General features: G+C 51.9%; 5 protein-coding genes and 3 pseudogenes across 6 annotated transcripts; 2 read left to right on the plus strand and 6 right to left on the minus strand.

Moving 5' to 3' along the window:
• Positions 1 to 1,381: 1,381 nt before the first annotated feature.
• LOC148214300 (uncharacterized) lies at positions 1,382 to 66,579 on the minus strand (annotated as a pseudogene).
• On the minus strand, positions 16,365 to 27,872 carry LOC148214301 (papilin-like). Its single transcript, XM_088153259.1, has 9 exons — positions 27,821 to 27,872; positions 23,982 to 24,578; positions 23,095 to 23,262; positions 21,048 to 21,194; positions 20,095 to 20,256; positions 19,433 to 19,570; positions 19,131 to 19,313; positions 16,918 to 17,085; positions 16,365 to 16,501 (listed from the first exon to the last, which is right to left on the minus strand). The coding sequence occupies exons 1-9, from the start codon at positions 27,870 to 27,872 to the stop codon at positions 16,464 to 16,466; spliced, it is 1,653 nt and encodes a 550-aa protein (XP_088009385.1). The 3' UTR covers positions 16,365 to 16,463.
• Positions 42,886 to 57,813, minus strand: LOC148214302 (BPI fold-containing family B member 3-like). Its single transcript, XM_088153260.1, has 15 exons — positions 57,391 to 57,813; positions 56,889 to 56,944; positions 53,752 to 53,853; positions 52,249 to 52,404; positions 51,428 to 51,491; positions 50,666 to 50,729; positions 49,539 to 49,630; positions 48,463 to 48,639; positions 47,780 to 47,836; positions 46,124 to 46,291; positions 45,731 to 45,798; positions 45,519 to 45,561; positions 43,350 to 43,413; positions 43,101 to 43,177; positions 42,886 to 42,990 (listed from the first exon to the last, which is right to left on the minus strand). Exons 1-15 carry the CDS (start codon positions 57,811 to 57,813, stop codon positions 42,967 to 42,969), a joined length of 1,635 nt encoding a protein of 544 aa, XP_088009386.1. The 3' UTR covers positions 42,886 to 42,966.
• A 1,247-nt stretch (positions 66,580 to 67,826) lies between the features above and the next one.
• On the plus strand, positions 67,827 to 74,351 carry LOC148214303 (kunitz-type serine protease inhibitor spermatin-like). Its single transcript, XM_088153244.1, has 4 exons — positions 67,827 to 68,069; positions 69,862 to 70,023; positions 73,118 to 73,258; positions 74,191 to 74,351. Exons 1-3 carry the CDS (start codon positions 67,991 to 67,993, stop codon positions 73,255 to 73,257), a joined length of 381 nt encoding a protein of 126 aa, XP_088009370.1. The 5' UTR covers positions 67,827 to 67,990; the 3' UTR covers position 73,258; positions 74,191 to 74,351.
• Positions 74,352 to 86,353: 12,002 nt separating this feature from the next.
• Positions 86,354 to 94,118, minus strand: LOC148214304 (uncharacterized; annotated as a pseudogene).
• Positions 93,947 to 100,488, plus strand: LOC148214305 (kunitz-type serine protease inhibitor textilinin-2-like). Its single transcript, XM_088153245.1, has 4 exons — positions 93,947 to 94,195; positions 95,999 to 96,160; positions 99,255 to 99,395; positions 100,328 to 100,488. Exons 1-3 carry the CDS (start codon positions 94,117 to 94,119, stop codon positions 99,392 to 99,394), a joined length of 381 nt encoding a protein of 126 aa, XP_088009371.1. The 5' UTR covers positions 93,947 to 94,116; the 3' UTR covers position 99,395; positions 100,328 to 100,488.
• A 2,444-nt stretch (positions 100,489 to 102,932) lies between these two features.
• LOC148214306 (uncharacterized) lies at positions 102,933 to 116,842 on the minus strand (annotated as a pseudogene).
• A 10,475-nt stretch (positions 116,843 to 127,317) lies between these two features.
• On the minus strand, positions 127,318 to 135,281 carry LOC112543367 (boophilin-H2-like). Of its 2 annotated transcripts, XM_088153241.1 has the most exons (8): positions 135,178 to 135,281; positions 134,115 to 134,282; positions 132,078 to 132,224; positions 131,123 to 131,284; positions 130,458 to 130,595; positions 130,156 to 130,338; positions 127,890 to 128,057; positions 127,318 to 127,473 (listed from the first exon to the last, which is right to left on the minus strand). In XM_088153241.1, exons 3-8 carry the CDS (start codon positions 132,172 to 132,174, stop codon positions 127,436 to 127,438), a joined length of 786 nt encoding a protein of 261 aa, XP_088009367.1. In that variant the 5' UTR covers positions 132,175 to 132,224; positions 134,115 to 134,282; positions 135,178 to 135,281; the 3' UTR covers positions 127,318 to 127,435. The 2 variants fall into 2 exon arrangements, with proteins under 2 accessions (XP_088009367.1, XP_088009368.1); XM_088153242.1 differs by lacking the exons at positions 132,078 to 132,224; positions 134,115 to 134,282; positions 135,178 to 135,281 and adding an exon at positions 131,498 to 132,059.
• Positions 135,282 to 139,174: the final 3,893 nt, after the last annotated feature.

The raw sequence follows: 139,174 nt of genomic DNA on the forward strand, positions 1-139,174 counted from the left end.
TTATATACCTTTCGTTACATTCAGACCTACGTTAAGATGTCATGACTTTCTGATCCAATCAAAGCCAATTACCTTGATCCATACTCCTCCCTTACCAAGGACCCCTCTCTCTGGTGCTGAATAAGGGTCTTCCTTTCTGTATGTAAACTAATTTCTATCACCTTGAGTGTTAGCAGCCATATGTAAACTATCCGTTATCACTCTGATTGTCCACCAGGCGCTGTCCTGATTTACGTCCCTAAGAAACAAGGTCAGGACCGCTTATCTTTCTTTGTGAGGGGTCATCTGAACAAGAAGAGACTCTCAGGTCAAGACGGTTTATCTGTTTACATGAATTGCCATCTTTCCAGTCAGGAAGAGACAAACCATGAGAGCAATTAACACATCCTTGAGAATTTGAGAAGTGTTGAGGGTCACATCCTCAAGAATGCAACCTTTTGATAATCTCAAGTGAAGCCAATCACTGGGAGGTCAACCATACCAACAGGAAAGGGAATATTGGCATATTGCTGGGCCTGCTTTTACTTCATGTTATACAAGCAGGTAAAGGTAAATGTTTAAACAGCTAAATGTCTAAATATCTAAAAATGTCTAAATTTCCCAACCTTCTAACATTAGCCACGCCGTGCTGGTTCCCTTTAGCCTTAGAGTGAAAGCGCGAAGAGCCCCACCCCGCAGAGGACAGCTGCCGCTTTCCAAGACTTGCCACCCGCGTGTCCCACCCACCCAGGAGCTCCGCTGCTCCTCCTCAGAAGCCTTCCTTGGGGGTCCCCTCTGGAAAAGGAGGGGCGTGGAAGCCCACCCTGACCAACGATGGTCTTTCCCGGAATTCTGTGGCACGGACACTCTGCAGCCCTCAGCTGCTCAGTCGGCGGCAGAAGCTTTGGGGCACCAGGTCAAGAAATGGCGCTCTGGGCAGAGGCTGGGCTGGAGAGTCTGCCCAGACGCCCAGCCAGTTGCTCTGCCTCTGTCTGCCGGGTAAGAGCACAGGTTGCCTGGCGCATCGGTAGATACGCTCCTCTAGTCCATCCGTACTCTCTGGGCAGTCTACGCAGTTATCAAAAAACCACCGAAGGTTACTAATATAAAACGTTTCTTTGGGAAAATGGAAGACCCAGAAATACACCATGGATGGGTAGCAGGGCGCAAATTAAATGCATTTCAAAGGCGAGGGGAAAGAGGCGGCGCTGACTCTCCCCTGCAGGAGAAGACCCCGAGGGAGAGACCCTCCCTGGGCCCAGAGGAGTCCCACACAGCGGCGCAGGAGCCGCCTCCTCTGGGGGACCGAGGCTGCTCCTGGTGGCTGCCAGCGCTCCTGACCCCAGGCCTCCCAGGGCACTGGGCAGGGGCTGGAGCGGAGGCGGGGTGGGACGGGAGGGTCTCAGGGTCTCTCCACCCGCAGCCGGGCCAGCTGACCTTCGTCGGGCGCCTTGCAGACCGTCCCGCAGCCGTTGGAGCAGCACTTCTTGGCCTCCTCGCAGTCGAGGTCATGGCTGCAGTTCTTCGGCCCCTCTTCCGGGCAGGGCCCCAGGGAGCCTCGTAGCAGCCAGGGACACGCCCCAGTCTTCCCTGTGTAAGGTATGCCCCGTTCGTCAAGAGAAACTCCCGTGACACGTGTGGTTCACAAAAGAGGTTTACTCAAGCGTAATGCAACAGTTACAAACAAAGCCAGGACAGGCTTGGCACATCTACATTGTTCATTTTATACCTCTCCCCTTCCCGCGTTTTCGCCCCGCGATCGCGTTACCGGCCGCAGATTATCAGCGCCCCAATAATCCCCCTTAATTGTCCAGATGGCAGGTTCAGCCCGAGTCCCATTGTTCCTTGATCGACTACCCCTCCGGCGTGGGTTGGCTCCCTTGGGGTCCTTTCAGTTGCGTGCAAAACCGGGGTTTCTGGCTTGCGCGGTGATCTTAGCTTCACTGCTCGCGGCTCCGCTCATTGTTAGCTCGCGCCGCTTATCAGTGTAAATTCAACGCTTCCACTCTGTGGTTTCCCGTTTGACTAGGTGCAGGTGGCCCTTTAATCAGCCGCGGCTTTCACTTCCTCTTTTCCCCGGCTTGCAAGCAGGCAGCAGAGTTAGCTCAGCACGGCGGGCGAGCTTTCCTAGGAGCACCGTGCCGACTGAACCTGACATACCGCCCCCCTGAAAACAGACCCCCCCTTTTTTATTTCGGCTTCCCGGGGTATCTATCGTAAAAGTCCGGTACTAGGTTCGGCGCTTTTACGTGGGCTTTGCTTACTCATTCGCTGTGGGACTTGGGGAAATGTTTCCATTGCACAGCAGCTGGATCTGTCCCTTGTGCCTCCTCGCATCCAGTATCTGTTTAACCTCGAAATGCTGCTCCCTGCCAACCATGATGGGGGCCGGTGTCGCCTCTGCCTTGTGCCAGTTGTTCCCCTGCTGGTGCAGCTTCAATAAGCTGCATTGAAACACCGGGTGGATTTTTCTGAGGCTTTTGGGCAGCGTTAGCCTGACAGTTACCAGATTGATTATCTCCGTGATGGGAAACGGCCCCACGAACCTCGGGCTGAGCTTCTTCGAAGCCTGGTGCATCTTCAGGTTTTTAGTAGATAAATACACCTGGTCCCCCACCTTCCACTGCCACTCGGGGAGCCTCTTGCGGTCGGCGTATTTTTTATATTCCACTTTGGCTCCTTGCAGCGCTGCGCGCACCGCCTACCTCGTGGTGTCTATCTGGGCGAACCAGGAGTCCAGAGAGTCTATTCGGGATGCCGGTTGAGGCAATTCCGGCATGGGGACAAAATCTCGCCCGGTGGCCACTTTGAATGGGGAGAAGCCGGTGCTTTTGTGGACGGCGTTGTTGTAGGCTACTTCCGCGAACGGCAGTAGCTCCGCCCAATCGTCCTGCTGGTGCCCCACGTAGCACCGCAGGTACTGCTCGAGCCCCCTGTTAAGGCGTTCGGTGGCTCCGTCCATCTGCGGATGCGCCGCGGAGGAAAGGGCTTGCTGCGTTCCTACCCACTTCAGGAACTCCCTCCAGAACCGCGCAATGAAGTTGCCGCCTTGATCGCTGACTATCCGTCGGGGTGCACCGTGCAGCTGGGAGATGTGCTGCACGAACAGCCTCGCCAACCTTTCTGCCGTGGGGACTTGCCGGCAAGCCACGAAGTGCTCTTGCTTGGAGAACAAGTCCGTGACCGCCCAAATGGCGGTCTTGCCCTTGCTCTCCGGTAGCTCCACTATGAAATCCATGGCGATCTCCTGCCATGGGCCCTCGGGATTCGCCACCGGCTGGAGTAGCCCCCTGGGCTTGCCCTTGCTCCCCTTCGCCATTGCGCACACCGGGCAACCCCCCGAGTATGCTTCCACGTCCTTCCAGAGCGTTGGCCACCAGAACTGCCGCCGAATTAAATGGAGCATTTTCACAAAGCTGTAGTGACCCGCGCTCCGACTGTCATGGGCTCTTTCCATAACCCTCCGCCGGCATTCTTCGGGCATATACACCTTCCTCTCATGTCACCACAAGTCCCCTTGGCTGGGTAGTGCGTCCCGGTTCTACTTGAGACAGGTGTCCCGCTCCGCCGCTTTACCTTAGGTGCCATGTCCCGCATCTCTCTCTTGGTCTGGCTCCGGGTGACAGCCTTTGCAGCCAACCTGCCGGCGGGGATGATGGAGTCCATGATTTCCTCTCACAGGCTGGTGTGCTGGGGCATGTGAGACAGCCCGCCTGCCAGGAAATTTCTCTCCCCGGGGATGTGTTTTAGGGTGAAGTTGAACCTCCCAAAGTATTGGAACCAACGTGCCTGTTTAGGGGATAGCCTCTGCGGGGTTTTTAGGGCCTCGAGGTTCTTGTGGTCTGCCCACACCTCGAACGGCTTGGTTGCCCCCTCCAATAAATGCCTCCATGTGGCTAGGGCCCACTTGACTGCATATGCCTCTTTCTCCCACACCATCCACCTTCTCTACATCTTGGTGAATTTGCGGGAGGCGTAGGCGCACGGGTGGAGGGGCCCCTCCGGACCGGGCTGTAACAGGACCGCCCCCGTTGCCACGTCCGACGCGGCCACTTGGATGATGAATTGCCGGTCCGGGTCGGGGTGGCGGAGGATCGGCTCCGCCGTGAACCGCCGTTTCAAGTCCTCAAACGCCTCCTGGCACTCCGCGGTCCACATGAGCGCCATGCTGGGTTTGGGGGGTTTCCCGCTGCCCTTGGTCTTTAATAAGTCTGTTAGGGGAGAGCGACTTGGGCGAAGTTCGGAATGAACTGTCTGTAGAAGTTCTCAAATCCCAAGAAGCTTTGGAGTTGCCTCCAGGTCTGCGGCGCTTCCCAGCCCAGGACATCCTTCACTTTCACCGGGTCCATCTCGATCCCCCGGCTGGATATACAGTGGCCGAGGTAGTCTAGCTGCTCCCGGTGAAACTCACATTTTGAGAGTTTCGCGTACAGCTGTGCCTTCAACAGTCTCTGAAGCACTGTGTGCACCAGTTTCACGTGCTCCGTCAGGGTTTCGGTGTAGATTAGGATGTCGTCCAAGTAGACCAGGATGCCCCGGTAGAGTAGGTCATGCAGCACCTTGTTTATTAGCTGCATAAACACCCCCGGGACCCCTTTTAATCTGAACGGCATCATGCAAAATTGGTAACTTCCAAGTGGGGTATTAAACGCAGTTTTCTATTCATCTCCTGCGCAGATCCTAACCCTGAAATACGCCTCGCGCAAGTCCAATTTTGTGAACACCCTCCCCTTAGATAGGTGCGACAGCAGGTCCTTCATCAAGGGGAGGGGGTAGTTATACTCGGTGCTGATTGTATTCAGCCCCCGGTAGTCCACGCACATCCTGAGCGAGCCATCCTTCTTCTCCCGGAATAGTACTGGGGCCGCTAGAGGTGACTTTGTGGGTTGGATAAAACCTCGCGCAAGGTTTTTGTCTATGAACTCCCGAAGGGCGCCCATCTCCTTCATCGATAGGGAGTACATTTTCGGCTTGGGCAATTTTGCTCCTGGCTCTAGCTCAATGGCGCAGTCACTGGGTCTGTGGGGCGGGAGCTGGTCAGATTCCTCCTCTCCGAATGCTGCCGTCAGGCTCCGGTATTGCCACGGGATGCCGCTGGTCGCCGTGGTTTCCTCTGGTCCCGACCCGTTCTCCCCCGCGGTCCCGCTGGCTGCCATGGCCTGCACACGCCTCAGCATCGCCACTGGCTCTCAGGAAAGCTGACATTTCTGTCCTGTAGTGGGATCCTCCCACTCAAAGGCAAAATATTGCTGGCACTCCTTAGCCAAAGGAATGCAGGAAAAGGCATCCTTGAGATCAATAACTGTATACCATACTTGGTCACTAGACAAGGTAGTTAATAAGGTGTAAGGGTTGGCCACAACCTGGTGCAACGGTTGAACCCTCTTGTTGACCTCTCTAAGGTCGTGGACCATTCTCCAGGAGCCATCTTGCTTGGGGACCGGGAAAATAGGTGTTGACCAATGAGATTGAATAAGAATCAACAGGCCATTTTCCAAAAAGAGGTCAATTAGTGTTTTAATTCCCAGGCGTGCTTCCCGCCTGATAGGATACTGCTTGATCGAGATGGGTTGTGCCTCAGGGAACAAGTGAGCCATGTGGGGCTTGGCAAATCGAGCAAACCGTGGTTTCCCTTGATACCACACCCGTGGGTCAATCTGGGCATTATCAAGTGGGCTGGCTTCATTTGGCTTGGATAAAAAGCAAAGATAAGCCTGTTCTGGGGGAATGTGAAGACTCAAGCCTTGATCATTGAATTGAATGGTAGCTCTTAATTTTCCCAATAGGTCCCGACCAAGAAGATTGATGGGACAATGTGGCATGAGCAAAAGAATGATCCAATTGAGGTCCCTGGGGGGCAACAACTGAAAGGGGTTGGCTGATTGGTGCCATTTCCATAACTCCTGTTGCACCAATTACAGGAGCAGAGGGAGTGGTCAGGCAAGGGATATTTTTGTCATTTAAAACACTATAAGTTGCGCCTGTATCAATGAGAAAATGATAGGGTTGCCCCCCGACATTTAACTCAACCAGAGGATCGGGGGAAGACAAAAGTCCTCTGGAGCCCCTTCAATATGAATTGTCCTCAGGGTAAAATTCAGGGGCTTGAGCACTTAAAAGAGGCAAGGGGGGTCCAGACCTCCGCTGGGAGTTTTGAGGTCGGCCTCTCTGTGGTTCTTGGCCTCGCAGTGTTGGTCCTCTTCGCCCTCTATTGGCCCTTGAAAGTTGGGCATCAGGCTTGGCATTCCAGAAACATTCATCTCTCCAGTGGCCAATTTGTCCACATTTTGCACATTGATCTCTCTGTCTGCGTCCCTGAGAGGGAGGATTCCTTTGGAAAAAATCTGGCCTTTGGAAAGAGTCTCGCCTCCCTTTGCTTTGTGGGCGAATGGCCAGTGCAAGAAGAGGTGCTTGCTTACGCATCTTCTTGTCTTCTTTCTTTTCATCGTTGAGCTCTCTCTGAGAATAAACAGTGAAAGCCATCTGGATAAGGGTTTCAAAATTTTGGGTGGATGGGGCAGGTAACTTCTGGAGTTTTTTCCTAATATCTGGAGCACTTTGGCCAACGAAAGCAGCTTTAATCATAACTTCATTGGCAGGGGCTTCTGGGTCAAGATCAGTGAAGCGGCGGTAGCCATCTTTAAGGCGTGTCAGGAATTCCATAGGGGACTCTTTGGGTTCCTGAACAATTTGATGGACACGATGAAAATTCACTGTCTTTGGCACGCCCAATCGCAATCCCTGAAGGAAAGCAGTTCTAACCCTTTCCAAAACAAGTGCTCCATCTGGGGTATTGGGGTTAGTCTCATAACTCGGCACCAGAACATCCTCAGCAGCTGGCCAAGCACCGAGCGGGCGGCCAGCCTGCACATCCAGATTCCTTGCAGCTGTATAAGCATCAGTAGCTGCTTTAAATACTTGACGCTTCTCTTCTGGCGATAAAAAGGCTGACATCAAAGTAAAAAGATCTGGGATAGTAGGCTTGTGAGTAGAAATGATGCGTTGAACAAGATCCACATATTGCTGGGGAGACTCACGATAAGGAGGCAATCCTTCTCTCCAGTTAAATAAATCACTAGTAGTGAAAGCGGTGTGAATAAAAGCCAATTGGCTGCCCATTGGTACTTGTCTAAGAGGGGCAAGGAGATTAGGGTCCTGCCCCCATGGTGAAGCAACAAAAACATCGGGACAGTCAGTGTTGTAAACAAGTCCTGTCCTGGTATGTGAAGGGCTACTCACAGCCGCTGGCAATTGCGAAGCTGCCACTAAAGATTCTTGAGAAGCTGGCTGAAAAGCAGCTGCAGAGGTTAAAGGCAGTGGGGGGCAGTCCCAGCTGCGGGGGTTAATGCAGCAGCAGCAGAGCCCGTGGGGGCTAGCGATGGAGATGCCTGAGGAGCTGATGCAGGGGGCGGAGGAGGAGCCGTTGGAGTACAGTGGGGGGGGGGAATTCCTCCTCCTCCTCTGTTTTGTGCTTTAGCTTTGTTTCTGTGTCCTGCTCAGCTCTTGGCCGCAGGGAAAAAAGTTTTGCAGGATTGGTTTTTAGCCCACATAGATCTTGAATGTCTGGGCGAAGATAGAGGTTAAAGAAAAATTTGGCGTAAACCTCTTCCTCAAGCCTACTGCTTGAAGCCAAAAAACTGGCAAAAGTATTTATAAACTCTCCATCAACAGTACCCTCTGGTGGCCAAGATCCTACATTTGGACCAATATAATAATGCAGCCAAACGAATTCACAGAGAGTTTTTAGTTTATTCTTTTTAAAATTCATCTTCATTGCTTTGTTGTTGTTCAGTCATTAAGTCGTGTCCGACTCTTCGTGACCCCATGAGCCACATTGCGCCAGGCCTTCCTGTCCTTCACTGCCTCCCTGAGTTTGCTCAGTTTCATGCTCATTGCTTCAGGGATGCTATCTAACCATCTCATCCTCTGCCGTCCTCTTCTCCTTTTGCCTTCGATCTTTCCCAGCATCAGGGTCTTCTCCAAAGAGATCTCTCTTCGCATTAGGTGACCAAAGTATCTGAGCTTGAGCTTCATTATCGATCCTTCCAATGAGCAATCAAGGTTGATTTCCTCTAAGATTGACTGGTTTGACCTCCTAGCAGTCCAGGGGACTCTTAAGAGTCTTCTCCAGCACCATCGTTCATAGGCATCAATTCTTCGGCGCTCAGCCTTCTTTATGGTCCAGCTCTCACAGCCATACATTACTACTGGAAAAACCATAGCTTTGACTATGCGGATCTTTGTTGGCAAGGTGACGTCTCTGCTTTTTAATATGCTATCTAGGCTTGCCATAGCTTTCCTCCCAAGGAGCAAGCATCTTTTAATTTCATGGCTGCAATCTCCGTCTGCGGTGATCTTGGAGCCCAAATAAATGAAGTCTGTTACTGCTTCCATTTCTACTCCTTCTATTTGCCAGGAATTGATGGGTCCAGATGCCATGATCTTAGTTTTTTAATCTTGAGTTTCAAGCCAGCTTTCGTACTCTCCTCTTTCACCCTCATCAAGAGGCTCTTTAATTCTTCTTCACTTTCTGCCATTAGGGTGGTATCGTCTGCATATCTTAGGTTATTGATGATTCTCCCTGCAATCTTAATTCTGGCTTGTGATTCTTCCAGCCTGGCATTTCTCATGATGTACTCTGCATATAGGTTAAATAAGCAGGGTGACAGTATACAGCCTTGTCGTACTCCTTTCCCTATTTTGAACCAATTGGTTGTTCCATGACCGGTTCTAACTGTTGCTTCTTGGCCCGCATACAGATTTCTCAGGAGACAGGTAAGGTGGTCTGGTACTCCCATCTCTTTAAGAATTTGCCACAGTTTGTTGTGATCCACACAATCAAAGGCTTTTGCATAGTCAATGAAGCAGAAGTAGATGTTTTTCTGGAACTCTCGTGCTTTCTCCATGATCCAGCGAATGTTGGCAATTTGATCTCTAGTTCCTCTGCCTCTTTGAAACCCAGCTTATACATCCGGTAGTTCTCGGTTCACGTATTGCTGAAGCCTAGCTTGTAGGATTTTGAGCATAACCTTGCTAGCATGTGAAATGAGTGCAATTGTGCGATAGTTTGAGCATTCTTTGGCATTGCCCTTCTTTGGAATTGGAATGTAAATTGACCTTTTCCAATCCCGTGGCCACTGTTGCGTTTTCCAAACTTGCTGGCATCTTGAGCACAGCACTTTAACAGCATCATCTTTTAGTATTTTAAATAACTCAGCTGGAATACTGTCATCTCCACTAGCTTTGTTGTTAGCAATGCTTCCTAAGGCCCACTTGACTTCACTCTCTAGGATGTCTGGCTCAAGGTCAGTGACCACACCAGCATGGACACCAGGGACATCAAGAACTTTCTTGTATAGTTCTTCTGTGTATTCTTGCCACCTCTTCTTAATCTCTTCTGCTTCTGTTAGGTCCCTGCCTTTTTTGTCCTTTATCATGCCCATCTTTGCACTAAACGTTCCTTTGATATCTCCAATTTTCTTGAAGAGGTCTCTAGTCTTCCCCATTCTATTGTTTTCCTCAATTTCTTTGCATTGTTCATTTAAGAAGGCCTTCTTATCTCTTCTTGCTATTCTCTGGAAATCTGCATTCAGTTGCTTATATCTTTCCCTTTCACCCTTGCTTTTCACATTCCTTCTTTCCACAGCTATTTGTAAGGCCTCATCAGACAGCCATTTTGCTTTCTTGCATTTCTTTTTCTTTGGGATACTTTTAGTTGCTGCCTCCTGTACAATGTTACAGACCTCCGTCCATAGTTCTTCAGGCACTCTGTCTACCAAATCTAATCCTCTAAATCTATTCATCACCTTCACTGTGTACTCACAAGGAATATGATCTAAGTCATACCTGAGTAGTCTAGTGGTTTTCCCTACCTTCTTCAATTTAAGCCTAAATTTTTCAGTAAGAAGCTCATGATCTGAGCCACAGTCAGCTCCTGGTCTTGTTTTTGCTGTCTGTATAGAGCTTCTCCATCTTTGGCTGCAAAGTATGTAATCAATCTGGTTTCGGTATTGACCATCTGGTGATGTCCATGTGTAGAGTCGTCTCTTGTGTTGTTGGAAAAGAGTGTTTGCTATGACCAGCTTGTTCTCTTGACAGAACTCTATTAGCCTTTGCCCTGCTTCATTTTGTACTCCAAGGCCAAATTTGCCTGTTATTCCGATTACTCCTTGACTTCCTACTTTAGCATTCCAATCCCCTATGATGAAAAGGACATCTTTTTTTGGTGCTAGTTCTAGAAGATGTTGTAGGTCTTCATAGAAGTGGTCAACCTCAGCTTCTTCAGCATCAGTGGTTGGGGAATAGACTTGGATTACTGTGATGTTGAATGGTTTGCCTTGGATACGCCCTGAGATCATTCTGTCGTTTTTGAGGTTGTACCCCATTACTGCCTTTCCCACTCTCTTATTGACTATGAGTGCAACTCCATTTCTTCTAAGGGTTTCTTGGCCACAGTAGTAGATATAATGGTCACCTGAATTAAATTCACCCATTCCCGTCCATTTCAGTTTGCTGATTCCCAAGATGTCGGCGTTCAATCTTGTCATCTCATGTTTGACCACATCCAGCTTGCCTTGGTTCATAGATCTTACATTCCAGGTACCTATACAATATTGTTCTTTGCAGCATCGGACCTTCTTTTCGCTTCCAGATACATCCACAGCTGAATGTCCTTTCGGCTTTGGCCCAGCCGCTTCACTCTTTCTGGAGCTACTTGGAAATGCCCTCCGCTCTTCCCCAGTAGCATATTGGACACCTTCTGACCTGAGGGGCTCATCTTCCGGCGTCATATCTTTTAGCCTTTTAACGTTGTCCATGGGGTTTTCTTGGCAAGGATACCGGAGTGGGTTGCCATTTCCTTCTCCAGTGGACCACATTTTGTCAGAACTCTCTGTCATGACCTGTCCGTCTTGGGTGGCCCTGCACGGTATAGCTCATGGCTTCACTGAGTTACGCAAGCCCCTTCGCCACGACAAGGCAGTGATCCATGAAGGGGTTCATTGTTACTCTGGGTTTTAAAATTTCCCAGTGCCTGATAACACATTGCAACGGAGTAAAACTTCTTTTTGCTATGGATTCCTTAGTTGCTGTCTCACTCAGATGGCTGTTATTATTTCCCATAGTGCCACCTAGTGGATTTTCTTCTTTCTCTTTTTTTTCTCTTTTTCCTTTTTTTTTTATTTTTTATTTTTTATCCTAAGCCTTTCCATCGGCTTGGGTTTTTGGCGTGACCTAGAGGATTTCTCAAGTTTTTCCTTCAACTCGGGATTCTCTTTATAGACTCCACCGGAGAATTTCTCGGGCTCTTTATTTCCTCTCTGTCCGCCTTTCCCTCAATGCAGGGGTTCAGCTCGGAATTTCTAGGGATTTCTCGGGCCAATTTTTCCTTTAATCAGCTCGGGGTCTGGCCAGTGTACCCTCCCTAATGTGAAATTCTTCTCCCTGTAACGGTGAGCCCTCCTAACCTAGAATCCTCCTCTAGGACAATATATTCCAACAAGCATATCAATCACGCGGACCATCCTGGCCACGGTCGCCTCACATGGGTAAACAGTGGAAACGCAGTCAGGCCCTCACACACTCACTTCGTGGTCAGATCCCTAGAGGAAGTTTCCCAAGTCTCATTCACGCACTCACAAGGCACCGCTCCCCACCTAATGAAAGCATACTCACCCTTCCCAACCCGTCTTTATACAATGGAAGGGAGAAGCCTCAATTTTGGAGCATTCAGGCTCAGCAGGAGCGGAGTCTGCTGACGGTGATCAGCACAAGGTCACTGGAAAACTTCCCAGGCGCGCGCTTGACGTTGATGGATGGTCTCCATCGATTTTCCCCGTCCGCTGTTGTGAAGGCAATGAGGGGGGCTTAAAGCAGCCTCCCCAAGGAATCCCCGCCTTCGGGGCTCCTGGCTAGCTCGCCAAAAATGTATGGCACCTTTTATTTCCCAAGTTTCAATAAAGCCAAATAAAAAGACTTGAGATGAGTGTATTGTCGAAGGCTTTCACAGCCGGCATACGATGGCTGTTGTGGGTCTTCCAGGCTGTGTGGCTGTGTTCTTGAAGTTTTGTTTCCTAACGTTTCGCCAGCACCTGTGACCGGCATCTTCAGAGTGCAGGAGCACAGACAGGAGCAGTTCTCTCTGTGCCCAGGGTGATGTGACCCTTTTGTGGGTATATATAGAGATCTGAGGGGGGGGGGAAGGGGGGGATTGGGGTGTGTGGGGGGTTGAGTTACCGAGTGGCTGCTTGTTTTGGTGTCAGCATCTGTGTGTATCTTCCTGGGGATTAGGCAGGGTTTTTTCTTCTATTGGATTGTTAACAAGGGGCTGCTGGGGGTGATTAGCAAGTTCATTGTGTGAACTGTTCACATGTCCTGTTGGTTGAGCTGAGTTCGTTGACCTTTTGCAGGCTGTATTTTTCAGGATTGGTAGCCAGGTTTTGTTGATTTTTAGACTCTCCTCTTTTTTATTGAAACTGTGCTGGTGTTTGTGAATCTCAATGGCTTCCCGGTATAGCCTGGTATAGTGGCTGTTGGTGTTGTCCAGTATCTCTGTGTTTTCAAATAGGATTTTGTGTCCAGTGTGCTTGAGAGCATGTTCAGCTACTGCAGATTTTTCTGGTTGCTGTAGTCTGCAGTGCCTTTCGTGTTCTTTTATCCTGGTATGGATGCTGCATTTTGTGGTCCCGATGTATACTTGCCCGCAACTGCATGGTATGCGGTATACTCCTGCGGCGGTGAGGGGATCCCTTTTGTCTTTTGCTGATTTTAGCACAAGCGAATGGCTACTCCAAAAATGAAATAAAAAGAGCCATCAAACCAAGAAAGCAACATTGCGACTGAAGAAGAAAAACAGTCACCCACCAACAAAGTATTTCTGCCCTATATCAAATGGGTCACAGACCGCATGGGAAAACTGATGGAAAACACAATTTCCAAACAATCTTCAGACCCACCAGAAAAGTACAAGAAGTGCTAAAATCAGCAAAAGACAAAAGGGACAGAGGGCACAGAGAGAACTGCTCCTGTCTGTGCTCCTGCACTCTGAAGATGCCGGTCACAGGTGCTGGCGAAACGTTAGGAAACAAAACTTCAAGAACACGGCCACACAGCCCAGAAGACCCACACCAGCCACTTGAGATGAGGCTTCTTTAAAATAGCAGATGTATTTTGATCAAGACACAGCTGGGTGACTTCGATCAACACCCATTAGAAAGGAATGTTGAAGAAATCACACCTCACAAAACAAACATCAGAGTTTTATAGGTATTCATAAATGTATTCAGGTGGTACATTCCCCTATATCCATACATGGGATTTTGGGGATGGTCTAAGGAGGGGTTAAGGTGGTCCCTAAAAAGGTGAATCTAAGTTTAACTTTTTTCTTCTTCTTATCTCTTCTTTGGAATTTTCTGCTAGCACCATCCTAACACCAGCCTGGTACAGAATTAATTTATGGCTTCAGGCATCTGGCTAATTGCTTCTAAGGGAAATGGGGTGGGGGGATGGTGTGCTCTTTATAAAGTAAGTTAACCCTTTATAAGTAAGATAGAGTGCACTCTTACAGGTATGGTTATACATTATGTGAAACATATATATATATATATATATATATATAGAGAGAGAGAGAGAGAGAGAGAGAGAGAGAGAGAGAGAGAGAATATAATATTGTCTATTAAAATAATGCCCTTCAGAATCCAAGGGTTGGGAGGGAGCTTGGAGGTCTCCTAGTCCAGCCGCCTGTCCTCAGACCATCAATGCTGCCCAGCCTTGGTTTGAGACCCTCCAGGGACGGAGCCCAGGACTCCTCCGGGAGGCAGGCAGTGCCACTGCTTTGCAGCTCTTGTGGGCAGGCAGGATTTCAAGTGGGGCGCTCTCTCTGTGAAGCTTCCAGACGTTGTTCTTGTCCTGCCTTTGGGAGCTGTACAGAATAAGCCTATGCTCTCTTCCCCGGGAGAGCCCTTCAGGAACTGGAAGACGGCCATCACGCCCCCCACCCCGCCTTCTTTTCTTCAGGCTAAACAGACCCAGTTCTTTCAGCTGCTCTTCGCTGGGTTGAGCCTGCAGCCCCCTTCCACAGGTTCAGCGCAGAGACCTGGTGACTGAGGACACCTGGGGAACATCTGCAGGGGGTGGCTGACCGGGGGATGTCTGGGGCTGCTGGGGCACTTGTCCTCCTTTCTCAGGAGTTTCTGGGCTCTCCCTTCCCTCCCACAAGGGCTGAGTACCAAAGGGGTCGTTCCTCCTGCGCTGGATTTGGTGTTGAGGGTCAGAGGATTCACAAACTGCAGAGACCTGGAGGCAGCCCAAAGCGCTAGATTGCAGGATCAGCCCCTGACACTGCTGGCTTTGAGCCCCAAGAGGGGACCCCTGCTTCTTGCCTCTGGGCCAGGAGGGCTGTCTCCACAACCCTTTAGCAGCGAATGTTTGCACATCCCCAAGAGTTCCACAGCACGAGGACTAGACCCTTGATCCCTCAACCCAAAGCACCACCGTCAGACAAGTTTCCCGATTTTTTGGTTCGGGGCAGGTGAGAGGAATTCATATTACCCAGGAGAGGGAAGGGAGCACTTCCTGCTGGAGGTCCTATGCAGAGGCCAGGCGCCCTCATTTTGGGACGGTGTTCTACGTGCTCTTCCTTGCGGCTGCCCCAACATACACTCTGCCTATCGCAGAGCAGGCAGAAATGTTGTGCTGATGTTAACTGCCCTGCCCTGGCTGTTTGGCAGCAAGGCCAAGGAAAGGTGATAGATGCAGACGGGGATTTCATGTTGATCTATTTCTCTCAAGGACAGGTGGAGAGCTTCGGGAGGCTTTCAGGCCAAGCCACCGACAAGTCCATGTGCGCCTCCTTGTGCCGGTTACGGCCTTGTCAGAAGTTTTTCTGAAAAGCTCCCGTAGTTCCCGAGACAGCAGGAGGCCCATGCTTGTTCCTCTGCCGTTTCCAGAACCAAAGAGCATCTGTCGCATTGCAATAATCATAACTATTTTTATGATAATCCTTGGCTGCCTACGTGTATAATTGTAATGGTTTTAATGATTGAAATTTTTCGCCACCCAGAGTCACTTGGATTGAGATGGGTGGCTATAGAAATTGCATAAATAAATAAATGAATAAATATTTAGGACAAGGGGGGAACTCTGATGCAGCCAGTACGAAAGGCTTCTCTGCAATAGGGGAAGGGCTCTTTTCTCGAAGCAAGCAGGACCTCAGGGAAGAGAGAGACCCCACCAAATTCCAATCTCACATTACAGAGGAGCATAAGACTCCAGCATGTACAGAATCCTGGGTTCAGCTCCTTCCCCTAGTTTCTCCTATTAAAGGGTCTCAGCTCAGAGGGTGTTTCTTGTCAGCTGGGAGCTGAAGTCCACCCATCTTAAAGTTGCCAAGTTTGAAAACACTGGCATAAATCATACTGAAATGCGCCTTGCAAGATCACAATACCAACCCTGGCTTTCATGTTTGTTTCCTGACGTCAGATACAAGCATGCGAGTCACCTAGTTTGTGTCACAACCCGGTGGTGCACATTTTGTTATTTGCCCCACCTTGTCCTTCTCCATGCACATGGTGGATCTGTGCCAGGCAAGAGAAAGAAAACCTGTTTCGGATCCATCTCCTTCTTGGCCCAAACTGGATCTGGCTGGGAGGAGTGACCGGCTGCTGCTGGGCCGTTCCCAACCGTCTTGCCACCTGCATATTGCCACAGACTATGGGCCAAGACAGGAGAGGCCCCACTTCAGATTGCAGAGGGAGGCCTCCTTGACCAGTGTGCAAGCTACCTCTGGATCGAGAGAGACAGTGGGCCTCCAATGCCAACTCTTATGGAGAGACAATGGGTGTGAGAACAAGTTTCCACGCCGTCAGCAGCAAACAGCCTGATACCAGATCAGTCCATTACTAAAACAAGAGACAGATGGAAACTATATTTCCCTCAGAAGAGAGTGGCTTCTAATCCATTGTATTGTGCGTGTGGGAGAAAGAGGTGCAAGAATTTGATTTCATTATAAATAGGGCTTGCATCTGATACAGAGCAGTTGCCTGAATTCTGTCACGATGGCTTCTTTAACTTTGCTGCAATCCAATGGTGTGATGAGGCCTAGATCTCTGGATCCAAGTCCAGCTTCAGGGGTCCCAAATGACAACCCAGGAAGAGACAGGATTAAGTAGTGGGAAACTGTCTTGCTGGAGCAATGTTCCCAGCTAGGGATGCTGATTTTATTGTGTTTACATGGCAGGCACAAAGGGCTAGGTGGATCCTCCACAGTCTGCTTTCAGGCAAGGATTCTGGAGGTCCTGGATTGCACCTTTGCTTCCCACACAGTCCGCACTAGCCTTGGGTTTTGATCTCCCGGGGTGGGGGGCCGCTCAAGAACCACACTCCGAATATGCAGGAAAAATCATGTCTTTATTCTGGAGAAGATGGGAAGCTCCATCAGGAAAGGAGTTTGGGCAGCGGCAGCCTTCTGTTTCATAAGACCCATCTTGTCAAGGAATCAAGCAGGGAGTGAAGTCCCTGGCTTCAGCTTTGGGGAAAGAGCACATTTATTTAGGATATCTCCACCCTCACCATCATTTTGTGGTTGTGCAACATCAGCCTTGTGCAAAAGGGGAAATAGCAGAGAATTACAGCAAGCAGAACCGTCTCCTGCTATTGCACTCATCCAGCTAACCACAAAAATAGAGTTTTTACACTTCATAAGGAGGTCACTGGACAATAAATCCCACAATGAAGCAGGAAATACAATATCAGTACCGTGAAGGTAGCTTATTGCAGTCTCACTCCTGACCTGGAGACAAGATGTAGGTGACATCTTAGGAGAAAGTATTAATGACTGAACTGTGGTTGGGGTTAGGGTTGGGGTTGGGGTTAGGGGAGGGCTATCCTCCACAGACACAACACGTGCGTATGCACAAGCCCACATACTTTCTTGTTCCTTACCTAATCCTTCACAGACCATTTGGCACTCCAGTCTGGTGGGGAAGCGATTCTCGTTGCCACCGCACAGTCCATAAACAAACTTTTCACACTTTTTGGTGTCCCAGTTATAGTAATAATTTTCTGAATATCCATGACAAGGGCCTGTCTCTGCTGGAAGCTTGCAAACTTCTGCAGCCGTAGTGAGGGAGTGGGGCAGGAGAGAAGGAAAGAGGGCGATGAGATGGACTGAGGAAGAATCTTAGACCACCTTTCCCTGAAAACATTAGACAAACCCTAAACTCTACCATTTGATGCTTCAGATAGAGATTTGTGTGGGACTGAACAAGTCATGTGGAAGAGTGGAATCACAACGAACGCCAGAAATGTTAGTATCTGTAATACTATGTGGGAATGACATTGGAAGACAGGAGGAAAAGGAATGGGGAGCGAAGCAAATGTCTCAGAAGGGACCCTCCCTAGTTTCTTGGACAGTAAAGGCAAGTGTGTGTGTGTGTGTGTGTGTGTGTGTGTGTGTGTAGGGGGGGAATGTACTTTCAGACTTGCAAGATTCTGTTAATGTAACCTTACAATAAAGGTAGTGTTAGTACTCATGGTTGGTGATTCTTGCCTGACTACATCTAAGTAAAAAATTGATCAAAAGGAAGTCATAAATGATAAGGCTGCAGGTGTAGCCAGTGTAACTCTAAAGAAACATGGACGTGGTTTGCTTAGGAGTGACTGTGTGATTGGTTCAGCATGTGTGAAGAGTGCAACTGTGCTGGAGCCGTGGAAGAGTGCTGTGATTGTTCCCCTGTGCAGAGGGAAAGGAAGCAGGAGCGAATGCAAAAACTACAGGGGGATTAATTTGCTAAAAGGGTCTGGGAAGGTGTTTGTAAGAATTCTGTTTAAAAGGGTACAAGAGGTAACAAAGAGCAGTATTTGGGAAATGAAGTTCGGCATTATGCCAGGCAGGGAATGTGCCGATCAGGTTTTAGCTCTTCAAGGAAGTTGCTGATGTCGAGAACTTTATGATGGTGACCAAACCCCCCTCCCCCCAGAACTGCATGTTAGTTGGCTTCGAGAAAGTGTATCATGAAGGGAATAGACTGGAATTATGGAATATGGAGGTTGGTTGCTGAATGTAGTAAGAGCATTATATGATAGAAGTTAAGCAAGTGTGAGATTAAATAGGATGTTTAGCAACTGGGTCAACACAGTGAGTAAGACAAGGGTCTGTGATGCCCTTTTGATTGTTTGGATAAATGTATAAAGATAAATGCTTGTGGTGACACTAGAAGTGTGTTGTTTGGGGATGCGAACGTACAAGTATTTTTGTATGCAGATGAGATTTTGTTGATGGCTGAAAACCCAAATGATTTGCAGCAATGTTAGCTTCTGTGTGCAACAGGAAGTCTGGAGTTGAAAATTAATGTAAGAAAGACCAAAGTAGTCACATTTAACAATCAAGATGGAGTGAATGATTGCAAGCTGTTTGAAAATGGGGAAAAAGTAGAGCAAGCAGGTTAATTTCTGTACAGGTGGTACAGTTCGACATGACCCACCATGGAGGGATGGTTGGTGAAGATGATGCACTTGCAGAGGTGGCTAAATTGACTTCCTTGGTTAGAGAAAAGTCAGTATCTACATTTATGGCTGACCAGAAACCCCTTGTAGACTTTTTGCATGCAACGGAAAAGAATGCACTTATGACTTGTAGTTCTGATGATTTAAAAAACTGGATAGTAGGAAAAAATGAGCTGTTTTTGTAATCATAGAGTAAGAGATAATTTCATAATTGTACTTATGTTTGCAGCAAAGGAAATCGGGCGCTTCTTCTATTTCTTTTTACCCTTTCTTTCTGAACTTTTCTTTTTTCTTTTTTCTTTGTTTCCTTTATTCTGTATTAGTTTGTGTTAGTCTTTATGTTCTCTTTAAAGCTTTTAATAAAATTTATAGAAGAGGAAGAGGAAGAGGAAGAGGAAGAAGGAGAAGGAGAAGGAGAAGGAGAAGGAGAAGGAGAAGGAGAAGGAGAAGGAGAAGGAGAAGGAGAAGGAGAAGGAGAAGGAGAAGGAGAAGAGCAGCAGGGCTAACTCTGTCCCCTTCTCGTCTCCAAGGTCTCCAAGGTCCGGGGCGGGGGGGAGGGTGTGCTGGGGCAGGGGGGAGCGAGGCGAGGCGTCGGTGGCTGTCCGGCCTGACCAGACCAGGGTCACCAATGCAAAACTGATCCTCCGTACCTGGACTGATTTCCCCACAGGCCTTTTCACACTGCTTCCTGGTCTCAAAGTTGTTGCGGTTGCCCCCGCAGCCGCGGTAGACAAAGGGGACGCACTCCTCCTCGGACGGGCTGTAGTAGAAGCGCTCCAAATGCTGCGAGCAGTTCCCCTGGTCCCGAGGCAACTGACACCGGACGCTGCGGACTGGGAGAGACAGAGAGGGGAGCTCGCGTGGCCGGGCTCAGGGGCCCTCCGGCCGCCCCGTGCTCAGGCTGGGGGCAGAGGGCGAAGGAGGCGGGGGGCGGAAGGGGGCCCGGGCGCACCTGAGGGCAGGCAGCCTCGGCCGCAGCCGGTGAAGCAGCACTTCTCGGTGAGGGGGCAGTCCCGGTCATCGCCGCAGGTGTTGATGCAGGGAGCAAAGGTCTGCACCGCTTGCCTCCGGGGACAGATGCCGGGGTGTTCTGGAAAGGGGCGGGAGGGCTTGCTCAGTGCCCTGGGCTCGGGTGGAGGGACGTCTGTCCGCTGCAGCCTTGCCTCTTCCTCGCCTGCTGTCGGGCTGGGCCAGGCCCCCCCACCCCCCACCCTGAGGCAGGGCTTGGTCCCGGAGTGCGCCAGGAAGGAATTCCAGGCCTGGAGGTTGAGAAGGATTGAGGCCCTGGGAGGACGCGCAGCGCGCACTGCGCACGAATCAACGCACCCTGAGCAGGACAGGGAAAGGCCAGCAGGTACAGTCTGCCCCTGTGCTCAGCTTGGTTAATGCCAAAACTCACACGGGTGCCTTTGTGGCTTAACGTTTGGTGCAAACCCTGCACATTTCGTTCTTTTTGGATACGGATGTTGCGCAAGTTCAGGAAATGGGTTAATTTAGGAGCCAGGGGAAGTGTGTGGGGTGAATAGATCCCGTGTGATATTATGGGATTGGGCACCCTGCCATCAGTCCCTGTTGCACCTGGGGGGTGGAGAGAGAGAGAGAGAAAGGGGGGACCTTCGGCAGCCTCCAGGCACAGCTTCCCAGCCCTAGAGGAGCAGCACTTCTTCCAGGGAATGTGACCGCCATGGTTGCAGTCCATGTCACTGGTGCACTTTGCCATGCAGGTGGTGCCATTGCTGGGCGGGAGAATCAGCGATGGGCAATATCCTCTGACATCTGGAGACAAAAGGGGGACACGGAACGCAAGAGGGTACTTGGTCACGGAGGGAGTTCACGCCCTAGAAGACGAGGAGCTCTCCAAATGCTGCCGGACCTTCCTCAGCCTGGCAAGGGCACCGGGGGGGGGTAATTTTGCAAGCAAGCCCCACAGCAAGAGCCCCCCAACCTCTTACACAAACTCCCAGGAGTCAGACAATTTTTGCCCTACCTCACGAAGCTGATGGAAGGGCCCGTGGCCTGTGCAACCTCTGCCCTAAGATGCCCAGGGCGCGGAGGGGGCTTTTCCAAAGCTGCAGCGCAGCCCTGGAAGATCTTCCCAGCCAGAAGCGTCTTCTCTGACCAGGTGGCATCCGGTCTAGTCCTGCAGAGCACCTTCCTGCCTCCCTGCAGGGCCGATCTACCTGCAGATCAGGACTGACCGGGGCCGTCTAAGCGCAGGCGGGCACCGAGACACCTCCCCCAGCAGCTCTAACTTGTGTGCCTTCTCCTTCCCGCCACACTGTGCGGCTGCTCACGCGAGCTGTGCCGAGCTCTGGCTGCAAGCTCCAGTCTTGCTGGCCTGGGACAATGAGCCCCCACGGACTGGGCTACCGGGAGGGAGTCGCTTCCCCTCGGGCTGCAGTGCTATTTCATGATGGCCCTGAGGCCACGTCCCTGCTGGCAGGCAAGAACCCCACTGGCTCTGGCATGGATCTGGTCCGCTTTTCTTGATACCCGGGTCGGCAGGCACTCTCCCGCTGAGTTGCTCAGCCCTCTGTCCAGGGACCCAGGCCCAGAAGCAGGCCTACCTTCTTGCGGGAGCTCGCATTGCTGCCCGCAGGGAGTTGCGCAGCAGCGCTCATTGCCCGGGCAGCTGAAATCAGTGAGGCAGAAGTGGCCGCACATCGTGTCGCCGTTCTGAACTGGGGTGGGACATGTGCCAGGCTTGTGGTCATCTGCAAAATGGGGGGGGGGGGGAGATGGGATGCCTGTCAGTAAAGAGGGAGCAGTTCTGTTCTCTTCACCTGGAAAATTGCCCATGAATTCAGCAATGCTTTGGTTAGGCTCCCTCGTCCCCCTCCAAACAGGGAATTCTGCACAGTCTTTCATCAGGCTGGGGGAGAAACGGAGGGAGAAACGGTGTGGGGGGCACAAGGGGGGGTTGTTAGAAGCAGCTAATGTTAAAGTCTACCTTTCGCTTCCATCTTAAGATGCAATGTGGGAAGAGGTTGCGCACACTAAGGGAAGACTCTGCCGGATATTTTAATGGTGGCAGCAAGGAGGATGGACTTTTGAATTTCTGGGCTAGATGGAGCGAGAAACCATAGCTTTTAAAGAGGAAATCTAGCTAAGGGCAAACAAGGATAACTGTGAGACCGTGGGCAGTCTGGATGCTGTATTGGGAGAGGGAGGAACACAGGGGGAAAAGTCTCAAAAGTGGCTGAGCCTGAATGCCTGCAAAGATGATTTTATTAATATGCATTTTAAAATTGTTCTGCATAAGTTCTTTATGACAGGGAGATCATCCTGACTGGATCCAGGCATGTGCACAAACAATGCGCAGACTGTGACAAAAAAGCCTTTTTTTTTTAACAATAGAAGGTAATGGCCAGAATCTCAGATTTGTGCCCCCCAATCCATATTGGTGTGCAACTTACATATACTTACTTAGGAATTTTTTTTAATAAACTGCCATAGGAGCTAGATAGAATTCTATCGCTAGATACGGAAATGAGTAAATAAACTCAAGGTGAGTGAGAAATCCTGAAGGAGCTGGACGAAAAATAATTCCAGCAGAAAGAAAAATGAAAGATATTTAACAAATGCCACTTGGCTGCCCAAAATAAGCTTAATTTGGAATTGAAGAGGCCGACCAGCAGCAAGGGGCATGGACTCAATTACGGGCGATGGGGACCTGAAGGACCAGGCTGGGGAGAGAACATAATGGAGAAAATGTTCTATGCGGTTGCTAGGAGTGGAAAACAACTCGATGGCACATAATCAATCAATCAATCAATCAATCAATCAATCAATCAATCAAAGGGATGTATAAGAGATGGAAGGAAGAAAAGCCATTACGGATTAGCATGAATAACTGCAGATATGGAAACAATTTGAGGGAAACTAATGGATGGTGAAGAAATCTACCTGGACTAACCAAAGGCTGACTGATCTCTTGAGCAATGATCAGCAGAGAGAAACCCACATCCTTTGGGCACGTGATATGAGCAGATGGAGGAGAAGAAGAAAAGGTATTCAAGATCGGCAACATTGAGGTAGAAGAAGGAAAAGTCCATGGATAAGGTAGATGGACATGACGGTCAAAGAAATTATGGGATGTCCTTGGAAGAAGTTGTTACTAGACAAGTCAAGAGCGCAAGCGTTTGTTCACAAAGTAACCAGGAATCAAACCCAGGTTAATGGCACACAACTAACTAACCAGCCTAATTAAGCACCGAAAGGCAAGTGCGGTGAGGAAAAAGGGTTGCGGCTGCTCCGCTCCTCCCTTTCCTTCCTCCTCTTCTGAATACTGGACTAGCCCAGCTCGCCCCCTCTGTCCTCTCTTTGAAGTATCATCCATGAATGGAAGTCTGCAAGAGGGCTTACCCTTTGCAATATTAGGAGTGGGGACTTCCCCCCACCATTTCTCCTTTCTCAGCACCTTTCCCTCCCCTTCCTTCCCCCTCGTTTCTGCTCCCTTTCTCTGTTTCTCCTGTTTTCCAACCCACGTGGATCTCAGTCACTCACAGGGGTTGCTCAAAGCAGCGATCGACCCCCAGGGCGGCCTTTGCTGGACAAGGGCCAATGCTCCTTCCCTCAGACCTCGGACCCCCCCTCTGTCTGCCTGGATCTCACCTGGGTGGACACAGCGGCGCTCGCATTCTTCAAGGACCTTGAAATTGTTGGCGTTCCCGCAGCAGCCTCCGTAGAAGAAATGCTCACATCTCTTGGACCTGTGGTTGTAGAACCAGCGAGAAACCAATGCATCACAGGGTCCTTTCTCCTTGGGGAGGTGGCAGATACCTGGGAAACAGAGCAGAAGGCCGGGCCTGAGAAGTTTGCTCCGGGGCGCCACATCTCTCGAGTGGGCAGAGGAGGGCAGGAGGACTCGGCGACTGTGGAACGGAGCTGTCGCCCACCCCTGTGGTGCCCTTTTGCTGGCTGGTGGCCGCACGCAGCTCTGTCTTGGGGAGGACGTGACTCCTGGACGCCCAGGAGGCATCTAGCTGGCAACTAGCGGGCATCTGGCTTGGCTGGAAAACAGAGGGATCTGGTGGTGGAAGAGCTGGCTTGCTGAAGACGGGCCCCTCCTCTTATTATCTAGTGCAGTGTTTCCCAACCTCGGCAACTTCAAGATGGGTGGACTTCAGTCTTCAGTCGGGGTGATTTTTTCAAAAGAGGCGTTTGGTGTGAAGCGTTTCATTGCCTTTCAGAGGGATCAACTTTTCCTCTGGACTTGCCAGGCCCAGCCCAAGAACGATGGTGAAACAGTCCAGTCCAGTTCCTTTATTTGCTTACGCCAGGGTTCCTCAACCTCAGCAACTTTAAGACGGGTGGACTTCATGCTGGCTGGGGAATTCTGGGAGTTGAAGTCCACCCGTCTTAAAGTTGCTGAGGTTGAGGAACCCTGGCTTACACCTTATAGACAGAATCTTGCCAGACTAGATCTATACTACTGCAACTGGTGGATCCACCTGGGAGATTCCAGGGAGCGGCCACCCCAAACCTGCTTCTCTTCTCACGCTCCCCCTGCAGACTGTGCTGCCTCTTGCCCCCTCCCCGCTCCTGCAACGCACCCCCTCCTTCCTGATAGCCTTGATCTCTGCTGCCATCCAGCACGGCCTGAACTGCCCGTCCTTCCGGCTCCAACTCAGCCGGCTCAGGAGTTGTTGTTATACTTTTATCCTGCTTTCCATACATTTTGGTCAACTCAGGTGGGGTGGTGACATCCCTCCCCCACCGCCCCTTGCTGGAACGCTTTCCTCGCTCTGCTTCTCGCTTGCTCCTTTGCTGCCTGGCACGCCGGAACCGAATCCCCGAACAGCACTGCCGGATCCGGGCGCCAAGTGGCTGGCGTTTCAGAGGAATGAGTGTTTGACAAAAGAAGTGAAAAGGGCTGTGGACAGCAGCTCGCTTCTGCCGACTTTGTGACGTGGCAGTGAGAGGTCGGTAGGCCAGGAGGAGCGTCAGAGTGAGTCGGCTGCAGGGGGAACGAAACCCACGCCGGTCGTGGGTCCTTTCCCAGAGCTTCTCACCAGAGGTGATGCTTGTTGGAGGCGCTGGAGATGGGAAGGACAACTCGTCCACAGGTGTTCCCTTCTCATGGTGGTGATGGTCATCTAGAAGGGGGGACAAAACTTAGATCTCCACCATCTGCAGTTTGTCCTCTTCTATTCTTGCACTGACCTGCAAAATGCTGCTCCGTGAACTGCAGATTATTGCCCCAACCCCCACTAGTCCGCCCCAGGACTACAGCTAAACTGTGGGTGCTGCTTCTTTTCCCCAAGGTGGGTCTGCCGAGGGAGGACCCTTTGAAGTGGGGAGCCGGTGGGAAACAGGGGCACGTGTGCGCACGTATCCACATTGCCGCTGTTTTCATTCCCTCCTCCAGCAGCTATCCTCACTGCCCCAGACCCTTTGCTCCAAGGGCGCCACTCTGCCCCCTCCAGCTGACCAACAGGAGGGTGCAGAAGCGGGCGCCCAGTGAAGGCACGCGTCCCACCCACGTGTTTTCTTCCTGTCCTGCCTCTTTGTTTGGTTTCAAACCCAGCAGTCATTGCAAAGCGGGGCAACCAAGCCCCCCCTCTGCCCAGGTTCAGAGACAAATGAAAAGACAGCAGGGGGAGGGGGCTGAGTTTCCAGGGAAGGGGGAGAGCCCGCAGGGGCTCACCGGGTGTCTCTGGGAAGCCCACCGTCATGAGAGAAAGGCAGTCCCTCCCTCCACTGTCCCTCAGCAGCTGGTCTTCCAAGGCCAGCGCTAACTAGTAGTCAGCCTCCCCTAGCCTGCCTCCTGTCCCTTCAGTCTCTAAGCCTACAACGTCAGTGAAGAAGCAGAGGTTTCCCTGTCGCCTCCGTGATAATACCAGAACCCCGTGGATCAGCAGAGGAGGCCCAACGGCGGAGACTTCTCTTTGTACGGCATAATTACGCTAAAGAGTTCTCCACCGCAAGATGTGGAGACGGTTGCCAAAGTTGATGGGATTTTCGGGGGACAAGAGAACGCATGGAGGAGAAAGTTACACTGATCGTTAGTAGCTATTGATCGTGCAGGCTATATAATGGTGGTGGCTGTGCAGTTCTGGGGGATTTTCTTAATCTTGTTCTGAGATACACCCAGTGGGTTCTGTGGGATCCGAAAGCTGGACAGAATGGGCCGTTGTCTGATCCAACGGGGACCTTAGTTCTGTTTGGCGGTCGACCCTGTAAACTCTTGATAGCCGTTATTTACAAGGCAATGAAGTCTGGTTACCTTCCGTGGATCCTTACTCAGTCACCACGGGGAGATGACCTACTGGCTTCTCGGCAGCAGTGAAGCCATTGCCTGTCCAGGCTGCAGTGCCCAGGTCTGAAACCTGAGTGCAGCCTGTGCTCTTGGTAGGGAGGACCCCAAGGGAGCCACTGACACAAAGGCTTCCTCCGACCGGTTGCTCCCCGTATTCCGCTTGGCTAGAACGTGACGGCCAAGGGCCTGACAGTGCCGTCCTTCTAATCTGGCTTGACCCGATTGTTTCCAAAGACCTTTACAGGCTGAGAAGCCTTGTTCTCCCCCTTCCACTGAGAACAAACACCAAACTCCTTAGCAACCTGGGACGTAGGAGCCTTCTCAGCCTCCCGGGAGCCAAGCCAGCCTGTGAGAAACCATGTTTAGGGAGCGGCACCTGTTTGCAGATGTGCCCAGTAGGGGACTGCGTTCAGCTTTCTTCGGTAAACATTGAATGTGTAACAAACGACTTGTTCTCTAATCATGCTCTTTGGCAAAAGAGTCTCTCCTTCTCCAAAACAGTTGTTCTAGAGCCAAGTCTCATGACAGACTCTGCTAACCCCTCTTCCTAAGGAGTTCATCGGAGCTTCTTCCTTGGTACCTCCACCCTTTCCTGAAATGGAAGACCCCGGCGTCCTCCACGGCAGTGACTGCAGGAGACAGAAGGAAGGGCCTGTTTACACAGCCAGCCCGTGTTTCCTCCCCTCCGTCCTCACCAAGGGCAGAACCTGGCAAGCGCTCAGGAGCAGCCTGCCGCCAGCTGAATTAGGATCAAAGGTGGACCGGGAGGCAGGCAGGCAGGCAGGCAGGCAGGCAGGGGGGTGGGCACTCTGCCTCCCCCTCCAGTGAAAGACAAGCCCAGGAGAAGCTTGCTGGAAATGCGTTCCACCTGTATAAAGCAAGGGAAGCGGGGGCGGACTGGCAGAGCAGCTGGAGAATTTTGCTGGCTACCCAAAGCTGGCACAAATGTGCAGCTGACGAGGGGGTGTCCAGACGCAGAATCTGGGGGAGATCTTGGGGGAGGATTCAGCCCGAGCGCTGAGCTGCCCTTGGAGATGGAGCGGCCCCCATTTCAAGTCTTGAGCTTGTTGGTGCAGGATCGGCCCCTTGACGACTCCTAGTCTGGATGGCCGGTGGCAGCCTCTGGAATCCCCGCCTGGGGGAGAGGAGGGAGAGACCCTCCGGGCAGCCTTCTGAACGCGCCTGGCTGGCCGCGGCCGAGAGCCTGGAGCTGGGGGTGGGTGGGCCCTCGGCCTGATCCGGTTCACGCCTGAGCTTGAGCCAACGTGCTTCGAAAGAGAATTCCTTCCCCAGGCCCAGAACTGCATGTTCATAAGCTACCTCTTGAGCCCTTATCAGAAGGTTTTGCTCAATTCCCTCTTCCTGGTTTTGGGGCAAGGAAATCCAAAACACCATTTCCTTTTATTCTTTTCTTAGAGCTGGGCCTTGGCAAAAGCACCTAGGCTGGTCAAGGGGCTTGATCCGGCAGCTGGCAGCTTCTTGGCATGGGGGAGGACACTTGGAAGAAGGAATCCGTCTGCATCCCCTTTCAGGATCCATAACAAACAACATTTCCGTTCAGGTTACAACGTAGCTGAATTTCAGTTGCTGCTGCTACTTTTGCTGAGGTCAACCCCCTGAGCGAGATCACCGATGCTGCCTAAATATGCTATCCCATGTTGGAAGCGGGAGGAAGACTAGGACAGCCCCGCGTGCAGGAGGATGAAGAAGCTACGCTTATAGAATCATAAAGTTGGGAGGGACTCGGGAAGTAATCTAGCCTGGCCCGTTGCTCAGTACAGAATCCACTGGAGCATCTCTGACATAGGACCACCCAGCCTTTCTTTGAAGACCTCCAGTGGAGAACTCGCCACTTCTTGTGGCAGCCTGTTCCACTGGCTGACAGCTCATGCTAGGAAATTGGCTCTCAGCTCCATCGGGAAGTTACCTCTGGATTCTAGCCTGAATCTTCTTCTTTGTAGTTTTAACCCACAGGTTCTGGTTCTGCCCTCTGGGGCGAGAGAGAATGGCCCCACTCCCTCCCTCTGAAGGATGGTCCTTCAGAAATGTGAAGGCATCTTTTCTGCAAGCTGAGCATACCCAGGTCTTTCAGCCGTTCCTCACGGGGCTTGGCTTGCAAGCCCATTGCCATCGGGGTAGCCTTCCTCTGACCTTGCTCCAGTCCGAACTGTGGTGTCCAGAGCGGAAGGCATGCCCCAAATGGGATCTGACTGGGCCAAAGTAGAGCGGGACCACTAAGGGAGCGCACGATACCACCGGCCTTTTTAGCAGCGTGTCCCATAGCTGGCTCTCATTTAGCTACGAGAACGTCCAGAGCCCTTTCACAGGCCCTCCTGCCAAGCCGGGTCTCCCCCATCCTCCACTTGCACCTTCCGTTCTCCCTACTCAGGTGCGGACCTTGCCGTTTCTCCCCGTTCGCTTCTGTCCTGCGCATGCCACCCCATTGCTCAAGCCGGTCTCGAGGCCCTCCTGCCTTGGTGTCATCTGCAGGCTCGATAAGGACCCCCTCCGAGCCATTGTGGCCCAGCGCCAGGGCCAGGCAGAGCCCTGTGGGGCTCCCCTCGGTCCTTCCCTCCAAGCTGAAGCAGAGCCCTCCAGGAGGACCCCCGGGCTGAGGTCATTCAGCCCCCTCACAGTCCATCTATCAGTGGTTTCCGCTAGCCCGCCCTTTACCATTTTATTCTGCAGAAAAGCAAGAGGTGCTGCGTTGAAGGCTGGGCCGAGGTCCACTATGTCCACTATGCCTTCAGCATTTCTCTGATCTAGTAACTCTCCAAGAAGGAGATGAAGTTCAGTCTGGCGCAATTCCTTTGACGCAAACCTCACGCTGGCTCCTGTTATTTGTAGCCTGTCCATCAAGTGCTCATAAGATGCTGCTTAATAATCTGTTCAAATAACCTGTTCAAGGGTAGACATCTGGGTGACAGGTCAATCGTTTCCTGGGTCCTCCTCCTTCCCCTTCTTGAAGATGGGAACTACATGTGCTCTCCTTATCTTCTGGGACCTCACTGGTCCTCCAGGCATTTTCAGAAGTTCCCCAGAAATGCCTGAGCCCAACACCACGACAAGTAAAGTGGAATTCCACGAAGGCAGAGCTTCCCTTGCCCCACTGGCAGCCCCCCTTTGGCTGAGGCCATATAACATGCCAGCCCCAAACCTGGGTTAATAATCCACAGTTCTCATGCTGAAATAATGTATCACTCATTTCATGGCTTAATGTGGTGGCTGGTCCAACAACTGGGGCTGGCCCCAAGTCATTGCCTGGTTCCTACAACACAATGAACCACAATGTACCCAGCCCCCATTTTAACCTAGTGGCATGAGTTGCACCAATGCAGCCCCTGAGTGACCAGAAGTGGGAATCCCCCTGTAGATGTCAGTCAGTCAGTCAGTCAGTCAGTCAGTCAGTCAGTCAACTTTATTACAGTCAATTAGACCAGTACAATATTAAAAGGAAGGGAAAGACATGAGGGGTGTCCAATCCAAATAAAGGATTATATATCCGAAACTATTCTAGTCAAGATACTTGTCAATTATAATTAAAAAAGTCATTTTGCAATAATTTATGCACCATGGGTTAAATATAGAAACACAAAATGCTTATATCAATTTTTCACTATGATACGTTGGCTCTTGAGAGCTGCTGCACAGAATCTTGCCACCTGCGCTGTAACAGTACTCCACTCATCTTTAAGAAGAATTTGAAGATATTCGGTGTCCGAACGGCCAGGATATCTGCTAATCGTTGGAGAAATAAATTTTGATCGTATTTCTCTACAAAATGGACACCGTAAGAGGACATGCCCGGTGGTTTCCACTTCCCCAGAACCACACGGACACTGCCTTTTAGCCAGTGGGACTCCCTTATATTTACCGTCCAGCACGGCTGAGGGGGGTACGTGACATCGGGTGAGTGAAAAGGCCCTCCGGTAGTTCGCTCCCTCTAGCTGATTAAGATATCTGGCGGCGGCTAGAATATATCTAGTGGATTCTGGGGCCAAGAACGATGGAACTTCTTCTAGATCGGCTTGCCTCTCCACGCCTTCCACCCTTTGTCTCAGGTTCAATGTCGCCTTGTCGAAGCCCAGCTGGAGTAACGAGGACGGGGAGACGCCTAGCCTTGCAGGATTACCCTCAACGGCCTTGATCCATGAAGAAACAAATGTATCTTGAAGAATTAATGGAGCAAGGCCTTGAGGGAAAAGGTTGAGTTTTAACCATAGATTTAAAGATGACAGGCAAATTCTTGATTCGAGCTTTAGAAGGCCGGTCTCCAGGCGCAAGCAGGCATTTGAAACACAGCGAGGCAATTGTAAGATTGCTCTTAAAAATTTGGACTGGACTCTCTCCAGGGGTAAGAAGGAGGAGGAGGAGGGTCCAAGGTATGTCCCATACAGCATCTGAGCAAGCGATTTCGCCTGGAAAAGTTTAATTGCGGCGGGTACATAATGTCCTCCTTTTAAACGTAACAGTTTGAGGATGGCATTAGCTGACCTCTGTCCGACCGCAGCTGCATATTCGGAATGCGCAGTCCTTGAACCAGTAGCATGTATAACCACACCCAGATATTTAAAGGTAGTCACTGTGCCCATTGAGGTACCAAGAATGTGGTCTTGGTCTTTTGGCAAAGGCCGCCCTGTAGATGTCACCTGGTAGGCTGAACTCCACGATGAGAGTGGGGGGTCAGGAATTCCTCTGAAGGCCCCGAATGGAAGGCTGGGCATCTTGCAAGGATGGCACACCCTGGAAAGTTACATCTCCTACAAGTATCTATATCACTTATCTTATGCAAATCTAGAGGCCTTGGTAGTTCGCTCATGCCCCACGTGGAACATCATTATGCCAGTTCCCTTCCTCTGAATTTTATGCTCTAAAACTCCAGGGATCTGGCAGAAGCTGGTATGTTGCTTACACAGTAAATATCAATCCTGTGATTGGACGTCAGGCTTGTTTCTTCCATAGCTAAGAACAGTCCAGAATTGCACCAGCCAGCCTCAGAATGGGCAGTTCTGCATGCCAAGGCAATGAGCAGCAGGGTTGGGTCCCAGGCTCTGTGTGATATGTGGGGGAACATCTCCCAGCTGAGAACTGGCATGATTATTTGTTGTTCGTATTGTAAACCGCCCAGAGTCACTTCCTCGTGAGATGGGCGGTGTCTAAATTCGAAATATAAATAAATTAATTAATTAACATCTCCATCCTTTGCCTGTGTGCCTGCAGTTAATTCTCTGCATACAGCCTTATTCATGCAAAGAAACGGTGGTATTACTGTTGCTGTTGTTGTTGTTGTCATTTATTATTATTATTCACGACGACGTGAAATCACAGCTGCCAATTCTTTAGCTGGTGTTGGCCTTCACTTGCATCGAGTTCTTCCCAAGAACGTAGGATGTCGTAAAGCAGTGTTTCTCAGCCTTGGTAACTTGAACAGGTGTGGACTTCAACTTCCAGAATTCCCCGTAATAAAAATAATATGAAAAAACACCCTCTGAAATAGAACCACTGCTCAACACGGTCCAAATATACAGCCAAGATATTACAATGGAGTTTGGACTGGACAAATGTGCCACCCTGACCATCAGCAGGGGAAAAATAGTGGAAACGGAAGGAATCAAGATGCCCTGTGGAAATCACATCAAGAGTCTGGATGAAGAAGTTCCCTACAAATACCTGGGCATCCTTTAGACTGACAACACCAAGCACACTGAAGTCAAGAAGAAGGTTAGTAGTGAATACATCATGAGAGTGCAGAAGATCTTAAAGTCCAAACTCAGTGGAGGAAATACCATCAAGGCAGTTGACACCTGGGCAATTCCGGTCATTAGATACACAGCTGGAATAGTGGACTGGACTCAAGCAGAACTAGAAGCCCTGGATAGGAAGACCAGAAAGGTAATGACAATGAATCATGCCCTTCATCCACGCAGCGACGTTGACAGACTCTGCTTACCAAGGAGCAAAGGTGGGCGTGGAATGTGGCAAGTACTCCAGGCAGCTGAAGAAGAGAAAAGGGCATTGGAAGAATATCTGAAGGGCAGCGAAGAAGATGCACTGAAGCTGGTACACCACGAAGGCTTGCTGAAGACCGAAGAGACCAAACTGGCCTACCAGAAACACCAAATGAAGAATAGAAAAGAGACAGGGCAAGGCAAAGGATTACAGGGCCAGTACAGAAAAAACTTAGCAGGCAAAGCAGATGACAACAAGACCTGGCAATGGCTAAGAGCAGGAAAGCTGAAGAAAGAGACAGAGGGGCTAATTCTGGCTGCACAAGACCAACCTCAAGACCAAATGCATACAAAGCCAGAATCGAGGAGACAGCAACAGACAGAAAATGCCGCCTGGGCAAAGAAGCTGAAGAAACAGTGGATCGCCTAGTCACTGCTGCAAGAAGATCACACAGACCGACTACAAACAACGGCATGACAAAGTAGCAACAGTGGTGCATTGGAAGATCTGCAAGAAATACCATCTGCCTGCAAGCGAGAACTGCTGGGGCCCCAAAACGGACAAAGTCATCGAAAAGGAAGAAGCTCAAGTGCTCTGGGACTCTGGGATTCAAACAGACCAGCACCTGCCACACAACACCCCAGACTCAACCGTTGTGGATAAGAAAGACAAAAACGTCTGGATAGCGGACATTGCGATACCTGAAGATGGCAGAAGAGAAGAGAAGAGAAGAGAAAGAACTGGAGAAAAGCATGAAATACAAAGACCTGCAAATAGAAGTAGGACGACTGTGGCAAACGAAAGCAGAGATAGTACCAAAGATAGTAATGGGCGCCTTGGGTGCAATCCCAAAACATCTGGCGCACCCCTTGAGGACCCTCGGCATGGACAAAATCACCACCGGTCCATTGCAAAAGGCAGCGTCACTTGGAACAGCTTCGGTCCTGCCACGATGCCTTTCACACCACCAAACCGCAGCATCTGCCCATCCCAGGTCCTTGGGAAGGGCTCGACAGGGGGATAAGAAAGCCAAATCCAGTCTAACACCTGGCTGACTGCCACCAACCATAATGATAATAACACAAAGCAGGGAAAGCATGCAGGGTGCCCAACCTTTTTACCCTCAGCATGTTAGTATACATGCAGGGGCTGGGAGGCACGGGGCAATTCGCATATGCTCCCCAGGGTGCCAGCTGATTGGACTGGAGGGGACTTACAAGGTTGGTGTCAGCAGCATTCTGAGGCCCTGCCCAGCTGTTTCCCCCATCAGGATTCATGGGGGGGGGATTTAGTGACTTTTTTCTTTGCAGCCCCTGGCTGGATCTGGCCCATTTTTACATTTAGTTTTCTTTTTGCCAGCTTCTCCCCCAGCACCAGATCTGACTCTGTTCCGTTCAGTTTTCAAGAGTCACTTGTTGGCAGAGACACAGACAACGTCCAAGGCTTCTCTACATAATTTATTTCCAATACTCCATGGAGTTGGAAATAATAAAAAGGAATATATTAGGAAAAAAGGAGTCTAGGGGGAACAAAGGAAAGCACAAATCACACTCAGGGCATAGATACCCACATACATGCCAGTCCATTGTGGGAGAAGCAATATTATGCCCAGTGCAGAAAAGGAGGACAAATCATATATCCAGACTTCCAAATAAAATCAGTTCCGGCAGATTTCCCAAGCTAGTTATTTATTGCTTCCTTGAATAAGTTCCTGAGTTTCAGCTGAGGTCAAGGGGTGGACCCTCCCAAGGAATTTATCTGAGGCAAGGGTTGCAGAAACAGCACCTGCCTGGACCACACGTCTGGAAGTGAACTGGGGGCTTAAGCTAGTAATTCAATAACAGCCTTATATCGGAGTAAATGCTTCACCAAGAGAGACTTAAAACTTTAAACATGCAAACACCATCACTGCCTGTAACAGTCATGATCCAAATACAAATAATTAAAATAAGTAAATGATAAAAAGCTAGATTGGAGGAAGATAAGTGTGGTTTTTAACGCTGAAAAAAGAAATATCAATAACCTGCGCTATGCTGATGACGCTGCCTTGATAGCCAAAAATGCAAAGCCCTAGTAATAAAAGTCAAGGAGCACAGTGAAAAAGTGGGACTAACATTAAATATGAAGAAAATCGAACTGATGACAACAGGTAGAACAACCAGCCTGGGAACTGACAATGAAGATATCGAAGTGGTGGACAGCTTCTGACTTTTACCATCAACCATCAACAGTTGAGGAACCAGCAGTCAAGAAATATGTCATGGACTAGCACTTGGTAGAGCAGCCAGGAAGGCCCTGGAAAAGATATTCAGATGCCATGGTGTGTCTATACCTACAAAGATCAGAATCATGCAAGCCATGGTATTCACTGTGACCTTCCATGGAAGCAAAAGTTGGACTTTGAGGAAGCAGGTGAGGAACAGTATTGATGCCTTTGAACTTTGGTACTGCAGAAACTTTGGTATTCTGAGTCTTTGGTACTGGAGAACTTTGGTGTCCTGAGAAGACCATGGACAGTCAAAAAAATAGACCAATGGATCATTGGACAAATCAACCCAGAGTTCTTACTTGGGGCACAAATGACCAGGTTCAAATTATCCTACTTTGGACACATTATGTGAAGACCCAGCTCTCAGAAGAAAGCTGTAATGCTGGGAAAGGTGGAAGGAAAGAGAAGAAGAGGATGTCCAGCAGCAAGAGGGGTGGACTCAGTTTCAATGTCAATGGGAGCCCTGAAATACCAGGTTAGGGCCTGATTGTCATGGAGAATATCTATCTATGTTGCAGCTAAGAATCGACAATGACTCAATGGCACACAATCAATCAATTAAATGAGAAAAGTTGGAGATCAGTAGATTAGAAGGCCATTGCACTAAAACTGACCAATGTGTATTGGGCATAATGAAGCACAAAACAGCAGCCATGCACACTTCCGAGGGGAAAGCATTTCAAACTGGGGTCACCCCAGAATTCCTCCCCGCTGTCGTAGAGGTGGGTCTCTCCTGGGGTCTCTTCGCTTTTGCACAGAATGTGCCCAAGTTTGATGAATTAAAGCAAGTCTGGCTTCAACCAACCAGAGTCTTCTCAGCTCAGCCCCACGAACCCCCTTCTGAATGGAGCTGGGAAACATCTGGCTGGACTCTGAAGAATTCGGCAACTAACACAAATCCATTAGACGACAATCAGACAAATCCTTTCAAGCTTATCAACACCCTAAACTGCAAAGTTTTCGGCTATGCCCGTTATGTGTCTAACAAAAGCTGAAATGTATGTATCCTAAAAGTGTGAAGTTTGAAGAACATGGAGAGCTTCCCATGCATCTAATGAGCAAACTCTGTAACAAAACACATTCAACCTTCAGGTCAAGTACATATTGACTGTATATGCTTGTTTCCCCTCCCAATTTTCTGCTGTAGTTTCCTCTACTTTCTACATAATTATTCATTGTCCTGTAATTCTCCACAGCTGAACGAAAGCAGATTAACACAATGAAGTGGCTGCGTCAAGAGATCCAAAGTTCCCATACAGGTCTGGTTGCTGAGGGAGGTCTCCCTGAGAACTTAATAAGTCACCTTAATGAGTCATCTTAATGGCACATCAAACAAGGTTTGTCAAAGGAGAGAGAAGAAAGCAAAGGGTGTTATTTAATATGGGGGTAAACACTTTTTAGGGGATTACCCAGAACCGTTGCTCTTCTTTGGTGTTCACTCCCTCCCTGCAAGTAGCTGTGGTTTGGAAGAGCATTAATGCTCAGGAAGGCGTGAAATGGCTGCCTGCTCTTCCTTCTTTCTCAGAAGCTTCATTCTGAATGGCAGGAAGGCTGTTATTTTTATTTTTTATTTTTAATCGATGCAGAAATATAGTCTCAGTAAGTGGACAAAGGAGTTACTAAGGTTGGACAGCTAGTGTTCAGTATACCGCTGATAAGAAATGAACCATAAAAACAAAGTATGGCAAATTATTTTAAGAATATAAGAAAGGATTTGAATCTCTTACCTGAGTGCCAAAAATATGAATAAACATTTAATTTCTAATTTGTTGTACTCCGACTGATATACAATATTTAGAAGCACTTAAAATTTTATGTATTTCTGGTTTCAGCTCTTTCATCAGCTCTTTTTCCCTTTAAAAATCATACTCTGAATGCTTGCATCTGCCTTGCTGCATGCATGATATGTCATATATATGGAAGCCATTCTTGCTTAAATTTGGTTAAACTTCTGTTGTGAACACATGCTGTTCATTTTGCCATTACTACCCATTCTTCAGGTTTAATTTCGCAGTAGTCCGATGCTGTTGGTAAGATGTCTCTTTTCCAGGGTTGTGCTAAGTTTATCCTTGCAGCTGTGAATATGTAGCTTAGTAAATTGTGGCATGTTTTGTTTACATGTTTTGGGATTATGCCTAGTAAGAAAATTGTGGATTTCTAAAATCCTCTGAATAGTGCTGTGTACGTCTTTCCAGTACTTTTGAGGTGTTTTTTACACACATAGCAGAGAGCCAGCTGGGTGTCCTGGTGGAGGCTCCAGGCTAGAAACCAGGAGACCCTGAGTTCTTGTCCCGCCTTGGGCCCAAAGCCAGCTGGGTGACCTTGGGCCAGCCACTCTCTCTCAGCCCCGGGAAGGAGGCAAGGGCAAACCAGTTCTGAAAACTGCAGGGATAGTCCAGGCAGACGCCGGGAGTGAACACTGACCTGAAAGCACTAATACATAAATAAAACATTGCATATAGTGGGGGAAATAAACTATAAAAAGACAGAAGCTTTCCACCACTTCATAATCTTCCCTGCCAGTTCTAAGGCTGGTTCCTGTACTTGTTGTCATTAGTTTGGAGATATATATATATATATATATATATATATATATATATATATAATATTTTTTATTAGAATTTTAAATACGATAAAACTATAAAAAATAAAGAGAAGAAAAAGAAAAGGAAACCAAACCAAAACAAAAAGAAAATATAGAATTATGATTTCCGCCCTTCTTTCTATCAAGTAGTTGTCTTCTTATTCTTCCCCTCCCTCTTTTTCTTCTCTTATGTTGTAATTCCCCTCCCTCCCCTTTTAACCCTTTTTAGTTTCCAAATCATAAATCCTCAATTCAGTCTTTTCTTCTTTCAACAAAAAGTCCATATAAGGCTCCCAGTCTTTCAGAAAGGTCTTTCTCACTTTTGCCCTGACCAAACGGGCCTGCTTTGCCATTTCTGCAAGCTCGGTCAATTTTGTAATCCAATCTTTCACTTTCTGCACAATTCAGATCTTCGTAGATATCCACACATCTTGGGATCTGGATATCTTTTCTAAGACCTTCATCACTGCCCTACCAAGTGCTGGTCTGTCATGTTGATCGTCAAGGAGTGCAGTTGGCACAAATAAAATCTTGCAAGGTATTTTTGCCAAAGACATTTATCTAGTATCTTGTAGATTAGTGTGACGGAACAAATGTAAGCCAGCACTGGAGTTATATTCATCTTATTGCATTTATCTTATCTCAAAGGCTCGAGGGAACTTGAGACCATCTGTTGTTATCGACTTTCATCTATGTTGGAACAGAGGATAATTTCAAACTTTGTATCTTCAAATTCTGATGCCAAGATAAACAAAGGAGTCCAAACATAACCTAAAACCTTAACCCTTTTCTCAACTGTTATTAGCGTGATTTACTTCAGTTTATAGACCAGTGTTTCTCAACCTAGGCAGCTTGAAGATGTGTGGACTTCAGCTTGCAGAAGTCCCCAGCTAGCACGGTGGAGGTGATGGTGAGGGTGATACGTGAATGAATGCCTGGCTTTGCTGGGTGACTTAAAACAGGAGTGATTCAATCACCCAAAAAGAATGATCCCAATCCTCCTTAATGGTCATGTTGAAGCTCCATTGCTACCTGAACATGGGAGCTGTTTAAATGTGTGTTTATGGATGTTTCTTCTTCGTCTTCTCGGTTTGCTTGGTTTTCTCAAGCCCCCGCAGGACCCTATCTGCGGGGGCTTGAGAAAACCCCTATCAACCAGGTAAACTTTCCTGGGGGCTTTGCTCAGTAGATCTGCATGTCCACCTAGGCCTCTCCTGCTTTGTTAAGATTACTGCTCCCAGATTCCCCAACTATGGGCCATGTTGGTTGGGAATTCTGGGAGTTATTGTAGCCTAACTGGGAGTCAGGGGGTAGGGGTGGGTGAATGATTAAGTAAGACTGCTATAGGTGCCTTCAATTTGAGAAGCTCTCCCTGGACCTTGCAATCAACCCAGTCATGAGACTTCACTTCTTTGTGCTGGTATGAGATAGACCACAACGGTTTCAAGACCATTTAGAAGTATCACTGTTCATAAAGGAGTGCCTGAGTGGTCAGCTCCAGCTTTCTATGCATGTTTGTGGGATGGCCCAGGATTCTTTGAGTCCGGTCTGGAAAGGGCTCTGTTTCCAGAGACAAGGGCAATGGGTCAACAGGCAGTTGTTTGGAGGCTGTAGATGGATTCTTAAAACCATTGTTTTGGAAGGATCTGTAAGACCATCTAGACTAACCTCCCAGCTATAAGACCAGGGCTATCCATCCACCAGCCGTGCCCAAAAATGTGAGGAGCCCAAGAAGAAGTGAAACATAGGATTATGGAGTTGGAAGGGACCATAAGGTTCATCAGGCCAACCCTCTACAGTGGGCAGGAAACCCAATTTAACCATCCTTGGGAGATGCTATCCAGCCTCTTAAAACTTCCAGAAGTAGAGAACCCACAACCTCCATAAGGCAGGCCGTTCCATTCTTCCACAGATAATCACCATCAGGAACTTTTTCCTTGTACTTAAATGAACTCTAGGTAGTGGCAACCTACGCCTATTATTTCTGGTCCTAATTTCTGTGGCCATGGAGAATAGTTCCTGACCATCTTCCCTAAGGCATCCTTTTAGGAACACTGATATTATGTCTATGGTGCCACATTTAGCACAAGGTCAAATCTACAAGGTAGATCAGACTAAGAAACCAATGCCATGAGGTCAGGACCACTTTCACAGATTTATTTATAGATAAGGGATGGGATATGGGGTGAAGCAATACATGTTTGTAACTTTAGAAGGGGTGAAGAGTTACCAAATTTGTTTATAGTTGTGATGAAGGTTGGAAGTCACTTCTTTATATATTTCTTTTCTTTTTCTTTATTATATTCTTACTTTTCTCTTTCTTCTCTTTTTCTTTTTTCCTTTCTTTTTCTTTGCACTTTTTACTCCTTCTCTCTATTTTCTTTTCTAAGTTCAGTTTGTATTAGGTTTTACTATTATAATCAAAATTCTTAATCAAAATTGTATACAAAAAAAGGACTACTTTTATTGCAACAGCTACAGTAACAGGATCTTGCAAGTCTAAATCCCCCCTCCCTCCCTTTATCACTTGTGTGAAGTAGGGAGGGGCTTGTCTGGGATGTTTTCTCAAGTTATTTTCTTGGGCCAGGCTCAAATCCCTCTTACCGGACTGGGGTGGTGGCTCTTCCTTCTGTCCTTCAAGGCCATTCCCTATTCCCTGTACACTGTCCTTCTCTTCATTTCCCACAGCTGTTGCGATCTGGGAGAAGGTCTTTTCTGGTTAGATAGTGTACTTTGTATGGGAATTAAATTCTCTTGTTGCACAAAAGCAAATTTGCTCCATAAGCTGCTTGCTAAGCAATGGTGCCTCCTCCTGGCTTTAGGATTTGCTCAGGAATGCCAAGAGGCAACATAACTGATATCTGCATTTTGTGGCAGAAACCTGCACCACACTTTTATGGATTTGGCCATAGGTCAGTGCTGGGCCACGTGCTGGAACCAGGTCCCCAGTTCCTGCAGTTAAAAGTGCAAAAGAAAGAACCGGATAGCCACTGACTATCAGGGTTGAAACCGTAGGCTAATTGGGCCAACAATATGATTGACCAAGAGGTAGCTTCAGATGTTCCATGACGTCAGCTTTCCTTTCTCCATGCCTTCCATGAGCTCAGGGTATCCATTGGTGAGTTCCAACGTGCAAGAAAACATTGCTCTCCTGCACCTTGTGCCCACCATCCATGTGACGGTAGCTAGCTCAGGATCTTCATCTGGGGTTGGTGAATAGATGGTTAATGGCGCCTGCTTTTTCCTTTCTCCCTCTCCTGCTTCTTTGAGGCACTCGCTCTTTTTTTTTTTTGGAGAAACAGTACTTATTCATTCCGCTGCCTCTCAGACTCTGATCTTGTTCTTGTTGCTCTGCCCTATTTTAGCTCCATGGAATTTGGAGAGGAATCTATTTATGGTTGAAACTACTTTATAACAGCTGCACGTGCAAAAGTCTGCTTCTGTATATGAATCTTCCTTATTGGACGACACTTTTATTCCTTCTTCCCAGTTGCAGAAGGAAACAGTTATCTCTGGGCAGGTCTAGGTCTGTTAATTCATGCTGAACAATCTGACCAGGTTCAGTCATACCCTTCATCCCTTTGGCTTGCAGATCCCAGGCAAAGTAGTGTGAAATATTTTTCCAATCTGGCTTTGGGGCAGCCTTGTCTTATCTGGTGCTCTCCAGCTGTGCTGGATTACAACTCCCATCCCTGCCAGGCAGCGTGGCTAGTGAATGTGATGATGGGAATTGCAGTGAAACACATCTCATCTTCTTCAATCTGTAGGACATGAGCTGAGCTCTGAGGTTGGGTGTCACAGCAGCGAAGGTTCAGCTGTCAGCTACCTTGCAACTGTGAGTTGAAATGGAAGCCATTTAAGCAACGTCCAGATGCTAAGGGCTAAGTATTCGGGAGTCTTCATGGAGTCACAGAGTTGGAATGCGTCATTAATGTCACCAGATTTGGGCTTTTTGCCATTTCTACATCATTCTGTAATTTCTTTTCATTTTTTAAAGCAACCTCCATAATATTTCTAGGGTTTTTTTAGTGCTCAATCCCTAATATGTGCTTTCTTGGACATTTTCTTACTGAGCACATTTTTGTTATCTATTTCCCCAAAGAATATACTTTGATATGTTATTTTTCTTAATATGTGTCTTTCTGTACATTCTTTCTGTAGCACAAACATTCTGGGTATGTTTGGACTGGATGTTTGTCCCACCAGCATGGAAAAATGAGTATCAAAGTGTAGCTTGAAGGTGACCGCTATGGGGCTGAAGCCATAGTGCGCTCAAAATAACCAGGTTTCGCTTTTTTTCTGGTTTGTTTTGTACAGAAATTGGTCTATAGTTGGCTTCTTCCAAGGTGGAAGTAGCAGAGATTAGGGCTGATTTCTGTAGTTTCTTGGTGTGCCGCCTTAGTTCCCACCACAGCCACCTCTCTGGAGAATCAGTTTACTCAGTTTACCCTGCTGCTGCTCCTCCTACAGATCCTGCCCACTCCCCCAAGCCCACCCTCCTTGTTTTCTTCCCTGTTGATTGTAAAAAGAGGCCCTGTGGTTGCCCCTTGGGTGCTGAATCCGCCTTAAGCATCTCCTTGAGCTGACCAATCCCTGAACTGAAATATTCACTGCCGCTGTGTAGGACAGTGTTTCCCAACCTTGGCAACTTTAAGATGAGTGGACTTCAACTCCCAGAATTCCCCAGCTAGCATGGCTGGCTGGGGAATTCTGGGAGTTGGAGTCCACTCATCTTAAAGTTGCCAAGGTTGAGAAACACTGGTGTAGGATAACCTGGATTCCCCATGCTGGGGAATTCTGGGAATTGAAGTCCACACATCTCAAAGTGGCCAAGGTTGAGAAACACTGGCCTAGAGCCTCACATCCAGGCTGGGAGCTTGGGCTCCTCATGCCTTTCCTGCATAAATCAGGAAAGCAGCCTGGTCAAAGGGTTGCACTTCCGATCTAGAGGAAAACGTGGGATTCCTGTGAAAATCAAGCAGGTTTTTTGAGGGTTAAGCTGGACCTCGTCCATCGTGTTCACTTGGCTTCACAAAACCCTTTGTGTTGCAAAGGGCCTGGCAGGCATTGCAAGTGTTACATACACACATAAATACACGCACCCGTGCTTGTGTGCCCATCAAGGATTCTCTTTTGAAGCAAGCATCCTTAGGCAAAGCAGGGAAGGGGTTACCCGTTGACGTTCCAGTCATCGTTAGTCATTTTGCTCTTCCGCTGCTGAGCGGGATAGTAGACCCCCGGAACCCCAGTTCTCTCTGTCCTCAGAAGGCGCGTCTCAGCGGTTTTGTGCAGTGCTCGAATGCGGCGCACGCACCCAACGCAGCCACGCCAAAGGCGGCGTTGCCACCGAGCATCGCAGGTTCCGTGTGGATCCATCTCCTTTCCATGTGTCCACTCTCCCTCTCCTGGTCCCTCCCCTTTAAAAAGTGCAGGGCCATATTTTTATCCCCGGACATTTACTTTTCATCCATTTGTTAAAGCCCCCGGGAGCCCGTGGTGGCCGAGTCTGACCAACACCAGCCCCAAGTATCGAACCAGACTTTGTGCATGACTCTCTGGCAGGGGGGAAGGGGCACTGTGGGAAATTCAAGAGGTCCTGGGAAACATTTCCAAATGGACACAGACTTCGGCAGTTCCCAAAGCAAACAGGTTTATGCGAAACAGAGACATTTACCTCACCACCCTGTCCCAACAAGACCCTGATTTGGGGCCTACGAGCTACTGGTTTTTTTTGCAAGGCAGTTTCTACAATCAACAGAGTTGCTAGACAGCGTGCTTCCTTTCTACAAAAACGGGGTTTCCTCTTCCCTGCACGGAGAAAGGCAGCGTTTTAGGAAGACCTACTAGCCAGACTAGACTGTTGTTGGGGTTTCCACGGGAGAACGCTTAGCTAGGGAAGCCTTGCCCGTAGAGAGAAACGCCGCAGTCCGGCAAAACCATCTCTCGCCTGAGTCTCTACGTGCTGCCTAAAGTGACCCTTGGGATACTTCTAAATCTTGGGCTGCTCGGCCTTGTCTCTGCCAACACCGGCAGGCCTGTCTGCCTACTGAAATCTGAGGATAGTATTGAATGGAGGGGTGGGTAGTCATCGAAGTAGGAACTAATGGATCAGCCCCTTGTGGTCTTATCTATTGTTCTGATTTTCATTTCTTTTTTTTGGATCCCACTTTTCTAATTTAAAAAAGAAACTCTGGAAGGATTAAATAGCTACAGGCTGTCTTTCTGCCCCCCCCCAATTAATTCCCTGTCTGAGAATGCAAGGTTACTAGGACTTGTACAAATTATGCCTAACTTACCCCAGAAAAAGTGTTAAATCAGGTTAGGAAAATAAAGGATAAGACAGCTGTGGGTTTTATTTCTTGCCAAGATGTCCCTCTTGGTGGATCAGGCTCAGCATCTCTGGCCCGTGTGGTGCCCTTTGCTTCATAAGCACAGGACGAGCATTCCCTGCGCAAACATAAGAAGTCATAGTATTTGCACCGAGTGCCCCAGAAGGCCAACAAACAACGCCAGCCAGAACGGGTGTGGGGGTGCTGTGGCTTCGCTGGCGGTCTTACCTTCATAATCTGAATCACAGAATAATCCATCTTGATGTGCAACATAGAAGGCAGTGGGATGCCAATGTTCAGGCTTTCTGAAATGGCAAACAGAGCGGGGCTTTGACTTTTCTGGGTCCTGGCATCGCCCCAGGGCCTTTGGTGGCCTTCAGTGCCAACCAGCTGTCTGGGGCTGCAACCTTGCCCTCCTGCTAACCAGCGCTGGTACAATGGTGCTTCCTCCCCACAGAGGGACTGAACCCATCTTACCATTGATATAGGGCATGTATGTTTCTTTTATGAGCAGCTTGATCCACTTCACAAGACCAGAGACCTGAAAGAGAAAGCAGAGGTTGCAGTGACCAGCTGGTAGAAAGTGACCGGATCATGACCAGGAGATTCAGGGTTTTAGGGGTGCCTTAAGAGGCAGAGGTTGTCCATGCAAAAGGTTCTTGGGGAGTGGGGGCTCTAGCAGTGAGTAGTTCATCCTTCCCCAGCCAGGGGTATGTGTTGAATGACAACTCTTGTCCCCTCCAGCCCACTTGAAATGGGAAGCACCAACTGTCACATGAGCATTGACTGTTGCGCTCACAAGATAAAAGCAAATGAGTTCCTGACTTGCGTGAACCTTCTCAATGCGAGTACAAGTCCTCTATTTTGGGCCATGTAGACATCCACAGCGAGGGACTATCTTGACTTTTTTTATTTCCCCTGGAGACATCCCTGAAAGTTAACCCTGTACAAGGAGTTATGGCATGGAGAAGATACGATAGCAAATGAAAGATTCCAAGGAGTTAACATGGAAAAGCATCTTGTCACCTTGAGGTGAAGTTGCTGAAATGCATTGTTTGGCCTATCCTATGCAAAAGGGGGATAAAAATAGGGCATTAAACCAGGCTTCAGCTCTGAAGCAGATCCAGTAATGTCTGCTTCCTCCTAGGGCTGTGAACGTCCTTGAAGAGGCACTTTGTTCTGGTCCAGGTTTGATCAACGTTGCAAAGCAAAGCAACAGGAGCCTGATTTATTTAAAACATGGAGAGTCTGACCGCTCCCCAGAGGCTCTTGGGATGAACTCTTATTACTGTACCCAATCCGAGTAGGACGGAGAATCCAGAATCAGGATAGGCCGTGCATCCAGGTTGTGCGTGTGTGTGTGTGGGGGGGGTAGGGGGTGAATGGGTGCCTGCCCAAGGTAGAGGGAGTGCCATCTCCACATCCCTGGTTCATTTATTTATTAAATCGATTTATATGGTCACCCATCTCACAGGTGCGAATCTGGGCCACTAACAACACATTAAAAGCCATGCAGAAACCAAAACATTGAGAACAAATCCAGTAAACACCCAACAGTACAATAACGTCTCATTTCATCAGCTATCCAACTGCCCAACCTCCATGCCCTGGAGTACATCCAGATCTTCAGTGCTTTGTGAAAAGCTGACAAGACTGGGGCCAACTCTTCTCGGCGTCAACCAGCATCAGGTCAACCAGAACAAACAAGATTTCTGGGTTAGTGTGGGCGCCTTCCTGGACCAGTGCTGCAGCTCAGTCTTACCGGTCAGCAGGAATGGTTGAAAGATACACCAAACCAAGCTCTTCCTGCGGGTAGTTGAGCATGGGGACCCCCAGGGCTGCACGTAGCCCCAAGGGCTTGGGTGGGGCCCTCAGGGCCCTCCAATGGTCACCACAAACTGGTGGCAGAAGAAGAAACTGATTCAATAACGAGGACCACTCACATGAATCAAATCATATCCCCTGCATTCTAACTAAGTCAGGTCTTACTTTTAGTTCTGACTCTATGACCCCATTCAAAGGTCAAGGGTGACTCTTCCCTTGGACAGATGACACCGCCAGCATTTAGCATGACATCTATCTTTCTTGACAAGAAAAATCAAGGCCATCTGTCTTCTTAACAGATCTGGCTTAATACGATATCTAAACGTGAGCAGCGTCTTCCAACCACAACTCAGAATGCTGCTTTCAGCCCAGGATGGTTACCTTCCATCCTTTCTCCCCTTAGAATATTGTCCCACAGATATCAGACAGCCCTAGGAGCGGTAGAAAGAAATCCTCAGGTGCAGCTTCTCCCCACCTAGCCTGCCTTTTGGCACTGCTCCCCAAGACCTCAACTGAACACCCAGGTTGAAAGATAAGCAGAGGCTTACATTGCACCTCTCCCCTATCATCCTATCTTGAGACCTCTTTCCTCAGGAAGCACATCTGAGTTTCTCTCCTATGTACTGGTCCACCATCTTTTTACTTTGGCTTTTGGTCAGCGAAGAAGACAAAATCTCAAGGGTATTCTTCAAGGGATTCAAGCACAGGAGTAGGACACATGTTTAGCTGTACTTCCTCTTTCCACATTACAATTGAGTCTTGTCCTTCTGGATGGACAAACATGATGTTAAAATCTACAAGTCGAAGCAAAGAAGAACTTACTTCAATCGTCCCAAATTCTGAAGAAACCAGGATCAGCTCCATACTGTGGAAAGAGGTATGGCACAAAAGGGTCAAGCAAGAAGTTCCTCGATTACCTGCTCATTGGCAAGGCTGGCATGTGGGTTCAGAGGCAAGCATCAGTCAGGAAGCCATTCCTCTGATGTGTAAGGACATAGGTTGGTGAATGGTTGTGTGACAAGAAAACATGATACCTGGTCACTTTCGAGGAGAACTGCAGCTTGTTATCATGAACTTCAGCCTGGGTACTTAGTGCTAAATTCTGCAATCAGACAAATGGAGAACAGAAGAACGTAAGCAGAGTTCTGAGGCTGGATTAGACCATCAGCCCTTCAAATCTGGCTTTCCACATCACCCAGTCTCCAGTGGAGGTATCTGGGAAGCTCGCAAACTGAACTGGAGAGCAAGGGCCTTCTTCCAGTCTCGCTTCCCAGCTGTTGCTTAGGATTCAGGAGCGTGACACAGCTGTCAGTATGGCCATTAGTATTTGTAGCCTTTGATAGCTCTAGGTGGGTGGCAAAGGGCACAGCTGTTCTTTCTTCACGACATTTGTTGGTCATGTTGAAACCCCTTGTTCCTGTACTTACAGCCCTCAGAACAAAGAGGCCGTTGAGGGCTCCAGAAGGACTCGTCACTGAGAAGGAGATCTCGACTGAAAGGTGAATGATGATCAGGCTGGGCTCCAGGATGATCTTCTTAGATCCCACTAAAGTAATGGCAATTTTCAGTGGAGGTTGGATAGGACACTTGTGGCACTGTAAACATTGGAGACACAAGCAAAGCTCAGAAGCTGCCAGATGTCTCCAGCCGCCCTTGGCTAGAAAGCTGTGTTTTTGCCTGGAGGGACATGCAGAACAGAAAATGGATTCCCACCCCAACAAGCCATCATCATCATCATCATCATCATCATCATCATCATCATCATCATCATCCCAGGCCCTTGATAAGGACTCAATAAGTGGATAAAAAACTAAACATCTGACTGACTGTGCGACCAACGCTAATTTGTATACTGCCCAACTCCCATTGTCTGAGTGGCTCACAACAAACAGATTACAATAAAACCAATAAAAGATAAAAGATGACAAGCATGATGGACTGGATAGAATGAAGCAAGAGGTCTCACTCTCTTGCCAGAGGTCATCTAGAAGAATGACCTTTCCTGGCAACTCTTCCTAATGCCACCCTTCCCCAAAGGATGTCTTCTGGCCTGGTGTGTCTTCACCTGCCACCATTCTCAGCCAGCAAGGCCACGTGGCTAGGAATTCGAGGAGTGGCAGAGTCCCGAGCAATCTGGAGGGTGCCCAGTTGGCAAAGACACTGTTCAACATGGGATGTCCCATCCTGCATTCTCTCAGCTACAGGTTGGGAGAGGAACAACAGGGCCATTTTAGGCATGGCAGCAATTCCACGGAAGACCTTCTGGAGAGAGCATGACATGGCCCTACCCTGTGCTTTCAAAGGGCTGGTGCTAGACTTAGGGCAAATACTGACAGGTCTCAGGACGTGGGGGCATAAAGCTGAGCATGAATCTCTTTTCCAAACCTCTCCCCCCAGTTTGCACCCCTTCTGAAAAAGCCCCCACCCCGCCGGGGAGGAGTTTCTTCCCAAGGTCTTCCTGTGGGGTTGAAAGGAAGAGCAGAAGTCCAGGCAGGCAGCAGACCATGGAGAACGAACCGTGCACTGAAAGGTGGGACAGTCACCCCATCACCTCCTCTCTGCGCGCAAGAACATCACAATCCATCAGGGAGAAGGCTTCCTAAATGCTCTTATTTCAAAGTAATTATGAAAGCAAATTTCCTCTCATTAAACTGATGGAGAATGAATAGGACACAAGCTGGATCAGACGCCTTCGATTTCCCCAAAGGCTGAAGCTAGTCCTTCCCAGGCCAGACGTGGCATGCATGGAGTGACTCACTGAGGAAGGGATTAAGCAACCTGCCTGGACCCCCCCGCCCCCCCGCCCCCAACTCTGAATCCTCCAGTCCTCATTTTCACTTCTCGAGTAAAGGCTGGGATGTTTAAGTTGGCTCTCCAAGGTGTGTTGCGGTGAACTTGGCAGGGAGCCTTTCCCTCCCCTCTTCAGCGCAGCTCTTGCGAACCGCAATCTTAAAGCTAAATATTTTATTGGGCTGTGCTTTCGAGGCACAGCTTTTATTAATCACGGCTGCCTTGTTTTGCGGTGTTGATCATGCCTTAAGACGGGATAGGAATTTGCTCGAACGGGCTCACGTGTCACTTACCTTCTGATGTGAAAAGAGGCCTGCAATAACAGCCGTCAGCTCCGTGGCACCAGAAAACTGTGGGGACAAAATGTCATTGTATTTGAAAGGGGCAATCTGCATGAAAACAACACCACACCACACCACACCACACCACACAACACAACAATGGGCTCGTTTTTCTTCCTAGATCTACCTCAGTCAGCTTGATCCCTCAGATGAGCCCAGAGAAAATTCATTTCCTATCTGTGGATGACACAAAGTTGGGTGGGAGAGGTAATTCCGTATAAATAAAACTGTTTCGGAATCTGGAAAGTTAGAGGAACGGGCTGAAAATCAGCATGAAAAAACTCAGAGGGAGGGCATCGATGTGAAAGGAAAACATCAATGGAGACATGGTGTGAAGGTCTGCAGGTTGGAATTACTGCAAGCAAGGAATTGCTAGCTAGCATTCACCCATCATGGATCAGGTCGGAGGGAAACATTCACCTTTGCTCCCACCAAGATCTAGGGTGGGGTGGATTCTTTTGCACCCAGGACAACCCAGCGGGGGCTTGCTCATACATTGCCTAGATGCAGATGGACTTTTGAAGTAACCGCTGCTGAGAAAGGGGTTCGGAAGATGTCTCCCTGAGTCCCCCCTGTGAATTGCCATGAGCCAAACCGATTTTCCTTCCCCCACGAGAGTTGCTATTCCTACTCACCACTTCTGGCGTGCCGCTGAACTCTTGCACTGGGATCTGAATGAGGACTCCTAAAATGACATTCAGGTTGTCCTGAGTTATGCCTAGGCTGAAAGCATTATCCTGCAGGGAGGGCAGTGGGATGGGGGATTTGCTGAAAGGAACAATGAAGAAGTGGTTTTTGGTCCGAAGAATCATCTGAAAAGAGAGAAGGTGAAAAACACTTGGCTGAGGTCAGTCACAGCAAGGGTAGCCCGCTATGGCTGTAGTGGTGGCACCTGGTGGAAGGCTCAACTTTCAGACCCGCATTCCCTGGAGAGTAAGCCAGGTTGAACGAGGGGGATTTCTACTGGGGAGCGGGCAAAGTCCAACTACCCCTCCACGGGGGATCTCCAGCATTGTTGGACCTTAGCTTCAGAATCATATCTGGAAAGTCTGCCTGGGAGAGGGCTACAGAGGAAGGCATTTTGCTGGCCTCAAATAACCTGGAAGTTACACCCCTCTATTTTAAGCCACTTTGAGGCACTCTGCCAGGTTGTGTTTGCAAAACAGGTTATGCAGGTTTTGCGATCAGCAAGCTGGAGCGAGTAGAGTTTCAGATGAAGGGTGGCTGCCTCACAGAGCAGTCCTAATGCACGAAAGGAGTCACAGAGGGTCTTGCTGGGTCCACGCAGAGCCTTGCTGGGGGTGTCTCGTAAAGAAACTGCCCATGCGCCCTTTATTGTGGGACAGGAGGACCTTGATCCAGAATATCTTGGAACCCCAAGGTGTACTGCTCCTGAATACGAGCAGTTGCCATTCCTGGGTCTCACTGCTAATGACTCCTGATGGGACCACCTGGGGAGGGGGGGGCTTCTATAAAACCAGAGGCAAGAGAGACAGGCTGGAGATTGCTCTGCGTATAGCTGTGCATTGTGTTGTATTGTTGGATCTTGGTCAGCTGCCACCTCCCCAGACTGATAATAATGGCTGGGGATGATGGGTGTTGTAGTCCACCCTACCCCCAAGCCGCCAGGTGCTCCGGCAGGGGAGGGGAAAGAAGAGTGCTTGAGTCCTCCATCCACCTGGTCGGCCCTCTAACCAACCCCGCTGCTTACATTTAACTCGAACACGTAGTAAGCTGACGAGATCACCGGCCTGCTGGCCAGCTGAGATTGGATGGACGCCACCGGACCCACGTGGAGAAACACTGCCGGGGAAACACAGATGTGTCATTAAGGTTCCGGATACAGTACACACAACTGCATTATGCCGGTGTGTGGTGGGCCTGATCAGTTTTACAAATGACCAGAACATTCTTTGCCAGGCTTTGCGTGTGGGAACTCAAGCTGTAGTTTTGGCCAGGGCAGTGAAAGGCCTTGCAAACCATATCACGCAACACGCAAAACTTGGTCAGGGTTCATTTTTTAGGAGCGCGTGCACGTGTGTGAGAGAGACAGTCGGCAACTGACACAAATCCAGCCCGTTTGATTAGCTTCTGGTATTTTGCCAACCCAGAACACAGCTTAAAAGCCCCTTTTCTTCCTTTTATTTATGAGTCAAACCCAATCTGATGCCAGTCTGGCCAGTGCGTGTTAATAAATATGAGGAGGAATCAGGACTGGGTTTTGGTCACCGTCCTTGTCAACACAACTATGGTGTGCAGGTGAAGGCAGGGTCACAGGAATGACCAGAGTCTCCCTTCCTTGGGTGGTGATGGAGGCCCACAGATGAATCGGTTCAACGACACAGGTATACTTGGTCTGCTTAATCGGCCCAGGCCATGTGCCCTGAACCACGCAGGACCTTGTCCAAGGAATTGTGGGGGGGCACGTAGGGCACGTAAAGAGCATTTGGGTGATCAAGACAGTCAAGATGGTGGTTGTGACCATGCAAATGAAGCTCTGCCCCTTTTTTATGATGCACGTAACAAAGAGGCGGGGCTTCAATCAGGGGATCATGGTTGCCATCCTGACTTTTTTGACCCCCCACAGACGGGACTAATGGAAAGTGATGTTCAGGGCTGGAGCCCTTGTTACAAAGATGAAATTAAAGCCATGGTGGGGAGGAAAGCCGGCAACTCCCTGTGGGCTCCCTGGTGCCCCTGGGCACCAGGCTGCCAACCCCTGCTATGGCCAAGGAAGCTAGCCCAGCTACAGTGAGCCTGAGAGAAGGCCAGGCTGGAGAGGGGATGGGGGGCCAGGGGGGGACGGGCGGGCAGTGCCCAGCCAGGCCAAGAACTCACCATCTACCGTAGAGAGAAAATCGACCCTCACGATCCTAATGGCCTGCTGCAGCGCTTCGCAGAGCTGAAAGGAAGGGGGGAGAATTAACGGAAGGTCCCCCCCGCCCCGTTGAACAAAGACGCACCTGCTGGGCATTTCTAAGGGGCTTCCACGCTAGGCATTTCTCCAGAGTGATATTCCTCTTACTGCATGCCTGGGCTTGGTGTTCGGGTATTACCCAGCTTCAGGGATGTGACTGTTCTTGATTTCCGGCACTGGGCCCAGTTTTCAAGAAGGCGAGATAAAAGTGGCCGCCGCCCATTCTTAAAGCCAACCTCCCCCCCCCAATAATTGCCAGCAACGAAAGGGACAGACCCTCCCCTCCGTGGCTCCTGGCTAGCGTCAATAAATCACTGCAAAAATACCAGATTCCAGCCAAGATGGTGTCAGGGGCCATGTGGTGCAAGCCTCACCCCATTCTACATTGTTTGTACATTGTTCGTAAAAGAGGCGTGGTTGCAGCCAACATCTTGACTTTTCTGACCACCCTGGGGCTACCCCCGGCTCTTCCCACACTGCCGAAACCCCTTCATGGTTCTGGCTTGCTCCGATTTGCTCCGTCCTGCTCTCCGTCTCCTTTGTCCCAGGGAGCCATCGGAGGTCAAGGCAGCTGCCTCCAAGGATTACGCGGAGGAAAAGAGGGCGACCTGCGCAGCTTCCTTGCCAGTCTTCCCATTGCCACCTCTGCTGCCATCCCGAGCTATGATTTGCCAGCCACTTACCAACCTGGGCAGTGAAGCTGTGAGGACAGTTTTTACAATGGGCTTCGCCTTGATCGTTTGCAGGCTGCAGAAACAAGCGAAGAGGGGAAAGAAGAGGGGCTGTTTTCCTCCCACTCAGCAACCCTTAACCCCCCCCCCTTGTCTACCAGCACCCTTGTCTTGCCCAACCCCCCCACCTCCTTGCAAAAGCAAAAAGGCCCACCGTGGGAAAGTCTGGAAGGCCTGATTCTGGGGCGTCCGGAGGGCAGGATGTGGGCAGAGACCCCGCCGACGCAGGCGGAAGGTGGCACTCTTAGCAAATGTCCACCAGCCCATGTAAAATGTTTCCTTCTGGGCTGGGCGGGGTAGAGGAGGCCCGGGCATTTGGGGTGGGGGAGAGTCAAACAAGTCAAGACGGCGAACATTCCTGCACAGTACAAGCCCCATCCTTTGTTAATGTCCATCTCATGGGGTCCGGCTTTGATCATCTGGTCGTGGCTGCCGTTTTGGCTTTTTCGACCCCCCCTCAGAATTTGCCATGCTCACCAGCAACCAAATACCAAATCTGAGGAGCATGAAAGTGCTGTGTGAGAGGTCAGATCGGAAAATGCTCCTCATTCCACTCTCCCTGTTCACTTTCACAAGGTGCTTTGGCCGTTCTGGCACCCCGGGAGCGCAAACCTGCTCCGGCTGGGTGGGGCCAAAACTTCAGCTTTGGGTGGCAACTTTGCTCAGCCAGAGGTGTCACGCCTGGGGAAGGATGTGATGAAGTTTTGGAACAGGGTTGAGAGCCGTGCTGGCAGCTCCCGCGGCTGGTGACTTGGAAGTACGTCAGGACTTACCGGGAAGAGCTGATTATCCTTGCAACTTTGAATTCAGCATGGCACGACCTAAACGAAACGTCGACGACTCCCAGCCAAAAGCTGCCGAAGCTGAGTTCCGTTTTTACGCTCACGTCGGTGATGATGTCGATCCGTTCGGAATGCTTGCCGAAGAAGCTAAACCACAAAGAGTCATTAAACACAGCAGCTCCGGCCCAGCCTGCACCGGGTGGCAGAGTTTTCTTTCTGCTGCCACCCTCACCATCCAACGTCTAGAGCAGGGTTGTCCAAACTTGGCCACTTTAAGATGAGTGGACTTCAACTCCCAGAATTCCCCAGCCAGCCAAGTCCACTCATCTTAAAGTGGCCAAGTTTGGACAACCCTGCTCTAGAGCAAAACAGAGGCTATTGGATACGTTCGAAAATCCAGCAATGAACTGTACCGTTTTGTATTCCATAGCTTGTGGCAAAATTTTGTTTGGGGAGAGAAAGCAGCGTGGTATTTGTGGGTACAAACAATTCCACCAACTCCTCCCCCCCCGCCCCAATTCAAACCACCACCACCACCAGGAATATTCAATAATGAAATGAGAAGGTGACAGGCTGGAAAACAAAGCACCAACCTTTTGCATCATCTTTACTTTCAAGAATCTCTCTGTTAAAAATGGTGAATGCGGAAGGAAAGCTGGGAGGGGAGACAGCATCCTGGAAGGCTGGCGGGGAAGGCAGAGGATGCAGCCCTTTTGTGAGACCACCCACAGCATGCTTCACAAATCCAAAGGTCCCTCCCGGCCCAAAACATCTGCTTCCCCTGCTTTTACCTGGCCAATGAAACTCTCTTTATGCTGAACTTCTGCACTCAGCTCATACATTTTGGGACTTAGCACGGTGACTAGGAATAATAAGTAGATGCATGATTTTAATCTAGTCTTCTCCAACTTGACCTCCAAATGTGTTGTGGCTGAAGCTCCCAGAATTTCCAGTCAGCATGGCCAAAAGGTGGAATTCTGGGAGTTGTGGTCCCAGCACATCTGGAGGGCAGCCAGTTAGGAAACAAGGATGGATCTCCTGCTCCTGGGCCTCCGGGTTTACAGGCAGGTCCTTCAAACAGGCAAGACAGGATGAGCTGCCTGATCTACCTTCCTACTTCAGAGGAGAACCTGCCACATTCACTGGGTGGCCATGAGGGGGGAAATACGCGGCACTTCATGGAATCTTGCTCCACGTCCTGATATGGCCTAGCATTCATTCCATCCTCAGTGTTCATCAGCTCTTGTATGGTGGTCTCTTTGTCCAAAAACGCCTCAGGGCCTGTATTTCATTTGGCTGAAAATTACTTCTTGGGATGGGACAAGATTGAACAAAACTGAGCACACTCTTTCATTCCATGCTGTCTGTAATACTGACACGTCCTGTTGAAATGTTTCTGTGCGATCTCTTCTGCAGAAGGCTTCATTTGGAGAAATGGACTTGAAATGAAGGCAACTGATATCAGACGGAGAGCGGAAAAGGCTCAGGACTCACAATTTAGCACTTAAGTGTAGCCTGGTCTTGACAGTTAGGGTGGCAATTTCGTCTCGCATTCTCATCTGGATGTAGGGCACAAACACCCTCACCACGTGCAACCTGAGGAAGGAGAAACAGAGGCTGTGAGAAAGGAGATGTTTGGAATGGTCGAGGCAGTTTATCTCAGAACCGACGTAGTGTGGGGTGGACCGAAGGTCCTCACCCAAAACTAAGCCAAGCCTAAGGCCATCTAATCAGAGCTGGCAGTAGAGGGCCAATAACTGGGTTGGGCAACCTTTCCCAGATGCCTTGGGTTGCACCTCCAGCATGGCCAGCACAACAGTTGGGGAAAACTGGGCTGTTGGAATAGAGGCAGGATGCTTGAGGGTCCCCAGGGGGAAAGCTGCGTTCCGGTGTCCATCTAGGACTGAGGAGACCCTGCTCAAAACCCCCACTTAATCCTGAAGCTCACAGGGTAAAACTGGGCCAGCCAGTGCTGCTCACTCTAACTTCTGGGCCTACATGTCTTCTTATCCACAGTGTTTTCTTGACATTGACATACTGTTCAGTCATTTAAAATCAAGGCGGAATAAAATTCTCCTAAATCTGTACGTACAGAAATGGGCTTGCTCTTCCTTTCTTCTCAGATTTTTTGTTTGGTTTTTAATGGTCCCATTGAGTCTAAGCTGTGCCATTTCGTGGTGGTCTCTCTTGCAACATCTAACCGGGTCCAACTCTGCTTAGCTTGTTGTAGTCAGCCAAGGCTGCATGGGTGTTTCCATTCCACTGAAGACACTTTGGGCAATTAATTTCTTGGCAATAGTGTGGAAGGGAATTGACACCTTTGTATTATTCAATCCTTCATCTTCAGTGACACCACTGTGTGCGAGCGTGGATGATTTTCTAGCGTAGCCAAGGGCCCTGGGACTTCCTGGTTTGATCCTGCTTAGCTTTCTTCAAGATCAGCTAGGTACACTAAATTTAATAAATAATAAAAGTACGGTGCTCCTTCCTGCCCTACAGGCTCTCGGGGTGTGGGAGAAATGTAAGGAAGGCTGCTTGCAGGGAGCCATTTTTGCACCAAGTGGGGCCTGTCCTTTGCAAGCCAGACGTGGCCTCCCAGCCTGCATTTCATCCAATCTTCTCCAAGGCATTCTTGCCATATCCTCTATTCTGATGTGGGCGGCGGGGGGTGGGGGGGGAGGAAAGATGGTTCGGCTGAGCAAAGCAGTCCCCATTGTTTTATGCTCACTTGCCCTTTAACAGCGTCAAGAAATCCAAGATCAAAGGGACTTTGGGTTAGGAGAAAATATTATGTACACAAGACATAAAAAGCATCCTTTATTTCAAGCCGGACCAGTGCCAGGTGCCGGAGGTCAGAGCAGCCTTTTGGTGGCTTGTCAGAGGACAATGGGAGTTCTCAAGGGGCACGTCAAGGCCGTGCAAAGGGATATGAGGACTCGGAAGGGCCCAGCCTTCGCCCCCTCCAAGACTTCGATGTAACAGGACTGGGTGGGGGTCAGCTGGGGGAAGCGAGATTTAGGAAGCGGTCCACGTGTAGGAAATTATCTGCGGGGTCAAGAAAGCACCCCAAGGCACGTCTGCAATGCTGGCCTTTGGGGTACTCCCCACTGAACCTGAATGCACACTTTACAGAGGGCACGCTGGCGGGGACGATGGGAGCTGCAGTCCTAACTCTGGGCGGCTTTCAACCCAAGAAGAAAACAGTGTCTGCAACCATAAAAGGAAAAATACATCCAAAGAGGACTGGCTCTGCTGCCCCACCGCCCTTCCCTGATGCCGCCACCAGGTCCTCGTCCCGCTCCGAGCTCCCCCCATCCCAACGCTTCGGGGAAGAGCCAGGTCCTCAGGGGTCTCCGGGAGGTTAAAAGGGTGGTGGTCTGTCAGACCTCGGGGGGAGGGTGTTCCATAGGGCAGGGGCTGCAATGGAAAAGGGAAGGGCCCTGGAGCGTGCCCACCCTACCCGCTCTGGTGGGATGGGCAGAGACCGCCAGGGAGATTCAGCCCCGCAGACATGGAGATCCATGGCTTGATTAGGTGGGCAAACCTCAAACCCTGGTTTCTGACTCTCAGAGAGGGTCTCTATCCCACTCGGTGATGGTCCTCATATGGACACAGCCTTGCATGTGCTCCAAGGAGCCATCTTTTGAATTCCCCCTTGTTGAAAGAGAAGCTCCGGGGCTGATCTAGGGGTCCAGTTAGTACTTGGGCAGCGCAGAAGACATTGCTGGACAGAACCGCATACCTGACTCTGTTTCTCTTCCCAGGACCCTCTCCGTGGAGACTGGGCCTCTCCGAATTGTGTCTCATGCACCAACTTGACTCAAAGACCCTCCTTTCTCCCCGCGGCCACCATGGAGACCCTCCCCATAAAGCATACAACGGGAGCATTCCTTCCTTGCTTGCCATAAAGGCGTTGGGTCCTGGCTTCCTTCTCAGTCTCTGGTGTCATTCTTCCTTTTCGGTCTCCTTGCGTGTTGAGCTGAGGTAAGTGGGGTGGTGGGATTCCACAAAAGCATACATTTCCATCCTCCGGCCGCCAATTTCCACTGAAAGAGCGGCAGATGAGAAGAATATGGGCATCGGGGAGCGTGAGCCAAATTAGGAGCTGCAGGGACCCCTCCCCAGGATGCGCAATTTAGGCCCTCGCAGAAGCAGTTCCAAGGACGCCGTCTTCTCCCCCATCGCCCGCAGCCCGGCGACCCCCTCCCTCCTCCCCCTTGTGCAGCCACGGCGGGCGCATTCTTCCTTTTCGGTCTCTTGCGTGCTCGGCCGAGGCAGGTTTGGGGGGGGGAGGGATTCCACTTCACGACCATGGGCACACAGGCTCCCGGCTCACCCACCGCTGGAGCAGGGCCACGAAGCCTCACGGGAGGGATCTCCGCAGCAAAGGGAACATGGTGTGCCTCCCTCCTGCCTCCCCAGGGCCCGGCTGCCGTGGCCCCGGGGAGGATCCGTGGGTCCGCCTGGCTAGGGATCTCGGCCTCCTCCTCTCCTGGGAGCAGCAGCCACAGGTGGGGCCCTGCAGAGCCACCCCAATGCGATGTATGCTCCAGTGCGGGCTTCCCCTTCTCGCTTGCACACTTGCTGCTGAGGGACCCCAGGCCCTTGTCCCAGAAAGCTCGGTCCTTTACCTGGCGTGCAAGCCCAATGAATCACACCAGGTAGGTGGGAAGGAATAAAGCTTTATCTGCAAATAAAAGGTGGCCAGTAGTAAGTTCCCGATGGGCGCACCGCTGCTTGGGGTGGACCCTCTTTTACACAATTCTGAGCAACGCACAGACTATAACCCAGTCGAAAACCATGCGTTCGGTCCAGCTGAGGATGGAGCAATCAGCAGGAAGTAACATGGTTCATCCGAGATATTTTATTTCACCAAACACTCCCGGGTAACTTGGCACCGGGGTCCCATCCATCACCTGAACTGACCGGCCCCCCTAGACAGAAAGGCAGATGGTCCCAGTTTCATCTACGACTGCCACGTCTATCGAACAAGAGGCCACCCAGCGGTCAAGGCTGTAGCAGTGGGTGCAAAACACCATAACTGTGCTAAATAGCAAGCAATCCGTGGATTAAAATGGTTTATCAATATATGTAAATAGAAAAGATAAAACATGGTTAAAATGGGCTGCCTACCCATGTCTGTCTCAAGGCCAGGCCAGTGGGAGACCCTTCCTTGGGGTCAAGCGGCTTCCTTTTCTTGGTCTTGCAGAGGCTTCCGTGCGTCCTCTGCTCGGGAACCGCAAGGCGCACGGTGGCCTTGGCCCCAGAAGGCCGCACAGCCACTGCTCCTTTGGGGGGGCTCTTGGCTGGGCTGGGGGGAAGGCTGGGCCTGCGGGAGGAGGAAGGTGGGGCAAGAGGCAGCCTTGACGGGGAGGAGCACCGGGGGGGGTGAGCCTCCATCTCCCTCGGCACAGAACTGGGGTCTTCCCGCTGCGGCCTCTGTCCCTCCCCTGGGAGATAGGACTCTCCGCTGGGCCCATCGAGGCGCTCCTCTGGCCTGCTCAGGACCTCCTCAAGTTGGGGCTGGAGTAGGGAGGAATGGGGATATGCGTACATGTGTGGGGCGCTTTGGGGACGTCGTGGACACATCTGTGCAGGTTCCTTCGGCAGCAATATGGCAGCCTTCAGGCAAGTTTTGGAACTGCAGACCTGGGACCTCTTGGTGGTCCCCCATCCACAGCTACCACGTCCAGCCCTGCTTGGGTGTTCCGGACCAGCCAAGGAGGACGCGGTGCTGCCACGTCTGTGCCCGGTGGGTTCCCCGTCCTTCTCGTCCCCATCACTGTTCCCCACCTGGTGGGTTGTTCGGAAGGAAAATGGGTGTTGCCTCTTCCCTAGGCTGTTAACACCTACAAAAGGCTGAAATGGGTGGGGGTTTCTGGAAGGCTGCAGGAGTCCACCTGGCAACAATCTCTGGGCGGTGATATTTTCTGCCCGTTTCGGGGGGGGAGGTTAAAGATGGGGAAAGGGGCGCAAGGCGTTTGGAGGCAAATTGCTCCCTTCCGCCTCCTGGCACTTTCCCCCAATCCACATTATTTAGGGTGGGAGGATGGAAAGGGGCGGCCAGGGAGGGGATTGCAAGCTTCGCGGCCTTCCTAAGATTCGCTGCCTTCCTTCCTGGCAAGGCTCCAGAGCGCCGCTTCGGCCCCGCTGTAGAGGCGGGCACCGGGGGCCTGGCTCGGAGCCCCCCTGCTCGGCCTGCCTTCGGCACCAGAGTGCGCCCATCAAGCGAGGAAGCCGAGCAGGAGTGGCTGCCCCAGCAGGGCGCGCTCCTCCGCACAGACCGACTACAAACAGCGGCATGACGTAGGGCTACCCTTGAAGAGTATCCAGAAGCTACAGCTGGTTCGAAATGCAGCCGTGCAGATGATATTAGTTGCCCGGAGGATGGCACCTGAAACAGCTTTGCTGCGGGAGCTGCATTGGGTGCCAGTTTGCTTCCGGGTCCAATTCAAGGTGTTGCTTATCACCTTTCAAGCCCTACATGTCCTGGGACCGGGTTACTTGAGGGACCGTCTCACCCCCATCATATCCACCCGTCCCCCCCGGTCAGGCAGAGCGGGCATATTGCAGATCCCGTCAGCGAGAGAACGTCAGCTGGCCGGCCCAGGAGGAGAGCCTTCTCTGCCGTTGCCCCTGCCCTCTGGAATATTCTCCCCCCAGAGGTCTGGCGGGCCCCCACCCTCCCGGCTTTCCAAAAAGGTTTAAAGAGCTGGCTCTGCCAGTGTGCATGCGTGATGTGGGCGCTACCCGTCCCTGGGCATGCTTAGCCCCCTGACGACGCTCCCTGGAATTACTTGCCAAGTCTCCATCTTTCTTGGAACCTATTTATTTTTAGGATTGTTTTGATATTGCGTTATAGTGAATTTTATCTCCGTGTAAAGTGCCCAGAGTCACTTCGATGAGATGGGCGGTGACAAATTTGATAAATAAATAATAAATAAATGACAAAGTAGCAACCGTGGTGCATTGGAAATCTGCAAGAACTGGTGGGGCCACAAAAGTGACAAAGTCATAGAAAAGGAAGAAGCCAAAGTGCTCTGGGGCTCTGGGATTCAAACAGACCAGCACCTGCCACACAACACCCCAGACTCAACCGTTGTGGATAAGAAAGACAAAACAGTCTGGACAGTGGACAGTGGACACTGGACCTTGCAATACCTGGAGACGGCAGAAGAGAAGAGGAAGAACTGGAGAAAATCACAGAATATAAAGACCCGCAAATAGAAGGAGGACGACTGTGGCAAAAGGGAGCAAAGGTCGTGCCAAGCGTAACAGGCGCCTTGGGTGCAATGCCAAAACATCTGGAGCACCGCCTGAAGACCCCCGGCATGGACAAAGCCACCCTCGGTCCATTGCAAACGGCGGCTTTCCTTGGAAGAGCTTCCATCCTGCCCGATACCTTTCACACCCTCACACAACATCTGCCTGTCCCGGGTCCTTGGGAAGGACTCGATAGGGGGATAAAATGCCAAATCCAGCCTAAACGTCAGGCTGACTGTGAGACTAAGGCTAACGATAGTAACTCTTATTAGCCACGCCGTGCTGGTTCCCTTTAGCCTTAGAGTGAGAGCGCGAAGAGCCCCACCCCGCAGAGGACAGCTGCCGCTTTCCAAGACTTGCCACCCGCGTGTCCCACCCACCCAGGAGCTCCGCTGCTCCTCCTCAGAAGCCTTCCTTGGGGGTCCCCTCTGGAAAAGGAGGGGCGTGGAAGCCCACCCTGACCAACGATGGTCTTTCCCGGAATTCTGTGGCACGGACACTCTGCAGCCCTCAGCTGCTCAGTCGGCGGCAGAAGCTTTGGGGCACCAGGTCAAGAAATGGCGCTCTGGGCAGAGGCTGGGCTGGAGAGTCTGCCCAGACGCCCGGCCAGTTGCTCTGCCTCTGTCTGCCGGTGGCTGCCAGCGCTCCTGACCCCAGGCCTCCCTGGAGCGGAGGCGGGGTGGGAGGGGAGGGTCTCAGGGTCTCTCCACCCGCAGCCGGGCCAGCTGACCTTCCTCGGGCGCCTTGCAGACCCTCCCGCAGCCGTTGAAGCAGCACTGCAGTCAAAGTCATGGCTGCAGTTCTTCGGCCCCTCTTCCGGGCAGGGCCCCAGGGAGCCCCGCAGCAGCCAGGGACACGCCCCGGCTTCCCTGCAGCGCAGGAGGCAGCCTCAGGCCCGAGTGCCGCAGAGCTGGGAAAGGCGGCCCCTCTCTCTCGCCCCAGCGCCTGGGCTCCCCTCCCCCCACCTGCTTGCCCTGAAGGTGTCTTTCAACCAGCGTTTCTCAGCCTCTGGCTGGCTGGGGATCTGGGGGTTGAAGCCCACGCCTCTTCAAGTTCCCGAGGCTGAGAAACGCTGGTTTAACCCTAAAGCCGCTGAGGATCCACACTGGGGTTTGGTTCTGCCGTAGATCAGCCCAAGCCCAGAGCATTTAGCGGCCTCCGCCCCCAGCCCAGCCTTATGGTACATCGGGGCCCTTCAGCTCTTCTGGGGTCTCTCTCGAGAAGTGAGGCAGAGATCTTATTGGGTGTCTGGCTCTGAGCAGACCCCGCAGAGCCTCCCTGGCCCAGGCTTTGCTCCAGAGCAGTTGCTGTTGAGGCTACCCAGCTGCGGCCTGATGCGCTCCGGACACGTGCAGGAAAGCCCGCTTTGGCTCGGCTTTCCTTGGGGCGTGTGGTCGGGACCCACTCCTGGGGACACGAGCCAGGTGTAACGAGCAGGACGTTGGCCCCTTTGGGAAGCGAGCTAGTGAGGCAGGAGAGTCCTGGGCTTGGTTCGGCTCCCTTCATGCTACTGATGACCCAGTTGTCCCCCCCATTTTCCTTTTTGCCTTCCCCCCCTTCTCCCTCCATGCAGACATCTATGAAGAAAGGCCGGCCTCGCCCTCTGTTTCCAGAAGCTGGCAACTCCTTCCGTGGCTGGGCCTTGCCTGGCCTTCTCTCAGACCCCTTCACGCACCCAGAGGGGCAGAGACCGGAAGGGTCGGCTGGATGCTCCTCTCCTCGAGGGAAGAGGGGCCCCTCTCCCAGCGTTCCCACTGGAAACAGTGGGGAACTTAGCTCTTAGCCGTGCTGGTGGCGGGCCTGCCTCTGAAGACCACCTGCCGGGAGACGGGCGGGCTTCCTGGGGCAGCTGGCGGCCGCTGGGAGAGCAGGCTGCCGGACCGGACGGGCCGCGACCGCGGCCGATCCAGCAGGACCCAGCCTTGCGTCCTTCCGAACGCCCTTCGATAGAGCGAGGACCGAAGCAGCCGTGGGAAGGCTGTGGGAGTGCAGGGCCCTTGCCGGGCCTCTTCGCCCGCACTGCCTTAGGTCTGGGCAAGGGGCCCCGGGAGGCACGGGCAGAGCCAGGACCCACCTGGAAGAGGCCCTTGGCACCGGAAGCCGCAGGCTGTGGGGCGGCACTTCTCCGTCCTTGCGCAATCCGCGTTGTCCCTGCAGAGATCCTGGCATTTTGGCGCAGCTGGGTCTGTGCAAGCACCGGGTGCTCCTGGGGACAGAGAGAGGCTCCCACTGCGCGGTTCCGGGCTCCGCGGCGGACTCGATGTGCCCTGCACGCATGCCCTGTCTGGCTTTCAAGGCCCCAAAGCTGGGCTGGCTGCAGCCCCTCTGCCTCCCTGCCCAGAAATGCCTCCCGCCGCGGTATTCAGCAGCCCCTGGCACCTGGGGCAAAGCGCCCGCCTGCTCGGAGCGCGGTCGCTACTTGTGAGTGAAGGGCATTGTTTTGATACACAATTTTACACTCTCTCATAATGTGTGGGCATGCATGTGACCGTGCACTCTTTCTTATTTACAAAGGATTAACTTGATTTGTAAAGAGCCCAGCGTTTCTTTCCCCACCTTATCTCTTTGTTGAATGCCTGATTGCCTTCCAAGAGAGCACAGCATTCCCCCACCCCATTTCCTTTAGAAGCAATTAGCCAGATGCCCGACAGAACAAGTCAGCTATAAATTCGATTCCTACCGGGCAGGCAGAGACACCGAATTCCAAAGAAGTTACAAAGAAAGCCAGAGAAAGATAAGGAGGTAGGTATTTCCTTGGTAACCAGAAGAAAAAAGTTCAACTTAGATTCACCTCTTTAGGATCCACCTTTACTCCTCCCTGGGTCATCCCAAAATTCCCTTGTATGGGCATGAGGGGATGTACTATCTGAGTACATCTGAATATGCCAATAAAATCTTTGTTGTTTGCTTTGCAAGGTGTGGTTCTGGGCAACACTCCTGCCACGGTGTTGGATGAACCATCCAGAAGGTTCCTTGGCCAATAAAACCTCTGTTAGCTAAATAAAAGCCTCGTCTCAAGTTAATTTGGTTCTCTAAACTTGGGTAAATGAATGAACAAAGGCTAGTGCCTAACACGAGCAACCGGGACGTGTGGCGCGGGGAGCCCAAGCCGGGGACCAGGTTGTGCCCCCGGCACAAAAGAGGGATTTGGCTTGGACCAGCGAGATGCAAAAAAAGCAGAGACGTCACCTTGCCGACAAAGATCCGCATAGTCAAAGCTATGGTTTTTCCAGTAGTAATGTATGGCTGTGAGAGCTGGACCATAAAAAAGGCCGAGCGCCGAAGAATTGATGCCTTTGAACTGTGCTGCTGGAGAAGACTCTTGAGAGTCCCCTGGACTGCTAGGAGGTCAAACCAGTCAATCAAAGGAAATCAACCCTGATTGCTCATTGGAAGGATCGATAATGAAGCTCAAGCTCAGATATTTTGGTCACCTAATGCGAAGGGAGATCTCTTTGGAGAAGACCCTGATGCTGGGAAAGATTGAAGGCAAAAGGAGAAGAGGACGGCAGAGGATGAGATGGTTGGATAGCATCACTGAAGCAATGAGCATGAAACTGAGCAAACTCAGGGAGGCAGTGAAGGACAGGAAGGCCTGGCGCAATGTGGCTCATGGGGTCACGAAGAGTCGGACACGACTTAACGACTGAACAACAACAACAACAACAAGCGAGATGCCGGACCAGAAAGGAAGAGAAGAGGACAACACTCTTGGCCTGCAAAATGGGACGCTTGCCTGGACACAGGCCAGCAATGTGTGTGTTTTTAGAGGTCTGATGCTCTTTATACCCGAGGAATAGCGTAGGAAAGGGAGCAAATCAGACGAGGTGTAATGCGCCCAACAAGTCAGTTCGAGACTCAAGTAGCGGTATTCCTACAACATGCCAAGCTTGGTCATTATTAATTCTGGTTTGGGGTTTTTTGTTGTTGTGTTTGTAGCTTAGAAGTGCAACTCTGTTTAGTTTAGGGTTCACTGTATTATGCAGCCTCAGAAAACGAGTTAATTCCATCACCAAGTTCAGCAGGTTGTGCGAAGGGAACCAGAAAAGTTCAACCGGTCTGTCCTCCCTGGGATCAAGAGGCGCGAAGCCTTTACGGTCACGGAAGGCGCACGGCTAAATGGGGCGTTCTAGTCCCGACTCAGGCACGGGAGCCAGCTGGGCGGCCTTGGGCCAGTCGCCCTCTCTCGGCCCTGCGGAAACAGCACGGACTGACCCACGGAGTCCCCAGGAGTCCCGGCTGACGCCCAGGCACACACGGATAAAAAGAGGCTCCAGGGTTGGATGTTTCCCACAGCATCTGCTGAAAAAAGCCCCGCTCGCTACGGACGAGGCCCTGCCTGCTTTCCACAGACCGGCAGCCCAACCTGGGTCTACAGCAGCGTTTCTCAGACTTGGCCGCTTTAGGGCGTGCGGAGTTAAAAGGGCCGAGGTTGAGAGACACGGGTCTAGATGGGGTCACGGAGGAGATAAAGGGGACCCCTGCATGTCTAGGAAGACTTAAGGCTCCGGATCAGGAGGCAGACGCCCAATGGGGCAGAGAGCGCCGTGGCCTCGGGCACAGAAACTGGTGTGCGAGGCCAGGGTTCCCCAAGGCCAATTACAGCCTGGCTGGGTTTCCTTAAGGAGAAGCAGAAGGATCGAAAATGAATCAGTCAGCCAGGCTCTTGGCGGGAGACCAACCATGTTCAGGTGCCGCAAGAGCCTGGGCGGGAGCGCTTTCTGTGGGCAAGGCTGCTCCGCACCCGACAGCCCCACCCCTGCCCGATCTCCTGCCCACGCGGCAGGGCCGGGGAAGGGGCAGGGTTAGGGCTCTCCATTTCCTCGCCCTGCACTTCAGTGCAGCTGGGAGGGGGGCCTGGAGGCCACCTCGGCGCACGGCGCGATCTGCAGGTGCCGCAGACCCGCTGCGGCTGCTTCCGTCGGGGTCCCTCCCCTCCCGCCAGTGGCTGCGTGGCTGGGAGTGAGAGAGGTGCCCCGCGGGACCCACTCTGGGGGCCACCAGAGGGCCGCCACGCTCCCCTGGAGCAAAGGAGGGCTCTCTTGGACCAGCGGAGATGTTTGTGGCTCTGAGAGCCCAAAATTGCTGCCACGAAGCAAGTCCCCTCGCTGGGTCCAGTCGGTCAAAAACACCCACGCTTGTTAGCTCCCTCCGGCCTCCCAGGATGCCCTCCAACCGCCAGAGCATCCCTCATTTCCGTTCTGGCAGAGACCCACCCAGCCTCCCCCCAGCCAGCTTTCGTTTGCAAAGACTGGGGAGGATGTGGGGCGGAGAGCTTCTTGGCAAGGAAGAGGGTCCAGCGGCCTCTCCTTTTCTGTTTCTTTTCTTTCTTTCTTTCTTTCTTTCTTTCTTTCTTTCTTTCTTTCTTTCTTTCTTTCTTTCTTTCTTTCTTTCTTTCTTTCTTTCTCCCTTGAAGCCAGGTGGGGCCGTTGCCCCCCAGGCCCGAAGGTCACTGGGGGTGGAATTTCCCCCAGGCAGAGGGGAGCCCCCCCGGAGGAAGGCTGCTGCCGAACGTTCCCTCCTGCGAGAGGGGCCGAGGGGCGGCTACCTGCTCCGGGTCGCACGCACTCCAGGCAACAGCCGGTGAAGTAGCACTTCTGGCCTGGGGGGCAGCTCCTGTCGTCCTCGCAGCGGTTCAAGCAGGGGCCCCCAGTGGGGAGCACCGTCCTCCTTGGGCACAGGCCTGGGCGGGCTGCGGCAGATGCAGGAAGACGCTGGGCTGAGCCGAACTGAGCCTTCCCAGGCCCTGGGGGTGTGGGGGGGCATGCCTGCCCCACAGCGCTTCAGCCTTGAGCCTGGCCGGGCAGCAGCTGCCAGGAAGGCCCCCTCTGGCCGGTCCCCGACTGGCCCGCGGGCTGCACACCAACGCGTGGGGTGCAGCAGAGAGCCGGGGGAACAGCTTTGCCTCTGCCCTCCGCCCCGGGAAAGGCTGGGCTGGCTCGGCAGCTGGCGGAGAGACCGAGCGCCTTTTGCCGATGTGTGCGGAAGCCCTCGCCCCCAAGAGGCCCAGAGCGGTAGCCGGGCACCCGTGGCTGTGACCCCCTGCCAGGGGATCCTCAGGGTATGGCCAGAGCAGCCACAACAGTGGGATCAGACTTTGTGAAACGTACATAAGGAACAGGCAGCGCACTGTTGGGACCGCCTGCTGGCCCCCCTGCCCCTCCCTCTCTCTTGGGATCGCAAGGGGAGTGCAGCTGTGGGTGCGGCCTGATGGCTGGCAAGGGGCACTGTGCCCCTCGCTGGGGGCTGAGCCAAGGGGCAGCTTCCCTTCCCCTTCAGGCCCCCTACCCAGCGGAGGCTGCGTGCAGATCCTCATCCGGCCCAGGGTGCAGCACTTCTCGCTCCCGCGACAGGAGGCGTCCGAGAGACAGTATCACTTGGAGGGCGGTGGCTCCTGGGCTCTCCCGTGGGGCACCAGCCAGCCTTCCCTGGGACTGACCCCGCAGACCAGAAGGCGCCCCGGGCCGTTTACGTGGCAGCTGTGAAGAGGAGGCGGAAGATGTCAGGACAGATGGGCATCTTCATGGGGGCGCCCAGGCTGGGAGGACTTCCTTGTGGCCCTCATTGGAGACCCACCCCGGGGGCTGAGGCCCCCCCATCCCCTCCTCCTCCGTCCCCCCAGAAGAAGCCTCCTTGGTCCTTCTCCGAAGGCTTCTGATGCCACTGGAGTATCAAAGACTGGAGTGCCCAAAGACCACCCCCTGTGTGTCCCTGCCCCCTCTTTTCTTCCACCTCAGGGCCCTCTTGACTTGCTGCTACTGGTTCTGCCATGCCAGAGGAAGAACCCGGGACTTGGACGGGGAGTGCCACAGCCAGGAACTCCTTTGGCGAGGCTGCTAGTCCCTGGGCACTGCAACCAGGCTCAGAGCCCCGATAGCTGCGGTGCCCGTGGGGAGGGCATTCAGGGCCCCTGGTTAGAGCAGGGAACATGAGCACCTCCCCCCCTTCTGGGGCTCATTTCCAGTGGGGCAGCTGAGGAGGCACCCACTTACCTCCCCTCCCTCGTCCAGCCACAGACGCGATCAGCCCCAAAAGGAGCCAGGAGGCCTGGGACTTCATAGTGCTGCTCAGGAGGGGCCTGGAGGAAGCCAAGCTGGCCCCCTTACCCTATATAGCTGGCCTCACCAAGAGGGTGGAGCCGGCTCCCCCAACCCTCAATTCTCTCCAGCAACCGGTGCCAAGGACTTTCCCATCCAGGCGAGTCGTGCCAGCATTGAAATACTGCCCTCCTCCAGGTTTCACTGGCATCTCCCGGGCCAGAAGTGATTGATTGGCGCTTTCATCCGGATGGGAGCAGAGCCACCAGGCCAAAGCGTTGGAAGCGGGGGGGGGGCGGTGTGACTCCCGCTCTCCTGGCTATCGGGCTGCTGAGCTGATTCCAGCGGGCAGGCTTCCTCCCGAGGGCTGCTCCCTTCTGCGGAGGGGCCTGGGCAGCCGGGCTGGAGTCGCCCAAGGCTTCTGTGCAACCCCCACAGCCGCGGGGCTCAGTGGGGCCAGAACACCATTGGCTGGCTGCAGAGACATTCGGAGAGCAGATTCTCCTCCGGACTAGTGAGAAGGGCCTCGGTTTTCCCCGGGCTGCAGTGTCCTGGCTGCTGGACATTGGCAGAAAGTCTACAGCCCCGATTCCTGCCATATGTAGCAGTGGGGCTAAGACTCTCCTAAGAGCTCCCATGTTTGTCCTCTCCTGCCTGCACCGCATCTGCGGATGCTGGAATCCCTTTTCACAATATTTCGGGGGGACCCTGAATTGTCCAGTTTCTTCTTCCGGCTTAGAAGGAAGTCCCCAGAGGCTCAGGGTAGACAGTGAGGCTTGACCTTAGTTACAAATAGCCAGTTGACCTCAAACGGAGGAAAAGCCCAGCATTGCAACGGTGGCCAAAGTTCATGTCTCCCCCCCGCCCCACCCTGGAATAGGGATCTGCCAGCTGCAACTGCCTGTTGAGAAAGGTGGGGCGAACTATCCCCGCAGGCTGGAAGCAGGAACGTGAGGATTCAGCTCCTCTTGGGCGAAGCTTGAGAGCTATGATTTTCCCCCCCTCAAAATCGGTCAGCGTTTGGGTGGGGATCACTTTCAAACCCTGCCCCTAATGTTGCAAGAGCCTCCCGAGCTACAGCTATGACAATGAGAAAGGCGCGTGACCCTTCCGGTGCCTTCAGCCAGGGCACCGTTTGTAATTCCCATGTGCCAACCGATGCTGCAATGCAGTGGATGTGGATCCGGGAAGGAGCAGTAGCCGGAGGGCTCGCCAGCTCTGCCCTGGGCGAAGGCTGAATGCAATCTCGGTAGGCCTCCACCAGTACAGATGACGCTTATCTGCCCCACCTAGGGAGGGAAAATGCACAGTCGGTTGGATGAGAAAGAGATCCCCACGCCTTCCCATATCATGCAACGGCCCTTCTCACTTCCTCAAAGCGGGACTTAAACGTCCCTCCAGCCGCAGCCTTGCATTCCCGCCGGAGCAGCGCCATGAAGGCTGTGCGTGGCCTCCTCCTTCTGGGTATCCTCACCCTCCTGGCTGAGCTGCCCCTTTCATTGGGGCAAAACGGTAAGGGGGGCCTGCTTTGCAAATCGCCCGGCCCCATTTAGGAAGAGCTGCTGAGAGATCTGCAAATGAAATGAAACAAAGGGGAGGGGAGGGGAGGGGAGGGGAGGGGGTTCCGTTACATTCTGTTGTCCTCCCGGTGCCTCGAGGGCCCTTGCGGGGCAGGACGGCAGGTTCGCAGCTAAGAAAGAATGAGAAGGGCCCAAGAGAAGGGCCCGTGCCCAGCCCCTGCCCCGAGCCCCTCCCTGTACTCCAGCCAAGCCGGTTGCCAAACAGTTGCCAGCGTTCCTCCTCATCTCAGTCGAGGTGGCTGAAGTCTCCCACTTCTTCCACGTCTCTCCTCCCTGAAGGTTCTGCACTTGGCTGAGGAGAGCATTATCCGGATCCCCTGCCTGGCTCAGAGGCCCACAGCACTGCCCCACAACCAGACCTTTCGTGCTTCCCCTTCCTTCTGTTCTGACTGAAATGCTCTCCGCAGGGCCCTATACTCAGACTCTCCCTTCAATCTGGGCACGGCCCTTGTCGCCATTTCTGTCACACATGCTTCTCCTTCCCTTTTGTCGGGCCTGTTCCTGTTTCGTTTTATTTACTTTCCAGTTTTATTTACTTTCCAGTTCATCCCAATGAAATGACTACTTTTTCTGCTTGAGCTTGTCAGTCAAGGAAAAAACTCCTTTCTCTTATACTGCTTAGGATCTCTTTACATACAATTATGCCTGTATCATTAATCTTCAATCTACTATTAAAATGTTGCTGTAACACTTGGTCTCTCATCTTCTTCCTGACAAAGTGCACAGGAATATCCCTTGGTATCTCTCTCAGTTTTGCAAATTGTGTGTTGATTGCAAATACGTTATCTACCTCAGCTTCCATATCATACTCATCCCATTCCAGAAGGTTGTTTAAGGTTGAACATTTTCTCTAATGTTTTCACCAGGATCCTCTGGAACTGCTCTGAATCTCAAGCAGAATTCTTTTTCTCTCAGTTCAATTGTCTAAATCCTTTTCCATCGCTCTGTAAGATTTCCACTCTCTCATCAATTTGTTTTACGTCTCCAATCAATTGTCCTACAGGTTCTTCAGTTTTTAAAACTTCTTTCATTTCCACTTTCATCTTTACAAATCTTTCTTCCATTCTCCCTTCAGATGCAGCCAGGTCACTTTTAAGAGATTCAGATACATTCTTCCCCATCTCTTCAAATATTTTCTGTAATATCTCTGGAGTAATCTGCTTTTCTGTGGGTTGCTCTAAGATCCTCATCTCCCTTCACCCAATTTTGCTGCTTTCCTCACCATTCTTTTATTGGTAATCCAAAAGTCAAAGTGAATCAATTACAAAGGTGACAGTATACCACAAGCCTGTCTCTTTTTCCCCCCTCTTATTTCTCTGATTAGTCTTCTCGTGCTTGAAGGTGGGGACATTTCCTCTTCTCCGCTTGGGTCTAACACTTCACCGTTAGCATCGGCTGCCAGGGCTCTCCCACCCCCACAGTATGTACTGCCATGCCTTCATGGTCTCCACGTGGAGCATGTGCTGCGGTCTGTTGAAGGAGAGAGGATTGCACGGAGAGACACTCTTGCCCCATCTTCTTTAGTCCCACTTTGTCCAGGAGGACCTCAGGTTTGGCAGGCGGGGGGAGCTCAGATCCTAGGGGTGGACATACAACATGCAAGAATCCCAGAGCTGAGCACAAGGGTGGGGAAGCATGTTAGAGATTTGCATGCCAGCTACTCTAAGAAGAGATGGACTACACTGGACTCCCTTCCAAGCCAACAAACCCTCTTTTCACAACAGAAAGATGTCTCCTCCCTGCTGACCCAGGACCATGCACAGGCTACTTCCCTCGCTTTTTCTACAACCGAGATTCTCAGAAGTGCAAGCTGTTCATTTATGGTGGCTGTGAGGGAAACGCCAACAATTTTCGGACTTTAGAGGAATGCCGTTCCGCCTGTGAAGGTAAAGGGGGCAGTGGCTCTAGTGGTTGGGTGGCACTGGCAAGGAAGTCCAAGTTGGAGGAAAAGAGGGAGCAGCTTCAGACCCAAAGATCAGTGGAATGAAGTTTTGCCAAGGAAAGGCCAGTGTAGACCCAACCTTGGGCAACATTCTGCCAAGTGGGAGAGAAGCACCATTCCGGCTCCCTTGTCTTCTGCCGGTCCTCCCAGATGGATGTTGAGTGGTGCGTGCAAAGACAGCAGCAGAAAAATAATGAAGTGCCCATTATAGTTTGTACAAGATAGATTCAAACAGTCATCACTGTTATATAGCGGTTTATTGCATGGAAACAAACTATGCTTTCCTTCAGGGGATGTTTGGATATCCCCACAAGCCACACAAAGGTAAAAGATGGCTTATTGCTATAAGAGGTGCAAGCGGTGTTCCTCCCCTCTAAAATAGAAGGCGTTGTGCCCTCTCAGTGGAGAACCGCCTTTCCCATTAGATCTTCTCCGTTCCATTCTCCTCCAGTGCCTCGAGGGCCCTTGTGGGGCAGGACGGCAGGTTTGCAGCTCAGAAAGTATGAGAAGGGCCCAAGAGAAGGGCCCGTGCCCAGCCCCTGCCCCGAGCCCCTCCCTGTACTCCAGCCAAGCCGGGTGCCAACAAGTTGCCAGCGTTCCTCCTCATCCCAATCCAGGTGGCTGAAGTCTCCCACTCATTCCGCGTCTCTCCTCCCTGAAGGTTCTGTACTTGGCTGAGGAGAGCACTATCTGGATCCACTGCTGGCTCAGAAGCCCATAGCGTTGCCCCACAACCACACCTTTCGTGCTTCCCCTTCCTTCTGTTCTGACTGAAGTGCTCTTCTCAGGGCCCTATACTCAGACTCTCCCTTCAATCTGGCCACGGCCCTTGTCACCATTTCTTTTACACACGGCTCTCCTTCCCTTTTGTCGGCCCATTCCTCTTGAAGAAGTCATGGGGTTGTTGGAAGAGACCGCAAGGGTCATCTGCTCCGACCATCTGCAGGGTCAGGAAAAGCAGTTCAACTCACCAGCTGAGAGGTGACTGTTTTGCCTCTCCATAGCAAACAACAGCGTCTGCAGGAGAAGGGTCCCTGATCACCTTCCCTTGGGCACCCCCTAATGTTCCTAAGTTCTCATCAGGGGTCTCAACTCAGTTGTCTTCTCTCCAGAGTGGCCACTCCAAGCTCTCAGCCTGTCCCCACAAGCCATGTCCGGAAGGCCCTGTGTCATCTCTGTTGTCTTCTCTGTCCCAACCTTTGAATGTCTTCCTGGAGTGTGGTGCCCAGAGTCACGCACGGTACTGCTTGAGACTCAGCTACCTTTGCTTCCCTTTTCAAGGGCCCTCTTGACCTTTAAGACTTTCTTCCCATGGACTCGTCTTAACTATTTCTCTGGGTTTGCTATAATTGGCCTTTTAAAGATCTGTCTTTCGAATAGGACTGGTTTTTGCACTCAGGGTGTCGCCCCTTGATCTCCAATCAGTTCCTCCCTGTTAGGATGTGCTCATTACACTCGGGGCCCACTCCGCCCAGTTCTGCTCCCAGTACTTGGCGTTCAGTTTCCAGCCCTCTGGGACCATTTCCCAGCTCTCTGGAAGAAGAGCCCCTCTGTGTTTGCAGGAGCTCCCCAAAATGATCCTAAATTGAGATAAGCACACCTTTGACATCTTTAACCCTGCCTGGGTGACAGTCCCCCGGTAAGAGCTGGCGCTCAGGCCGGGGGCTCTCCTGGAGCATCGGCAGCCCCTGCCAGGAGGGCCTTTGCACACATTTATTTATTTTATTTATTTATTTCTATTTCACACTTGGACACCGCCCGTCACATACCTTGACTGATGAATGCCAGTGTTATCGGGCTTCAATTTGTTTCGTTGGTCTTATTTTGTTTGAAATGGCTTTTTGTCCTGACTATATTGTGTTTGTATTCCTGCTCGCCGCCCAGAGTTCCTTCTGGTGGACGGGCAGCCATATAAGTTTGTTTAGTAAACCAATTACACAAAGAAACTGGGAGGGCCGTGGATCTAAGAGAAGGGGGCCACACGTACGGTCCCATATAGACGGCCCCGGCCCCGCTGGGCTGCAGGAAGGCGGCGAAGACCTGGCTTTTCGCCCAGGCACCGGGACCGGGGTGTTGATGCAGACGGCAGGGGATGGTTGCTGGATGGGTGTAAGCTGTTACTGGGCCCTCCGTGAAGTTTATCGTTTTAAGTGGTTGCTTTTAACGTACTGTATTTTGCTTGCCAGCCAGAGCTCCTACTGGTAGATGGGCGGGGATATAAATTTTGTTTTACCCACATGCGTGTCTCGGAGGACATTTCCTAACAGCTGCTTACCATCCCCGTCCTTCTGGAGAGGTGACCAGGCAGCGGTTGGTGGCTTTGGACTTTATTTACAGGTAGTCCTCACTTAACGTCAGTAATTGGGACTGGCAACTCCGTTGCTAAGCGATGCGGTTGTAAAGTGTGACGTCACGTGACTCTGCCAACTTACAATGGCAGTTGTGGCAGTTGTAGTTGTGGTTGTGAGGCGAATCCCACGTGGGCACAGCGTCCCGCAGCCACACGGTCACCATTTGCAACCTCCTGGCGGCTTCCACGTTGACTGCTTTTTGGGAGCTGTCAGGGAAGGTTCAGAAATGCTGGTTGCCAAGTGCCCGAATCCCAGTTGCATGACTGCAGGGACGTTGTGACAGCCGCAGTTACAAAGAACAGTTATAAGTCTCCTTGTTCAGGGCTGTCGTAACTTTGAACAGTCGTTGCTGAATGAGGACTACCTGTATTTATACAATCATTCTTACTACAGTTGCATTGGTAAGTAACTTCAGGAGGATTGTTAGCATGAGTCTGGATCAATCACTGGATGTTAAAGATGCACGTGTTCTTCTTGGCTATCCGGAATCGACCGAGAATTCAAGACTTGTGGGTTGCTCAGCCGTGGGGGCTGGCTAGAAGAATTCTTACGCCAGACTAAAAGGAGAAACACTCATGTATTGATCCCTTAATACTGTTTTGTTTCATCAGTTCAGCATAATAAGCTAACATAAAACAAAACAAAACCGCACTGGACCACAAACCGCTGGGATGTTCTGTTTTGCAGAAGAGCGTGGGGTGTGTCCCCGGCCACCTCCAGGTACGGGCACTCCTTGTGTAAACTTCTGTAGAAGCGACTCGGAATGTCCTGGGAAGCAGAAGTGTTGCCGTTATGGTTGCATGAGGGCCTGCAAGGATCCCGTCTAAGGTAAGGACATTTGCACCTGTTTAACTCCTTGATCAATCCATCTGCTCTGTCGGGGGTCTCAGATCCCACCATGGACGGGATCCAAGCAGATCAGGAGCGTGCAAAAGGCTTCTCCTGGGAGGAGTAGGCTTACCTGATCAAGCCATTGGGCAGCCCTTCCCAACATGCCGCCATCGGTCGGCAGCCACCGGCCTTGTGCTTTTCGGAGCTGTCTCGACCCTTCACCACCTGCGGGCCTCTTTTCTTCTGGCTCCTGAGTGATGGGGAAAGGGGGCCCTCAGGCAACATTAGCATTATTTGTTCTTTATTCAAAACCTTTAAGCCCATCTCAAAACCTAACTCTGGGCGGCTTTCAACCCAAGAAGAAAACAGTGTCTGCAACCATAAAAGGAACAATACATCCAAAGAGGACTGGCTCTGCTGCCCCACCACCCTTCCCTGATGCCGCCACCAGGTCCTCGTCCCGCTCCGAGCTCCCCCTATCCCAACACTTGGGGGAAGAGCCAGGTCCTCAGGGGTCTTCGGGAGGTTAAAAGGGCGGGGGTCTGTCAGATCTCGGGGGGAGGGTGTTCCCTAGGGCAGGGCCTGCAACGGAAAAGGGAAGGGCCCTGGAGCGTGCCAACCCTACCCGCTCTGGTGGGATAGGCAGAGACCGCCAGGGAGATCCAGCCCCGCAGACATGGAGATCCATGGCTTGATTAGGTGGGCAAACCTCAAACCCTGGTTTCTGACTCTCAGAGAGGGTCTCTATCCCACTCGGTGATGGTCCTCATTTGGACACAGCCTTGCATGTGCTCCAAGGAGCTATCTTTTGAATTCTCCCTTGTTGAAAGAGAAGTTCCGGGGCTGATCTAGGGGTCCAGCTAGTACTTGGGCAGCGCAGGAGACAGTGCTGGACAGAACCGCATACCTGACTCTGTTTCTCTTCCCAGGACCCTCTCCGTGGAGACTGGGCCTCTCCTAATTGTGTCTCGTGCACCAACGTGACTCAAAGACCTTCCTTTCTCCCTGCGGCCACCATGGAGACCCTCCCCACAAAGCACACACAGGGTGCATTCCTTCCTTGCTTGCAATAAAGGTATTGGGTCCTGGCTTCCCTCTCAGTCTCTGGTGTCTTCTTCTGCCCCTCTGGAGGCTTCCCCACCCCACCTTGACACGTCTGCTCCCCACGTCAGAGAAAAGGGTGTTCGGCTGTTGGTAGGTCTAGCCCCCTCCTGTTCTGCGACACCGCCGCTGTGAGAGAGTCCAACTGATCCTGGATCTCCACCAGGCTATCAGCTATTTTCTCCAGGCTCTCTTGAAACTCCTGTGACAGCTCCTGGAACTTAATTGTGGAGTGGGGTATTCCTCCTACTCCGGTTCCCACCCCAGCTCCAATTCTGAGTGCCACCAGCAAAGGAATTAGTACGGGCCCCCTCTTTTGTACATGTCCCAGGAGAGGAACAGGTAGTGGTTCTCCCTCTGGGATGACCCCTATCTGGGGCACGAGATGGACCAATGTGCAGGTTCCTGTCCAACTGGATGGTAAGCATAGGTAAGCATTTCCCCCACACAGAAAGAAGAGCCCTCCCTTTTCCAGGCAGACCTCCATGTCCATGGAGAAGGCATGTTTCAGACCCTGTTCAGCAGACCAGGCACTTAACGTCCCAGCCAGGAACATTCCGGTCAAGGGCTGGAGCGGTGGCCTCCCCTGCTCCCGTGCTATCTCCACAACTGATCGGACTTCAGCCAAGGAGGAAACCGGGGTCCTGTCACTGTGGGTTTTCCTGCAGATTCCCTTCACCACCCTTTCAGCACCCGCCATTATGTTCACCTGTGGTCGGGCAGAGAAGAGAACCTTCTTCTTGTATGATTTCTTCCGCAGAAGGTGCAAGGTCTTGTTTACCTGAAGTTCCTCATGTCCCAGTGAGCCATTTATGGCCACTTCCATTTGGCACTTTTTGTCCTCCTCTATTGTTTCCACCTCGGTTCCTTTTTCTATTTGCTCTCTTCGCACACACAGAGAGGCTTGTCCCAGCAGTGGCACCCTAACAGCCACTGGACCAAGAATGGGCAGGGCACTCAAGCCCAGCTTCTTCATCTTGTTAGGTAGGCCCTTATATAACTTTGCATCGGCACGTTGGTCCTTGTAGCGATCACTGGCCTTGGAAGCCAACTTCGCCATGGTTCCAACCCATGCCACTGGAGTTGCCTGATGGGAGGAGGAGGGCATTGGCATATAAAGTCAACAACGTGGTGCCAACTCAGGGGCACTCTGGTTCAACAGGTCCTGAGTCACTGCCAGGGTTTCTGTGAAGTAATCCCCGTCCCTTAGCTGCCGCATGAAGTCTTGCCATGGCAGCAGCTTAAGCTTAAAGTGAGGTCCGGCTGTGGGTATAAATTTGGCCAGTGACTCCTTAAGCTCTCGGGCCTGATTGAACCGCTCGTGAAAGCGCAACCCCTCCTCAGTTTTAAATTTGGTCGCCTCGGTATGCATATTTTGGACCCAGCATGCTCCAGTTCCCATTGCTTTTTCAGAGTGACCTGGTATACAGCTTGCCCCCTGCAAGTCCCTTGCCCCATCAATGGACCATAGTGGCTCAAAGGTACATCCTGATAGATGGGCTCAGTGGTGAGATACTGTTAAGGTAATTACCATAAATTTCCTTTAAGGAGTGTGTCATTATAGTAAAACACATCTCAGGCGAAGAAGGGCGGAAAGGAATGAAGCCAGGACGGCTGTGATTGGATAGCCTAAATATAATAGTAGGCTGCTCCCTGAGCAATGTTGTTGGGGGACGTTTGGAGAAGAAGTACTGTTGAACTGCTGCTACGTCGGACTGATTCGTAAGTGTATTCTTGACCCTGGACTGTTTAATGACCATTGCCTATTGCCTATATTTGCTCATTGTAATTCAAGTCTGTTGGACTAAAGCTGTGTTGACTTGTTATTTACTGCTGCGCATATCTACTGGTTGATAAGTAGATATTATCTCCAAGCCTATCCCCTGATAGATACCGATGCCCGACTCCAAACATCCCGGGGATCTTTATCTTCACATTTCCCCCACATCACTCAAAATCCCCAGCATTCCCACATTCACCATTAACACAATTCCCCAGAAGATGAGAGCCCACCTCATGGTTTTTCTCGTTCATCCTCCCATCCTTCCCAAACACGTTTCCCAGGAATCTCAATGGTAGTAGGACAAAGGCAACCAACGCCAAGGTGACCTGGACGCCCCCACACTCCTAGTTTGCAATTCCACCTTCTATTTTTCTCGCACCAGCTGCCCACAAAAGAATTAACGTCCAAATACGCAGGCTATGATGGTTCCAGTCACCCCCACTAAGGCAAACACCATGGTCCCACAGCCCTTGCTCTCTCATCAGTTGAATCCTTCTTCTTTCCCGGGACAGTTTCTGTAGAACAGGCGATATTCAAAGGGGTGGGGCTGGATTCTGTCCTCCCACTCTCTGTACTAACGGTCTTCTCAATCCTCAGCGATGACACACTTGGTCTGGATTATAGGGGGCAGCGCCCCTCCCATGCACTCCTCAGGCTCTCTGCTTCTCGAAAAGAAGCTTTAGTCCCAAATCCGGGTCCTGTGCATCCGGCGCTTTCGGAGTCACGGTCCACTGCTCCAGCACCTCTGCGGCTAGGCACCTCTTCACTCGGGAATGATGGGTCCACGAGGACAAGCCCTCCACCTTCAGGGCGGTGTGCATGGTTATCAGGACCTGGAACGGGCCCTTCCACCTCTCTTGGAGTGGGGAGTTCAGCTTCCGAGCTCTCGCCAGCACCCAGTCCATTGGTTCAGAAGGCTGCCCTGGATGGTCTAGTCCCGTTGACCTGCTTTCCTGCATATAACGAGAAAGAGAGTTCACAGCCCCAGCGAGCTGCTTTATGTATTGGTGTAGGTTCTCTTCTCCCACCAGATGCATGGCTTCTCCTCCTGTCCTGCAGAGCGGGTAGGCCCGTCCGTGCAGGAGTTCGGAGGGACTGAGTTTGCTCCGCCTCCTCGGGGCTGTTCTGAGCCTCAACAATGCCACAGGAATCGCTTGTGGCCAATGGCAGGAAGCCAGCGGACAAGCTTGTTGTGCTACGGGCTGTCCCGCGCCGCCTCCCTTGCCGCCTTGTCAGCCACTCTGTTGCCCCTGGCCACAGGGCTATCTTCTTTTGAGTGGCCCCTCACGTGCATCCCTGCCACCTCCTGTGGGGCACATACAGCTTCCAACAATTCCAAGATCTGGGCCCGTTCTCCACGGTCCCTCTTTGTCTTATAACAACCCACTTTCCTTCCAAATAGCCCCATGCGCATGCAAATCCCCAAACGCATACCTGCTCTCAGTGTAGATGTTAACCCTTTTCCCCGCCCCAAGTATAAAGCCCTTGTCAGAGCTTTAACCTCGGCTAATTGTGCAGAGGAGTTGCAAGGGAGGCTGCCCGCTTCCACTACCTCCCAAGGAGTTACAACCGAACACCCGGCCTTTCGAAGCCCCCCTTGCACAAGACTGCTACTGTCTGTGAACCCCTCGCAGTCTGCATTCTCTGGGGCATTGGTTCTCAACGGGGGCGGTGGGAGGATGCTGAGGGGCAGTGAACTTGTTTTGGGCGGTAGGGGGGCGGTGGGCATGTTTTGGCATTCGAACTTAGTTTTAAAACTCCCCAAAACATTTATTAAATCGATTATCCGGTTTGCACCATTTGTACCAGCAATAATACGAACTTATGCGACGGCTGCCCTCACGCGCTTCTAAGAACGGTGAGACGAGTTTGTATTCTAGGTAGGCTGACCTTGAAGAACTCGACACTACGATTCTTCTCCGACCCCAACCACCACAGCGCGTGCGTCAGCTGTCTTCCCGCGCGATTAATCGCAGTGCGTGCGTTGAGCGTCCGTTCAATATGAATGTTTGATTTGACCCGTGTTTCTTGAGTTGCTTTTCGTTCGCTTCACTTCGGTTTTTCCCTCAGTTTCGATTTACTTTCATTGTTTATTTGGCCAGTGGGCTAGGTAAGTGCGCTTATTAGTTCTTTATCGTGGTCGTGAATTATTAATTTTGAGAAATAGTTATCTTTCCCTCATCATATTTTGCAGCCGCCAACGATGTCGGTTAATAAAAAGAAGTGTCGTCAATACAGTTCCACGTACTTGAAGTTCGGATTTGTTCCTTCGCCGTCGAACTCGCAACTACCCATGTGCAGCTACCCCCCCACCCCAAACCCAAAATTACAGGATTTTAACCAAGGGAGGCGTTGAAAAATTTTACGCACCATAGGGGGGCGGCAGCTTCCGAAAGGTTGAGAATCCCTGCTCTAGGGGTTCGTCGGACAGGTCTGGTCTGCTTGCATACACCGAATCCATAACTTCCACGCAGTCATGTTGCAGTTCTGAATCTATCTGGGGCATCAGCGTGGCTGGGTTTAAAAGATTGCACGCTTCCAAAGCCACGGCTGGTGCATCTAATAACAAAGTCTGGTATTTAGCTTGTCTCCCGCCAGTCATCCAGAAGGCCCCCCTTGCCTCCGTTTCTTCCCTGACTCCATGTGGCACTCTCACTACCAGCTCCTGCCCTAGAGTGAGCTTTTGCGCCTCCTCTACCAGGAGGGCAGTCGCTGCCACCGCCCGCAAGCAGGCCGGCCAACCCAAAGCCACCGCGTCAATCTGCTTGCTGAAGTAGGCGACCGGCCTCTTCCAAGATCCCAACCTCTGGGCTAACACCCCGGCGGCGACCCCTTCCACTCATGCACAGACAGCACAAAGGGCTTGGAGGGATCAGGCAGCCCCAATGCGGGGGCCTGCATTAGCTCACGCTTCACTTGCTCAAAGGCTCTCTGACATTCCTGTGTCCAATCAAAGACGTCACGGTCGCTTCCCTTCAAAGCTCCATAAAGGGGTTCTGGAATCCAAATTCTGCAAAAGCCCGCATTCCCTAAAAACCCTCTTAACTGCCGCCTATTCTCGGGGGGGGGGGGTTAATCTACAAATTGCCTCCCTCCTAGGGGCCGGGAGAGTCCGTTGCCCCTGCGATATCCCATACCCCAAATATTTTACTTCTTTCTGAGCGATTTGCGCCTTTCCGGGGATACTTTGTACCCACAGTCAGCCAGCCAGTTTAGCAGGTTTATGGTTCCTTGTATGCGCTGCTCCTCCGTTTGTGCCCCCGGCAATAAATCATCCACCTATTGCAGCAATGTGTGTTCCCGGACCCAGTCGGGCCGATACAGGTCGGCTGCCAAACACTGACCAAATATAGTAGGGCTGTTCTTGAACCCCTGTGGCAATCGGGTCCACGCGCACTGAGAGGAGACCCCAGGTCCTGGGTCACTCCACTCCAAGGCAAAGATTGGCTGGGACTCCTCTGCCAAAGGGATACAAAGGAAGATCCTTCAAATCCAGTACCGTGAAGTATGCATCTGAAGGATTTATCTGGCCTGATAAGGTGCAAGGGTTTGGGACGGCTACGTATAGGGTGATGGTACTTTTATTCACCCCCCTTAGATCCAGCACAAATCCGAAAGAGCCATCCGCCCTTTTGACTGGCAGAACCGGAGTATCCATGGGGAAGAAATGGGCCGAATCACTCCCCATTCTAGGAACCTCTTTACCACCGGCTGGAACCCAATCTGGCCTCCCTTTTTGTTTTGTAAGGCACTCTTTGCCACCCAAGTTTCAGAGAGCCAAACAAAACTTGAGACGAGGCTTCTTTACAAGTAAACAGACGTATTTTGGCCAATACACCAAGTGGGTGAGCCCAATCAACACCGTGGCAATGACTGCTGATTGAAACCACGCCTTGCAAAACAAACGTCAGAGGTTTTATAGAAAGATACAGGGGTAAAACAATTCAAATCAGATCGTGCATCCTCTCATGCCCATGCAAGGGATTTTTGGGACGGTCTAGGGGAGGGGTAAAGGCGGGTCCTAAAGAGGTGAATCTAAATTTAACTTTCTTTGCCTGGTACCAAGCTAATGTACAGCTTGTTTATTCAAAGACAGTCAGGCATCTAACAGATCATTGTTTCTAAAGGAAAATGGGCTGGGGGAATGCTGTGCTCTTTAAAAAGCAAGCAGCAAGTTACAAGGTAAAGTTTTAAACATAATAGGAAATAGAGTGCGCTATTAAATGTATGCTATACATTATGTGAAATATGTATATAGAGTATAAAATTGTGTATTAAAATAATGCCCTTCAGTTTCATATTGGTTAACATTACAGCCTGTCTCATTGGAAAGTATAGATTCTGGGCTACAAAACCTTGCGGTGCCATCAGCTGCCACGATCCCTCCGGCACCATCTTCAAGACCACCCTCCTTTCCCCAAACGTCAGGGTGGCCCGCAGTTTTGCTAGGATGTCCCGCCCCAGAAGTGGAATAGGGCAGTCTAGCATGTAAAATGAATGGGTCAGGTGGGTTTCCCCAACTTCACATTCCAGGGGCGGCAGGAAAGGCGCACGGACAGTCGCCCCTGACGGCCCCACCACTTCCAGATGTTCTGACCCTATCTCGGCTAATTTCCGATTTACTACCGACCTACTTGTTCCTGTATCCAACAACCTTTTACAAGGTTTACAAGGGTTTCCCCATTTGAACTTCCACCAAGGGTTCCCCTTCCTTGGCCCCTCCAACCTTCTTCCTCCAGGGCCGTGGTGATGGCCCAGGGACACTCATTCTTCCCGTGTCCTACCTCCCTGCACTTGTGGCACCGATCAAGCTCAATCTGCCCGCGCATCAGGCTGCGCTCTCTTCCCTGGGTCAGGCCTGCCGGCCCTCCCCTCATTCCCTGAACTACACCTCCTCGCCTGCCTCTTGCGCAATGCCCCCTGCCTCCCCCTTTATCCTGTTGCCAAGAGGATGGTGCTTCTCCTTGCTTTCTGGACTTCCTCTTTCTTCCCTTTTCTCCTCGGTTGGTGAAAATATATATATTTTCCACTAGCCCAGAAATGGACTTCCTGGGGCCCCCATCTAGTTTCTGCTGCTTCTTCCTAATGTCCTCCGGCCCCCCTTCGAAGGTTTCCCTCAAGGGAAGTTACTTCTCAAGTTTCATTCGGTCCTCAGACCCGGTGTCATATGGATGGTCTCCTCCTGTCTTTTACTTTCTTCCCCATCCCCAGAGGCCCCCTTCAGTCCAATCCAACTCTCCATTTCTTCCTAAGGATAAATAGGAGATGATGAACTCTTGGGATCCCCTGGGAAAACCAATGGAGGGGCACTAGGATTTTTACTTCAACGTTTTTCACACACAACTCTATATACCCCACAGCCACAGTCTTCTTCTCACAACACACAAACATTCCACATGCACACTCCTCCAGTAGCATCGGGCTACTGGCCAATTTTAAAAACAATCCCAACCATTGTATCTTGGTAATCCTCTTTCCTTTTCCCAAACCTTTTCATCATTTTCCAATTTCACATATATCCACCGACCCCTGCGGTGGCCAAAACATACCTGGCTTGGTTAATTTCTCATGAGGCCATACCAACATACAATAATTGGCCAGCGCTTTGTCCCAGTTTCAGCCCCCCAGCCAAATCCTCAAAGTTTGCCAAAACACAACCTATCAGAGTGTCCTTGGGCAACTGTCGGACTCCCTTGACCCCCAGGGTCCTGTCCACCTGGGGCTTCTGTCTCGACCTTCCGGAAGTTTTGTCGCCCATCCCCTTGCGCACTATTTCAACCAGGCAGAGTACCTGGCCCGGCTTATTCCGGCGGGACTTCCCCGACCGCACGGAGCCTCGCTCCCCACTCTCCTGCAGAGCGTCCTCTGACTAGCCGCACCCCGTCCCCAGACCCCTTGTCCTTCCCTGAAGTTTCACCTTGGTCCCACCGTCCGAGTCCTTCTTTTTCCCTCTCAACTCGGGATTACAGTCCAGTCCTTGTCCATTTAAAGCCTGGATTCTGTGAAACTGGAACCGTGGTGGAGTTGCCAAACGTCACAGGGCGGACCCCTTACCTGAGGAAGCCTCCTGGACCACTCCGATATCCTTCTCCGTGGATTTCAAGGGGGAGGGAAATTGTCTGCACCTCGATTTTCTTGGGCTTCGACCTTTGAGTCCGACACCGACCGGGGAGACGCAGTCCGGGGCCAAGTCTCAGAGTTGTGCAGTTTTCTCACTTTCACTCAAACCACAATTCAACTCCTCACTCACTCCGTGCTTCCAAAGACCCAAAGGGTCTCCTGGCACGTCTCAAGCGCTCCACAGGGAAATCTCTCTTTCACACACTCTCCCAACTGCTCACTCACCTGACTTGGAGGCCTCCCCTCCAAAGTGCTCCCGGGTGGTGGCAGATCCAAGCGGTTAATGCCGGACGAGCCCCCAAAATGTTGCGCCACAAAACGGGTCTGAGCTTGGTGCCGAAGCCAAAAGACTTCCAAACACGAGGTGCAGAATGAAGGGTTGTTTTTATCAAGGGACCAGAACAAAAGGACTCCAGCCTGTAAGGCGGCAGGAGCCCCGAACACAGTTTGCTTACAAGTTTTATTCTTCCCAAATTCCCTCCCCGGTTCCTCATTGGTCAGGTACTGTGGAGTTTACAACCGATCAGGTTCGCCAAATACAACTTCCGTTTGTCCCGCCTTCGTTTACATCTCCCACTACCCTCCTCTAAGGCCCCTTGCTCTTATTTACAGTTATCCGTATTTGGGGCTCCTACTTACGTGTCCCTGCAGGCTGCGGTTTAAACGGACAGCACCCTGTCGTAATGATCTACATTCTTCCCCTTTTTATATGGGTGCAAGCTGCTTTAAGCCTATAGCTAAATTTCACACATCCTGCTTTCCAGGCCGTGGGCCCTCTTGCAAGCGTTTCAGCATGTTATCTCCCCCATCTTCTGACCCTTTGCCCCCCCTCGCTGTTCTTGGTCTTGCAGAGGCTTCCATGCATCCTGCTTGGGATGGACCACCTTTTATACAATTCTGAGCAACGCACAGACTATAACCCAGTCGAAAACCATGCGTTCGGTCCAGCTGAGGATGGAGCAATCAGCAGGAAGTAACATGGTTCATCCGAGATATTTTTTTCACCAAACATTCCCGAGTAACTTGGCACCAGGGTCCCATCCATCACCTGAACTGACCGGCCCCCCTAGACAGAAAGGCAGATGGTCCCAGTTTCATCTACGGCTGCCACGTCTATCGAACAAGAGGCCACCCAGCGGTCAAGGCTGTAGCAGTGGGTGCAAACCACCATAACTGTGCTAAATAGCAAGCAATCCGTGGATTAAAATGGTTTATCAATATATGTAAATAGAAAAGATAAAACATGGTTAAAATGGGCTGCCTACCCATGTCTGTCTCAAGGCCAGGCCAGAGGGAGACCCTTCCTGGGGTCAAGCGGCTTCCTTTTATTGGTCTTGCAGAGGCTTCCGTGCGTCCTCTGCTCGGGAAGCGCAAGGCGCACGGTTGCCTTGGCTCCAGGAGGCTGCACAGCCACTGCTCCTTTGGGGAGGCTCTTGGCTGGGCTGGGGGGAAGGCTGGGCCTGTGGGAGGAGGCAGGGGGGGGCGAGAGGCAGCCTCAACGGGCAGGAGCACGGGGGGGGTGAGCCTCCATCTCCCTCGCCACGGAACTGGGGTCTTCCCGCTGCGGCCTCTGTCCCTCCCTTGGGAGATAGGACTCTCCGCTGGGACCATCGAGGCCCTCCTCTGGCCTGCTCAGGACCTCCTCAAGTTGGGGCTGGAGTGGGGAGGAATGGGGATACGCGTACGTGTGTGTGGAGCTTTGGGGATGTCGTGGACACGTCTGTGCAGGTTCCTTCGGCAGCAATATGGCGGCCTTCGGGCAAGTTTTGGGAGTGCAGACCTGGGAGCTCTTGGTGGTCCCCCATCCACAGCTACCACGTCCAGCCCTGCTTGGGTGTTCCGGACCAGCCAAGGAGGACGCGGTGCTGCCACGTCTGTGCCCGGTGGGTTCCCCGTCCTTCTCGTCCCCATCACTGTTCCCCACCTGGTGGGTTGTTCGGAAGGAAAATGGGTGTTGCCTCTTCCCTAGGCTGTTAACACCTACAAAAGGCTGAAATGGGTGGGGGTTTCTGGAAGGCTGCAGGAGTCCACCTGGCAACAATCTCTGGGCGGTGATATTTTCTGCCCGTTTCGGGGGGGGAGGTTAAAGATGGGGAAAGGGGCGCAAGGCGTTTGGAGGCAAATTGCTCCCTTCCGCCTCCTGGCACTTTCCCCCAATCCACATTATTTAGGGTGGGAGGATGGAAAGGGGCGGCCAGGGAGGGGATTGCAAGCTTCGCGGCCTTCCTAAGATTCGCTGCCTTCCTTCCTGGCAAGGCTCCAGAGCGCCGCTTCGGCCCCGCTGTAGAGGCGGGCACCGGGGGCCTGGCTCGGAGCCCCCCTGCTCGGCCTGCCTTCGGCACCAGAGTGCGCCCGCCAAGCGAGGAAGCCGAGCAGGAGTGGCTGCCCCAGCAGGGCGCGCTCCTCCGCACAGACCGACTACAAACAGCGGCATGACGTAGGGCTACCCTTGAAGAGTATCCAGAAGCTACAGCTGGTTCGAAATGCAGCCGTGCAGATGATATTAGTTGCCCGGAGGATGGCACCTGAAACAGCTTTGCTGCGGGAGCTGCATTGGGTGCCAGTTTGCTTCCGGGTCCAATTCAAGGTGTTGCTTATCACCTTTCAAGCCCTACATGTCCTGGGACCGGGTTACTTGAGGGACCGTCTCACCCCCATCATATCCACCCGTCCCCCCCGGTCAGGCAGAGCGGGCATATTGCAGATCCCGTCAGCGAGAGAACGTCAGCTGGCCGGCCCAGGAGGAGAGCCTTCTCTGCCGTTGCCCCTGCCCTCTGGAATATTCTCCCCCCAGAGGTCTGGCGGGCCCCCACCCTCCCGGCTTTCCAAAAAGGTTTAAAGAGCTGGCTCTGCCAGTGTGCATGCGTGATGTGGGCGCTACCCGTCCCTGGGCATGCTTAGCCCCTGACGACGCTCCCTGGAATTACTTGCCAAGTCTCCATCTTTCTTGGAACCTATTTATTTTTAGGATTGTTTTGATATTGCGTTATAGTGAATTTTATCTCCGTGTAAAGTGCCCAGAGTCACTTCGATGAGATGGGCGGTGACAAATTTGATAAATAAATAATAAATAAATGACAAAGTAGCAACCGTGGTGCATTGGAAATCTGCAAGAACTGGTGGGGCCACAAAACTGACAAAGTCATAGAAAAGGAAGAAGCCAAAGTGCTCTGGGGCTCTGGGATTCAAACAGACCAGCACCTGCCACACAACACCCCAGACTCAACCGTTGTGGATAAGAAAGACAAAACAGTCTGGACAGTGGACAGTGGACACTGGACCTTGCAATACCTGGAGACGGCAGAAGAGAAGAGGAAGAACTGGAGAAAATCACAGAATATAAAGACCCGCAAATAGAAGGAGGACGACTGTGGCAAAAGGGAGCAAAGGTCGTGCCAAGCGTAACAGGCGCCTTGGGTGCAATCCCAAAACATCTGGAGCACCGCCTGAAGACCCCCGGCATGGACAAAGCCACCCTCGGTCCATTGCAAACGGCGGCTTTCCTTGGAAGAGCTTCCATCCTGCCCGATACCTTTCACACCCTCACACAACATCTGCCTGTCCCGGGTCCTTGGGAAGGACTCGATAGGGGGATAAAATGCCAAATCCAGCCTAAACGTTGGGCTGACTGTGAGACTAAGGCTAACGATGGTAACTCTTATTAGCCACGCCGTGCTGGTTCCCTTTAGCCTTAGAGTGAGAGCGCGAAGAGCCCCACCCCGCAGAGGACAGCTGCCGCTTTCCAAGACTTGCCACCCGCGTGTCCCACCCACCCAGGAGCTCCGCTGCTCCTCCTCAGAAGCCTTCCTTGGGGGTCCCCTCTGGAAAAGGAGGGGCGTGGAAGCCCACCCTGACCAACGATGGTCTTTCCCGGAATTCTGTGGCACGGACACTCTGCAGCCCTCAGCTGCTCAGTCGGCGGCAGAAGCTTTGGGGCACCAGGTCAAGAAATGGCGCTCTGGGCAGAGGCTGGGCTGGAGAGTCTGCCCAGACGCCCGGCCAGTTGCTCTGCCTCTGTCTGCCGGTGGCTGCCAGCGCTCCTGACCCCAGGCCTCCCTGGAGCGGAGGCGGGGTGGGAGGGGAGGGTCTCAGGGTCTCTCCACCCGCAGCCGGGCCAGCTGACCTTCCTCGGGCGCCTTGCAGACCCTCCCGCAGCCGTTGAAGCAGCACTGCAGTCAAAGTCATGGCTGCAGTTCTTCGGCCCCTCTTCCGGGCAGGGCCCCAGGGAGCCCCGCAGCAGCCAGGGACACGCCCCGGCTTCCCTGCAGCGCAGGAGGCAGCCTCAGGCCCGAGTGCCGCAGAGCTGGGAAAGGCGGCCCCTCTCTCTCGCCCCAGCGCCTGGGCTCCCCCTCCCCCCACCTGCTTGCCCTGAAGGTGTCTTTCAACCAGCGTTTCTCAGCCTCTGGCTGGCTGGGGATCTGGGGGTTGAAGCCCACGCCTCTTCAAGTTCCCGAGGCTGAGAAACGCTGGTTTAACCCTAAAGCCGCTGAGGATCCACACTGGGGTTTGGTTCTGCCGTAGATCAGCCCAAGCCCAGAGCATTTAGCGGCCTCCGCCCCCAGCCCAGCCTTATGGTACATCGGGGCCCTTCAGCTCTTCTGGGGTCTCTCTCGAGAAGTGAGGCAGAGATCTTATTGGGTGTCTGGCTCTGAGCAGACCCCGCAGAGCCTCCCTGGCCCAGGCTTTGCTCCAGAGCAGTTGCTGTTGAGGCTACCCAACCGCGACCTGATGCGCTCCGGGCACGTGCAGGAAAGCCCGCTTTGGCTCGGCTTTCCTTGGGGCGTGTGGTCGGGACCCACTCCTGGGGACACGAGCCAGGTGTAACGAGCAGGACGTTGGCCCCTTTGGGAAGCGAGCTAGTGAGGCAGGAGAGTCCTGGGCTTGGTTCGGCTCCCTTCATGCTACTGATGACCCAGTTGTCCCCCCCATTTTCCTTTTTGCCTTCCCCCCCTTCTCCCTCCATGCAGACATCTATGAAGAAAGGCCGGCCTCGCCCTCTGTTTCCAGAAGCTGGCAACTCCTTCCGTGGCTGGGCCTTGCCTGGCCTTCTCTCAGACCCCTTCACGCACCCAGAGGGGCAGAGACCGGAAGGGTCGGCTGGATGCTCCTCTCCTCGAGGGAAGAGGGGCCCCTCTCCCAGCGTTCCCACTGGAAACAGTGGGGAACTTAGCTCTTAGCCGTGCTGGTGGCGGGCCTGCCTCTGAAGACCACCTGCCGGGAGACGGGCGGGCTTCCTGGGGCAGCTGGCGGCCGCTGGGAGAGCAGGCTGCCGGACCGGACGGGCCGCGACCGCGGCCGATCCAGCAGGACCCAGCCTTGCGTCCTTCCGAACGCCCTTCGATAGAGCGAGGACCGAAGCAGCCGTGGGAAGGCTGTGGGAGTGCAGGGCCCTTGCCGGGCCTCTTCGCCCGCACTGCCTTAGGTCTGGGCAAGGGGCCCCGGGAGGCACGGGCAGAGCCAGGACCCACCTGGAAGAGGCCCTTGGCACCGGAAGCCGCAGGCTGTGGGGCGGCACTTCTCCGTCCTTGCGCAATCCGCGTTGTCCCTGCAGAGATCCTGGCATTTTGGCGCAGCTGGGTCTGTGCAAGCACCGGGTGCTCCTGGGGACAGAGAGAGGCTCCCACTGCGCGGTTCCGGGCTCCGCGGCGGACTCGATGTGCCCTGCACGCATGCCCTGTCTGGCTTTCAAGGCCCCAAAGCTGGGCTGGCTGCAGCCCCTCTGCCTCCCTGCCCAGAAATGCCTCCCGCCGCGGTATTCAGCAGCCCCTGGCACCTGGGGCAAAGCGCCCGCCTGCTCGGAGCGCGGTCGCTACTTGTGAGTGAAGGGCATTGTTTTGATACACAATTTTACACTCTCTCATAATGTGTGGGCATGCATGTGACCGTGCACTCTTTCTTATTTACAAAGGATTAACTTGATTTGTAAAGAGCCCAGCGTTTCTTTCCCCCACCTTATCTCTTTGTTGAATGCCTGATTGCCTTCCAAGAGAGCACAGCATTCCCCCACCCCATTTCCTTTAGAAGCAATTAGCCAGATGCCCGACAGAACAAGTCAGCTATAAATTCGATTCCTACCGGGCAGGCAGAGACACCGAATTCCAAAGAAGTTACAAAGAAAGCCAGAGAAAGATAAGGAGGTAGGTATTTCCTTGGTAACCAGAAGAAAAAAGTTCAACTTAGATTCACCTCTTTAGGATCCACCTTTACTCCTCCCTGGGTCATCCCAAAATTCCCTTGTATGGGCATGAGGGGATGTACTATCTGAGTACATCTGAATATGCCAATAAAATCTTTGTTGTTTGCTTTGCAAGGTGTGGTTCTGGGCAACACTCCTGCCACGGTGTTGGATGAACCATCCAGAAGGTTCCTTGGCCAATAAAACCTCTGTTAGCTAAATAAAAGCCTCGTCTCAAGTTAATTTGGTTCTCTAAACTTGGGTAAATGAATGAACAAAGGCTAGTGCCTAACACGAGCAACCGGGACGTGTGGCGCGCGGGGAGCCCAAGCCGGGGACCAGGTTGTGCCCCCGGCACAAAAGAGGGATTTGGCTTGGACCAGCGAGATGCAAAAAAAGCAGAGATGTCACCTTGCCGACAAAGATCCGCATAGTCAAAGCTATGGTTTTTCCAGTAGTAATGTATGGCTGTGAGAGCTGGACCATAAAAAAGGCCGAGCGCCGAAGAATTGATGCCTTTGAACTGTGCTGCTGGAGAAGACTCTTGAGAGTCCCCTGGACTGCTAGGAGGTCAAACCAGTCAATCAAAGGAAATCAACCCTGATTGCTCATTGGAAGGATCGATAATGAAGCTCAAGCTCAGATATTTTGGTCACCTAATGCGAAGGGAGATCTCTTTGGAGAAGACCCTGATGCTGGGAAAGATTGAAGGCAAAAGGAGAAGAGGACGGCAGAGGATGAGATGGTTAGATAGCATCACTGAAGCAATGAGCATGAAACTGAGCAAACTCAGGGAGGCAGTGAAGGACAGGAAGGCCTGGCGCAATGTGGCTCATGGGGTCACGAAGAGTCGGACACGACTTAACGACTGAACAACAACAACAACAACAAGCGAGATGCCGGACCAGAAAGGAAGAGAAGAGGACAACACTCTTGGCCTGCAAAATGGGACGCTTGCCTGGACACAGGCCAGCAATGTGTGTGTTTTTAGAGGTCTGATGCTCTTTATACCCGAGGAATAGCGTAGGAAAGGGAGCAAATCAGACGAGGTGTAATGCGCCCAACAAGTCAGTTCGAGACTCAAGTAGCGGTATTCCTACAACATGCCAAGCTTGGTCATTATTAATTCTGGTTTGGGGTTTTTTGTTGTTGTGTTTGTAGCTTAGAAGTGCAACTCTGTTTAGTTTAGGGTTCACTGTATTATGCAGCCTCAGAAAACGAGTTAATTCCATCACCAAGTTCAGCAGGTTGTGCGAAGGGAACCAGAAAAGTTCAACCGGTCTGTCCTCCCTGGGATCAAGAGGCGCGAAGCCTTTACGGTCACGGAAGGCGCACGGCTAAATGGGGCGTTCTAGTCCCGACTCAGGCACGGGAGCCAGCTGGGCGGCCTTGGGCCAGTCGCCCTCTCTCGGCCCCGCGGAAACAGCACGGACTGACCCACGGAGTCCCCAGGAGTCCGGGCTGACGCCCAGGCACACACGGATAAAAAGAGGCTCCAGGGTTGGATGTTTCCCACAGCATCTGCTGAAAAATGCCCCGCTCGCTACGGACGAGGCCCTGCCTGCTTTCCACAGACCGGCAACCCAACCTGGGTCTAGAGCAGCATTTCTCAGACTTGGCCGCTTTAGGGCGTGCGGAGTTAAAAGGGCCGAGGTTGAGAGACACGGGTCTAGATGGGGTCACGGAGGAGATAAAGGAGACCCCTGCATGTCTAGGAAGACTTAAGGCTCCGGATCAGGAGGTAGACGCCCAATGGGGCAGAGAGCGCCATGGCCTCGGGCACAGAAACTGGTGTGCGAGGCCAGGGTTCCCCAAGGCCAATTACAGCCTGGCTGGGTTTCCTTAAGGAGAAGCAGAAGGATCGAAAATGAATCAGTCAGCCAGGCTCTTGGCGGGAGACCAACCATGTTCAGGTGCCGCAAGAGCCTGGGCGGGAGCGCTTTCTGTGGGCAAGGCTGCTCCGCACCCGACAGCCCCACCCCTGCCCGATCTCCTGCCCACGCGGCAGGGCCGGGGAAGGGGCAGGGTTAGGGCTCTCCATTTCCTCGCCCTGCACTTCGGTGCAGCTGGGAGGGGGGCCTGGAGGCCACCTCGGCGCACGGCGCGATCTGCAGGTGCCGCAGACCCGCTGCGGCTACTTCCGTCGGGGTGCCTCCCCTCCCGCCAGTGGCTGCGTGGCTGGGAGTGAGAGAGGTGCCCCGCAGGACCCACTCTGGGGGCCACCAGAGGGCCGCCACGCTCCCCTGGAGCAAAGGAGGGCTCTCTTGGACCAGTGGAGATGTTTGTGGCTCTGAGAGCCCAAAATTGCTGCCACGAAGCAAGTCCCCTCGCTGGGTCCAGTCGGTCAAAAACACCCACGCTTGTTAGCTCCCTCCGGCCTCCCAGGATGCCCTCCAACTGCCAGAGCATCCCTCCTTTCCGTTCTGGCAGAGACCCACCCAGCCTCCCCCCAGCCAGCTTTCGTTTGCAAAGACTGGGGAGGATGTGGGGCGGAGAGCTTCTTGGCAAGGAAGAGGGTCCAGCGGCCTCTCCTTTTCTGTTTCTTTTCTTTCTTTCTTTCTTTCTTTCTTTCTTTCTTTCTTTCTTTCTTTCTTTCTTTCTTTCTTTCTTTCTTTCTTTCTTTCTTTCTTTCTTTCTCCCTTGAAGCCAGGTGGGGCCGTTGCCCCCCAGGCCCGAAGGTCACTGGGGGTGGAATTTCCCCCAGGCAGAGGGGAGCCCCCCCGGAGGAAGGCTGCTGCCGAACGTTCCCTCCTGCGAGAGGGGCCGAGGGGCGGCTACCTGCTCCGGGTCGCACGCACTCCAGGCAACAGCCGGTGAAGTAGCACTTCTGGCCTGGGGGGCAGCACCTGTCGTCCTCGCAGCGGTTCAAGCAGGGGCCCCCAGTGGGGAGCACCGTCCTCCTTGGGCACAGGCCTGGGCGGGCTGCGGCAGATGCAGGAAGATGCTGGGCTGAGCCGAGCTGAGCCTTCCCAGGCCCTGGGGGTGTGGGGGGGCATGCCTGCCCCACAGCGCTTCAGCCTTGAGCCTGGCCGGGCCGGTCCCCGACTGGCCCGCGGGCTGCACACCAACGCGTGGGGTGCAGCAGAGAGCCGGGGGAACAGCTTTGCCTCTGCCCTCCGCCCCGGGAAAGGCTGGGCTGGCTCGGCAGCTGGCGGAGAGACCGAGCGCCTTTTGCCGATGTGTGCGGAAGCCCTCGCCCCCAAGAGGCCCAGAGCGGTAGCCGGGCACCCGTGGCTGTGACCCCCTGCCAGGGGATCCTCAGGGTATGGCCAGAGCAGCCACAACAGTGGGATCAGACTTTGTGAAACGTACATAAGGAACAGGCAGCGCACCGTTGGGACTGCCTGCTGGCCCCCCTGCCCCTCCCTCTCTCTTGGGATCGCAAGGGGAGTGCAGCTGTGGGTGCGGCCTGATGGCTGGCAAGGGGCACTGTGCCCCTCGCTGGGGGCTGAGCCAAGGGGCAGCTTCCCTTCCCCTTCAGGCCCCCTACCCAGCGGAGGCTGCGTGCAGATCCTCATCCGGCCCAGGGTGCAGCACTTCTCGCTCCCGCGACAGGAGGCGTCCGAGAGACAGTATCACTTGGAGGGCGGTGGCTCCTGGGCTCTCCCGTGGGGCACCAGCCAGCCTTCCCTGGGACTGACCCCGCAGACCAGAAGGCGCCCCGGGCCGTTTACGTGGCAGCTGTGAAGAGGAGGCGGAAGATGTCAGGACAGATGGGCATCTTCATGGGGGCGCCCAGGCTGGGAGGACTTCCTTGTGGCCCTCATTGGAGACCCACCCCGGGGGCTGAGGCCCCCCCATCCCCTCCTCCTCCGTCCCCCCAGAAGAAGCCTCCTTGGTCCTTCTCCGAAGGCTTCTGATGCCACTGGAGTATCAAAGACTGGAGTGCCCAAAGACCACCCCCTGTGTGTCCCTGCCCCCTCTTTTCTTCCACCTCAGGGCCCTCTTGACTTGCTGCTACTGGTTCTGCCATGCCAGAGGAAGAACCCGGGACTTGGACGGGGAGTGCCACAGCCAGAAACTCCTTTGGCGAGGCTGCTAGTCCCTGGGCACTGCAACCAGGCTCAGAGCCCCTATAGCTGCGGTGCCCGTGGGGAGGGCATTCAGGGCCCCTGGTTAGAGCAGGGAACATGAGCACCTCCCCCCCTTCTGGGGCTCATTTCCAGTGGGGCAGCTGAGGAGGCACCCACTTACCTCCCCTCCCTCGTCCAGCCACAGACGCGATCAGCCCCAAAAGGAGCCAGGAGGCCTGGGACTTCATAGTGCTGCTCAGGAGGGGCCTGGAGGAAGCCAAGCTGGCCCCCTTACCCTATATAGCTGGCCTCACCAAGAGGGTGGAGCCGGCTCCCCCAACCCTCAATTCTCTCCAGCAACCGGTGCCAAGGACTTTCCCATCCAGGCGAGTCGTGCCAGCATTGAAATACTGCCCTCCTCCAGGTTTCACTGGCATCTCCCGGGCCAGAAGTGATTGATTGGTGCTTTCATCCGGATGGGAGCAGAGCCACCAGGCCAAAGCGTTGGAAGCGGGGGGGGGGGGGCGGTGTGACTCCCGCTCTCCTGGCTATCGGGCTGCTGAGCTGATTCCAGCGGGCAGGCTTCCTCCTGAGGGCTGCTTCCTTCTGCGGAGGGGCCTGGGCAGCCGGGCTGGAGTCGCCCAAGGCTTCTGTGCAACCCGCACAGCCGCGGGGCTCAGTGGGGCCAGAACACCATTGGCTGGCTGCAGAGACATTCGTAGAGCAGATTCTCCTCCGGACTAGTGAGAAGGGCCTCGGTTTTCCCCGGGCTGCAGTGTCCTGGCTGCTGGACATTGGCAGAAAGTCTACAGCCCCGATTCCTGCCATATGTAGCAGTGGGGCTAAGACTCTCCTAAGAGCTCCCATGTTTGTCCTCTCCTGCCTGCACCGCATCTGCGGATGCTGGAATCCCTTTTCACAATATTTCGGGGGGACCCTGAATTGTCCAGTTTCTTCTTCCGGCTTAGAAGGAAGTCCCCAGAGGCTCAGGGTAGACAGTGAGGCTTGACCTTAGTTACAAATAGCCAGTTGACCTCAAACGGAGGAAAAGCCCAGCATTGCAACGGTGGCCAAAGTTCATGTCTCCCCCCCGCCCCACCCTGGAATAGGGATCTGCCAGCTGCAACTGCCTGTTGAGAAAGGTGGGGCGAACTATCCCCGCAGGCTGGAAGCAGGAACGTGAGGATTCAGCTCCTCTTGGGCTAAGCTTGAGAGCTCTGATTTGCCCCCCCCTCAAAATCGGTCAGCGTTTGGGTGGGGATCACTTTCAAACCCTGCCCCTAATGTTGCAAGAGCCTCCCGAGCTACAGCTATGACAATGACAAAGGCGCGTGACCTTTCCGGTGCCTTCAGCCAGGGCACCATTTGTAATTCCGATGTGCCAACCGATGCTGCAATGCAGTGGATGTGGATCCGGGAAGGAGCAGTAGCCGGAGGGCTCGCCAGCTCTGCCCTGGGCGAAGGCTGAATGCAATCTCGGTAGGCCTCCACCAGTACAGATGACGCTTATCTGCCCCACCTAGGGAGGGAAAATGCACAGTCGGTTGGATGAGAAAGAGATCCCCACGCCTTCCCATATCATGCAACGGCCCTTCTCACTTCCTCAAAGCGGGACTTAAACGTCCCTCCAGCCACAGCCTTGCATTCCCGCCGGAGCAGCGCCATGAAGGCTGTGCGTGGCCTCCTCCTTCTGGGTATCCTCACCCTCCTGGCTGAGCTGCCCCTTTCATTGGGGCAAAACGGTAAGGGGGGCCTGCTTTGCAAATCGCCCGGCCCCATTTAGGAAGAGCTGCTGAGAGATCTGCAAATGAAATGAAACAAAGGGGAGGGGAGGGGAGGGGAGGGGAGGGGGTTCCGTTACATTCTGTTGTCCTCCCGGTGCCTCGAGGGCCCTTGCGGGGCAGGACGGCAGGTTCGCAGCTAAGAAAGAATGAGAAGGGCCCAAGAGAAGGGCCCGTGCCCAGCCCCTGCCCCGAGCCCCTCCCTGTACTCCAGCCAAGCCGGGTGCCAAACAGTTGCCAGCGTTCCTCCTCATCCCAATCCAGGTGGCTGAAGTCTCCCACTTCTTCCACGTCTCTCCTCCCTGAAGGTTCTGCACTTGGCTGAGGAGAGCATTATCCGGATCCCCTGCTGGCTCAGAGGCCCACAGCACTGCCCCACAACCAGACCTTTCGTGCTTCCCCTTCCTTCTGTTCTGACTGAAATGCTCTTCTCAGGGCCCTATACTCAGACTCTCCCTTCAATCTGGGCACGGCCCTTGTCGCCATTTCTGTCACACATGCTTCTCCTTCCCTTTTGTCGGGCCTGTTCCTGTTTCGTTTTATTTACTTTCCAGTTTACTTTCCAGTTTTATTTACTTTCCAGTTCATCCCAATGAAATGACAACTTTTTCTGCTTGAGCTTGTCAGTCAAGGAAAAAACTCCTTTCTCTTATACAGCTTAGGATCTCTTTACATACAATTATGCCTGTATCATTAATCTTCAATCTACTATTAAAATGTTGCTGTAACACTTGGTCTCTCATCTTCTTCCTGACAAAGTGCACAGGAATATCCCTTGGTATCTCTCTCAGTTTTGCAAATTGTGTGTTGATTGCAAATACGTTATCTACCTCAGCTTCCATATCATACTCATCCCATTCCAGAAGGTTGTTTAAGGTTGAACATTTTCTCTAATGTTTTCACCAGGATCCTCTGGAACTGCTCTGAATCTCAAGCAGAATTCTTTTTCTCTCAGTTCAATTGTCTAAATCCTTTTCCATCGCTCTGTAAGATTTCCACTCTCTCATCAATTTGTTTTACGTCTCCAATCAATTGTCCTACAGGTTCTTCAGTTTTTAAAACTTCTTTCATTTCCACTTTCATCTTTACAAATCTTTCTTCCATTCTCCCTTCAGATGCAGCCAGGTCACTTTTAACAGATTCAGATACATTCTTCCCCATCTCTTCAAATATTTTCTGTAATATCTCTGGAGTAATCTGCTTTTCTGTGGGTTGCTCTGAGATCCTCATCTCCCTCCACCCAATTTTGCTGCTTTCCTCGCCATTCTTTTATTGGTAATCCAAAAGTCAAAGTGAATCAATTACAAAGGTGACAGTATACCACAAGCCTGTCTCTTTTTTCCCCCTCTTATTTCTCTGATTAGTCTTCTCGTGCTTGAAGGTGGGGACATTTCCTCTTCTCCGCTTGGGTCTAACACTTCACCGTTAGCATCGGCTGCCAGGGCTCTCCCACCCCCACAGTATGTACTGCCATGCCTTCATGGTCTCCATGTGGAGCATGTGCTGCGGTCTGTTGAAGGAGAGAGGATTGCACGGAGAGACACTCTTGCCCCATCTTCTTTAGTCCCACTTTGTCCAGGAGGACCTCAGGTTTGGCAGGCGGGGGGAGCTCAGATCCTAGGGGTGGACATACAACATGCCAGAATCCCAGAGCTGAGCACAAGGGTGGGGAAGCATGTTAGAGATTTGCATGCCAGCTACTCTAAGAAGAGATGGACTACACTGGACTCCCTTCCAAGCCAACAAACCCTCTTTTCACAACAGAAAGATGTCTCCTCCCTGCTGACCGGGGACCATGCAGAGGCTACTTCCCTCGCTTTTTCTACAACCGAGATTCTCAGAAGTGCAAGCTGTTCATTTATGGTGGCTGTGAGGGAAACGCCAACAATTTTCGGACTTTAGAGGAATGCCGTTCCGCCTGTGAAGGTAAAGGGGGCAGTGGCTCTAGTGGTTGGGTGGCACTGGCAAGGAAGTCCAAGTTGGAGGAAAAGAGGGAGCAGCTTCAGACCCAAAGATCAGTGGAATGAAGTTTTGCCAAGGAAAGGCCAGTGTAGACCCAACCTTGGGCAACATTCTGCCAAGTGGGAGAGAAGCACCATTCCGGCTCCCTTGTCTTCTGCCGGTCCTCCCAGATGGATGTTGAGTGGTGCGTGCAAAGACAGCAGCAGAAAAATAATGAAGTGCCCATTATAGTTTGTACAAGATAGATTCAAACAGTCATCACTGTTATATAGCGGTTTATTGCATGGAAACAAACTATGGTTTCCTTCAGGGGATGTTTGGATATCCCCACAAGCCACACAAAGGTAAAAGATGGCTTATTGCTATAAGAGGTGCAAGCGGTGTTCCTCCCCTCTAAAATAGAAGGCGTTGTGCCCTCTCAGTGGAGAACCGCCTTTCCCATTAGATCTTCTCCGTTCCATTCTCCTCCAGTGCCTCGAGGGCCCTTGTGGGGCAGGACGGCAGGTTTGCAGCTCAGAAAGTATGAGAAGGGCCCAAGAGAAGGGCCCGTGCCCAGCCCCTGCCCCGAGCCCCTCCCTGTACTCCAGCCAAGCCGGGTGCCAACAAGTTGCCAGCGTTCCTCCTCATCCCAATCCAGGTGGCTGAAGTCTCCCACTCATTCCGCGTCTCTCCTCCCTGAAGGTTCTGTACTTGGCTGAGGAGAGCACTATCTGGATCCCCTGCTGGCTCAGAAGCCCATAGCGTTGCCCCACAACCACACCTTTCGTGCTTCCCCTTCCTTCTGTTCTGACTGAAGTGCTCTTCTCAGGGCCCTATACTCAGACTCTCCCTTCAATCTGGCCACGGCCCTTGTCACCATTTCTTTTACACACGGCTCTCCTTCCCTTTTGTCGGCCCATTCCTCTTGAAGAAGTCATGGGGTTGTTGGAAGAGACCGCAAGGGTCATCTGCTCCGACCATCTGCAGGGTCAGGAAAAGCAGTTCAACTCACCAGCTGAGAGGTGACTGTTTTGCCTCTCCATAGCAAACAACAGCGTCTGCAGGAGAAGGGTCCCTGATCACCTTCCCTTGGGCACCCCCTAATGTTCCTAAGTTCTCATCAGGGGTCTCAACTCAGTTGTCTTCTCTCCAGAGTGGCCACTCCAAGCTCTCAGCCTGTCCCCACAAGCCATGTCCGGAAGGCCCTGTGTCATCTCTGTTGTCTTCTCTGTCCCAACCTTTGAATGTCTTCCTGGAGTGTGGTGCCCAGAGTCACGCACGGTACTGCTTGAGACTCAGCTACCTTTGCTTCCCTTTTCAAGGGCCCTCTTGACCTTTAAGACTTTCTTCCCATGGACTCGTCTTAACTATTTCTCTGGGTTTGCTATAATTGGCCTTTTAAAGATCTGTCTTTCGAATAGGACTGGTTTTTGCACTCAGGGTCTCGCCCCTTGATCTCCAATCAGTTCCTCCCTGTTAGGATGTGCTCATTACACTCGGGGCCCACTCCGCCCAGTTCTGCTCCCAGTACTTGGCGTTCAGTTTCCAGCCCTCTGGGACCATTTCCCAGCTCTCAGGAAGAAGAGCCCCTCTGTGTTTGCAGGAGCTCCCCAAAATGATCCTAAATTGAGATAAGCACACCTTTGACATCTTTAACCCTGCCTGGGTGACAGTCCCCCGGTAAGAGCTGGCGCTCAGGCCGGGGGCTCTCCTGGAGCATCGGCAGCCCCTGCCAGGAGGGCCTTTGCACACATTTATTTATTTTATTTATTTATTTCTATTTCACACTTGGACACCGCCCGTCACATACCTTGACTGATGAATGCCAGTGTTATCGGGCTTCAATTTGTTTCGTTGGTCTTATTTTGTTTGAAATGGCTTTTTGTCCTGACTATATTGTGTTTGTATTCCTGCTCGCCGCCCAGAGTTCCTTCTGGTGGACGGGCAGCCATATAAGTTTGTTTAGTAAACCAATTACACAAAGAAACTGGGAGGGCCGTGGATCTAAGAGAAGGGGGCCACACGTACGGTCCCATATAGACGGCCCCGGCCCCGCTGGGCTGCAGGAAGGCGGCGAAGACCTGGCTTTTCGCCCAGGCACCGGGACCGGGGTGTTGATGCAGACGGCAGGGGATGGTTGCTGGATGGGTGTAAGCTGTTACTGGGCCCTCCGTGAAGTTTATCGTTTTAAGTGGTTGCTTTTAACGTACTGTATTTTGCTTGCCAGCCAGAGCTCCTACTGGTAGATGGGCGGGGATATAAATTTTGTTTTACCCACATGCGTGTCTCGGAGGACATTTCCTAACAGCTGCTTACCATCCCCGTCCTTCTGGAGAGGTGACCAGGCAGCGGTTGGTGGCTTTGGACTTTATTTACAGGTAGTCCTCACTTAACGTCAGTAATTGGGACTGGCAACTCCGTTGCTAAGCGATGCGGTTGTAAAGTGTGACGTCACGTGACTCTGCCAACTTACAATGGCAGTTGTGGCAGTTGTAGTTGTGGTTGTGAGGCGAATCCCACGTGGGCACAGCGTCCCGCAGCCACACGGTCACCATTTGCAACCTCCTGGCGGCTTCCACGTTGACTGCTTTTTGGGAGCTGTCAGGGAAGGTTCAGAAATGCTGGTTGCCAAGTGCCCGAATCCCAGTTGCATGACTGCAGGGACGTTGTGACAGCCGCAGTTACAAAGAACAGTTATAAGTCTCCTTGTTCAGGGCTGTCGTAACTTTGAACAGTCGTTGCTGAATGAGGACTACCTGTATTTATACAATCATTCTTACTACAGTTGCATTGGTAAGTAACTTCAGGAGGATTGTTAGCATGAGTCTGGATCAATCACTGGATGTTAAAGATGCACGTGTTCTTCTTGGCTATCCGGAATCGACCGAGAATTCAAGACTTGTGGGTTGCTCAGCCGTGGGGGCTGGCTAGAAGAATTCTTACGCCAGACTAAAAGGAGAAACACTCATGTATTGATCCCTTAATACTGTTTTGTTTCATCAGTTCAGCATAATAAGCTAACATAAAACAAAACAAAACCGCACTGGACCACAAACCGCTGGGATGTTCTGTTTTGCAGAAAAGCCTGGGGCGTGTCCCCGGCCACCTCCAGGTACGCCCACTCCTTGTGTAGAGTACTGTACAAGCGACTGGAAATGTCCTGGGAAGCAGAAGTGTTGCCGTTATGGTTGCATGAGGGCCTGCAAGGATCCCGTCTAAGGTAAGGACATTTGCACCTGTTTAACTCCTTGATCAATCCATCTGCTCTGTCGGGGGTCTCAGATCCCACCATGGACGGGATCCAAGCAGATCAGGAGCGTGCAAAAGGCTTCTCCTGGGAGGAGTAGGCTTACCTGATCAAGCCATTGGGCAGCCCTTCCCAACATGCCGCCATCGGTCGGCAGCCACCGGCCTTGTGCTTTTCGGAGCTGTCTCGACCCTTCACCACCTGCGGGCCTCTTTTCTTCTGGCTCCTGAGTGATGGGGAAAGGGGGCCCTCAGGCAACATTAGCATTATTTGTTCTTTATTCAAAACCTTTAAGCCCATCTCAAAACCTAACTCTGGGCGGCTTTCAACCCAAGAAGAAAACAGTGTCTGCAACCATAAAAGGAACAATACATCCAAAGAGGACTGGCTCTGCTGCCCCACCGCCCTTCCCTGATGCCGCCACCAGGTCCTCGTCCCGCTCCGAGCTCCCCCTATCCCAACACTTGGGGGAAGAGCCAGGTCCTCAGGGGTCTTCGGGAGGTTAAAAGGGCGGGGGTCTGTCAGATCTCGGGGGGAGGGTGTTCCCTAGGGCAGGGCCTGCAACGGAAAAGGGAAGGGCCCTGGAGCGTGCCAACCCTACCCGCTCTGGTGGGATGGGCAGAGACCGCCAGGGAGATCCAGCCCCGCAGACATGGAGATCCATGGCTTGATTAGGTGGGCAAACCTCAAACCCTGGTTTCTGACTCTCAGAGAGGTTCTCTATCCCACTCGGTGATGGTCCTCATTTGGACACAGCCTTGCATGTGCTCCAAGGAGCCATCTTTTGAATTCTCCCTTGTTGAAAGAGAAGTTCCGGGGCTGATCTAGGGGTCCAGCTAGTACTTGGGCAGCGCAGGAGACAGTGCTGGACAGAACCGCATACCTGACTCTGTTTCTCTTCCCAGGACCCTCTCCGTGGAGACTGGGCCTCTCCTAATTGTGTCTCGTGCACCAACGTGACTCAAAGACCTTCCTTTCTCCCTGCGGCCACCATGGAGACCCTCCCCACAAAGCACACACAGGGTGCATTCCTTCCTTGCTTGCAATAAAGGTATTGGGTCCTGGCTTCCCTCTCAGTCTCTGGTGTCTTCTTCTGCCCCTCTGGAGGCTTCCCCACCCCACCTTGACACGTCTGCTCCCCACGTCAGAGAAAAGGGTGTTCGGCTGTTGGTAGGTCTAGCCCCCTCCTGTTCTGCGACACCGCCGCTGTGAGAGAGTCCAACTGATCCTGGATCTCCACCAGGCTATCAACTATTTTCTCCCGGCTCTCTTGAAACTCCTGTGACAGCTCCTGGAACTTAATTGTGGAGTGGGGTATTCCTCCTACTCCGGTTCCCACCCCAGCTCCAATTCTGAGTGCCACCAGCAAAGGAATTAGTACGGGCCCCCTCTTTTGTACATGTCCCAGGAGAGGAACAGGTAGTGGTTCTCCCTCTGGGATGACCCCTATCTGGGGCACGAGATGGACCAATGTGCAGGTTCCTGTCCAACTGGATGGTAAGCATAGGTAAGCATTTCCCCCACACAGAAAGAAGAGCCCTCCCTTTTCCAGGCAGACCTCCATGTCCATGGAGAAGGCATGTTTCAGACCCTGTTCAGCAGACCAGGCACTTAACGTCCCAGCCAGGAACATTCCGGTCAAGGGCTGGAGCGGTGGCCTCCCCTGCTCCCGTGCTATCTCCACAACTGATCGGACTTCAGCCAAGGAGGAAACCGGGGTCCTGTCACTGTGGGTTTTCCTGCAGATTCCCTTCACCACCCTTTCAGCACCCGCCATTATGTTCACCTGTGGTCGGGCAGAGAAGAGAACCTTCTTCTTGTATGATTTCTTCCGCAGAAGGTGCAAGGTCTTGTTTACCTGAAGTTCCTCATGTCCCAGTGAGCCATTTATGGCCACTTCCATTTGGCACTTTTTGTCCTCCTCTATTGTTTCCACCTCGGTTCCTTTTTCTATTTGCTCTCTTCGCACACACAGAGAGGCTTGTCCCAGCAGTGGCACCCTAACAGCCACTGGACCAAGAATGGGCAGGGCACTCAAGCCCAGCTTCTTCATCTTGTTAGGTAGGCCCTTATATAACTTTGCATCGGCACGTTGGTCCTCGTAGCGATCACTGGCCTTGGAAGCCAACTTCGCCATGGTTCCAACCCACGCCACTGGAGTTGCCTGATGGGAGGAGGAGGGCATTGGCATATAAAGTCAACAGCGTGGTGCCAACTCAGGGGCACTCTGGTTCAACAGGTCCTGAGTCACTGCCAGGGTTTCTGTGAAGTAATCCCCGTCCCTTAGCTGCCGCATGAAGTCTTGCCATGGCAGCAGCTTAAGCTTAAAGTGAGGTCCGGCTGTGGGTATAAATTTGGCCAGTGACTCCTTAAGCTCTCGGGCCTGATTGAACCGCTCGTGAAAGCGCAACCCCTCCTCAGTTTTAAATTTGGTCGCCTCGGTATGCATATTTTGGACCCAGCATGCTCCAGTTCCCATTGCTTTTTCAGAGTGACCTGGTATACAGCTTGCCCCCTGCAAGTCCCTTGCCCCATCAATGGACCATAGTGGCTCAAAGGTACATCCTGATAGATGGGCTCAGTGGTGAGATACTGTTAAGGTAATTACCATAAATTTCCTTTAAGGAGTGTGTCATTATAGTAAAACACATCTCAGGCGAAGAAGGGCGGAAAGGAATGAAGCCAGGACGGCTGTGATTGGATAGCCTAAATATAATAGTAGGCTGCTCCCTGAGCAATGTTGTTGGGGGACGTTTGGAGAAGAAGTACTGTTGAACTGCTGCTACGTCGGACTGATTCGTAAGTGTATTCTTGACCCTGGACTGTTTAATGACCATTGCCTATTGCCTATATTTGCTCATTGTAATTCAAGTCTGTTGGACTAAAGCTGTGTTGACTTGTTATTTACTGCTGCGCATATCTACTGGTTGATAAGTAGATATTATCTCCAAGCCTATCCCCTGATAGATACCGATGCCCGACTCCAAACATCCCGGGGATCTTTATCTTCACATTTCCCCCACATCACTCAAAATCCCCAGCATTCCCACATTCACCATTAACACAATTCCCCAGAAGATGAGAGCCCACCTCATGGTTTTTCTCGTTCATCCTCCCATCCTTCCCAAACACGTTTCCCAGGAATCTCAATGGTAGTAGGACAAAGGCAACCAACGCCAAGGTGACCTGGACGCCCCCACACTCCTAGTTTGCAATTCCACCTTCTCTTTTTCTGGCACCAGCTGCCCACAAAAGAATTAACGTCCAAATACGCAGGCTATGATGGTTCCAGTCACCCCCACTAAGGCAAACACCATGGTCCCACAGCCCTTGCTCTCTCATCAGTTGAATCCTTCTTCTTTCCCGGGACAGTTTCTGTAGAACAGGCGATATTCAAAGGGGTGGGGCTGGATTCTGTCCTCCCGCTCTCCGTACTAACGGTCTTCTCAATCCTCAGCGATGACACACTTGGTCTGGATTATAGGGGGCAGCGCCCCTCCCATGCACTCCTCAGGCTCTCTGCTTCTCGAAAAGAAGCTTTAGTCCCAAATCCGGGTCCTGTGCATCCGGCGCTTTCGGAGTCACGGTCCACTGCTCCAGCACCTCTGCGGCTAGGCACCTCTTCACTCGGGAATGATGGGTCCACGAGGACAAGCCCTCCACCTTCAGGGCGGTGTGCATGGTTATCAGGACCTGGAACGGGCCCTTCCACCTCTCTTGGAGTGGGGAGTTCAGCTTCCGAGCTCTCGCCAGCACCCAGTCCATTGGTTCAGAAGGCTGCCCTGGATGGTCTAGTCCCGTTGACCTGCTTTCCTGCATATAACGAGAAAGAGAGTTCACAGCCCCAGCGAGCTGCTTTATGTATTGGTGTAGGTTCTCTTCTCCCACCAGATGCATGGCTTCTCCTCCTGTCCTGCAGAGCGGGTAGGCCCGTCCGTGCAGGAGTTCGGAGGGACTGAGTTTGCTCCGCCTCCTCGGGGCTGTTCTGAGCCTCAACAATGCCACAGGAATCGCTTGTGGCCAATGGCAGGAAGCCAGCGGACAAGCTTGTTGTGCTACGGGCTGTCCCGCGCCGCCTCCCTTGCCGCCTTGTCAGCCACTCTGTTGCCCCTGGCCACAGGGCTATCTTCTTTTGAGTGGCCCCTCACGTGCATCCCTGCCACCTCCTGTGGGGCACATACAGCTTCCAACAATTCCAAGATCTGGGCCCGTTCTCCACGGGCCCCCTTTGGCTGCTAACAACCCCCTTTCCTTCCAAATAGCCCCATGCGCATGCAAATCCCCAAACGCATACCTGCTCTCAGTGTAGATGTTAACCCTTTTCCCCGCCCCAAGTATAAAGCCCTTGTCAGAGCTTTAACCTCGGCTAATTGTGCAGAGGAGTTGCAAGGGAGGCTGCCCGCTTCCACTACCTCCCAAGGAGTTACAACCGAACACCCGGCCTTTCGAAGCCCCCCTTGCACAAGACTGCTACTGTCTGTGAACCCCTCGCAGTCTGCATTCTCTGGGGCATTGGTTCTCAACGGGGGCGGTGGGAGGATGCTGAGGGGCGGTGAACTTGTTTTGGGCGGTAGGGGGGCGGTGGGCATGTTTTGGCATTCGAACTTAGTTTTAAAACTCCCCAAAACATTTATTAAATCGATTATCCGGTTTGCACCATTTGTACCAGCAATAATACGAACTTATGCGACGGCTGCCCTCACGCGCTTCTAAGAACGGTGAGACGAGTTTGTATTCTAGGTAGGCTGACCTTGAAGAACTCGACACTACGATTCTTCTCCGACCCCAACCACCACAGCGCGTGCGTCAGCTGTCTTCCCGCGCGATTAATCGCAGTGCGTGCGTTGAGCGTCCGTTCAATATGAATGTTTGATTTGACCCGTGTTTCTTGAGTTGCTTTTCGTTCGCTTCACTTTGGTTTTTTCCCTCAGTTTCGATTTACTTTCATTGTTTATTTGGCCAGTGGGCTAGGTAAGTGCGCTTATTAGTTCTTTATCGTGGTCGTGAATTATTAATTTTGAGAAATAGTTATCTTTCCCTCATCATATTTTGCAGCCGCCAACGATGTCGGTTAATAAAAAGAAGTGTCGTCAATACAGTTCCACGTACTTGAAGTTCGGATTTGTTCCTTCGCCGTCGAACTCGCAACTACCCATGTGCAGCTACCCCCCCTCCCCATACCCTAAATTACAGGATTTTCACCAAGGGAGGCGTTGAAAAATTTTCCGCTCCTTAGGGGGGCGGCAGCTTCCGAAAGGTTGAGAATCCCTGCTCTAGGGGTTCGTCGGACAGGTCTGGTCTGCTTGCATACACCGAATCCATAACTTCCACGCAGTCATGTTGCAGTTCTGAATCTATCTGGGGCATCAGCGTGGCTGGGTTTAAAAGATTGCACGCTTCCAAAGCCACGGCTGGTGCATCTAATAACAAAGTCTGGTATTTAGCTTGTCTCCCGCCAGTCATCCAGAAGGCCCCCCTTGCCTCCGTTTCTTCCCTGACTCCATGTGGCACTCTCACTACCAGCTCCTGCCCTAGAGTGAGCTTTTGCGCCTCCTCTACCAGGAGGGCAGTCGCTGCCACCGCCCGCAAGCAGGCCGGCCAACCCAAAGCCACCGCGTCAATCTGCTTGCTGAAGTAGGCGACCGGCCTCTTCCAAGATCCCAACCTCTGGGCTAACACCCCGGCGGCGACCCCTTCCACTCATGCACAGACAGCACAAAGGGCTTGGAGGGATCAGGCAGCCCCAATGCGGGGGCCTGCATTAGCTCACGCTTCACTTGCTCAAAGGCTCTCTGACATTCCTGTGTCCAATCAAAGACGTCACGGTCGCTTCCCTTCAAAGCTCCATAAAGGGGTTCTGGAATCCAAATTCTGCAAAAGCCCGCATTCCCTAAAAACCCTCTTAACTGCCGCCTATTCTCGGGGGGGGGGGGTTAATCTACAAATTGCCTCCCTCCTAGGGGCCGGGAGAGTCCGTTGCCCCTGCGATATCCCATACCCCAAATATTTTACTTCTTTCTGAGCGATTTGCGCCTTTCCGGGGATACTTTGTACCCACAGTCAGCCAGCCAGTTTAGCAGGTTTATGGTTCCTTGTATGCGCTGCTCCTCCGTTTGTGCCCCCGGCAATAAATCATCCACCTATTGCAGCAATGTGTGTTCCCGGACCCAGTCGGGCCGATACAGGTCGGCTGCCAAACACTGACCAAATATAGTAGGGCTGTTCTTGAACCCCTGTGGCAATCGGGTCCACGCGCACTGAGAGGAGACCCCAGGTCCTGGGTCACTCCACTCCAAGGCAAAGATTGGCTGGGACTCCTCTGCCAAAGGGATACAAAAGGAAGATCCTTCAAATCCAGTACCGTGAAGTATGCATCTGAAGGATTTATCTGGCCTGATAAGGTGCAAGGGTTTGGGACGGCTACGTATAGGGTGATGGTACTTTTATTCACCCCCCTTAGATCCAGCACAAATCCGAAAGAGCCATCCGCCCTTTTGACTGGCAGAACCGGAGTATCCATGGGGAAGAAATGGGCCGAATCACTCCCCATTCTAGGAACCTCTTTACCACCGGCTGGAACCCAATCTGGCCTCCCTTTTTGTTTTGTAAGGCACTCTTTGCCACCCAAGTTTCAGAGAGCCAAACAAAACTTGAGACGAGGCTTCTTTACAAGTAAACAGACGTATTTTGGCCAATACACCAAGTGGGTGAGCCCAATCAACACCGTGGCAATGACTGCTGATTGAAACCACGCCTTGCAAAACAAACGTCAGAGGTTTTATAGAAAGATACAGGGGTAAAACAATTCAAATCAGATCGTGCATCCTCTCATGCCCATGCAAGGGATTTTTGGGACGGTCTAGGGGAGGGGTAAAGGCGGGTCCTAAAGAGGTGAATCTAAATTTAACTTTCTTTGCCTGGTACCAAGCTAATGTACAGCTTGTTTATTCAAAGACAGTCAGGCATCTAACAGATCATTGTTTCTAAAGGAAAATGGGCTGGGGGAATGCTGTGCTCTTTAAAAAGCAAGCAGCAAGTTACAAGGTAAAGTTTTAAACATAATAGGAAATAGAGTGCGCTATTAAATGTATGCTATACATTATGTGAAATATGTATATAGAGTATAAAATTGTGTATTAAAATAATGCCCTTCAGTTTCATATTGGTTAACATTACAGCCTGTCTCATTGGAAAGTATAGATTCTGGGCTACAAAACCTTGCGGTGCCATCAGCTGCCACGATCCCTCCGGCACCATCTTCAAGACCACCCTCCTTTCCCCAAACGTCAGGGTGGCCCGCAGTTTTGCTAGGATGTCCCGCCCCAGAAGTGGAATAGGGCAGTCTAGCATGTAAAATGAATGGGTCAGGTGGGTTTCCCCAACTTCACATTCCAGGGGCGGCAGGAAAGGCGCACGGACAGTCGCCCCTGACGGCCCCACCACTTCCAGATGTTCTGACCCTATCTCGGCTAATTTCCGATTTACTACCGACCTACTTGTTCCTGTATCCAACAACCTTTTACAAGGTTTACAAGGTTTTTCCCCATTTGAACTTCCACCAAGGGTTCCCCTTCCTTGGCCCCTCCAACCTTCTTCCTCCAGGGCCGTGGTGATGGCCCAGGGACACTCATTCTTCCCGTGTCCTACCTCCCTGCACTTGTGGCACCGATCAAGCTCAATCTGCCCGCGCATCAGGCTGCGCTCTCTTCCCTGGGTCAGGCCTGCCGGCCCTCCCCTCATTCCCTGAACTACACCTCCTCGCCTGCCTCTTGCGCAATGCCCCCTGCCTCCCCCTTTATCCTGTTGCCAAGAGGATGGTGCTTCTCCTTGCTTTCTGGACTTCCTCTTTCTTCCCTTTTCTCCTCGGTTGGTGAAAATATATATATTTTCCACTAGCCCAGAAATGGACTTCCTGGGGCCCCCATCTAGTTTCTGCTGCTTCTTCCTAATGTCCTCCGGCCCCCCTTCGAAGGTTTCCCTCAAGGGAAGTTACTTCTCAAGTTTCATTCGGTCCTCAGACCCGGTGTCATATGGATGGTCTCCTCCTGTCTTTTACTTTCTTCCCCATCCCCAGAGGCCCCCTTCAGTCCAATCCAACTCTCCATTTCTTCCTAAGGATAAATAGGAGATGATGAACTCTTGGGATCCCCTGGGAAAACCAATGGAGGGGCACTAGGATTTTTACTTCAACGTTTTTCACACACAACTCTATATACCCCACAGCCACAGTCTTCTTCTCACAACACACAAACATTCCACATGCACACTCCTCCAGTAGCATCGGGCTACTGGCCAATTTTAAAAACAATCCCAACCATTGTATCTTGGTAATCCTCTTTCCTTTTCCCAAACCTTTTCATCATTTTCCAATTTCACATATATCCACCGACCCCTGCGGTGGCCAAAACATACCTGGCTTGGTTAATTTCTCATGAGGCCATACCAACATACAATAATTGGCCAGCGCTTTGTCCCAGTTTCAGCCCCCCACCCAAATCCTCAAAGTTTGCCAAAACACAACCTATCAGAGTGTCCTTGGGCAACTGTCGGACTCCCTTGACCCCCAGGGTCCTGTCCACCTGGGGCTTCTGTCTCGACCTTCCGGAAGTTTTGTCGCCCATCCCCTTGCGCACTATTTCAACCAGGCAGAGTACCTGGCCCGGCTTATTCCGGCGGGACTTCCCCGACCGCACGGAGCCTCGCTCCCCACTCTCCTGCAGAGCGTCCTCTGACTAGCCGCACCCCGTCCCCAGACCCCTTGTCCTTCCCTGAAGTTTCACCTTGGTCCCCCCGTCCGAGTCCTTCTTTTTCCCTCTCAACTCGGGATTACAGTCCAGTCCTTGTCTCCCAGCCTGCGCTGGCCTCTAACCTGTTAGAACTTAAAGACTCAGACCGAACTTATGCAGGACCCCTCCAGTCTCCCAGCAGGCGCTGTCCATTTAAAGCCTGGATTCTGTGAAACTGGAACCGTGGTGGAGTTGCCAAACGTCACAGGGCGGACCCCTTACCTGAGGAAGCCTCCTGGACCACTCCGATATCCTTCTCCGTGGATTTCAAGGGGGAGGGAAATTGTCTGCACCTCGATTTTCTTGGGCTTCGACCTTTGAGTCCGACACCGACCGTGGAGACGCAGTCCGGGGCCAAGTCTCAGAGTCGCGCAGTTTTCTCACTTTCACTCAAACCACAATTCAACTCCTTACTCACTCCGTGCTTCCAAAGACCCAAAGGGTCTCCTGGCATGTCTCAAGCGCTCCACAGGGAAATCTCTCTTTCACACACTCTCCCAACTGCTCACTCACCTGACTTGGAGGCCTCCCCTGCAAAGTGCTCCCAGGCGGTGGCAGATACAAGCGGTTAATGCCGGACGAGCCCCCAAAATGTTGCGCCACAAAACGGGTCTGAGCTTGGTGCCGAAGCCAAAAGACATCCAAACACGGGGTGCAGAATGAAGGGTTGTTTTTATCAAGGGACCAGAACAAAAGGACTTCAGCCTGTAAGGCGGCAGGAGCCCCGAACACAGTTTGCTTACAAGTTTTATTCTTCCCAAATTCCCTCCCCGGTTCCTCATTGGTCAGGTACTGTGGAGTTTACAACCGATCAGGTTCGCCAAATACAACTTCCGTTTGTCCCGCCTTCGTTTACATCTCCCACTACCCTCCTCTAAGGCCCCTTGCTCTTATTTACAGTTATCCGTATTTGGGGCTCCTACTTACGTGTCCCTGCAGGCTGCGGTTTAAACGGACAGCACCCTGTCGTAATGATCTACATTCTTCCCCTTTTTATATGGGTGCAAGCTGCTTTAAGCCTATATCTAAATTTCACACATCCTGCTTTCCAGGTCATGGGCCCTCTTGCAAGCGTTTCAGCATGTTATCTCCCCCATCTTCTGACCCTTTGCCCCCCCTCGCTGTTCTTGGTCTTGCAGAGGCTTCCATGCATCCTGCTTGGGGTGGACCCCCTTTTACACAATTCTGAGCAACGCACAGACTATAACCCAGTCGAAAACCATGCGTTCGGTCCAGCTGAGGATGGAGCAATCAGCAGGAAGTAACATGGTTCATCCGAGATATTTTATTTCACCAAACACTCCCGGGTAACTTGGCACCGGGGTCCCATCCATCACCTGAACTGACCGGCCCCCCTAGACAGAAAGGCAGATGGTCCCAGTTTCATCTACGGCTGCCACGTCTATCGAACAAGAGGCCACCCAGCGGTCAAGGCTGTAGCAGTGGGTGCAAACCACCATAACTGTGCTAAATAGCAAGCAATCCGTGGATTAAAATGGTTTATCAATATATGTAAATAGAAAAGATAAAACATGGTTAAAATGGGCTGCCTACCCATGTCTGTCTCAAGGCCAGGCCAGAGGGAGACCCTTCCTGGGGTCAAGCGGCTTCCTTTTATTGGTCTTGCAGAGGCTTCCGTGCGTCCTCTGCTCGGGAACCGCAAGGCGCACGGCGGCCTTGGCCCCAGAAGGCCGCACAGCCACTGCACCTTTGGGGGGGCTCTTGGCTGGGCTGGGGGGAAGGCTGGGCCTGTGGGAGGAGGCAGGGGGGGCGAGAGGCAGCCTCAACGGGCAGGAGCACCGGGGGGGTGAGCCTCCATCTCCCTCGCCACGGAACTGGGGTCTTCCCGCTGCGGCCTCTGTCCCTCCCTTGGGAGATAGGACTCTCCGCTGGGACCATCGAGGCCCTCCTCTGGCCTGCTCAGGACCTCCTCAAGTTGGGGCTGGAGTGGGGAGGAATGGGGATACGCGTACGTGTGTGGGGCGCTTTGGGGACGTCGTGGACACATCTGTGCAGGTTCCTTCGGCAGCAATATGGCGGCCTTCAGGCAAGTTTTGGAACTGCAGACCTGGGACCTCTTGGTGGTCCCCCATCCACAGCTACCACGTCCAGCCCTGCTTGGGTGTTCCAGACCAGCCAAGGAGGACGCGGTGCTGCCACGTCTGTGCCCGGTGGGTTCCCCGTCCTTCTCGTCCCCATCACTGTTTCCCACCTGGTGGGTTGTTCGGAAGAAAAATGGGTGTTGCCTCTTCCCTAGGCTGTTAACACCTACAAAAGGCTGAAATGGGTGGGGGTCTCTGGAAGGCTGCAGGAGTCCACCTGGCAACAATCTCTGGGCGGTGATATTTTCTGCCCGTTTCGGGGGGGGAGTTTAAAGATGGGGAAAGGGGCGCAAGGCGTTTGGAGGCAAATTGCTCCCTTCCGCCTCCTGGCACTTTCCCCCAATCCACATTATTTAGGGTGGAAGTATGGAAAGGGGCGGCCAGGGAGGGGACTCCAAGCGCCCCCTCACGCCCCCGCCCCCCGTGGCGGGTGTAGCCCAACTTCGCGGCCTTGGGTGCCAGTTTGCTTCCGGGTCCAATTCAAGGTGTTGGTTATCACCTTTCAAGCCCTACATGGTGTTGGAAGAAAGGTTTATCTTTTCAGGTCCGTTTCTGAGCCCGGAGTAAAGACACTGACGAATTGCATGAAGTTAGGAAATTTATTCTTCACCCAAGAGCAGAAGCAATGACAGCAAGCAGTTAGGGGAGCGGCCGCGCCGGACCCCCTCCATGCAGCACATTATATACCTTTCGTTACATTCAGACCTACGTTAAGATGTCATGACTTTCTGATCCAATCAAAGCCAATTACCTTGATCCATACTCCTCCCTTACCAAGGACCCCTCTCTCTGGTGCTGAATAAGGGTCTTCCTTTCTGTATGTAAACTAATTTCTATCACCTTGAGTGTTAGCAGCCATATGTAAACTATCCGTTATCACTCTGATTGTCCACCAGGCGCTGTCCTGATTTACGTCCCTAAGAAACAAGGTCAGGACCGCTTATCTTTCTTTGTGAGGGGTCATCTGAACAAGAAGAGACTCTCAGGTCAAGACAGTTTATCTGTTTACATGAATTGCCATCTTTCCAGTCAGGAAGAGACAAACCATGAGAGCAATTAACACATCCTTGAGATTTTGAGAAGTGTTGAGGGTCACATCCTCAAGAATGCAACCTTTTGATAATCTCAAGTGAAGCCAATCACTGGGAGGTCAACCATACCAACAGGAAAGGGAATATTGGCATATTGCTGGGCCTGCTTTTACTTCATGTTATACAAGCAGGTAAAGGTAAATGTTTAAACAGCTAAATGTCTAAATATCTAAAAATGTCTAAATTTCCCAACCTTCTAACATTAGCCACGCCGTGCTGGTTCCCTTTAGCCTTAGAGTGAAAGCGCGAAGAGCCCCACCCCGCAGAGGACAGCTGCCGCTTTCCAAGACTTGCCACCCGCGTGTCCCACCCACCCAGGAGCTCCGCTGCTCCTCCTCAGAAGCCTTCCTTGGGGGTCCCCTCTGGAAAAGGAGGGGCGTGGAAGCCCACCCTGACCAACGATGGTCTTTCCCGGAATTCTGTGGCACGGACACTCTGCAGCCCTCAGCTGCTCAGTCGGCGGCAGAAGCTTTGGGGCACCAGGTCAAGAAATGGCGCTCTGGGCAGAGGCTGGGCTGGAGAGTCTGCCCAGACGCCCGGCCAGTTGCTCTGCCTCTGTCTGCCGGGTAAGAGCACAGGTTGCCTGGCGCATCGGTAGATACGCTCCTCTAGCCCATCCGTACTCTCTGGGCAGTCTACGCAGTTATCAAAAAACCACCGAAGGTTACTAAGATAAAACGTTTCTTTGGGAAAATGGAACACCCAGAAATATACCATGGATGGGTAGCAGGGCGCAAATTAAATGCATTTCAAAGGCGAGGGGAAAGAGGCGGCGCTGACTCTCCCCTGCAGGAGAAGACCCCGAGGGAGAGACCCTCCCTGGGCCCAGAGGAGTCCCACACAGCAGCGCAGGAGCCGCCTCCTCTGGGGGACCGAGGCTGCTCCTGGTGGCTGCCAGCGCTCCTGACCCCAGGCCTCCCTGGAGCGGAGGCGGGGTGGGACGGGAGGGTCTCAGGGTCTCTCCACCCGCAGCCGGGCCAGCTGACCTTCCTCGGGCGCCTTGCAGACCGTCCCGCAGCCGTTGGAGCAGCACTTCTTGGCCTCCTCGCAGTCGAAGTCATGGCTGCAGTTCTTCGGCCCCTCTTCTGGGCAGGGCCCCAGGGAGCCTCGTAGCAGCCAGGGACATGCCCCAGTCTTCCCTGTGTAAGGTATGCCCCGTTCGTCAAGAGAAACTCCCGTGACACGTGTGGTTCACAAAAGAGGTTTACTCAAGCGTAATGCAACAGTTACAAACAAAGCCAGGACAGGCTTGGCACATCTACATTGTTCATTTTATACCTCTCCCCTTCCCGCGTTTTCGCCCCGCGATCGCGTTACCGGCCGCAGATTATCAGCGCCCCAATAATCCCCCTTAATTGTCCAGATGGCAGGTTCAGCCCGAGTCCCATTGTTCCTTGATCGACTACCCCTCCGGCGTGGGTTGGCTCCCTTGGGGTCCTTTCAGTTGCGTGCAAAACCGGGGTTTCTGGCTTGCGCGGTGATCTTAGCTTCACTGCTCGCGGCTCCGCTCATTGTTAGCTCGCGCCGCTTATCAGTGTAAATTCAACGCTTCCACTCTGTGGTTTCCCGTTTGACTAGGTGCAGGTGGCCCTTTAATCAGCCGCGGCTTTCACTTCCTCTTTTCCCCGGCTTGCAAGCAGGCAGCAGAGTTAGCTCAGCACGGCGGGCGAGCTTTCCTAGGAGCACCGTGCCGACTGAACCTGACATACCGCCCCCCTGAAAACAGACCCCCCTTTTTATTTCGGCTTCCCGGGGTATCTATCGTAAAAGTCCGGTACTAGGTTCGGCGCTTTTACGTGGGCTTTGCTTACTCATTCGCTGTGGGACTTGGGGAAATGTTTCCATTGCACAGCAGCTGGATCTGTCCCTTGTGCCTCCTCGCATCCAGTATCTGTTTAACCTCGAAATGCTGCTCCCCGCCAACCATGATGGGGGCCGGTGTCTCCTCTGCCTTGTGCCAGTTGTTCCCCGGCTGGTGCAGCTTCAATAAGCTGCATTGAAACACCGGGTGGATTTTTCTGAGGCTTTTGGGCAGCGTTAGCCTGACAGTTACCAGATTGATTATCTCCGTGATGGGAAACGGCCCCACGAACCTCGGGCTGAGCTTCTTCGAAGCCTGGTGCATCTTCAGGTTTTTAGTAGATAAATACACCTGGTCCCCCACCTTCCACTGCCACTCGGGGAGCCTCTTGCGGTCGGCGTATTTTTTATATTCCACTTTGGCTCCTTGCAGCGCTGCGCGCACCGCCTACCTCGTGGTGTCTATCTGGGCGAACCAGGAGTCCAGAGAGTCTATTCGGGATGCCGGTTGAGGCAATTCCGGCATGGGGACAAAATCTCGCCCGGTGGCCACTTTGAATGGGGAGAAGCCGGTGCTTTTGTGGACGGCGTTGTTGTAGGCTACTTCCGCGAACGGCAGTAGCTCCGCCCAATCGTCCTGCTGGTGCCCCACGTAGCACCGCAGGTACTGCTCGAGCCCCCTGTTAAGGCGTTCGGTGGCTCCGTCCATCTGCGGATGCGCCGCGGAGGAAAGGGCTTGCTGCGTTCCTACCCACTTCAGGAACTCCCTCCAGAACCGCGCAATGAATTTGCCGCCTTGATCGCTGACTATCCGTCAGGGTGCACCGTGCAGCTGGGAGATGTGCTGCACGAACAGCCTCGCCAACCTTTCTGCCGTGGGGACTTGCCGGCAAGCCACGAAGTGCTCTTGCTTGGAGAACAAGTCCGTGACCGCCCAAATGGCGGTCTTGCCCTTGCTCTCCGGTAGCTCCACTATGAAATCCATGGTGATCTCCTGCCATGGGCCCTCGGGATTCGCCACCGGCTGGAGTAGCCCCCTGGGCTTGCCCTTGCTCCCCTTCGCCATTGCGCACACCGGGCAACCCCCCGAGTATGCTTCCACGTCCTTCCAGAGCGTTGGCCACCAGAACTGCCGCCGAATTAAATGGAGCATTTTTACAAAGCTGTAGTGACCCGCGCTCCGACTATCATGGGCTCTTTCCATAACCCTCCGCCGGCATTCTTCGGGCATATACACCTTCCTCTCATGTCACCACAAGTCCCCTTGGCTGGGTAGTGTGTCCCGGTTCTACTTGAGACAGGTGTCCCGCTCCGCCGCTTTACCTTAGGTGCAATGTCCCGCATCTCTCTCTTGGTCTGGCTCCGGGTGACAGCCTTTGCAGCCAACCTGCCGGCGGGGATGATGGAGTCCATGATTTCCTCTCACAGGCTGGTGTGCTGGGGCATGTGAGACAGCCCGCCTGCCAGGAAATTTCTGTCCCCGGGGATGTGTTTTAGGGTGAAGTTGAACCTCCCAAAGTATTGGAACCAACGTGCCTGTTTAGGGGATAGCCTCTGCGGGGTTTTTAGGGCCTCGAGGTACTTGTGGTCTGCCCACACCTCGAACGGCTTGGTTGCCCCCTCCAATAAATGCCTCCATGTGGCTAGGGCCCACTTGACTGCATATGCCTCTTTCTCCCACACCATCCACCTTCTCTACATCTTGGTGAATTTGCGGGAGGCGTAGGTGCACGGGTGGAGGGGCCCCTCCGGACCGGGCTGTAACAGGACCGCCCCTGTTGCCACGTCCGACGCGGCCACTTGGATGATGAATTGCCGGTCCGGGTCGGGGTGGCGGAGGATCGGCTCCGCCGTGAACCGCCGTTTCAAGTCCTCAAACGCCTCCTGGCACTCCGCGGTCCACATGAGCGCCACGCTGGGTTTGGGGGGTTTCCCGCTGCCCTTGGTCTTTAATAAGTCTGTTAGGGGAGAGCGACTTGGGCGAAGTTCGGAATGAACTGTCTGTAGAAGTTCTCAAATCCCAAGAAGCTTTGGAGTTGCCTCCAGGTCTGCGGCGCTTCCCAGCCCAGGACATCCTTCACTTTCACCGGGTCCATCTCGATCCCCCGGCTGGATATACAGTGGCCGAGGTAGTCTAGCTGCTCCCGGTGAAACTCACATTTTGAGAGTTTCGCGTACAGCTGTGCCTTCAACAGTCTCTGAAGCACTGTGTGCACCAGTTTCATGTGCTCCGTCAGGGTTTCGGTGTAGATTAGGATGTCGTCCAAGTAGACCAGGACGCCCCGGTAGAGTAGGTCATGCAGCACCTCGTTTATTAGCTGCATAAACACCCCCGGGACCCCTTTTAATCTGAACGGCATCATGCAAAATTGGTAACTTCCAAGCGGGGTATTAAACGCAGTTTTCCATTCATCTCCTGCGCGGATCCTAACCCTGAAATACGCCTCGCGCAAGTCCAATTTTGTGAATACCCTCCCCTTAGATAGGTGCGACAGCAGGTCCTTCATCAAGGGGAGGGGGTAGTTATACTCGGTGCTGATTGTATTCAGCCCCCGGTAGTCCACGCACATACGGAGCGAGCCATCCTTCTTCTCCCGGAATAGTACCGGGGCCGCTAGAGGTGACTTTGTGGGTTGGATAAAACCTCGCGCAAGGTTTTTATCTATGAACTCCCGAAGGGCGCCCATCTCCTTCATCGATAGGGAGTACATTTTTGGCTTGGGCAATTTTGCTCCTGGCTCTAGCTCAATGGCGCAGTCACTGGGTCTGTGGGGCGGGAGCTGGTCGGATTCCTCCTCTCCGAATGCTGCCGTCAGGCTCCGGTATTGCCACGGGATGCCGCTGGTCGCCGTGGTTTCCTCTGGTCCCGACCCGTTCTCCCCCGCGGTCCCGCTGGCCGCCATGGCCTGCACACGCCTCAGCATCGCCACTGGCTCTCAGGAAAGCTGACATTTCTGTCCTGTAGTGGGATCCTCCCACTCAAAGGCAAAATATTGCTGGCACTCCTTAGCCAAAGGAATGCAGGAAAAGGCATCCTTGAGATCAATAACTGTATACCATACTTGGTCACTAGACAAGGTAGTTAATAAGGTGTAAGGGTTGGCCACAACCTGGTGCAACGGTTGAACCCTCTTGTTGACCTCTCTAAGGTCGTGGACCATTCTCCAGGAGCCATCTTGCTTGGGGACCGGGAAAATAGGTGTTGACCAATGAGATTGAATAAGAATCAACAGGCCATTTTCCAAAAAGAGGTCAATTAGTGTTTTAATTCCCAGGCGTGCTTCCCGCCTGATAGGATATTGCTTGATCGAGATGGGTTGTGCCTCAGGGAACAAGTGAGCCATGTGGGGCTTGGCAAATCGAGCAAACCGTGGTTTCCCTTGATACCACACCCGTGGGTCAATCTGGGCATTATCAAGTGGGCTGGCTTCATTTGGCTTGGATAAAAAGCAAAGATAAGCCTGTTCTGGGGGAATGTGAAGACTCAAGCCTTGATCATTGAATTGAATGGTAGCTCTTAATTTTCCCAATAGGTCCCGACCAAGAAGATTGATGGGACAATGTGGCATGAGCAAAAAAGAATGATCCAATTGAGGTCCCTGGGGGGCAACAACTGAAAGGGGTTGGCTGATTGGTGCCATTTCCATAACTCCTGTTGCACCAATTACAGGAGCAGAGGGAGTGGTCAGGCAAGGGATATTTTTGTCATTTAAAACACTATAAGTTGCGCCTGTATCAATGAGAAAATGATAGGGTTGCCCCCCGACATTTAACTCAACCAGAGGATCGGGGGAAGACAAAAGTCCTCTGGAGCCCCTTCAATATGAATTGTCCTCAGGGTAAAATTCAGGGGCTTGAGCACTTAAAAGAGGCAAGGGGGGTCCAGACCTCCGCTGGGAGTTTTGAGGTCGGCCTCTCTGTGGTTCTTGGCCTCGCAGTGTTGGTCCTCTTCGCCCTCTATTGGCCCTTGAAAGTTGGGCATCAGGCTTGGCATTCCAGAAACATTCACCCCTCCAGTGGCCAATTTGTCCACATTTTGCACATTGATCTCTCTGTCTGCGTCCCTGAGAGGGAGGATTCCTTTGGAAAAAATCTGGCCTTTGGAAAGAGTCTCGCCTCCCTTTGCTTTGTGGGCAAATGGCCAGTGCAAGAAGAGGTGCTTGCTTACGCATCTTCTTGTCTTCTTTCTTTTCATCGTTGAGCTCTCTCTGAGAATAAACAGTGAAAGCCATCTGGATAAGGGTTTCAAAATTTTGGGTGGATGGGGCAGGTAACTTCTGGAGTTTTTTCCTAATATCTGGAGAACTTTGGCCAACGAAAGCAGCTTTAATCATAACTTCATTGGCAGGGGCTTCTGGGTCAAGATCAGTGAAGCGGCGGTAGCCATCTTTAAGGCGTGTCAGGAATTCCATAGGGGACTCTTTGGGTTCCTGAACAATTTGATGGACACGATGAAAATTCACTGTCTTTGGCACGCCCAATCGCAATCCCTGAAGGAAAGCAGTTCTAACTCTTTCCAAAACAAGTGCTCCATCTGGGGTATTGGGGTTAGTCTCATAACTCGGCACCAGAACATCCTCAGCAGCTGGCCAAGCACCGAGCGGGCGGCCAGCCTGCACATCCAGATTCCTTGCAGCTGTATAAGCATCAGTAGCTGCTTTAAATACTTGACGCTTCTCTTCTGGCGATAAAAAGGCTGACATCAAAGTAAAAAGATCTGGGATAGTAGGCTTGTGAGTAGAAATGATGCGTTGAACAAGATCCACATATTGCTGGGGAGACTCACGATAAGGAGGCAATCCTTCTCTCCAGTTAAATAAATCACTAGTAGTGAAACCGGTGTGAATAAAAGCCAATTGGCTGCCCATTGGTACTTGTCTAAGAGGGGCAAGGAGATTAGGGTCCTGCCCCCATGGTGAAGCAACAAAAACATCGGGACAGTCAGTGTTGTAAACAAGTCCTGTCCTGGTATGTGAAGGGCTACTCACAGCCGCTGGCAATTGCGAAGCTGCCACTAAAGATTCTTGAGAAGCTGGCTGAAAAGCAGCTGCAGAGGTTAAAGGCAGTGGGGGGCAGTCCCAGCTGCGGGGGTTAATGCAGCAGCAGCAGAGCCCGTGGGGGCTAGCGATGGAGATGCCTGAGGAGCTGATGCAGGGGGCGGAGGAGGAGCCGTTGGAGTACAGTGGGGGGGGGGAATTCCTCCTCCTCCTCTGTTTTGTGCTTTAGCTTTGTTTCTGTGTCCTGCTCAGCTCTTGGCCGCAGGGAAAAAAGTTTTGCAGGATTGGTTTTTAGCCCACATAGATCTTGAATGTCTGGGCGAAGATAGAGGTTAAAGAAAAATTTGGCGTAAACCTCTTCCTCAAGCCTACTGCTTGAAGCCAAAAAGCTGGCAAAAGTATTTATAAACTCTCCATCAACAGTACCCTCTGGTGGCCAAGATCCTACATTTGGACCAATATAATAATGCAGCCAAACGAATTCACAGAGAGTTTTTAGCTTATTCTTTTTAAAATTCATCTTCATTGCTTTGTTGTTGTTCAGTCATTAAGTCGTGTCCGACTCTTCGTGACCCCATGAGCCACATTGCGCCAGGCCTTCCTGTCCTTCACTGCCTCCCTGAGTTTGCTCAGTTTCATGCTCATTGCTTCAGGGATGCTATCTAACCATCTCATCCTCTGCCGTCCTCTTCTCCTTTTGCCTTCGATCTTTCCCAGCATCAGGGTCTTCTCCAAAGAGATCTCTCTTCGCATTAGGTGACCAAAGTATCTGAGCTTGAGCTTCATTATCGATCCTTCCAATGAGCAATCAAGGTTGATTTCCTCTAAGATTGAGTGGTTTGACCTCCTAGCAGTCCAGGGGACTCTTAAGAGTCTTCTCCAGCACCACAGTTCAAAGGCATCAATTCTTCGGCGCTCAGCCTTCTTTATGGTCCAGCTCTCACAGCCATACATTACTACTGGAAAAACCATAGCTTTGACTATGCGGATCTTTGTTGGCAAGGTGACGTCTCTGCTTTTTAATATGCTATCTAGGCTTGCCATAGCTTTCCTCCCAAGGAGCAAGCGTCTTTTAATTTCATGGCTGCAGTCTCCGTCTGCGGTGATCTTGGAGCCCAAATAAATGAAGTCTGTTACTGCTTCCATTTCTACTCCTTCTATTTGCCAGGAATTGATGGGTCCAGATGCCATGATCTTAGTTTTTTAATCTTGAGTTTCAAGCCAGCTTTCGTACTCTCCTCTTTCACCCTCATCAAGAGGCTCTTTAATTCTTCTTCACTTTCTGCCATTAGGGTGGTATCGTCTGCATATCTTAGGTTATTGATGATTCTCCCTGCAATCTTAATTCTGGCTTGTGATTCTTCCAGCCTGGCATTTCTCATGATGTACTCTGCATATAGGTTAAATAAGCAGGGTGACAGTATACAGCCTTGTCGTACTCCTTTCCCTATTTTGAACCAATTGGTTGTTCCATGACCGGTTCTAACTGTTGCTTCTTGGCCCGCATACAGATTTCTCAGGAGACAGGTAAGGTGGTCTGGTACTCCCATCTCTTTAAGAATTTGCCACAGTTTGTTGTGATCCACACAATCAAAGGCTTTTGCATAGTCAATGAAGCAGAAGTAGATGTTTTTCTGGAACTCTCGTGCTTTCTCCATGATCCAGCGAATGTTGGCAATTTGATCTCTAGTTCCTCTGCCTCTTTGAAACCCAGCTTATACATCCGGTAGTTCTCGGTTCACGTATTGCTGAAGCCTAGCTTGTAGGATTTTGAGCATAACCTTGCTAGCATGTGAAATGAGTGCAATTGTGCGATAGTTTGAGCATTCTTTGGCATTGCCCTTCTTTGGAATTGGAATGTAAATTGACCTTTTCCAATCCCGTGGCCACTGTTGCGTTTTCCAAACTTGCTGGCATCTTGAGCACAGCACTTTAACAGCATCATCTTTTAGTATTTTAAATAACTCAGCTGGAATACTGTCATCTCCACTAGCTTTGTTGTTAGCAATGCTTCCTAAGGCCCACTTGACTTCACTGTCTAGGATGTCTGGCTCAAGGTCAGTGACCACACCAGCATGGACACCAGGGACATCAAGAACTTTCTTGTATAGTTCTTCTGTGTATTCTTGCCACCTCTTCTTAATCTCTTCTGCTTCTGTTAGGTCCCTGCCTTTTTTGTCCTTTATCATGCCCATCTTTGCACTAAACGTTCCTTTGATATCTCCAATTTTCTTGAAGAGGTCTCTAGTCTTCCCCATTCTATTGTTTTCCTCAATTTCTTTGCATTGTTCATTTAAGAAGGCCTTCTTATCTCTTCTTGCTATTCTCTGGAAATCTGCATTCAGTTGCTTATATCTTTCCCTTTCACCCTTGCTTTTCACATTCCTTCTTTCCACAGCTATTTGTAAGGCCTCATCAGACAGCCATTTTGCTTTCTTGCATTTCTTTTTCTTTGGGATACTTTTAGTTGCTGCCTCCTGTACAATGTTACAGACCTCCGTCCATAGTTCTTCAGGCACTCTGTCTACCAAATCTAATCCTCTAAATCTATTCATCACCTTCACTGTGTACTCACAAGGAATATGATCTAAGTCATACCTGAGTAGTCTAGTGGTTTTCCCTACCTTCTTCAATTTAAGCCTAAATTTTTCAGTAAGAAGCTCATGATCTGAGCCACAGTCAGCTCCTGGTCTTGTTTTTGCTGTCTGTATAGAGCTTCTCCATCTTTGGCTGCAAAGTATGTAATCAATCTGGTTTCGGTATTGACCATCTGGTGATGTCCATGTGTAGAGTCGTCTCTTGTGTTGTTGGAAAAGAGTGTTTGCTATGACCAGCTTGTTCTCTTGACAGAACTCTATTAGCCTTTGCCCTGCTTCATTTTGTACTCCAAGGCCAAATTTGCCTGTTATTCCGATTACTCCTTGACTTCCTACTTTAGCATTCCAATCCCCTATGATGAAAAGGACATCTTTTTTTGGTGCTAGTTCTAGAAGATGTTGTAGGTCTTCATAGAAGTGGTCAACCTCAGCTTCTTCAGCATCAGTGGTTGGGGAATAGACTTGGATTACTGTGATGTTGAATGGTTTGCCTTGGATACGCCCTGAGATCATTCTGTCGTTTTTGAGGTTGTACCCCATTACTGCCTTTCCCACTCTCTTATTGACTATGAGTGCAACTCCATTTCTTCTAAGGGTTTCTTGGCCACAGTAGTAGATATAATGGTCACCTGAATTAAATTCACCCATTCCCATCCATTTCAGTTTGCTGATTCCCAAGATGTCGGCGTTCAATCTTGTCATCTCATGTTTGACCACATCCAGCTTGCCTTGGTTCATAGATCTTACATTCCAGGTACCTATTCAATATTGTTCTTTGCAGCATCGGACCTTCTTTTCGCTTCCAGATACATCCACAGCTGAACGTCCTTTCGGCTTTGGCCCAGCCGCTTCACTCTTTCTGGAGCTACTTGGAAATGCCCTCCGCTCTTCCCCAGTAGCATATTGGACACCTCCCGACCTGAGGGGCTCATCTTCCGGCGTCATATCTTTTAGCCTTTTAACGTTGTCCATGGGGTTTTCTTGGCAAGGATACCGGAGTGGGTTGCCATTTCCTTCTCCAGTGGACCACATTTTGTCAGAACTCTCTGTCATGACCTGTCCGTCTTGGGTGGCCCTGCACGGTATAGCTCATGGCTTCACTGAGTTACGCAAGCCCCTTCGCCACGACAAGGCAGTGATCCATGAAGGGGTTCATTGTTACTCTGGGTTTTAAAATTTCCCAGTGCCTGATAACACATTGCAACGGAGTAAAACTTCTTTTTGCTATGGATTCCTTAGTTGCTGTCTCACTCAGATGGCTGTTATTATTTCCCATAGTGCCACCTAGTGGATTTTCTTCTTTCTCTTTTTTTTCTCTTTTTCCTTTTTTTTTTCTTTTTTCTTTTTTCTCCTAAGCCTTTCCATCGGCTTGGGTTTTTGGCGTGACCTAGAGGATTTCTCAAGTTTTTCCTTCAACTCGGGATTCTCTTTATAGACTCCACCGGAGAATTTCTCGGGCTCTTTATTTCCTCTCTGTCCGCCTTTCCCTCAATGCAGGGGTTCAGCTCGGAATTTCTAGGGATTTCTCGGGCCAATTTTTCCTTTAATCAGCTCGGGGTCTGGCCAGTGTACCCTCCCTAATGTGAAATTCTTCTCCCTGTAACGGTGAGCCCTCCTAACCTAGAATCCTCCTCTAGGACAATATATTCCAACAAGCATATCAATCACGCGGACCATCCTGGCCACGGTCGCCTCACATGGGTAAACAGTGGAAACGCAGTCAGGCCCTCACACACTCACTTCGTGGTCAGATCCCTAGAGGAAGTTTCCCAAGTCTCATTCACGCACTCACAAGGCACCGCTCCCCACCTAATGAAAGCATACTCACCCTTCCCAACCCGTCTTTATACAATGGAAGGGAGAAGCCTCAATTTTGGAGCATTCAGGCTCAGCAGGAGCGGAGTCTGCTGACGGTGATCAGCACAAGGTCACTGGAAAACTTCCCAGGCGCGCGCTTGACGTTGATGGATGGTCTCCATCGATTTTCCCCGTCCGCTGTTGTGAAGGCAATGAGGGGGGCTTAAAGCAGCCTCCCCAAGGAATCCCCGCCTTCGGGGCTCCTGGCTAGCTCGCCAAAAATGTATGGCACCTTTTATTTCCCAAGTTTCAATAAAGCCAAGTAAAAAGACTTGAGATGAGTGTATTGTCGAAGGCTTTCACAGCCGGCATACGATGGCTGTTGTGGGTCTTCCAGGCTGTGTGGCCGTGTTCTTGAAGTTTTGTTTCCTAACGTTTCGCCAGCACCTGTGACCGGCATCTTCAGAGTGCAGGAGCACAGACAGGAGCAGTTCTCTCTGTGCCCAGGGTGATGTGACCCTTTTGTGGGTATATATAGAGATCTGAGGGGGGGGGGAAAGGGGGGGATTGGGGGTGTGTGTGGGGGGTTGAGTTACCGAGTGGCTGCTTGTTTTGGTGTCAGCATCTGTGTGTATCTTCCTGGGGATTAGGCAGGGTTTTTTCTTCTATTGGATTGTTAACAAGGGGCTGCTGGGGGTGATTAGCAAGTTCATTGTGTGAACTGTTCACATGTCCTGTTGGTTGAGCTGAGTTCGTTGACCTTTTGCAGGCTGTATTTTTCAGGATTGGTAGCCAGGTTTTGTTGATTTTTAGACTCTCCTCTTTTTTATTGAAACTGTGCTGGTGTTTGTGAATCTCAATGGCTTCCCGGTATAGCCTGGTATAGTGGCTGTTGGTGTTGTCCAGTATCTCTGTGTTTTCAAATAGGATTTTGTGTCCAGTGTGCTTGAGAGCATGTTCAGCTACTGCAGATTTTTCTGGTTGCTGTAGTCTGCAGTGCCTTTCGTGTTCTTTTATCCTGGTATGGATGCTGCATTTTGTGGTCCCGATGTATACTTGCCCGCAACTGCATGGTATGCGGTATACTCCTGCAGCGGTGAGGGGATCCCTTTTGTCTTTTGCTGATTTTAGCACAAGCGAATGGCTACTCCAAAAATGAAATAAAAAGAGCCATCAAACCAAGAAAGCAACATGCGACTGAAGAAGAAAAACAGTCACCCACCAACAAAGTATTTCTGCCCTATATCAAATGGGTCACAGACCGCATGGGAAAACTGATGGAAAACACAATTTCCAAACAATCTTCAGACCCACCAGAAAAGTACAAGAAGTGCTAAAATCAGCAAAAGACAAAAGGGACAGAGGGCACAGAGAGAACTGCTCCTGTCTGTGCTCCTGCACTCTGAAGATGCCGGTCACAGGTGCTGGCGAAACGTTAGGAAACAAAACTTCAAGAACACGGCCACACAGCCCAGAAGACCCACACCAGCCACTTGAGATGAGGCTTCTTTAAAATAGCAGATGTATTTTGATCAAGACACAGCTGGGTGACTTCGATCAACACCCATTAGAAAGGAATGTTGAAGAAATCACACCTCACAAAACAAACATCAGAGTTTTATAGGTATTCATAAATGTATTCAGGTGGTACATTCCCCTATATCCATACATGGGATTTTGGGGATGGTCTAAGGAGGGGTTAAGGTGGTCCCTAAAAAGGTGAATCTAAGTTTAACTTTTTTCTTCTTCTTATCTCTTCTTTGGAATTTTCTGCTAGCACCATCCTAACACCAGCCTGGTACAGAATTAATTTATGGCTTCAGGCATCTGGCTAATTGCTTCTAAGGGAAATGGGGTGGGGGGATGGTGTGCTCTTTATAAAGTAAGTTAACCCTTTATAAGTAAGATAGAGTGCACTCTTACAGGTATGGTTATACATTATGTGAAACATATATATATATATATATATATATAGAGAGAGAGAGAGAGAGAGAGAGAGAGAGAGAGAGAGAGAGAATATGATATTGTCTATTAAAATAATGCCCTTCAGAATCCAAGGGTTGGGAGGGAGCTTGGAGGTCTCCTAGTCCAGCCGCCTGTCCTCAGACCATCAATGCTGCCCAGCCTTGGTTTGAGACCCTCCAGGGACGGAGCCCAGGACTCCTCCGGGAGGCAGGCAGTGCCACTGCTTTGCAGCTCTTGTGGGCAGGCAGGATTTCAAGTGGGGCGCTCTCTCTGTGAAGCTTCCAGACGTTGTTCTTGTCCTGCCTTTGGGAGCTGTACAGAATAAGCCTATGCTCTCTTCCCCGGGAGAGCCCTTCAGGAACTGGAAGACGGCCATCACGCCCCCCACCCCGCCTTCTTTTCTTCAGGCTAAACAGACCCAGTTCTTTCAGCTGCTCTTCGCTGGGTTGAGCCTGCAGCCCCCTTCCACAGGTTCAGCGCAGAGACCTGGTGACTGAGGACACCTGGGGAACATCTGCAGGGGGTGGCTGACCGGGGGATGTCTGGGGCTGCTGGAGCACTTGTCCTCCTTTCTCAGGAGTTTCTGGGCTCTCCCTTCCCTCCCACAAGGGCTGAGTACCAAAGGGGTCGTTCCTCCTGCGCTGGATTTGGTGTTGAGGGTCAGAGGATTCACAAACTGCAGAGACCTGGAGGCAGCCCGAAGCGCTAGATTGCAGGATCAGCCCCTGACACTGCTGGCTTTGAGCCCCAAGAGGGGACCCCTGCTTCTTGCCTCTGGGCCAGGAGGGCTGTCTCCACAACCCTTTAGCAGCGAATGTTTGCACATCCCCAAGAGTTCCACAGCACGAGGACTAGACCCTTGATCCCTCAACCCAAAGCACCACCGTCAGACAAGTTTCCCGATTTTTTGGTTCGGGGCAGGTGAGAGGAATTCATATTACCCAGGAGAGGGAAGGGAGCACTTCCTGCTGGAGGTCCTATGCAGAGGCCAGGCGCCCTCATTTTGGGACGGTGTTCTACGTGCTCTTCCTTGCGGCTGCCCCAACATACACTCTGCCTATCGCAGAGCAGGCAGAAATGTTGTGCTGATTTTAACTGCCCTGCCCTGGCTGTTTGGCAGCAAGGCCAAGGAAAGGTGATAGATGCAGACGGGGATTTCATGTTGATCTATTTCTCTCAAGGACAGGTGGAGAGCTTCGGGAGGCTTTCAGGCCAAGCCACCGACAAGTCCATGTGCGCCTCCTTGTGCCGGTTACGGCCTTGTCAGAAGTTTTTCTGAAAAGCTCCCGTAGTTCCCGAGACAGCAGGAGGCCCATGCTTGTTCCTCTGCCGTTTCCAGAACCAAAGAGCATCTGTCGCATTGCAATAATCATAACTATTTTTATGATAATCCTTGGCTGCCTACGTGTATAATTGTAATGGTTTTAATGATTGAAATTTTTCGCCACCCAGAGTCACTTGGATTGAGATGGGTGGCTATAGAAATTGCATAAATAAATAAATGAATAAATATTTAGGACAAGGGGGGAACTCTGATGCAGCCAGTACGAAAGGCTTCTCTGCAATAGGGGAAGGGCTCTTTTCTCGAAGCAAGCAGGACCTCAGGGAAGAGAGAGACCCCACCAAATTCCAATCTCACATTACAGAGGAGCATAAGACTCCAGCATGTACAGGATCCCGGGTTCAGCTCCTTCCCCTAGTTTCTCCCATTAAAGGGTCTCAGCTCAGAGGGTGTTTCTTGTCAGCTGGGAGCTGAAGTCCACCCATCTTAAAGTTGCCAAGTTTGAAAACACTGGCGTAAATCATACTGAAATGCGCCTTGCAAGATCACAATACCAACCCTGGCTTTCATGTTTGTTTCCTGACGTCAGATACAAGCATGCGAGTCACCTAGTTTGTGTCTCAACCCGGTGGTGCACATTTTGTTATTTGCCCCACCTTGTCCTTCTCCATGCACATGGTGGATCTGTGCCAGGCGAGAGAAAGAAAACCTGTTTCGGATCCATCTCCTTCTTGGCCCAAACTGGATCTGGCTGGGAGGAGTGACCGGCTGCTGCTGGGCCGTTCCCAACCGTCTTGCCACCTGCATATTGCCACAGACTATGGGCCAAGACAGGAGAGGCCCCACTTCAGATTCAGGAGGGAGGCCTCCTTGACCAGTGTGCAAGCTACCTCTGGATCGAGAGAGACAGTGGGCCTCCAATGCCAACTCTTATGGAGAGACAATGGGTGTGAGAACAAGTTTCCACGCCGTCAGCAGCAAACAGCCTGATACCAGATCAGTCCATTACTAAAACAAGAGACAGATGGAAACTATATTTCCCTCAGAAGAGAGTGGCTTCTAATCCATTGTATTGTGCGTGTGGGAGAAAGAGGTGCAAGAATTTGATTTCATTATAAATAGGGCTTGCATCTGATACAGAGCAGTTGCCTGAATTCTGTCACGATGGCTTCTTTAACTTTGCTGCAATCCAATGGTGCGATGAGGCCTAGATCTCTGGATCCAAGTCCAGCTCCAGGGGTCCCAAATGACAACCCAGGAAGAGACAGGATTAAGTAGTGGGAAACTGTCTTGCTGGAGCAATGTTCCCAGCTAGGGATGCTGATTTTATTGTGTTTACATGGCAGGCACAAAGGGCTAGGTGGATCCTCCACAGTCTGCTTTCAGGCAAGGATTCTGGAGGTCCTGGATTGCACCTTTGCTTCCCACACAGTCCGCACTAGCCTTGGGTTTTGATCTCCCGGGGTGGGGGGCCGCTCAAGAACCACACTCCGAATATGCAGGAAAAATCATGTCTTTATTCTGGAGAAGACGGGAAGCTCCATCAGGAAAGGAGTTTGGGCAGCGGCAGCCTTCTGTTTCATAAGACCCATCTTGTCAAGGAATCAAGCAGGGAGTGAAGTCCCTGGCTTCAGCTTTGGGGAAAGAGCACATTTATTTAGGATATCTCCACCCTCACCATCATTTTGTGGTTGTGCAACATCAGCCTTGTGCAAAAGGGGAAATAGCAGAGAATTACAGCAAGCAGAACCGTCTCCTGCTATTGCACTCATCCAGCTAACCACAAAAATAGAGTTTTTACACTTCATAAGGAGGTCACTGGACAATAAATCCCACAATGAAGCAGGAAATACAATATCAGTACCGTGAAGGTAGCTTATTGCAGTCTCACTCCTGACCTGGAGACAAGATGTAGGTGACATCTTAGGAGAAAGTATTAATGACTGAACTGTGGTTGGGGTTAGGGTTGGGGTTGGGGTTAGGGGAGGGCTATCCTCCACAGACACAACACGTGCGTATGCACAAGCCCACATACTTTCTTGTTCCTTACCTAATCCTTCACAGACCATTTGGCACTCCAGTCTGGTGGGGAAGCGATTCTCGTTGCCACCGCACAGTCCATAAACAAACTTTTCACACTTTTTGGTGTCCCAGTTATAGTAATAATTTTCTGAATATCCATGACAAGGGCCTGTCTCTGCTGGAAGCTTGCAAACTTCTGCAGCCGTAGTGAGGGAGTGGGGCAGGAGAGAAGGAAAGAGGGCGATGAGATGGACTGAGGAAGAATCTTAGACCACCTTTCCCTGAAAACATTAGACAAACCCTAAACTCTACCATTTGATGCTTCAGATAGAGATTTGTGTGGGACTGAACAAGTCATGTGGAAGAGTGGAATCACAACGAACGCCAGAAATGTTAGTATCTGTAATACTATGTGGGAATGACATTGGAAGACAGGAGGAAAAGGAATGGGGAGAGAAGCAAATGTCTCAGAAGGGACCCTCCCTAGTTTCTTGGACAGTAAAGGCAAGTGTGTGTGTGTGTGTGTGTGTGTGTGTGTGTGTAGGGGGGGAATGTACTTTCAGACTTGCAAGATTCTGTTAATGTAACCTTACAATAAAGGTAGTGTTAGTACTCATGGTTGGTGATTCTTGCCTGACTACATCTAAGTAAAAAATTGATCAAAAGGAAGTCATAAATGATAAGGCTGCAGGTGTAGCCAGTGTAACTCTAAAGAAACATGGACGTGGTTTGCTTAGGAGTGACTGTGTGATTGGTTCAGCATGTGTGAAGAGTGCAACTGTGCTGGAGCCGTGGAAGAGTGCTGTGATTGTTCCCCTGTGCAGAGGGAAAGGAAGCAGGAGCGAATGCAAAAACTACAGGGGGATTAATTTGCTAAAAGGGTCTGGGAAGGTGTTTGTAAGAATTCTGTTTAAAAGGGTACAAGAGGTAACAAAGAGCAGTATTTGGGAAATGAAGTTCGGCATTATGCCAGGCAGGGAATGTGCCGATCAGGTTTTAGCTCTTCAAGGAAGTTGCTGATGTCGAGAACTTTATGATGGTGACCAACCCCCCCCCCCCCCCAGAACTGCATGTTAGTTGGCTTCGAGAAAGTGTATCATGAAGGGAATAGACTGGAATTATGGAATATGGAGGTTGGTTGCTGAATGTAGTAAGAGCATTATATGATAGAAGTTAAGCAAGTGTGAGATTAAATAGGATGTTTAGCAACTGGGTCAACACAGTGAGTAAGACAAGGGTCTGTGATGCCCTTTTGATTGTTTGGATAAATGTATAAAGATAAATGCTTGTGGTGACACTAGAAGTGTGTTGTTTGGGGATGCGAACGTACAAGTATTTTTGTATGCAGATGAGATTTTGTTGATGGCTGAAAACCCAAATGATTTGCAGCAATGTTAGCTTCTGTGTGCAACAGGAAGTCTGGAGTTGAAAATTAATGTAAGAAAGACCAAAGTAGTCACATTTAACAATCAAGATGGAGTGAATGATTGCAAGCTGTTTGAAAATGGGGAAAAAGTAGAGCAAGCAGGTTAATTTCTGTACAGGTGGTACAGTTCGACATGACCCACCATGGAGGGATGGTTGGTGAAGATGATGCACTTGCAGAGGTGGCTAAATTGACTTCCTTGGTTAGAGAAAAGTCAGTATCTACATTTATGGCTGACCAGAAACCCCTTGTAGACTTTTTGCATGCAACGGAAAAGAATGCACTTATGACTTGTAGTTCTGATGATTTAAAAAACTGGATAGTAGGAAAAAATGAGCTGTTTTTGTAATCATAGAGTAAGAGATAATTTCATAATTGTACTTATGTTTGCAGCAAAGGAAATCGGGCGCTTCTTCTATTTCTTTTTACCCTTTCTTTCTGAACTTTTCTTTTTTCTTTTTTCTTTGTTTCCTTTATTCTGTATTAGTTTGTGTTAGTCTTTATGTTCTCTTTAAAGCTTTTAATAAAATTTATAGAAGAGGAAGAGGAAGAGGAAGAGGAAGAGGAAGAAGGAGAAGGAGAAGGAGAAGGAGAAGGAGAAGGAGAAGGAGAAGGAGAAGGAGAAGGAGAAGGAGAAGGAGAAGGAGAAGGAGAAGGAGAAGGAGAAGGAGAAGGAGAAGGAGAAGGAGAAGGAGAAGGAGAAGGAGAAGAGCAGCAGGGCTAACTCTGTCCCCTTCTCGTCTCCAAGGTCTCCAAGGTCCGGGGCGGGGGCGAGGGTGTGCTGGGGCAGGGGGGAGCGAGGCGAGGCGTCGGTGGCTGTCCGGCCTGACCAGACCAGGGTCACCAATGCAAAACTGATCCTCCGTACCTGGACTGATTTCCCCACAGGCCTTTTCACACTGCTTCCTGGTCTCAAAGTTGTTGCGGTTGCCCCCGCAGCCGCGGTAGACAAAGGGGACGCACTCCTCCTCGGACGGGCTGTAGTAGAAGCGCTCCAAATGCTGCGAGCAGTTCCCCTGGTCCCGAGGCAACTGACACCGGACGCTGCGGACTGGGAGAGACAGAGAGGGGAGCTCGCGTGGCCGGGCTCAGGGGCCCTCCGGCCGCCCCGTGCTCAGGCTGGGGGCAGAGGGCGAAGGAGGCGGGGGGCGGAAGGGGGCCCGGGCGCACCTGAGGGCAGGCAGCCTCGGCCGCAGCCGGTGAAGCAGCACTTCTCGGTGAGGGGGCAGTCCCGGTCATCGCCGCAGGTGTTGATGCAGGGAGCAAAGGTCTGCACCGCTTGCCTCCGGGGACAGATGCCGGGGTGTTCTGGAAAGGGGCGGGAGGGCTTGCTCAGTGCCCTGGGCTCGGGTGGAGGGACGTCTGTCCGCTGCAGCCTTGCCTCTTCCTCACCTGCTGTCGGGCTGGGCCAGGCCCCCCCACCCCCCACCCTGAGGCAGGGCTTGGTCCCGGAGTGCGCCAGGAAGGAATTCCAGGCCTGGAGGTTGAGAAGGATTGAGGCCCTGGGAGGACGCGCAGCGCGCACTGCGCACGAATCAACGCACCCTGAGCAGGACAGGGAAAGGCCAGCAGGTACAGTCTGCCCCTGTGCTCAGCTTGGTTAATGCCAAAACTCACACGGGTGCCTTTGTGGCTTAACGTTTGGTGCAAACCCTGCACATTTCGTTCTTTTTGGATACGGATGTTGCGCAAGTTCAGGAAATGGGTTAATTTAGGAGCCAGGGGAAGTGTGTGGGGTGAATAGATCCCGTGTGATATTATGGGATTGGGCACCCTGCCATCAGTCCCTGTTGCACCTGGGGGGGGGTGGAGAGAGAGAGAGAGAAAGGGGGGACCTTCGGCAGCCTCCAGGCACAGCTTCCCAGCCCTAGAGGAGCAGCACTTCTTCCAGGGAATGTGACCGCCATGGTTGCAGTCCATGTCACTGGTGCACTTTGCCATGCAGGTGGTGCCATTGCTGGGCGGGAGAATCAGCGATGGGCAATATCCTCTGACATCTGGAGACAAAAGGGGGACACGGAACGCAAGAGGGTACTTGGTCACGGAGGGAGTTCACGCCCTAGAAGACGAGGAGCTCTCCAAATGCTGCCGGACCTTCCTCAGCCTGGCAAGGGCACCGGGGGGGGGGGTAATTTTGCAAGCAAGCCCCACAGCAAGAGCCCCCCAACCTCTTACACAAACTCCCAGGAGTCAGACAATTTTTGCCCTACCTCACGAAGCTGATGGAAGGGCCCGTGGCCTGTGCAACCTCTGCTCTAAGATGCCCAGGGCGTGGAGGGGGCTTTTCCAAAGCTGCAGCGCAGCCCTGGAAGATCTTCCCAGCCAGAAGCGTCTTCTCTGACCAGGTGGCATCCGGTCTAGTCCTGCAGAGCACCTTCCTGCCTCCCTGCAGGGCCGATCTACCTGCAGATCAGGACTGACCGGGGCCGTCTAAGCGCAGGCGGGCACCGAGACACCTCCCCCAGCAGCTCTAACTTGTGTGCCTTCTCCTTCCCGCCACACTGTGCGGCTGCTCACGCGAGCTGTGCCGAGCTCTGGCTGCAAGCTCCAGTCTTGCTGGCCTGGGACAATGAGCCCCCACGGACTGGGCTACCGGGAGGGAGTCGCTTCCCCTCGGGCTGCAGTGCTATTTCATGATGGCCCCGAGGCCACGTCCCTGCTGGCAGGCAAGAACCCCACTGGCTCTGGCATGGATCTGGTCCGCTTTTCTTGATACCCGGGTCGGCAGGCACTCTCCCGCTGAGTTGCTCAGCCCTCTGTCCAGGGACCCAGGCCCAGAAGCAGGCCTACCTTCTTGCGGGAGCTCGCATTGCTGCCCGCAGGGAGTTGCGCAGCAGCGCTCATTGCCCGGGCAGCTGAAATCAGTGAGGCAGAAGTGGCCGCACATCGTGTCGCCGTTCTGAACTGGGGTGGGACATGTGCCAGGCTTGTGGTCATCTGCAAAATGGGGGAGATGGGATGCCTGTCAGTAAAGAGGGAGCAGTTCTGTTCTCTTCACCTGGAAAATTGCCCATGAATTCAGCAATGCTTTGGTTAGGCTCCCTCGTCCCCCTCCAAACAGGGAATTCTGCACAGTCTTTCATCAGGCTGGGGGAGAAACGGAGGGAGAAACGGTGTGGGGGGCACAAGGGGGGGTTGTTAGAAGCAGCTAATGTTAAAGTCTACCTTTCGCTTCCATCTTAAGATGCAATGTGGGAAGAGGTTGCGCACACTAAGGGAAGACTCTGCCGGATATTTTAATGGTGGCAGCAAGGAGGATGGACTTTTGAATTTCTGGGCTAGATGGAGCGAGAAACCATAGCTTTTAAAGAGGAAATCTAGCTAAGGGCAAACAAGGATAACTGTGAGACCGTGGGCAGTCTGGATGCTGTATTGGGAGAGGGAGGAACACAGGGGGAAAAGTCTCAAAAGTGGCTGAGCCTGAATGCCTGCAAAGATGATTTTATTAATATGCATTTTAAAATTGTTCTGCATAAGTTCTTTATGACAGGGAGATCATCCTGACTGGATCCAGGCATGTGCACAAACAATGCGCAGACTGTGACAAAAAAGCCTTTTTTTTAACAATAGAAGGTAATGGCCAGAATCTAAGATTAGTGCCCCCCAATCCATATTGGTGTGCAACTTACATATACTTACTTAGGAATTTTTTTTAATAAACTGCCATAGGAGCTAGATAGAATTCTATCGCTAGATACGGAAATGAGTAAATAAACTCAAGGTGAGTGAGAAATCCTGAAGGAGCTGGACGAAAAATAATTCCAGCAGAAAGAAAAATGAAAGATATTTAACAAATGCCACTTGGCTGCCCAAAATAAGCTTAATTTGGAATTGAAGAGGCCGACCAGCAGCAAGGGGCATGGACTCAATTACGGGCGATGGGGACCTGAAGGACCAGGCTGGGGAGAGAACATAATGGAGAAAATGTTCTATGCGGTTGCTAGGAGTGGAAAACAACTCGATGGCACATAATCAATCAATCAATCAATCAATCAATCAATCAATCAATCAAAGGGATGTATAAGAGATGGAAGGAAGAAAAGCCATTACGGATTAGCATGAATAACTGCAGATATGGAAACAATTTGAGGGAAACTAATGGATGGTGAAGAAATCTACCTGGACTAACCAAAGGCTGACTGATCTCTTGAGCAATGATCAGCAGAGAGAAACCCACATCCTTTGGGCACGTGATATGAGCAGATGGAGGAGAAGAAGAAAAGGTATTCAAGATCGGCAACATTGAGGTAGAAGAAGGAAAAGTCCATGGATAAGGTAGATGGACATGACGGTCAAAGAAATTATGGGATGTCCTTGGAAGAAGTTGTTACTAGACAAGTCAAGAGCGCAAGCGTTTGTTCACAAAGTAACCAGGAATCAAACCCAGGTTAATGGCACACAACTAACTAACCAGCCTAATTAAGCACCGAAAGGCAAGTGCGGTGAGGAAAAAGGGTTGCGGCTGCTCCGCTCCTCCCTTTCCTTCCTCCTCTTCTGAATACTGGACTAGCCCAGCTCGCCCCCTCTGTCCTCTCTTTGAAGTATCATCCATGAATGGAAGTCTGCAAGAGGGCTTACCGTTTGCAATATTAGGAGTGGGGACTTCCCCCCACCATTTCTCCTTTCTCAGCACCTTTCCCTCCCCTTCCTTCCCCCTCGTTTCTGCTCCCTTTCTCTGTTTCTCCTGTTTTCCAACCCACGTGGATCTCAGTCACTCACAGGGGTTGCTCAAAGCAGCGATCGACCCCCAGGGCGGCCTTTGCTGGACAAGGGCCAATGCTCCTTCCCTCAGACCTCGGACCCCCCCTCTGTCTGCCTGGATCTCACCTGGGTGGACACAGCGGCGCTCGCATTCTTCAAGGACCTTGAAATTGTTGGCGTTCCCGCAGCAGCCTCCGTAGAAGAAATGCTCACATCTCTTGGACCTGTGGTTGTAGAACCAGCGAGAAACCAATGCATCACAGGGTCCTTTCTCCTTGGGGAGGTGGCAGATACCTGGGAAACAGAGCAGAAGGCCGGGCCTGAGAAGTTTGCTCCGGGGCGCCACATCTCTCGAGTGGGCAGAGGAGGGCAGGAGGACTCGGCGACTGTGGAACGGAGCTGTCGCCCACCCCTGTGGTGCCCTTTTGCTGGCTGGTGGCCGCACGCAGCTCTGTCTTGGGGAGGACGTGACTCCTGGACGCCCAGGAGGCATCTAGCTGGCAACTAGCGGGCATCTGGCTTGGCTGGAAAACAGAGGGATCTGGTGGTGGAAGAGCTGGCTTGCTGAAGACGGGCCCCTCCTCTTATTATCTAGTGCAGTGTTTCCCAACCTCGGCAACTTCAAGATGGGTGGACTTCAGTCTTCAGTCGGGGTGATTTTTTCAAAAGAGGCGTTTGGTGTGAAGCGTTTCATTGCCTTTCAGAGGGATCAACTTTTCCTCTGGACTTGCCAGGCCCAGCCCAAGAACGATGGTGAAACAGTCCAGTCCAGTTCCTTTATTTGCTTACGCCAGGGTTCCTCAACCTCAGCAACTTTAAGACGGGTGGACTTCATGCTGGCTGGGGAATTCTGGGAGTTGAAGTCCACCCGTCTTAAAGTTGCTGAGGTTGAGGAACCCTGGCTTACACCTTATAGACAGAATCTTGCCAGACTAGATCTATACTACTGCAACTGGTGGATCCACCTGGGAGATTCCAGGGAGCGGCCACCCCAAACCTGCTTCTCTTCTCACGCTCCCCCTGCAGACTGTGCTGCCTCTTGCCCCCTCCCCGCTCCTGCAACGCACCCCCTCCTTCCTGATAGCCTTGATCTCTGCTGCCATCCAGCACGGCCTGAACTGCCCGTCCTTCCGGCTCCAACTCAGCCGGCTCAGGAGTTGTTGTTATACTTTTATCCTGCTTTCCATACATTTTGGTCAACTCAGGTGGGGTGGTGACATCCCTCCCCCCCCACCGCCCCTTGCTGGAACGCTTTCCTCGCTCTGCTTCTCGCTTGCTCCTTTGCTGCCTGGCACGCCGGAACCGAATCCCCGAACAGCACTGCCGGATCCGGGCGCCAAGTGGCTGGCGTTTCAGAGGAATGAGTGGTTGACAAAAGAAGTGAAAAGGGCTGTGGACAGCAGCTCGCTTCTGCCGACTTTGTGACGTGGCAGTGAGAGGTCGGTAGGCCAGGAGGAGCGTCAGAGTGAGTCGGCTGCAGGGGGAACGAAACCCACGCCGGTCGTGGGTCCTTTCCCAGAGCTTCTCACCAGAGGTGATGCTTGTTGGAGGCGCTGGAGATGGGAAGGACAACTCGTCCACAGGTGTTCCCTTCTCATGGTGGTGATGGTCATCTAGAAGGGGGGACAAAACTTAGATCTCCACCATCTGCAGTTTGTCCTCTTCTATTCTTGCACTGACCTGCAAAATGCTGCTCCGTGAACTGCAGATTATTGCCCCAACCCCCACTAGTCCGCCCCAGGACTACAGCTAAACTGTGGGTGCTGCTTCTTTTCCCCAAGGTGGGTGTGCCGAGGGAGGACCCTTTGAAGTGGGGAGCCGGTGGGAAACAGGGGCACGTGTGCGCACGTATCCACATTGCCGCTGTTTTCATTCCCTCCTCCAGCAGCTATCCTCACTGCCCCAGACCCTTTGCTCCAAGGGCGCCACTCTGCCCCTCCAGCTGACCAACAGGAGGGTGCAGAAGCGGGCGCCCAGTGAAGGCACGCGTCCCACCCACGTGTTTTCTTCCTGTCCTGCCTCTTTGTTTGGTTTCAAACCCAGCAGTCATTGCAAAGCGGGGCAACCAAGCCCCCCCTCTGCCCAGGTTCAGAGACAAATGAAAAGACAGCAGGGGGAGGGGGCTGAGTTTCCAGGGAAGGGGGAGAGCCCGCAGGGGCTCACCGGGTGTCTCTGGGAAGCCCACCGTCATGAGAGAAAGGCAGTCCCTCCCTCCACTGTCCCTCAGCAGCTGGTCTTCCAAGGCCAGCGCTAACTAGTAGTCAGCCTCCCCTAGCCTGCCTCCTGTCCCTTCAGTCTCTAAGCCTACAACGTCAGTGAAGAAGCAGAGGTTTCCCTGTCGCCTCCGTGATAATACCAGAACCCCGTGGATCAGCAGAGGAGGCCCAACGGCGGAGACTTCTCTTTGTACGGCATAATTACGCTAAAGAGTTCTCCACCGCAAGATGTGGAGACGGTTGCCAAAGTTGATGGGATTTTCGGGGGACAAGAGAACGCATGGAGGAGAAAGTTACACTGATCGTTAGTAGCTATTGATCGTGCAGGCTATATAATGGTGGTGGCTGTGCAGTTCTGGGGGATTTTCTTAATCTTGTTCTGAGATACACCCAGTGGGTTCTGTGGGAACCGAAAGCTGGACAGAATGGGCCGTTGTCTGATCCAACGGGGACCTTAGTTCTGTTTGGCGGTCGACCCTGTAAACTCTTGATAGCCGTTATTTACAAGGCAATGAAGTCTGGTTACCTTCCGTGGATCCTTACTCAGTCACCACGGGGAGATGACCTACTGGCTTCTCGGCAGCAGTGAAGCCATTGCCTGTCCAGGCTGCAGTGCCCAGGTCTGAAACCTGAGTGCAGCCTGTGCTCTTGGTAGGGAGGACCCCAAGGGAGCCACTGACACAAAGGCTTCCTCCGACCGGTTGCTCCCCGTATTCCGCTTGGCTAGAACGTGACGGCCAAGGGCCTGACAGTGCCGTCCTTCTAATCTGGCTTGACCCGATTGTTTCCAAAGACCTTTACAGGCTGAGAAGCCTTGTTCTCCCCCTTCCACTGAGAACAAACACCAAACTCCTTAGCAACCTGGGACGTAGGAGCCTTCTCAGCCTCCCGGGAGCCAAGCCAGCCTGTGAGAAACCATGTTTAGGGAGCGGCACCTGTTTGCAGATGTGCCCAGTAGGGGACTGCGTTCAGCTTTCTTCGGTAAACATTGAATGTGTAACAAACGACTTGTTCTCTAATCATGCTCTTTGGCAAAAGAGTCTCTCCTTCTCCAAAACAGTTGTTCTAGAGCCAAGTCTCATGACAGACTCTGCTAACCCCTCTTCCTAAGGAGTTCATCGGAGCTTCTTCCTTGGTACCTCCACCCTTTCCTGAAATGGAAGACCCCGGCGTCCTCCACGGCAGTGACTGCAGGAGACAGAAGGAAGGGCCTGTTTACACAGCCAGCCCGTGTTTCCTCCCCTCCGTCCTCACCAAGGGCAGAACCTGGCAAGCGCTCAGGAGCAGCCTGCCGCCAGCTGAATTAGGATCAAAGGTGGACCGGGAGGCAGGCAGGCAGGCAGGCAGGCAGGCAGGCAGGCAGGCAGGGGGGTGGGCACTCTGCCTCCCCCTCCAGTGAAAGACAAGCCCAGGAGAAGCTTGCTGGAAATGCGTTCCACCTGTATAAAGCAAGGGAAGCGGGGGCGGACTGGCAGAGCAGCTGGAGAATTTTGCTGGCTACCCAAAGCTGGCACAAATGTGCAGCTGATGAGGGGGTGTCCAGACGCAGAATCTGGGGGAGATCTTGGGGGAGGATTCAGCCCGAGCGCTGAGCTGCCCTTGGAGATGGAGCGGCCCCCATTTCAAGTCTTGAGCTATGATACGTTGGCTCATAACCAACCATAAACCATAAAACCATAAAATCTATGGTTTTAACCATAGATTTAAAGATGACAGGCAAATTCTTGATTCGAGCTTTAGAAGGCCGGTCTCCAGGCGCAAGCAGGCATTTGAAACACAGCGAGGCAATTGTAAGATTGCTCTTAAAAATTTGGACTGGACTCTCTCCAGGGGTAAGAAGGAGGAGGAGGAGGGTCCAAGGTATGTCCCATACAGCATCTGAGCAAGCGATTTCGCCTGGAAAAGTTTAATTGCGGCGGGTACATAATGTCCTCCTTTTAAACGTAACAGTTTGAGGATGGCATTAGCTGACCTCTGTCCGACCGCAGCTGCATATTCGGAATGCGCAGTCCTTGAACCAGTAGCATGTATAACCACACCCAGATATTTAAAGGTAGTCACTGTGCCCATTGAGGTACCAAGAATGTGGTCTTGGTCTTTTGGCAAAGGCCGCCCTGTAGATGTCACCTGGTAGGCTGAACTCCACGATGAGAGTGGGGGGTCAGGAATTCCTCTGAAGGCCCCGAATGGAAGGCTGGGCATCTTGCAAGGATGGCACACCCTGGAAAGTTACATCTCCTACAAGTATCTATATCACTTATCTTATGCAAATCTAGAGGCCTTGGTAGTTCGCTCATGCCCCACGTGGAACATCATTATGCCAGTTCCCTTCCTCTGAATTTTATGCTCTAAAACTCCAGGGATCTGGCAGAAGCTGGTATGTTGCTTACACAGTAAATATCAATCCTGTGATTGGACGTCAGGCTTGTTTCTTCCATAGCTAAGAACAGTCCAGAATTGCACCAGCCAGCCTCAGAATGGGCAGTTCTGCATGCCAAGGCAATGAGCAGCAGGGTTGGGTCCCAGGCTCTGTGTGATATGTGGGGGAACATCTCCCAGCTGAGAACTGGCATGATTATTTGTTGTTCGTATTGTAAACCGCCCAGAGTCACTTCCTCGTGAGATGGGCGGTGTCTAAATTCGAAATATAAATAAATTAATTAATTAACATCTCCATCCTTTGCCTGTGTGCCTGCAGTTAATTCTCTGCATACAGCCTTATTCATGCAAAGAAACGGTGGTATTACTGTTGCTGTTGTTGTTGTTGTCATTTATTATTATTATTCACGACGACGTGAAATCACAGCTGCCAATTCTTTAGCTGGTGTTGGCCTTCACTTGCATCGAGTTCTTCCCAAGAACGTAGGATGTCGTAAAGCAGTGTTTCTCAGCCTTGGTAACTTGAACAGGTGTGGACTTCAACTTCCAGAATTCCCCGTAATAAAAATAATATGAAAAAACACCCTCTGA

Source organism: Python bivittatus, unplaced genomic scaffold (assembly GCF_059951505.1).
Source record: "Python bivittatus isolate LINGU-HERP-01145 unplaced genomic scaffold, Pbiv_v1 ctg000700_np1212, whole genome shotgun sequence".
Lineage (NCBI taxonomy): Eukaryota > Metazoa > Chordata > Lepidosauria > Squamata > Pythonidae > Python > Python bivittatus.

Coding starts and splice junctions, on each gene's coding strand:
- LOC148214301 (XM_088153259.1), bottom strand. CDS start 27,872: ATGGCAATGGGCTTGCAAGCCAAGCCCCGTGAGGAACGGCTGAAAGAC. Junction 21,195..23,094: donor GCGCCGCTGTGTCCACCCAG/GTGAGATCCAGG, acceptor CCCATTTTGCAG/ATGACCACAAGCCTGGCACA. Junction 19,571..20,094: donor GTGCCTGGAGGCTGCCGAAG/GTCCCCCCTTTC, acceptor GCCCCTTTCCAG/AACACCCCGGCATCTGTCCC.
- LOC148214302 (XM_088153260.1), bottom strand. CDS start 57,813: ATGTACGCATATCCCCATTCCTCCCTACTCCAGCCCCAACTTGAGGAG. Junction 53,854..56,888: donor TCATTGGGCTTGCACGCCAG/GTAAAGGACCGA, acceptor CTCCTTCCTCAG/GTTGCACGTGGTGAGGGTGT. Junction 43,178..43,349: donor ATACATGCCCTATATCAATG/GTAAGATGGGTT, acceptor TTGCCATTTCAG/AAAGCCTGAACATTGGCATC.
- LOC148214303 (XM_088153244.1), top strand. CDS start 67,991: ATGAAGGCTGTGCGTGGCCTCCTCCTTCTGGGTATCCTCACCCTCCTG. Junction 68,070..69,861: donor CCTTTCATTGGGGCAAAACG/GTAAGGGGGGCC, acceptor TTTTCACAACAG/AAAGATGTCTCCTCCCTGCT. Junction 70,024..73,117: donor ATGCCGTTCCGCCTGTGAAG/GTAAAGGGGGCA, acceptor TCTGTTTTGCAG/AAGAGCGTGGGGTGTGTCCC.
- LOC148214305 (XM_088153245.1), top strand. CDS start 94,117: ATGAAGGCTGTGCGTGGCCTCCTCCTTCTGGGTATCCTCACCCTCCTG. Junction 94,196..95,998: donor CCTTTCATTGGGGCAAAACG/GTAAGGGGGGCC, acceptor TTTTCACAACAG/AAAGATGTCTCCTCCCTGCT. Junction 96,161..99,254: donor ATGCCGTTCCGCCTGTGAAG/GTAAAGGGGGCA, acceptor TCTGTTTTGCAG/AAAAGCCTGGGGCGTGTCCC.
- LOC112543367 (XM_088153241.1), bottom strand. CDS start 132,174: ATGTGCGGCCACTTCTGCCTCACTGATTTCAGCTGCCCGGGCAATGAG. Junction 130,339..130,457: donor CCGAGGCTGCCTGCCCTCAG/GTGCGCCCGGGC, acceptor TGTCTCTCCCAG/TCCGCAGCGTCCGGTGTCAG. Junction 128,058..130,155: donor CTGTGGGGAAATCAGTCCAG/GTACGGAGGATC, acceptor CTACGGCTGCAG/AAGTTTGCAAGCTTCCAGCA.